Source organism: Pavona decussata, unplaced genomic scaffold, assembly GCF_977016875.1.
Source record: "Pavona decussata unplaced genomic scaffold, jaPavDecu1.1 SCAFFOLD_102, whole genome shotgun sequence".
Classification (NCBI taxonomy): Eukaryota; Metazoa; Cnidaria; class Anthozoa; order Scleractinia; family Agariciidae; genus Pavona; species Pavona decussata.
In genome coordinates, this window is record NW_028145517.1 from 7,467,712 (window position 1) to 7,589,607 (window position 121,896).

Below are 121,896 nucleotides of genomic sequence, written 5' to 3' on the forward strand. Positions count from 1 at the left end.
TTAGTGTCAACATTCGAAGAATTTGTATCAAAAGGTAAGCTGTGAAGCTTTTCTTTAGCTAATCTTTAGTAATCTAAAGCGTAATCTTAAAATTATCGCGGCGTAAAATTATCGGGAGCAAGCACACCACTAATGAAGCGTTCAGCGCAAAAAAGCGTTAGCCATGCACTGAGAGTCTACTCGAATCCTTCGAAACTATAAAATCGCTAGCACAAATACATAACGATTTTGGATGATGATGCATTGAAGCGTAATTTTTGTTCGGGCTTCGGTTTTAATCCTTGTGCCGTACTTTATGAGAATATTTCGTTAATAATTCTGTCGTCAATACCAGATATAATTATATAAAATTGCGGAAGTTATCAATCAGAAGTGCTACCTTTCTTATCAAACTAAATATTTGATGTGTACTATTTCTAAAAATTTCGTTGATTTTTATATAAATAGAGCTAGCGAATACAAAAAAAAAACCAACACGATGACTTTTCAGCCCCAACCAGTGGGGCATTTGACCTAGAAATCGGCCCATATAGCGGGGAATTTGATCAGGCATTTTTAAAAAAGTCAAATGCCCGGGGGTTTGCCCGGGGGGGGGGATGATCGCTTTTGGAATTGACCCTGACATAAACAATTCAACACCCAGTTTGGGACCAGTGTAAAAAGTTCCTCATGGATGAGATCATCGTCGTCTTCCCTGGATCCTGGAAATAAATTACTGATACAAATTCTTACATCCGGCCGAGATGAAACTGATCTCCGCAGCTCTCCTTTAAAACGGGCTCTTGAGCTCCAGAGCAAACATGAGCACAGAATCATAACGTGCAAATATTTCTTTTAGAACGAGGCACATCAATTTCTGAGTCTCGTGTCCTTAATTAAGACTATCAACAGTTCTGTGAATCGGGAGTGTAGTCGAAAAACGTGAGTGCGCATGACTTTTTCCGTCGGTGCCGCCAGAATCGACAGCGGCCGAGCAGCGGCCGGTTTCCGCGGAGGCAATTTCCGATACGGTACACCGGCTTCAACGCATTTCGATCTGACTCGGGTTGACGGACTGTCTTCACCTCCGGTGAGAAGACAAAGAGTCACAGAAAAGGAAATCACAGGAAGCCGTCCAATAACAGGAGCGAGCACACAGTACAGGACGCATGCGTAAAGCCACGTGTGGTTCAGTGCCTTTTTATGTTACCTTTCTCGCGTTCTCAGTACTAGCAATGCTCTCTTAGCCTGCGTACCTGGCGGTATTGTAGGCGCAAAATAAAGTTTTGGCGGCGAAGTTGCGAGAATATGTGTTTCAAAGTCCCCCACCCCATTCAGAATTACTGGAATGTGCCAGGAGCCCAATAGGATCTATACAGCTGTACTGACCCGATGTAAGAGTTGTCAATTTCTCCTCAAGGTCGTAAACTTCTCCTTCGTCACTGACGCCAATTAACGCCGGTTTCTTCTACTGTGACGAAGTTTTCGATTGTCGTCTGTTCAAAGGTCAAGGGAATTCTGAAGCTAAGATGTATCCAACAAGGTTCAGGCCCGTAGCAAGGCTAAAACAACTGAGGGGGCTCAGCAAAATGGTTAAACCAAACTACCCACCCCCCTGTCATCCCCCCCCCCCCCAAAAGAAAAAATAAATAAATAAATAAATAAACAGACTGATTAGGGAGTTTAAAATGCAACGAGAACATTAAAAAAAAAAAAAAGAAAACAGAAAAAAAAAGTAGATTTAGTAAGTAAAACAATAACTTTTCACCTGCTTCACACTTTTCGGTACATCTTTTTTGCCGTTTTTTTTTTTTACGTGGACTACCATGTGAAGTTTCCCAATTTCACGTTTGAAGGAGGACGTAAAGAGACGACGGCAAATGTTTCTTTCTCTTTTAAAATTTGGCTTTAACCGGGCAATAAGAATCCGACTGTGGAAGAATTTTTTTCCTGGCTCTTGAGAGGACATATTTGTGTGTCTTTCGACAACGCGCGAAAACTAAATTGTTATACACTAAGGAGGTCTAAGGACATTTGTATTGCTATAAATGAGCGGATGCCTTAGAAAACAAGTAGTTTATTTCAACAGCTCTTAGGGCAAGATTGGTTGATTTCGATCCATTTTGGTTCTTATTTCCGATTCACAAGGTAGGAGTACCTTTGTAGTTGTTGTTGTTGTTGTTGTATATAAAAACAAACTGTTAGCAAAGGAAACTGAAAGGTAGTAAACACATTTTTAAAGGGCTGTGAAAAGGCATTTGCAGCGTCAGAGTTTAAGACTGATTGCTGCACATTAATTTGGTTTAATTATTATTTTTTTTTTTTGGCAAACTGTTTTTTAACTTTCAAAAATTCTGGGGGGGCTCAAGCCCCCCTGCCCCTCCCCCTGCTACGGGCCTGAGGTTGAAGTGTTTTTGCATGCTATTGGAATATCAGTGCACACCACATCCATTCTAAAAACCCAAAGTGAAGTTAAGCGTCAATTGATTCCTCTTTGAAAAAATCAACACAGATTTCACTGAGATAGTTGGTAACAAGCTTGTCGTTCTGAAATTTTTTGTTGATTTTGTATTTGAAATTGTGCAATGTCCCAGAAACAGGGCAAATTGCAGGGGGGGGGGGGGGGTGCTTATAACCCGGAGTAATTTTTTGTTGATAGGTAGATGGACCTATAACCGGCGTGGGAGGAGAGGGTGTTTATAAGCGAGGATGGTGACCAATAAGCGGCAGGTTACGGTATTTCGAAACTACAATTACAAACGGTCACACAGTTTGTGTGGGCTTCCTGCGATCTGGCAATCTTCGCCACTGAAACCAAAGGTGCGTAAAACAGGCTGAACAATGTCAGCAAATGTATGAGATCCCTAAAGCATTGCACAACTCTGGCCAGTACAGAATGTAACTCCAGTAACAATTAAGTTCAGTTTAAATTTACTTTGGATGTTTGTTTTGGGCATAAAAATTCTCATTTCTTTTTTAATTGTTTACTTAGTCATAAATCTTTTTAATGTAAACCACAATCATTTTGCTAGTGGGCGTGACGAATAAATAACTCGTCAAGGATTTTTCCAACCTTAATTGTTCGATTGTTTGACTGACTCCACGGTGACACGGTGAATTTGTGAACAAGTTTTGATTTTAGGAACAAACGCTAATGCCAACAGAAGCATTACGTAAGATAAATACGTCATTGATATGAGGTGTAAAATTATTCGGTTGTTATTGCGTTCGACGTAGAAAAATACGCTCTCCTAATACGGATTGGAGTTGAGAATGTATGGGACAGCGTTGATTGCAGCGAATGAATGGATCTTGGGACGCGTATCTGGCATCCCCCACAGACAACTGACCTAGTTGTATAATACCGTTTTGTTATTCCTTTCCTTCCCACCCTATTTCATGTTTTCCTTGTCTTTTCTCCCGTGTTGCCTTTAAAGAAGCTCAAAAAAGTTCTTCATTATTTATTTATTTTATTCTTGTATCTTATTCTTGTATCTTTGATCTTATAGATCAGCCTGCCTTCATACTCAGCAGTTAAAGTCATTCTTTCTTTTTGTCACCCTGGCCCGCCTAGATTAGCTTTGCTACCTGCGGCACCAAGAAATTGTAAATGTAATAAAAAAAAAACGCTTAATAAAGTTGAATAAATAAAGTTGAATTTTGCAGGGCCGGATAACATTACCACTAACTTGGCAAAGGAGAGAGAGCCTGGAATCGAGATCATTGAACGCACTCCCTAATCTTTGATTACTGGTATTATTACCCTGATTGTTGTATCTGGTTTAACCTGCGTCGCAAGAGGTTCAATGTGGTTTTGTGCCTTTTCACTGTTTGAACGCGCGGGAAATTGTAGCCCTGTTTATCAAGCTGCACGTGTGCGATGCTCCTGAGAAGGCCCTGACAACCAGCCGTGCACGTGACCTCTATCCTCATACACAAACAATAATTGGAGTCTCGTGACCTGCTGTTGGTAGCTACCGTCTTGAACTTGGTAAAAACCCTGGGACGACACTACGAGCCTAAGTGGCCCACACGGCCGGAGCTTAGCCCGGTTTCTGTAGCATAACAATAAGATGAAGCAACTGGGAGTATTGCTACTCCCCCTGGATGTGATGCTAGTTCATCGTTGGGTTACCCAACGCAGTAAATCGCCAGTACCCATTTTTACACCTGGGTGAAGAGAAAGAAGGTCGAGTATAGTTTCTTGACTAAAGAAACAACACAAAGGCAGAGACCAACCCAGTCTCGAACCACCGACCCTCTGGTCTTCCGAGCAAAACGACGATTGAAAGTCCGAAGCGCTAAGACCCGCTAACCACTACACCTCCGCACCTCCGTTTTCTTTCTACATTGCATTATTTTAAAAGCAACATGCTCAAATAAGCGAAACAGATGCTCTAAATTTATTTTTTTTCTTTGCAAGAAATAACACTTCTGTGTGGGACTAAACATCTGATCAACTTTTTCCCAAAACGAAATCATTACAAATATGATCGGGTACCATCTCCTCCTCCAATTTTCTCTTTTTTTCTTGCACAAGGAGTTCTTTGATTCCTCGTGGACAACAAAGAAACGTACAATCCTGTCTGAAAGGAAAACTTGAAACCTAATGTTATGCCGCTGAATAACAAGTTTTTATTTGCTTTTTAATCTCAGTTTTTAACCAAAATATTACTTTAAAATATTGCCGACAATGAATAACTCTTTTAGTTATAACTCTTTTAGTTAATACTCATAAGTGGCAAGGTTGGAAGATAGAACACTTTCACGTTATACGGAACATCCTCTCTGAGTGCAAAGCGTTAGTTACGCATTATTCAACAAACTTTCCCCAACATCTACACCATTACAAATGCGATCAAAAACCACTTTTTTCTTCCTACTTTGCGCATGGAGTTTCTTCGACTCCTCGAACACAAAACGTAGCTTGAAACCTCATAATAAGTTGTTGGCTTTCAAGTTTTGCCTTGTAGTTGATTACGCGAAACCGGCAAGGGTACATTAAAGAGTAGACTGTGTTGGGTGTTCCAAACTGGACAGCAAAGAAGTGCATTAACAAAAACATTGTGCCAACTGAACGGAAGCAAAGGTTCTAACATCGCTTGCTCTCTTTCGCACTGATAGTAAGGATGGCTGAGCCAGTTTTGTTTGACAACTTTGCATTTGACAAGTTTTATATTCTAGCGTGAAAGTCAAAACTTTTCAAGTTCTTCCTTGACAAGTCGCTTTGAACAAAAACTGGAAAAAACAGAAGCTCGGAAAGGAAAATCTTGTCAACGACGATTGCTAGTCGTTTGTACGAGCGAATTTAACTTGTCAAGGATAACACATCGCAGAAATCTTGTTCACGTTTAAACACGAACATGTAAGATTTGTCAGAAAACTTGACAAGGAGAACTTGTTCGTGTACACTGCCTTGCGTTTACAGAGGAAACCTTCTCGAAGAAGCTTGTTGATCTTTTACAGAGGCAAGTACAAGTTGGCAAGAATAAACAGCCATAAATTATCACCACAACCTTTACACAAGAACAAGTAACACGAGTCAAAACACTTGTTCAGGAAAACTTGCTCGTGTGAAAATAGCCTAAACCTTTATCAATGATGACAAACAGTTTTCATAGCGGCGCCTGTGCTCTGCTCTCCACCATCTTTACACTAACACTGGCTGGCAAATGGCCTGATATGGTTTAATCCTGTCAGGTAAGGTTAAGTCAAGGAGAACGCATACATGGTTTACAGTAACCACGTCCATAACCATGCTGGTATCTCATCGCCGAAATAAATATCAAGCACGTATCGCAATGATTAGCTTAACTTTGTCCACTTTAAACTGACTTCCTCTCAGCGCTCAACATCAGCATACACGAATGACCCATTCTCTTCTTTCTGTTCTTTGGTGCCATGGAGGTCTACGTAGAGTTTCAAGAGCTCGTTCGTCAGGTTTGCCAAACGAATCTTGCTGTTGGTTTCTCTAATTTTTTGCTCAGTTTCAAGCTGTAAAAAAAGATAAAAAATATAAACGTGAGGGAAATACATGACAGCTTACACCGATGAACCAGAGGTCCTGTAACCGTAAACATTACACAAATATTTAACAAATCGACCGTAGTTTTCTATCATTTTCTATACTCTTACAGGCCATAAAATGACGTCATGGTTTCACTGCCAAGTTTTAAACATTTCAAGGCGTCATTTTATAGTCTGTAAGCCGAATTTTTGCATATGGGCTCATTTTTTCATGATACATCTTGATCCGGTTTTTTTACTTTGTAGCTGGAAGGCTTACACCTGTCATTTTTAATCCCCCTCTTAGTTATCAACTCTCATACCAACCTCTTTCATTAATTGCTGATCAAAGGCTGCTTCTAGTTTTTCTCGTTCATACAGAAGTTCTTGTTCAGCTTTTCTAAAATGTCAATGAAAGATGCAAATGCATAAGTGATACTGTGCTTTTAATTGGCGATCAATACTGAAGAAAAGTGATGTACTTCGTCCAACAGCACACCAACCTGTCTCCCTTCCCTCCGAAGGAAACTTGTCAAAACTACTGCCCTAAACCAGACTAAGCTTCACACGAATCACATGTACATTTCATCATCATCATCATCATCATCATCATCATCATCATCATCATCATCATCATCATCATCATCATCATCATCATCATCATCATCATCATCATCATCATCATCATCATTCCAGTAGCTCTTAGTTACATGTCACTATTAAAACTTCTATTAACAGACTCAAACATTACCATTACACAGACTTATTCAAAGTTTGACGCTGAGAACCTAAGAGGTAATAAGTACAGTAGAACAAAACTGATTTTTGTCAAACCTGGCCATGATCATCTCTTTCTCTTTCTGCAGCTGTACTTCTTTTAAGTGGATCTGGGCCTTCAAAGCTTCCCTAAAGAACATGATAAGGAAAAGTTAGAAAATAAACATACAGAGAATTAGAATTTCGTTTACGGTTAAAGGTTGAAATGACCACGTGATCATGTTTATCGTACATCTGCCGCTCGTTTTCAGTTTCTCTGTAAAGTTGAGTAGTTTTGCGTTAGCATCAAAGGTCAGAATTATTTGGCACTATTCTCATCTGTGTACTAATTTTTCAAGAAAACAAAACCGCGAATCTCACGTTTGCCGTTTGCCGTAAACGCAAGTCTAAACCTCTCTGTTGACAACAGTGAAATACAGTAGCTATTTTGGTAACAAAATAAACACATGTGAAATCTTTAGGTGAAAGGTTCAAAAATCAGATATTGTCACTGTGATCTGAGCAACTTCCTGAAGCAGTTACAAAGAAGAACTGAAAAACTTATATTCACGCGTGAATGAGATTTCAGCCCATCACTTTGGGGCACTGGTACCGGTGACAGATATTTCAACATCTCTCTGCATCCGCAAGAAAAATGGAATGACACTGAAGGAGCAACAATAGACTACGAGCAGTCCATCGCGCGCTACAGAACTTAGGAGAAGGAAGAGACTGCGCACAGTCTAAAGGAGCAAATACCTCGGAATGCAATAATTGACAAAAAGTTTACCAAGAAAAGTGTAGAAAAAAGGGGAGGTGTGCAGTAATACCTTTTGTCTTTGGATAAATCTCCATCGATTATTCCTCCTGATCTCTTCCAGTCTATGCATTGGCGCAGTCTGTCATTTTCACGTTGAATTCTTTTCAATTCTGCCTTCTCTGGACTTGGAGTTGCAGAAGGCTTTGTGCTGAGTTCCCTCAAGTTACTAGGTGAAACGCTTTGGACCCACAACGCTTCTGCGCTCACAGAGTCTTGAACAGGTTCCTCAGGTGCAGATGGCATCATCTTGTTGTTTTCTACACTTCCAGGAGAACAGCTTTTCACTGGTTCTGGTTCTCTGGTTGCTTTGGTTTCCATATCAGATTTAATTAGAACTAGGGAACGAACAAATTATAATTTAAGATCATCGTCACAGCTTCTATTACAACCTTATAATGCTACAAAAACAAAAACGACATCGGGAGACAAAGCATTTCAAGTTGCGTCTCTGGGACTGTGGAACGGTCTCCCAAATGACATTAGAAATGCTAAGACAATGGACGTTTTTAAGTCCTTAGTGAAAACTCATCTTTTTAGGAAAGCGTATGCTTGTTATTTTTGGAATTTTACAATTTTGACTCTGTGTAATTTTTAGCTTATATATTAGATATGGATTGGATAGTTTTTTTATATTAGTTTTATTATTTTATTATTATTTTAATGTAACTTGTAAGGCGCATTTGAATATATTCATATAGATATTTGCGCCGAATAAGTAATAAATTATTATTATAGTACTCTTAGATGCAGTTGTGGGTGGTTTTGCATTATTTTGCAGTGAACCATTGCCTGCATTTTGCTGCTCTTTATCACTCATCCCTAAACTGTCAGCAGACGACACCCGCGGGAACAAATGTTTTTGAATCACCTTCAGTTCTGATATTCTGAGATCCAAGGCCAGGAAATCTTGGTGCAAATGTCCGTCCCCTTCTAAAGGGTTCCTGAGCTCGTCCAAGTGGTACTCTACACCCTCGTCCTGGGTGTGGCACTGTACCCCTTGCTCCTAAGCCAATCCCAGACCACGGTTGATTTCCAGCTTGGAATGGAGGCCTAAATGGCGGTCTTGATGCTAGAAGCTGTTGTAGCAGTAAAGGATTTTGATTCCATCCTTGAAAAAAGGGGGTAAAGGGGGGAAAAATTGGCTGCCTCGGATAACCAGTTTGTTGCAAGCTTAAGGCCATCATGTTCGCAAGCATTGCCTGGGGATGTTGGGCATGTCCCAGGAAACTATGTGGGTCATTCATTAGGCCCTGTTGGGCAAAGGCTTGATTTGCTTGATTTGCGACACGATTGGTGCACTGAGTTGACTGGAATGGTTCCTTCAGATGAGGATTTTCTGATGGATGTTGTGTCTTTTTCTGCAAAGTAGTTTTCGTTTGGATTGGAGGATCATTTAATGGTCCCTGTTGGGCAGAGAATCTGTTTCCTTGATTTGAAGAATTCTGACTTGGCTGCAACTGGTCTTTTATCTGAGGATTTCCTAACGAATGCTGAATTTCATTCTGTACTTCCTTGGGTAAATCAGTGTTTTTATAGATAGCAGTACAATCCTGCTCACCAAAGGATCTGTTTCCTTGATTTATGGGGGCATACTTTGATTCCTGACTGTTGTACTGACTTGGCTGCGACTGGTCTGTCATCTGAGGATTTCGTAATGAATACTCACTTTCCTTCTGTACTTCCCTGGGTAAATCGGTGTGCTTGTGAGTATCACCCAACAGCCTTTGCTGACCAAAGGATCTGTTTCCTTGATCAGGAAAATACTTTGCTTCCTGACTATTGTACTGGCTTGGTGGTGAGTGCCCTATCGGCTGAGGACTTTCTGATGGGTGTTGTGTTTGGGTCTGTACTTCCTTGGGTAAATCAGTGTTATTATGTAAAGGAGGATGATTCAATAGCCCTTGCTGACCAAAGGATCTGTTTCCTTGATTAGAAAAATACTTTGGTTCCTGACTATTGTACTGCCTTGGTGGTGAGTGCCCAATCAGCTGAGGACTTTCTGATGGGTGTTGTGTTTGGGTCTGTACTTCCTTGGGTAAATCAGTGTTATTATATAAAAGAGGGTGACCCAATAGCCCTTGCTGACCAAAGGATCTGTTTCCTTGATCAGGGAAATACTTTGGTTCCTGGCTGTTATTCTGGGTTGGCTGCACCTGCTCCAACACCTGAGGATTAAGCGATGGACATTGTGTTTGCTTCTCTACTTCCTTGGGTGAACCAGCATTCTTATGGAAAGGACGATCACCTAATGGCCCCTGTTGGACAGAGTGTCTGTTTCCTTGATTAGAAATAAACTTGGGCTCCTGATTGTTGTACTGACTTGGTATGGGTTGCTGTTTCGGCTCAACAATTTCTGATGGATACTGGACGTGTTTTTGAACTTCCTTGGGTGAATCAGTGTTCTTACTATGAGATGGGGCACTCAATAATGCCTGTTGGGTGGAGGATCTATCATCTTGACTTGAGAAATACGTTGGATCTTGATTGTTGTATACTGATCTCAGCTGAGTATTTTCTGATGAATATGATGTTTTCTTCTGGCCTTCCTGGGAGAAATGAGTGTTCTTAGTACAAGATGAGTCATTCAACCCCTGCTGGGCAAAGGATCTGTTTTGACTAGCATCATGAGGCTGTTCTTGATAGATGTATTGGGTTGGCATTGATGATCGTTTTGCCTGAGGAAATTCTGGTGAATACTGTTCGCGGATCTGATCTTTTTTGAGTCCATCATTGTTCTTAGTAAAATAATCATCACCATTGCCAAAGGAACATAGACCCATATCGCTGAGATGTTGACGTTCCGACGGCAGTCCACTGCTTGCACCATCTCTATTCTTGACATTTTCAGCTTTGTGCCCATACTGACTACTTCCTTCGTCTGTTTCATCCAGTGTGTAGACATCAGTTTTCCCACCCTCCGTTTCTTTCCCTGTGTGGCAAAACATGCAAGGAGAAGGTGGTGAATGCTGTGAGTATAAGGAACCTGCGCCTTCTGACTGACTTGATTCTGATGCTTGTCCTCGTGTAGGGCTGCCCTCATGACAAAACTGACAATGTTGCTGGATCGGCCTTTCAGGGGAGAGTGAACCAAGGCTGAATGAGTCACTAGCTGTAGTTTCCAATTCACTTTGCGAGCTTTCCTCTCTTCCTGGAGATGACAGACCACCAGAAGAAAAGCTGGCCTCACATGGGCTGTGTTCAATCCTCTGGGCGCTAGGAGGTGAAGAAAATGTCACAACATTTGCTTTCGGGGTTTCTACCTGACCTTTTACTTGTACAAAATTTCTGTGATTTCTTGATAAAGCTAAAGCAGGTGAGTGATTTCCTGCAGATGGTTTTGCTGGCGTACCGTCCACTTGAACTGCACTGCTGATTGGTTTGTCTTTGTCTTCCACCTGACATTTGTCCAGACATTGTGCTGAGCTTGACTGCCTTAAATCTTCAGAAACATAATTCCTAGAAATTAAAGGTAAACAGAACAGAATCCTTGTAAATCTTGAGCTTCAAAGTCCCCCCTTTCATTCTGGAAGTAAGGCAATGTGATAGAGGATGTAAAACTCCAGTAGGTCTAATGGGGGTCTGATGAAACTGGAGAGCCAAAAACCTTTCCCTGAATTTATATTTTCCGTTCACGTACATGCATGGTTACAGAAACGTCAGCTCTTTATTTATTTATCTATATTATTTTCTCCGCCCACGTGATGTGGTCCACTTCATACCAGTTCTTGGTTCATCACTTAAACAGAGAAAATGGTAGCCCAAGTGAACAGACATTGTTTCAGGGGTTGCTTTCACAAGAGACCAGTGGTGGCACTACAAAATGCCATCTATTTATTTGGGCTAGAGAAAGGTCCTATAAAACTTGTAACGATCTATACTTGGTGGAAAACCTGGACCTTACTTCTGCTTGTGAGGTATTGCATTTTGGACTTGCTTTGAATTTTTATTACTTTAGTGTTTTGTTTCCCTTGGTTTATAGAATTTGTGTTCCGTTGCTCACAGAATAAACTGAAATCTTTATAAAATGGAACAGTAATATAAAACTTGTTACTCCAGTCTATCCATACATTGATATGTATAGCAACAATCAACTTCCATACCCATTTATCTCTTTGAGCATCCAAGATGAGCACGGAGAACCCTCTGATCCAGATGGGAAAGCAAACGTGTTAGCAGGAAGACTGGCTACTTTCTTGACTATTTCCTGAATCTTACTCATGAGCAATTCTTTGTTGCTTTCTAAAAAACAAACAACAATGCCTTAGAGAATGGACCTAGTTAAATAATGACCTTGATTGTCATGCCACAAGTCTCGAGTCTAAGCCCATCCAACCAAAACTAAATTTTGGTGGTTTTTCACTGGAGGACACATTATATGTCTGGATGAAGCTGGGCAAACATTTGTTGTTCGTCTGGTTGTGCGTCTAAAAAAAGGTAGACAAACTATCTTTCGTTGTTCATCTTGAACGACACACAATGGAAAACAGTTCATCCAGATGAATAATAGTCTTGTGCTGTCTTTACACTAGAGACACATAACCAGATGAACAACGTTTGCCCAAGTTCGTCTAGACAGATAATGCATCCTCTAGTGTAAAAACTGCCATTGCTGCACCAAAATAAGGCACAAATTTTCAACTATTAATTTCAAGGCTGACCTAGTTTCCAGTGCATTCTTTTTTAAAATGTCTACAATATGTCTCAAAAGTGCTCCTCGAGTTTTCATTTATATCATTTGTACGAGTACCTTGTCCACTTGCATCGCCATTTAATATTATTCCTCCAGGAGATGACATCTGTCTTGATGCAGAGCATCGAAGCTTCCACAGAATCATTCTCTCCTGGCTTTCTGCATCAGACATTTGGCGATGAGCCCGATCCACCTTCGGGTAGTCTCTTCGTAAGAGTCTGTCCTTCTCTGTAAAAGAAGTTACACATAACATTCAAATGTTTGATGGAACTTAAGGGGGCAATTCACCTAAACGCCATTTTTCTGCAACTTGACATAGCTTTAATGGCAATTTCTCGTTCACGTTTCAAGCAATCCAAAAACCCTATCATTATCCTGTGAATCTGTGTTGTGGGGTATTTTGTAAATTTTTGGGTGATTTTTGGATATATTTGGAAGGAGTAGTTTTTTTTAGAAGGATTTGTTAAATTAAGAGAAATAAGAAATATTGAAGATTTAGTGAAGTTTTAATATAAGAATTTGTATTTAATAATATTAATAGACGGATACCAAGTTAGTCCACTAACAACCTGGGGTGCTCTTGCGTGGGTATCAACTGTCTGTTGGTGTTCCAAAAATCATTTTCTTTCTTCTATCCCTTCTTAAAACCTCTTTAAATTTCATTCAAATTTAGGTAAATTGCCCCCTTAAGGTGGCTCACAATTAACAGTTTTCAGAGCTTTCTAGCACTTACATGTACTCTTTGACAGATCAATACTATCATTTTTTATCAGTTGATACTACAATAATGGTATCAAACAATGCCTTGTTGTTGGTGAGCAAGTCCTGGTCAATTTCTTGACATAACAGGTTACCAGAGCAAAAGTATAACCTCTTGAAGGCACCCCTTATTTTGGTTGTAATTTGTTATAACCCAAAAACACATTTGGTGACCTCCATTATTTAATTATGGAACTGTGATCAGCATGATAAGATACAAAGTTTTGCAAAGTTTGAAAAAAAATTGTTGGGAGTGGTTCAGAGCCAACTGAAAGCTCTTTGAGTTAAGACGCCACCTATACACCCTGCCATCAAACAAAAATCTGATTTTATTGTACTCAAATTTATTTTTTATAATTCATGCCAAAGCCTAAACCCAGGCACCAGCACTAGCCTCCACCCTCCACAAAAAAAAAGAAGCAAAAAGCCTGGTCTGATAGAATAAGCCTTGCAGTAGTGAACCATTCACAATCAGGCAATCATCAAATAGTGGATATTGTCTGATGTAACACCAAACTCTCAGACCTAAAAATAATAGATTCTTCTCCAAAATGGCGGCCGAAAATTCAAATAAGTTAAAATTAAAAACGTATACCAGCACTAGAAAGAGCACTTTTACTTTCGTAACCCTGCAAAGTTTCAGCATATCAGGTGTAATATCAGCTGAGAAAATGTTCGTTGAAAAATGAAAAATTTACAGACGTTTGTATGACTGGGGGTACGATGTACACCCCAAGTCATACAAACGTCTGTAAATTTGTCAAATTTCATCTTACATTTCCTACACTGATATAACACCTAATATGCTGAAAGTTTGCAAGGTTAATAAAGTAAAGGTGCTCTTTCCAGTGCTGGTATCAGTTTTTCATTCAGTTCAATTTTAACTCATTCAAATCTGTTACCGCCATTTCTGAGAAGGGTCTATTGGAATGCATGGCGGTCAGTAAGGAGAATTAACAATAAAAATCTTGGGAGTGAGAGGGTTAATCATGCTGGAAAATTTTCAGATAAATAAAGTCAAATATATTTGAAGCATCCTTTAGAAAACAAGTGTTTTTATAAATGTCAAGTACACTACTTACTGTCGAGAGGCAAATCACTTGGATCCTCCCCTTGTAATCTTTCTTTAGTCTCTGCTGCATATTCCACAGTAATTGTCCGATTACCTATCAAACGTCCATGCAGAATCGACACTGCGTCACGGCATTCGTTTAGGGTACAAAATCTTATGAACCTACAACAGCAACATTACATGTAAAATTACTAATAATATATGTAGCAGCACAACCAACAAAAGTTGACTTATTGATTGCCAGCGAGCCTCAGTAAGCCAGCACACTACAGTCAAACCTGTATTAAGCGGCACCCTCTCTTAAGCGGTCAGTTGTCAAAGTCCCGAAAATTGCTTCCCTTAATTACTGTAATCCTGGTCGTGGTCACCCTATACTAACTCCCAATGAGCTGTTTCTATTGTCTTGACCTGTTTTAAACGGTCACTTTGTAAAAGGGTACCACTTAAATATGGTTACAAATAGCGTGCCAGGCAATTGTATTTCTAATAAGCTGCACAATCGTGGCGTTAATGTTTTACTAGTCTGTTTCAATACCACGCTCTCATTTGTCATACCATTTTATTGCCAAACTTTCTTAACCAAGTAAGTGATGTATTCTGTGCAACCTGTATTAAGCGGTCAACCTGTATTAAGTGGTCACTTGGCCATTCCCGGAGAGTGAAAGCTTAATACAGGTTCGACTCTGGCTCGGGAGATTGTGCAAGCACTCCACCTGTTATTGATGTTAATTAAATTTCTTCACTTTACTTTACTGGGGGTATGTTTGTCTTACGTCAGATTGATTTGAAGGTTTGCATGGAAGATTAAGATTAGATTTTAAAGAGGTTATTTGATATGAGCCTTGTCCTTGTGCTGCTTTTCCAGCTTGGATCAGGCGCAAGTCCTGCCTGCAGTTGACAGCGTTGAAAGATTATATGCTGTATTTCTCTGCTTGGATCAGGAAGGAAACTGTAGTACTTATATAAATTTATCAAAACAGGACTGGATGACAGTAACGTCATGTTTATATCCGCGTGCAACTGTGTGAAGTCATGTTTATTCTGTTTACAATATGTAACATCACATGTATCTGCATTTCGAAAAAAGTCATGTCAGTTCAATGCTTCAATAGCATCTGTATATCCAGCTGAGGAAGGAGAGGATGGACGTGCACTGATGAGGTACAAGGATCTCAGGTTCTGTTTCCCAACAGGAACATTGATCGCAGGCTTAATTTCTTGTCATAAAAACTCAACTATAAACTACACGGACATATAAAATATGCAGATACAGCACGTGGGTTGTGTCAAGTCCACAATGGTTATGTGCTTTGTCACACTGTCATGCCATCTATAACGACCATTGGTAATGTCCCAGACAAACAGGACAAAAAAAAATTTATCTCAATGGACAAAGTACTGATTGATACTCCTGTAGTCAAACCAATTCTTTACAAGAGCATTGCAAACTTAAAAAAATATCATACAATGAGACTATCACTGTTGAAATTGTGAATTTCAGGTTGCCAAACAGTTCAGCCCATGCAAACATCCAAATATCAGAGTTTAAGGATTCAATAAGTAAACGGAAGCCTACTCAAAGCCAAGGGACAATTCTGATTGGTTATAAGCAATAGCCCTTTTCACGGTTAACTCTGCTCATTTGAATTACAATGAAATCTAGCATGTATGTTAGGCAATTTCGGGCTATTTTGTAGTTTTAGCCCGAAATTGCCTCGCATCCATGTTGGATAACATTGTAATGCAAATGAGAAAAATCAACCGTGAAAAGGGCTATTGCATACAAACGCATGTAAAAGCTGCTGAGCTCTCAAGCCTCACATATTCAATGTGAGACTTGTGTAATTTGGATGACACATCATGCTGTCATGTTGAAATGTGCAGTTCCAGAAAATATCCATACCCACCATATGGAAGGTCATTGCAAATTCCAAGGGGGAGGGGTGTCTTAAATGTCAACATTTTAGAAGCGAAGTATGAAGCTTAACTGGAATTTTCTGGGGGGAGGTGGGTGCAAAACAAAAAAAACCTTCCATGGGGGGGGGGGGGGATATGGATATTTTCTGGAACTACACATCAAGTCTGAGTTTCTCATGCATAGGCATTAATTTTTGTAATTCAAATGGTTTATTGGAAGAAATGTGATGGTATATTTTAAGCATGTTGAATAAATGAGAATGATGTATTATTTATATTAAATGAGTGACACAGGCATAGTCAGAATAAAGAAAGGAAATCTCAGTGCCTCTATCAGGAGTCGAACCCAAGACCTTCTGATTACTAGTTCGGATGCATGCTCAAGAGAAGAGCAACTACTTACTACATCCTCATCTGAAAGGAATTTTAAATGCTGTTTATAACTTACATCTTTTCTTTTTTTCCTGCAGTCTGAGTTTGGCTTAGAAAACGATGACAGTACCTTACACTTCTCATCCACAAACAACCCAACTATCATATTATGTGCAACTCAAAGTTTAATCAGTAAAAATAATTTCAGAAATTAAATTTTGTGGAAATTATATGACATTAGACTCATGAGAAAAAAGAGAAGCAAATTTTATGTTTGTGGAAATTTTCTGAATTTTTGTTCATCTTAGTTTCAATAAATTCTTATGGAAAGTGAAAGCTATCAAAAATGTTAAAATAATATATATATATTTTTTTGAATTTTTGTTCATCTTAGTTTCAATTCTTATGGAAAGTGAAAGCTATCAAAAATGTTAAAATAATATTTTTTTTTCACAAAGTCCAAAATTCTACTATTAATATATTTTAATAATCAACACCACCCCATTCTTTAAAAAAAAATTCATATTTTTGTGAGGCTGTTTCACGTGACAGCAGATTAGTTCCACCCTCGTTTGCGCGCGTACCACGTGAGACGCGCGGTACCTAAGCAGAGAGTCACGCGGGTTTACTCGCGATTCTCTTTCGTGGACGCCATTTTACTCGCGCTTCAGAGAAGGCAACAACTCCCAAATACTTTTAACTTGACACAAATATTACTTTTGAACTTTTCAACGGAAGGGAATAATTGAACGAGCAGCTTGAGAGGGCAACAGCGAAAAGAAACATGGCTATGGATCCCAATGACTCGATAAATCCGGATCGTTTTTCCGCCATCTTGGAAAACCAACGCGCCATCATGGTCAACCAAGCGACCATCCTTCACAATCAAAACAAGATCATGCGAGGCATGGAGCAGCTATTTTCCTTCTTCCCATCTCTGCAAGCTTCCCTCCCAGCCCAAAGCACCGCGGCTACACCTGTAAACGTCGCTCCAATTCCTGCCATTCTTGGTAGCAATGAAAACTCGCGAGTCGAGCAGCCACCCTCCGCCGCCGTACAACTTCCAGCTGATCAGGCATCTTCCGTCTCACCTTCCCCGCGCGTGGAAAACACAACACCCATCAACACCCCGACAAGGCCTCAAGCCCCGCTGAATACGAGCACGCCGCAGATGGTTTCGAACACAGCGAAAGCGGATTCTTCGCCAGGTTCTGACAACGAAACCGATGTTCCGCCGCCAGCGATCGGGCGAAAAGTACTTCCCGAGTACATATCTCAAGAGGAGCTTGCCCAGATCAAGTGCAAGAGCTGTTCGATTGGTAACTTCGCCGTGCAGTTGTTGAGGCATATTTTCGACCACACTGAATTGGAAAACAAGAATTGCACAGGGACGCGAGGGAAAGAACCTGTGGATCCCGACCGACTTCGCTTCGTGAAAGAGACGGTGTATGATGTGTACGCCATCACGTCCGATGACAAAATTAACACTTGGAAGCACTGTATCAGGGCAATCGATGAATATTTACGGCGACCGAAGCGAATGGCCAAGACAGGACTCAGCAAAACTGCGATGTTTTAGACTGAATGTTTTATATCTTCAGTAATTGTTAATTGTGGATTATATCCTTGAAAATATTTCATCTTGCCTTTCAATCATTTTGCAAATCCACAAGAAAGGGGAAGGGGGAAGGGGGGGGGGGGGGAGGGGGAAGTTTGTCATGTGCATTTTAAATTCATACGGTGCAACCCAGATGTAACGAAACCCTTTACAACGAAATTTGCAGTGTAGTATGTATGTGACGAACGATATTCTTCACCTGCTGTAACAAAATCCCATTTATTTCCAGCCGGCTAAATGTGATTTGTTCACTGTGTCTACCCACTTTTGTCTCATCCATTCTGCGAAGTTCTCAAAACTTCAAATTAATTACTAAACAAACCTTGACATAACAAAGACTTTGGTCATTTCCCCCACAAACTCGTTCTAACAGGTTTTTGTTCATACCAGATGCAATTACAATGTAAAGATTTATTTTTTCAGTCTGTCAGCACTTTGTTATATCAGGGTTGCACTTGTTTTGTAATCAGTTTTGTCTGGTCAGCTGCCTGGTTGTAAAAATTTGAAACCTAATGTAGTTTAGCCACAACAAACTTAAATCGCTGACACCAGAAATTCCTCAGTTCTCTAATATATTACTTCAGTGAGAAATATCCCAAGCTGAATGCTAATAAATTATCTTCGGGAAGATCTTAAATGAGAACGCCATTGTGCCAAGCTGTATTAAAAAATTAATGAATTGTTAATTTATTACCTGCAGAAACTGGATTAATTTGTCAAACTTTTTAGAAAATAATGAGCAGGGCTGGTTGTTTAATACAAAATAAAAAATATACTGAAGATTTTCATTCCATTTTACTGCTAAATGTCCCTAGCAGTCTATAGTAACAAAAGAATAGTATTTCCAGGCTTAAAACTGAAGTAGGAAGTCAAAGCAACTTCACTGAATTCTTCATTGAAAAGGTTTGATTCAAACTTTTAATCATGGCACTAATCTCATGTTAGCTAAATCTTCTTTGCAACTGTTATTTCCATCATCAAGCAAGAAATCAAACTAAAACAACTGGGCCCTGTTCAAAATCAATTTTTAAAACATTCAAAATAATATTCACAAAGTTATGCATTACAGTACATCCGGTATAGGAAATGATGGAGACGCTTGCCGTGGACATAGTTTTTGAAAACTACTGTATACCTTCTAACAAACAAAGGCTTTGACTAATTCTGAGGGAAATCATGCCTGTTACAGACCTTTGCCAGTCGATTGTCCTTCAGTGTGGGATTCACCTGGAATACACCCAGTTCTTGCTCATACAGAGAGAGATTTTATCAATAATATTGACTGACTCGTCAAAAAAGTGTAATTTTATAACCTTTTCTCTCCTAAATATTTTACACCATTTAGGGTGCCAGGAATATTTTGTAATTAATTTGATAATGATTTTTAGCTGATTAAATAAAACCAGAATGGAAAATGAAATTTGAATATTGACTTCACTGTGTTTTGATAATGATTAATCTGCTCTTTAAAAATAAATTACCTGTATTCAACATAAAACTTAGTCTGATAGCCCAGTTAATTGTCTTTTGATTGAAGGGCTTGGCAGCATAACCAACCAATGGTACATTTTAGATTACTTTTGACAAACAACTTTGCATCTTTTCCTATGACTCTTACTAGAAAAATTGGGTTAGTTTTTGGAATAAACCCTGTTATTCAATTTTGAATCTGGTGTCTTGTATTACTGGAGGATATGAGATTTTGGGGCAAATTTTTTCATTTGGCACGAGTCAACAGCATGCCACCACTCAATGGCGTCTAAATTTGCATATCACACTCTGGTGTGAAAGGAAGGACGGGCTTGCCCTTTTAGAGCAGAACTTCTTGTTTTCCATGTTTGAATAAATTCTTTCAACGAGTATCACGAGTATCACAAGTATCTGGACAGTGGTGAGGAGAATATACCAGGGTCATTAAGAGGCGGAGGCCGGGGATTTCCCCCAGTTACTAAGAACGTGGCCCCCGGCTATTTTCATAGGAAAATAGAAGAAAAATAGAACCAAAAGAAATTCCTAGCTGTTTGATTCCCCACCTACTTGTTGTATTTATCCAGCAACTTGAAATCTTAGTGACAGCCTGCATACAAGTTAATAATGAGGATTTGAGGGTAGCTGCAATTTGGAGAATAAGTACTTGAGTGAGTGGAATAAATGAAGAGTGCAGTATTATAAAAATTATTAATAGAACCCTTGGGGAGTTTTATGCTTTATCAATACCACTGCATTTTCCTACAAAGCAACTGTTAATTTTGTGATGTTCCTTCTATTCTTACTTAAAAATTATTTTCAAAAAAATAAAATGTTGCAGCTATGTGTATGTGTGAATTCCCAAAACATTTGGACGATTCAAGAATCTTGTTTTCTACAAACAATTTATTTACCATTTAACTTGCGATACACGACGTTGATTTTTCTTGTGCATAACGGTCTTCTTGTTCCTCTAGTTGAGTCTTCCTTTGTATACACTGTACTCACCTTGCACCAATGTGGCCCAGGTTCGATTCCCAGACTCGGAGTCACATACATGTATGTGGGTTCAGTTTGTTGTTGGTTCTTGTCCTTGCTACGAGAGGTTTTTCTCTGGGTACTCTGGTTTCCCCCTCTCCTTAAATACCAACATTTCCAAATTCCAATTCAATCTGGATTATTGTCAAGCACTTTATCATGAGCCTCTGGCTTGGGAGATTATGCACTCTCCTTGTTGTTGACATTAAATAAATTACTTAACTTTACTTTATTTAGGTTAAAAAAGTAAGATTTTACAAAAATAGAAATATGATACATGATTTTAAGTGAAGCCAATGAAACTCCTTAAGGATGACAGTAGTTTACTAGATTTGTTCCTACAATTGGTTCTGAGCTGCAGTGTTTTGAATTTGTTGTAGTTGTTCGCACATGATCTTTGGAAGGCCATATTGAAGGTTACACATTAGTCAAACTGTGACACAACTATTTTGAGATGGCTAGTATTTCAACCAACCCACTGCCCTTAACGCCACTTGAGATAGTCATTGTACAGTTGCTTGGGCACACAAGGTTACCACCATTTGCCTGGAGAAGAACTAATTAGTGATAATGTTTCAGGGACAGCTTTTGTTGATAACTGCTTGGGGGATAGCTATAGTGTAATGGACTGACACACAACATGTTCTAAAGCCATAGTGATAAAACTACATTTTACAATCAGTTACATATACTAGACCAACATACATTCTCAATCAACAGATTGCAAGAGATACACTTTAATAAAATTGTTGTTTGTTTGATTGTTCGATTGATCAAGATTTCAATTTTTGTTTTCTTCGGCATTGCTCTGATAATACCTTGAAGTTAGCTTTCTTAATGAAGCAGTGCAATCAGGCAGTCATCAAAAGATTGAAAGAACTTGTAACTGAGGGAAATTAATAATATTATTGATCACCAATACACAAACTAATACTAACCCATACGTATAACTGCCGTCTCTTTGTGGTTGTAAGTGAACATCTTGTACACTACCAACTTCACTGAATAAATGCACAAGCTCTTTCTAGGAAAAAAACCCACAAACCTCAAAAATGAGAATTTGACATACGTTAACAGAATTTTCATTCCACTTGATACCTAACTCCCAAGATAAAAAGCCACGAATATGAAAAGTTACAACAATATACTACAATGCTGGCTAGCAACAACATGTATCCGAGTAACATGCATTCAAGGCAACCAATGTTGACTTTTTGGCAGCTGTCAATCAAAAGGTAAAGCCACAACCATGACATGGGTGACCCACACAGCTGGATCTCCAGCACTAACTGTGTTTCCACAGCATGAAGCCACCGACAGTATGCCATTAGACTCCATTTGTGTGAAATATAAAACTACAGCTAGACGTCAGGCAATCCGGTGGACTGGAAGAATACACTGTATATGACTGGACTCTATTTGTGTGTATTGAACAACCCTCAAAGCAACTAGGAGAACTGCTACCCCTCCCAGTACAGCATGCTAGTCCATCAAAGGGCTCTTCCCAGGTTGATGATAGATAAATAATGTGGAGCAAAGTTTCTTTCCTAAAGAAACAGCACCACAGTAGAGGCCAGGGGCCTATTTCTTGAAAGTCCCGGTAACTTACCGGGACTGATAAGTATATTTTTAAATCTTTTTTCGCCGATTACACAATGATTACAGACATGGTACTCGCCCAATGTTTTCACAGAATTATAAGATTTTAAAATTTAGCATTCACAGCTAACAAAAATTGACCTCTGTCAAGAAACATTTATAAATCATCACAGACACTTACCGGGCCCAATAAGTTACCAGGACTTTCGAGAAGTGGGCCCCAGGCCTCAAACCACTGAACTTCACAAATGAATCTGATATCCAGCATACTAACTATGTGTACTACACCACAGCACCTCAACAATCAACCAACCAATCAAATAAGAGAGTAAAAGTTACCTTGGTGATGTCATTAGGTAAATGTCCAACATAAATGGAGAAAAGCTTTCGGCGCCACCTGCAAAGTTCCCGAGGTGACATGTTTCTTGTAGTAGAAGTCCATGCAGAGTCTATACCGTCATCTAGAAAATAAATTGATTTACGATTATTTAACAATTATCCTGCAAAATGGCGTAGAATATCACCCGATACATTGCCGACGAGACTGAGGCCAAGTTGGCTAAAATCAGGCAATATTCCGCGATATAAGCTTCAGAGAGTAATAATTGCTTTGTACTCCCTATTATATTTTTGCCTACCAGAGAGAGGAAATTTCTTGAGGCACTTTGCTAGCTCGGTTTTCTCAGGTAGTTTTCTCCATCTCTTCAAGACAAGTCGAGAACTCTGTTTGCGAGAACCAATTGAAGAAAATACTGTTTGTTCACCCCAGCAAAACAGACACACATGTCGCGCTAACTAAAGTCTGTCAATTGTTGCTGATAATTAAGGTTTTTTCTTGAAATCCCATCAGCACATCACAATTCTTGTTTTCACAAACACTCAACAAAAGAAAGCTGTGTGTGACTTGACACTTCAAATTTTCAAGTTTTGAGGATCAAGTGGCATTGATTGGGTTACAAGTGACTGCAGTCAACTTACATTTGACAACAGCACTGTAGTTTGGTAGTCTGAAACTCCTCTTCCTCTTATTTTACCTGATGTGGATGGACATAAGGCAATGTTTGCCCATCGCACATTTCCTAAAGTAATTTTCAACTATCAGCTGTATAAAACAAAAGAATTCTCACCGCTGTCTGATAACTGCCACTCGTAACTTTTCCTCTGCTTTTGATTCAGGCTGTTTTCAAGCTCAGGGTAGGATGCTGTTGGACTTTTTTTCCTATCATCTTCACTGCCACTTCTTGTTGGCTACAAAGAATATTATTCCGATGCAATGCATTGACTACACTGTAAATGCAAGCTGTTCAATTTTATAACACTGTTAAATAAGGTTAAAGCTGTAATAATTACACTATCAAACTTGAACATGTATTGACGTTTGTGTTGCTTAATTCAGCCACCACAATGATGGTTGATACTAAACACTGAACAGACAACAATCATGTGCTGTGTCCTAGGAGAAAATATTGAAGTTTGCTTTGATTACACTTTGTACATTTTAACTAAATATTGAAGTTTTCTGATTCCAAGAAAACTGATTCCATTCAGTACAAAACAACCCCATCTAGCAAAGTCAGCCTGAATGCACCTCCAGTATGACTGTAAAAGTCTGCATTTTTCAGGCCAGCAAGGGCAAGGGTGAGGAGAGTGCAGTGTGTGAGTCATGCCCCTCCCGTTGTGCATGACTCGCCTCACGCTTGCCCCCAGTCACCTGAAAAATGCAAAAGGCTAATGCCTCTTTTGCAGGCTACTCATACCGAATACCATAAACATTCCTAAAATAATTCTCCTGCTCATAGTTTTTGCAGTTGCACTGTAAATGTATTACCTGTACCTATGCAGTACCAAGAAAACATATTTGGTTGATTATGAATTTATTGAATGATCACATGTATTTCCTCTCCAACAATATAATCATGCACTTACAACTTCATTCCTGTTTGTAGCCTGTCTTGTTGCAACTGAATTCAAAATGTCAGGACTTCCTTTAAGCAGTTCTAGCAAGGCTTGTTGGAGCTCTTCCTTGCCTTTGCCTGATGACCCAGCAGTAACTAGGTCATCAAGGGTCGGCATTTTGGTCACAGTGCTTTGTTTGAACAGTAGATCATGATCACCTAAAATTTGGAATTAATCAACACAACTTGTCACTGACATTCACTACACAGCTTACGGAAGAGTATTTGGCATATTTACATGGAATGCCTGCAGGGCATGACGTGTCTAGGTTTCGCAGATTGATAAAACTACCCTTGCTTATTATAATGGAATAGTTTGGACAGATCGCGTTATGTTGTTTCCCTTGTGTTACGTTACTTATGGTTTTACCAGAAATTTCGGAAATTCCATTACAATAACGTAAGCGTATCAATGACCTCTTTTCGGTCTCACATCGTGGTTCTAAAACTGTCAAACAAAGAATGATTCAGGAACTCTCCAATTTCCACCATTTTAAATGTCGAGTGCCTCTTAGAAGTTATTCTTTCGATTTACTGCTTCAAAATGGTTAATTTTCCGTTTGAAAACGGCACACTTGAGTCCACAACATATTAACAATATGGCCGCCACAAATTTATCAGGACAATAGAATTTGATACATGTAAAAAGAGTTAATAATAATATTGAAGGTGCAGATTTCGGGCTACCAAGAAGAAAAAAAAATAGACAAATTCGGCTAATGCGTGGTAATTTGTCACGCGACCTGAATTGGGTATAACATGTAAACAACTTCCAAGTATTGATGAAGAAATTAATCGCCATGCCTTACTACTGTTGCGCTGGAGAGTGCTATAATAGTTCTGTTCGAAAGGATATTTCCTGGCATAATTTACCACTTGATTCACCAACCATGCTTTCTGTTTGGATTAAGAAAATGAGACATGATCCTCAATATTTCAAGGTGAATCGGCATGCTAAGATATGCGGTGAACACTTTGTGACTGAGGACTTCGTGAATCCATACCCTGTAAAAAAGCGACTTAAAGATGGTGTAGTACCTTCTATCTGTGCATGGAACAAAGATAACGTTGTTCAAAAACGTTGTTCTGTTACGGAAAAGCTGGAGGCAATCAGGGCCAAGGAAGAGGAAGAAACCGACACCGCATCCAAAGGAGAAGGAGACGTTGTCACTAACACAAACAGTGACATAACTTTAGTTTCCAGGAAAACACAGACGTTTGAGGATGACATGTGCACTACCTCTGATGACTATGAGCGAATCCCCTGCTCACATAAGTTTTCTGTAGCTCATTTGCTTTCAAAGTGCATCACACCTAAGATAGAGGAAAAATTGTTTACGCACTTTACTGGATTCAGTTCTCATGGTGAGTTTATGAACACGCTGCAGTTTGTACTACCGAACCTAGATAGAAAACTGTTAATCTACTGGGATAGTGAAGCTAGAAAAAACAGTGTCATTGATACAGAAAGATTGTTTGATGGTGATCTTGATGACCCAGATGATATTAACGATCAAGAAGAACAAAACGAGTCTACTTTCACACGTCCTACAGCACTTAAACTGGCAGTAGAGGATGAGTACCTTCTTGTTTTAATGAGACTTCGAATGGGTTTGACTATCATTGATCTAGGAAAAAGATTTGGTATCAGTGAAAGTATGGTTAATAATATATTCCTTACCTGGATTAACTACCTGTATGTGACACTTGGAAGCCTCAAAATATGGCCACACAGGGATAATATTTTGCAAAACGCACCTGTGGAATTCTTGGAAAAGTATCCGAATAACATTTGCATTATTGATGCAACTGAACTTAAGATCGAAGTTCCAAGTGCACTTAAGAAGCACAGTGAGAGTTACAGTACATACAAATCTCACACAACATTGAAATGCCTTCTTGGCGTTGATCCCAAAGGTAGAATCATGTTTGTATCTCAGCTTTATGAGGGATCCATCAGTGATAAACAAATAGTCGAGAGATCTGGTTTCTTAGATATTCTTCGTAAGAAACTAACAGTTAGTGAAATAAAGAAGGGGGATTCTTTAATGACTGACAAAGGTTTTGATATGGATCCAGGATGAATTAAAAAAGCTTGACTTACATTTGAACATTCCCCCCTTTTTAAAAGATAAAGTTGGATTTGAAGAAGATGATGTTGTCAAAACTCAAACAATAATTATTATTGCAAGGCATCGCATACATGTGGAGAGGGCAATCTGCAAGGTCTGTAGATTTCAAATATTTCACTCAGTCATTCCTGTATCTATGTTTGGATGCATTAACCAAATATGGACTGTGGCTTGCTTACTTTCAAATTTTCAGAACCCGGTTCTTGCTTGATAACACAACAATTGCAATTCAATTTTAAAACTTTTTTCTTAAGGTGCAGAAAATAAAGACAGCACTCCTTTTCTATGTAACACATTTTCACTAGTGTGTAATTGACTACCTTTTTTTAGACACTAGTCATTATTATTTTATGTAGAGGAGGGAGGGAAAAAAGACAAGTAGGCAAAAGTATTTTTAGAAGAATGGTTAGAGTAGGGACCCTATTATTCTAATAAAGAAATAGGGGTCATCTTTTTTTGGCTCTGCCACGGGACTTGGGCTTGCAGTTTTTTTATCTTCCAAAAAAGAGAACCTCCTTTCCCCTGTTCATAAGTAATGACCAGTTCCTTACCGACAGAGAAACAGTTCTTGTCATAATAATATTACTAGTTTTGTGAGTTATAACCACTTTCAGCAAATACTGTTACTATTTACTTCTTGCATTAATCAAAGTGTACTTAAGAATAAGAGTCAGGTGTGGTTAACTAAAAAAGTAATGGTAATCATCGTTTCGTGAACAGCTTTCAACTGTCTTTGCTTGCACAGCAATAAAAGGAAGGGCATAATTGAAAAAGAACTTCTTGAATTTAGGAAGAAGCTTGTTTTCCCAGTAGTCAGGATCAAAATGGATTCTGTCTACACACATTTCATTCGAGTCAGACAAGTAAACACAAAAGTCACACCATGGTAAACCAGTAAGGGCCAACTGTCCTTGTACTTGGGTAAAATAGGAGTGACTTTTCTTAAGGTAAAAATTAGCCCCACTTTTTTCAATATAAAAGGCTGGGTCTTCTGCTGCTTGATCAATAGTATCTCCTTGTTTGGAAAAAGGACACTTGACCTCCAGCAATCCGTATTTACTGCTTGATGATGGATCAAACACTTTCCCATCTGGGGTGGCACCAAGGAAAGGAAATTTTGGATGTTCAGAAATCCCAGCATCAAATACTGCAAAACCTGGCACTTTTTGTTTCATGTTTTTGGAATATATTGTTAGTGCAATCTTCTCCTTTCCCTTGCCATGTGTAACAGCCCTCACATTAATATTTTGACAAATCTTTCGCACAAAAAATACTTTTCAACATTGAATCTGAGGGCCTGTGGATTCTTGAATATACTTTCCCAAAATTGAATGCAGTGAGCCTGGTCTTATGCTGATTCAGCTATTCAGATGATTCTCCTTGTAGGACTGTTCCCCTCTCTAAGACATGAGATTCTCTTTCATTTATGATTAGATTGTCAACAAAAAAAGCAGACAGTTCAGCTTGATTCAGCACATCCAGGTCAGACAAATCAAACACAGTATTATCTGTGATACAATTTTCCCTTGTGTGGTTACAAGCAAAGGTTATGTTTGGTAGACCAAAGTCTTGTAATATTGGTATGTCAGGCAAGCACCAAGGGTAACATTGGACCAAATATTGTATTCATTAATAAACCTGATTCTTGATCGCTCAATAGATAAGAAAATGGAGGGGTGTTTCCTTTCCTTTTAAAAAGCTAACTTGGTCCATCAAATGGTGCATTAGAAGTCCTTTCCTTAGAGCAGGACCTCTTGCATCATCCTTTAACATCAATACTAAATAGTGCGGGTCTTCACTCTTTTGTAGCGATCGATAGCAGCGAGCTTTTACGTAAAAAACACCAGATCCCTCACACGTGTAGATATCATAGGCATATCCTTCACGAAAGAACTTGTAGCTTTTTTCTCCTGCATTTTTCTTTCCTCCCTGACCAAGCCAGTCAGAACAAGTCAAAAGACTAATTTTCGGGAAATTTGTCAAAGTTTTTGACCTATTTCTAGTCTCATAATACAAACACGAACAACACTGAACATGGCTGCGACAACAAATGCATGGGGCCGCCATCTTGATGTAAACACCCAATTCAAATCACGTGACTTTTTAGCTGAATGGGTCTATGACAAAGATGTTGAGCCCATTTGAAGACAGTACACCTGCTGCCCTCAGGGCATCACGCGTAACTAGTAGCGTATGACATTTGAGTCAATGGTTTGTAGAATGTCATGTCAAATTATAAGTACAGTATTGAGAAAACAAGAGAATTTATGGGATTTGAAAATCAAAAGCAACACAGTACAGCAACTAATCATCTCAACACCATCACTCTCTTGGGATGATGGAGACACTGTAGTGCACACGAAGAATTGGTTAACTGATAGACAATAGGCCTTATCACAGTTTTCGATGCCATTCTGACTAGTAAGCAAACAGGCTTGAAATAACAGTGTTTGTATGGAAATCCGATGTCAAATAACCTTCATAAAACATCGCTTCTGAAAAATTCATGAATTGGAAACTTTTGGCTCTTGGAAAAGGATTTTAAGAAAAAAAATTGGAGGCATGTAGCTGTGACAGAAAGCGTCCAGTCGTGTTTTGAACTTTCTATAAATTTCCCTGTATTTTTTCCTGTGAACTATTTTTAGTAGCAGTTCACAGCTGGTTCCCTATACGAAACGTAGTCTCTTTTTGTTAATTTTTATTTTAATTTGTTGCAAACTAATGTTGCCGACAAATCCGACTAAAGACACCCCCAATCTACCTAGCCGCGGAAATATACACTCAACATACTCAACGCACAAGTAAAACACGTTAATTTAAAACTTTCTGTTTAATTTTGTATTACTATTGTTATGGTCTTAATTATTTCTATTATTATTGTAATTTTTTAGCATTTATATTCCACTGTAATTTGTTATAAGTTCATTTCACACTGAAGATGGCAGAGGCAAAATGCATGGAAAGTTCAAAACACGGCTGGACGCTTTCTGTCATAGCTACATCCCTCCAATTTTGTTCTTAGAATCCTTTTCCTAGTGCCAAAAGTTTCCAATTCATGAATTTTTCAGAAGCTATGTTTTATGAAAATTATTTGACATAGGATTTCCATACAAACACTGTTATTTCAAGCCTGTTTGCCTACCCGTCAAAACGGCGTCGAAAACCGTGATAAGGCCTATTAACTGTCTGCCTTACAAGGTCATTTACAATGAACTGCGTCAAATATCTCGATTGGGTCCTCTGTACGCGCTAGACTATAAATAGCAAAACTGCTCCGCTTACAAGCTTGCTTTTGACACAAAATGTGTTTTTCTCTGGAAAGTAATCTTGTGCTGGAATTCAAGCTTATATGAAGCAAATACAGAATTCAGCACGATTCAGCACCCAAATGAAGCTCGCGCACATCCGCGCACATGGCAAAAAATACCGAGAACTGAGCTTACCGCACGCACCAAATTTGAGCATAGCCAGATAAACGATTTAAACATTTTTACAAAAAGATTCCGCTGCTTATTTAGTACTTTACCTACAAAGTAATTTACTAGTTATATTTACCGGGATATGGAAAGCTCTGTACAGCTCCGGAAAGGCCAAATTCAACGAGTCGAAACTGTCACGCTGTCAACCGAACTGAGCAAAGCAACCAAGCGTTTCACAGGAAGTGACGTAACGACTATGCGCTATGCTATCCCCAAAAAGCGCTGGACAAAGAGCGGGAAGGTACTCAATGGTTTCCATTGAAATGATCGACCTTTCAGGTAAGTTTTAAACGATATTTTGGCCGTCATGGCCTTTAGCGATAAAGCAACCCTTAAGTTTTGGCCTTTATAAATAATGAAGCAATGACTGTCCCCAAACTGAACGGGATCATGCTTAATATTGGCGGGCAAACTGTCATGTATGAGGCTGCCGTGAAATGCTATAAAGTCTATCGAATTCATTTTCAAGTTTTTGTTTAACACATTAATGTTAAATACTGGATGAAGTTCACTTTAGGCAGAAATGTGGTCGCAGAGGAAAAGCAACACTTGTGTCTTTGAAATGGCCAGGATCAGCCGATCAGGCGAAGTCAGCCTAATTTTTACAAGTGTTTATTTCGGTTGAAAAATTTACTTTTTCTCTGCTAGTCTTTCTGGAAATAAAACACCTAATTCAATTTTCTCCTAGATAAGGAAAGTTTTGTAATCTTCACCGTCTAGGATGGTCGAATCACGGGCAAACAAATATTTTGGCGTGACAGAATGCAGACAAACTGATTTTGGCGTGACAGAATGGCAGACAAATATTTTGGCGTGACAGAAATTTTAACGCACTGTACTTTCTCAACAACAACAACAACAACAACTTAATTGGGTTAAAACACAATTACTGGTAATTTGGTATATCCAGTATAGTTTACATTGCGGCCATTTTGAAGCTGACAGTCGATGAAATACATTTTGTACTTGATTGGGAAGTAGTAACCTGAGTAAAGACCAGTAAACAGACATTGTTTTATGGTGCCATCGCTGGATGTCTGTTTACTCAGGCCAGAACTTGGGTGCCTCGCTTGGAGTGTTGAGCTATCCAAATTTTGCCGTCTACAGATATTTGGATGAATGCGAAAAAAAAAATATAGACTGGATTTGATTGGTAAAAATTGGATTTGTAAAACATGGAGTGGATTTGAAAAACATGGATTTGTAAAATATGGATTTCTAAAACATAGCTGGTAAAATTTTATAAGTTAAGAACGGCTCACTTTTTTTATTTGATTTTTATTTTATAATTTTTTTATTTTATAATCATGCTAAACACATAGAGAAAACATTATGTAAGTACACCATAACTGCCCATGTGTAGTCTGTATCAAAACATTTTGTATGCCGGATTCAACACAGGTTTTATTGACAATGTAAAAACTGGTAAGAAATAAAATAATTTTTGTTACTAATGATGAAGGGAAAGCATCCTTGAGGAGTGCCTTCCTTCCAGATTTCATGATAAACATGGGACAAATAAAGAAATAATTTATTAATATGACTGTTTCTTACTTCAGTGGAACCTCTCCTTACGGACACCTCTTTAATACGGACACCTCTCTATTACGGACAGTTCACTTGGTCCCTGAGAGACCGAAATCCATATACTTAAAGCCTACTTCTCTAAAACGGACACCTTTATAATGCGGACACTTATCCCTGTCCCCGTGGTGTCCGTAATAAAGAGGTTCGACTGTATTTGTTTGTTTACGTACCAATTCATGTTTTAGAAATCCCTATTTTACAAATTCACTCCATGTTTTGCCAATCCACTCCTTGTTTTACAAATCCATCGTTTACAAATCCAATCCTTGTTGTACAAATCCGATCCAGTTCCTTTGTTTAGAATACGCCGAACACCTCTACTCCCCTAGTACCCTATCCGCTAAAAATTACGATCAGGTTATTTCATTAAACACAACGAAGGCAGTAAAACGGATGGAACGAGACTAGAGACGCTTCTTTGGTATGCAACCCAAGTGAAGATTAAGGTTATCTTCATGTCGAAAATGATTTCAGTTTTCTTTCATGAATGTGTGAAATAAAATAACTGTCAACAGCCGATGGCGCAAAGAAACAATAGCGACTTCGAATATCTTTCTTGCTGTTGTTGTTTTCAATGCTCGTATCGTGTCTCCAGGATTGTTGTTGTTTATTTTTTGTTTTCTTTTTTTTTTTTATTTTTAAATCTTCTAATTGCCTTTTTTTTAATATGAGGAATAGGGCAAATTGAGATTTTGAGCCGGTCATCATAAATCTAGCCTATAATTATTTTAAACCCAACGAAAAAAAAAACCTGAAAGTTTGTAAAAAAAAAAGTTCAAAAAAAGTTTTAAGCTGGGAAAAAATTCCTGAATTTGTGCCGGTCGGGAAACCAAGAATATTCGTGTGATTGTTTGGTTTTTAAGACCCCATCTGTAGAAAATTGGCAGATCTTTGTTTAAAACATCACTTTTTGAATAATTATCAGCGTCGTTATATTGTCTTGAACATGATGAACCCAGCGGCTTGTTTTGAAACCGCTGCAGGATTATTTTGCCAGTTAAAGCTCAAATGAAGTTATTTTTGAGGTTAAAATAATTGAGCTGTCTATAAACTGACCAATGACGGACCCGCATATTAGGCTTGAGAAATGTCGTGATCCGTATTCCGCTGTATTCACGCAGTTTTCAAAATGTTTTGTTGTTCAAAACGAGTTCTACTTCCTGCCAGACATTGTACAAAGACCAGCTTAAAAATTACTGTGATATATAAACAAATACAATACAAAATTATAATAACCATGTTAAGTGGCGAAAACCTACTACATGCATAGTTTAAAAAGTCTTTTTGTGTTCGTCTAAATGAAGCGGATACCTTTTAAAATAATCCATACTTCGCAAAAGAATCAGAAATCGTTTTTGCCTGACTTCGCCATTAACCTAACAAAAGCCAGCAAAATAGGCTTGTTTTGATTGAAGCCGAAAACAAAAATGTTCAATCTTGTTCGGTATTAGAATATGCAATGAATTGAACGCCATGGTCAATTGGTCGGTAAACAATGCAATTGTCCTTGGGCGATTTTTTTGACGAACAGGTGTCTCGGAAGTGTTCCTTGAATATTTTAAAAATATACAAGAAGGTTTGTCATTCCGCGTCGCTGAAGAAATCTCTTGGGTAATCCATTGACCTAAAAACCAACTTTCGCGAGTTTAGTGGTTATAGTAATTCTGCGCTGACAACAGCCTTCAGATTTTCAACTCAATCGGCGCATAGAACCAATAGGAGAAATCCCTGATTGTTACAAGAAGAAAAATACGGCCTATTTATCAGCTCGAACCGTATGTTTCGAGGAATTCTTGGAGTGATCTTAAACCTTCAAGCATTTCAAGCAAACTTCAAGAGTTTGGAGCCGTGAAAACATGGAGTTTTTGCAGAAGTTGAAGATTTCCGGTGGTGTAAATCTAAGCAACCTACGCCCTTCAAGTTCACGCGACAATGAACGAACAACAAGCACTGCTTCCCCAACGAGCTCGCGACCCGATTCAAAAGAGGATGTTAGTTTGCCTCCCAGAGGATCGCCTGCCGCCAAAAAGATGAAAATACTGTTAGTTATTGATTCACCTGATACAGATTGGTAAGCGAAACAAATATAAATTTTACCCGAGTATAAACTATAACATATAAAGGTTCCGTTGTTAGCATATATACTTTATCACCTTATTTTTCCTTGGTATAAATTAAAAAATAGCAGCATGATCGAATCAGTGGAAGATCAAAGATTGCAAAATCTTCCTGCACTATAATACCACCCGTTTGTCAATTAACAAGCTAAGCCTTCAAATCGAATGAAGGTTTGCCCGAAGAACTAAACTTTTGATCACTAGAATTCTCCTCGAGTTAATTTATGATTTCTACAATAGGAGATTTTCCCGCGCGCGAACGTTACAAGAAAGTCACAATTTTATTCAAACGGTTCTTGTCATAAACACGGTCTCAACAACAAAATAATTAATACACAATACGAGCAAGCTTATAAATCAAGCCACTCGTTTATCATGACCATTATTCGTGAAGAATTTCACAATTCTTTTTAACCGCGTTCATCGTCGCTAGCTCACCTTCGAAATTTACTGAGGTAGCTATTTAACTAATAGCTTCATTGTTTTCCAACAGGGCTAAGATTTTCAAGGGACGGAAACTTCATGGCGGTGTTTATGACATACGGGTAGAGCAGGTATTTTAGTCGCTTATTGTCACATTATTTTTGCTCTGAATGCCCAGTACCTTAATGCAGAAATCCATATCAAGATTACACGCAGAGAAATGAGTGTCCCCAGACAAAACCGTTTTGTTTATCTTTTATATTGAAATCTCGCCTTGAGAAAATTTGCATTTTATTTATGAATGAAGACAGGAAACATGGCATCCTCGGGTTCAACTGCGGAACGTTCAAACACAGGAAGGGTCGTTTCAAAGTGGCAATTCCCCACGTCGGTTTTACACCCATGATTTTCGCAGCCAGCGGTTTTCGCTCGTCCATTATGTGGTTGTGATGGTAAAGCAAATAGAAAATGCCCTCAAGAAATTATCGCAATATGGTTAGATCAGTATGCGAGTTTAATAAGTGTTTGCATCGACAAGCATCAAAAATTTGCATTTACAAAACGCCGCGTTAATTGCAATCCTTGCTAAAATGTTTAACATTTCAGCTCTTTTTTCGCCATCTCAGCGTAATGTGCTTGTTCAGAGGAAAATAATGTTATTGGAATTTAGATATTAAGTTTTTAATCGGTTTAAACGGCTAGAATTTGAGCTGAAGGAAAAAGTACATTTTTAGTCCCGTGAAAAATTTATTAGACGCAAAGCATTCGCGCGTATTTGCATGTTTTAAGGAACAACAGTGGAGAAATTACGAGAGCAAGATACGAGGACATACAACTATGGTTTTGAATTACTTTTGTGTTCATTACGCGAGGAAAAACAACAAAAAATGGTCCTTGCCGAGGTTTATCGTTTTGTCGACCTTTTTGATAGTATACGCCCTCGAACTTTTCGTCTTCTTGTGGTTTCGCCAAAATATTGAATTATTTTGAAGCTGTTTTTATGTCTGCTGGTCAATTTTCTGTGTATTTTAATTTTAATTTTAATTTATATTTAATTGCTCTACTCGTTTTCATCATTAATTTATTTCACGGTCGGATAAAACATTATCTTTGATCTTACGCATTAACAAAATATTTCTTGTATATCGTTTTGGAATTCGAAAATCAAAACTTCTGTTTTAATACTTTATAAGAGTAAACTTAAATTTATATAGTTTTGGCTTTGGCTATAAAATCCAACCAATTTGAGAAATAATGCTAATAAAGAGCGCTTTTATCAATTTTGTTGGGGTGTTCCTTCCAAACACATTCACTGGTTTTTACCAATTAGAGAAAGTCAGTTTTCAGTATGACGTTTTCCCGCCATAATGACCAGCCAGCCGTCACTTTTCCCGCCAAAATGTGCGGAGTCGTCAAAGATCCTACAGTGGAGCACAAAGGACCCTTGGCGAGATATTCTTGAATTTCGTCTCAAGTGCAGTTTAGTTTTAATAAAAACACAAGTAGCGATTTTCGCAAAGTAGTTACAAATCCCCTCGTGTAGGTTCTTGTTCGGCTTTATTTTATTATTTGAAAAAAAAAGAGATTCTAAGAAATCCGTTTTTAAATACACAGTAATCCATCTGCAGTTGCCTTCGTTCTCTATGTACTTGCCCTCATGTAAAGGCGTATGTTTCGAAAACCTACGCTTTCTGTCCGTTGTAATTGTCGACGTTTTTTTTTCTGTTTTTGCGTTTACAGTTGGAGACACTGTATAAAACATGCTCGTTTTGTCTTGTACACATAAGCTGTAATCTTCTGTTTCAAAAACATCGCTTTGTGGCGGCATCGTGCGTTTTCAATTTCTAGACTGAAGTCCAAACCGGTTTTGGTCGGGGGAACCGAAAATCCCGTTTTATTCGTGTATGTGTTGGTAATCCTCCGAAAATTTATTACTGTTATAACCGTGTGTATGACTTTCGTTTTCTTTGCGTACAGGCCGAGTTTGGAGACTTGAATCTCGCCTCGTATTCAGACAGTGGTACGATGGTTGACATTCAGGTCTATCGTGAGGGAACCGTCGTAGTCAGGTGAGACCCTCTTGAAATGCCCCAGCTCTCATGCATGTCACGAGCTTTACGATGTCAAAAAATAAAATAAAATAACGAAAGCGGTAGCTCGGTTGCTTTATTTATCAGAGACTATAGAGCCTTTGTAAAGGGCCGTTGGCATTTTCGCTGTGGTTAAAACAGAGTGCACTGAAAACTTCGAGAAAAGGAAGAAAACGTGAAGATTTTTCTGTTTCTCTCAGCTTCAGCTTCATTTTAAGTGGGGTGGAGTGGTGGTATTTGAGGGGGCGGGGAGTGCAGACTAAATTAGCGTACCTAAAAGATAAACGAGTTTGATGACTGACTTCCATGTCTTTTCAACAACAACAACAACAAAAATAATGCCAAAGAGAGGAGGGAGGAAGGCAAATAAAATAATTCTGGATGTTTGAAATTTCATTGGCTCCTCTCGCTCCAAAACTCCGTTCAATTAATTATTTAGCTACCGATTTCCGCATGTTTTGTCCCAGGTCATTTCGCCCGGACTTCGTCCTTATTCGGCAGAGTGTGCGGGGCATAGGGCCGAGAGAGGACTATCGCAACATACTGCTTGGTTTACAGTTTGGCAATGTACCCAGCATCAACTCGCTGACATCCATTTACAATTTCGCCGAGAAACCCTGGGTGGTAAGTTTCTTAATGATGAACGCTTCTGTAGTGCGCATGTCTCATCACTGAGTACCATGTCATTCTTGTCTCTGGAGCTCCGATCCTTTTGGCCAGCGCAGCGTCACCGACCACGGATAATGAGAATAATGTAGGATTTTCGAAAGTTTTTCGGTGTTTACGTAAACCATTTTTGTGAGCGCCTTTGGAGTTGAAACGTTTCTCCAAACCCAGAGCTAGAGAAACTACCATCAAATTGTCCATCGTAGCAATAAGAGTTGATTTAGAAGTTTATAATTTCTATAGTGGGGAATTGCGGAATTACCTCGCGAGGTGCGTATACCTAGGGATGCGTTGTTTTGGGAAAATTCAAAAACGGATTTGTGATCTCAGATCTTTCGGATCATGGTGCATCAAAGGAACCGACGAATCCACTCTGGATAAGGATTCGTCGGTTCCTTTGATGCACCAGGATCCGAATGATCTGAGATCACAAATCCGTTTTTGAATTTTCCCTAAAAAGCTCAGCCTAAGTTTCCGAAATTTTATTCCGGAAAATTTCTGTTTTTGGTCGATTAGGAAGCGCAAGTTACATAGCGTTTTACAGATGATCATGAGAACAAGGCCTGCCACGTGTGCGAAAAAGTCACGATCGTTCTCATCGGCCGCCAAAACTTGCACGACGCTAAGATGACTTCTTGGTTCATGTCTTATGATAGACTGAAGTTTTGAAGTTTAATATTGCTCTGGTTTTCATTCACAACAGTTCGCTCAACTGATCCAACTTCAGAAAAAACTGGGAAAGGAAATATTTCCATTGGTTGAACAAGCATATTATCCGAATTACAAGGAAATGGTAAGTGGTTAGAAAAAATATAGTCTAGAAATATTGTAAAAATTATGTGGATTGTGACGGTAGTTGTGAATTGGAGCATTTGTACATTCAATTGAAGTTTCGTTTCGATTGAGTGCACGCACTTTCTTTGGCGCAAATCCACTCAGCTTGTATTGTTACCCTTATTGCGCCAATTCGTAATTTGCTATTCTCGTATTTATGACTGGAAGTATGTTTCATCCATCGAACACGAGATTCTTTTTGTTTACGTCGAGTGATTAATTCGCTTTTACGGAATTTTTAACGAGCGAGGTGAAAACCTCTGTCAACTTTTAATCGGGATTAACGGCTTTCAAACAACTCGGGCCTTGGTGAAGAATAATTACTTTCTCTATTAAGACATCAACTCTTGCTCCCAATGGCGTCAACTATAGTTGACTATACAGCTTGTTTGGGAGGCGGGGGGGGGTATCATCCTCCCTTCTTTCTCCCCTTAGTGGAATAGGAGAGCCTGAGGATTCAAATTACTGACATACAAATAGAAATATAGTTGCCATAATTAAAAGCTCTTTATTTGATATAAAATTTACTGCGCAGTATCTCCATTTTTTATGGTCCGTTCCAAAAGCTTCAAGTCGCACATCAAGCAAAATCATTCAATCATTCAAGCCTTTTGCCTATTTGCCTGTTCCTGAAGATAGCATGAAACATCATGGACGTTTATCTCGCAGAACGTGCTTTAATTTTAATGCCATAATAAAAAGTATTTAAAGAATACACGCGTTTACTCGAGCGACAAAAGACAACAATTGTGGATGGCTTGTTTACAAGTTAAACGTTTTACTCCATTACCGACTCAGGGCATCTCGCGTAAAGCCTGCAAACTGATTTCGCGAGGGGCTCGCGCGAGGAGATAAGAAGCGCCTTTCCTTTCCCTCGCGTCGCGCACCTCCGATAGCGTCCTGTTATCTTCCACGCCGTCTTACAAGTGTGTGATCATTACACATGCACTGCTTTACCAAAGTATTACTGGAAGTCATTTACTTATAAAGTAAATCTATTATCTTGCCTCAGTTACTGTTAATAACTCGTTATATGTTCTCGTGACGGTTTTCCAATATTTCAGTTTCGTCGCATTTTGAAATAGGCGTTCTGACTGCTTGCAGTCACCATCGTCACACTCACTCAGTTTGAATTAGTTCCTGACAATCGTCTGTTGCAGTTCTACAGAATTCTACAAACACTATCGAGTTCCTTTTATCAAAAGTTGTTTCTGAGCTACTCAAATATGCTACTTAACGGTTGAATGATTGCGCAGCAAATCGTCAAAAGGAGTCTCTCTAATTAAGAAAGTTTGTTAAAACAACTAAAGTTCAGTTCTGCTTCTTCGCTGGTTTTTATCCGTGCATTTGTCTCAAGGCACTGCTTGGCTTGTGCAGCTCTTGTATTCGGTGGTTTCCCGCCAAGAGCATGTTTTTCCGTCAGTATTTTTAAGGCAATAGGAATGGTCCCATTCACAGTCGCCATGATGGATCCCGGACGGTCGGCCACACCCTTTCAACTTTTCACAGTGCTCCATGTAGCACGGTGAGATTTGGCAGTCGCAATTCTCACCATAGAAGCGTCTGATTCCCACGCGTTGCCGAGGGCTGATTTCAGACCATAGCTCGTTCCAACCGCACAGACTCAACTGGATTTTTCTTCTCCGAATCTGTCCAGAGAGCAGGTATACGTTGTCATTAGCGAGCGTCACACCACACACGGAATCGTAGGAAGCCGTGTACGCCCTAGCGAACAAGCTTCGTTGATTGGAGCCGTAAACGCGAATGCCTTCCGTTTGATTCAGTTGCACGCCTCCCTTGTAGATTTTTAGGATCCTAATATTGAAGACACGGGTGAAATTTTCTTGGATTAATTCTTGAGACAAGACTTTGGCGCGGATCGCTAGACATGGGAGGCAGAGAAAAGCAGGATTTTAGTGAACGAAACTAACAAGGAAATTGTAAAATCTGTACTTTTTATAATGAACTTTGGTCCACTAGGAGAGCTCATTACAAGAGATCCTAAAGAAACCTTCTGCACGTAAGAAGCAGACAAACGGGGCCAAGCATCATCGTTTCGATATATCCTGCCTGTGCCAGAATTTCTGCTAAGGGTTTTACTATCCCAGAAGTTGTCCTTTCTAGTACTTGGATTTATAAATGCGACCCTTTCAGTTCACAATCTATTTTTGCGAACCTTTAAATACTAATAGGTCAAATTTTGTTACCTAATCGCATACTTTGAACCGTTTAGCCACAAGCTACATGTAGTCCACTGTATATGGAGTAGCTCCTGGAGGTGGGGGGGGGGGGGGGGGGGTTAATGGAAAAATTGATCAACAATGAAAAATATTTCGAGACACAAAAGGTTTCTCAGAATGTTATTACTCGATAGTCGGCAGTTTTTATTTGAATGATACTACTTTGCGATTTCCTCCCAACAAAATCAAAAGTCGGCGAATTTACGTTTGCAACCTACCAATTTAATACAATGCAAAAGTTCATTTTCACTTTCCTTTACAGCTTATGGAAAATGGCTAACTCGCAGATTTCAGGAGAAAATCGCGCACATATGTCGGCAAAATGACCTGACAATAGAAGCTGTAATCACATTTACAAAAATAAGGTTTGACTTCGAGGTTAAAAGCCTCATTTCCGGGGCGTGAACGAGATACAGGAAAAAGTAAACAGTTTCCCCTTGCGGCAACTCGCCGTACGTGCTTCATAGTGATACAACTGATAACTAGACAGCATTTGTGAAGCGCGAGCGAGAAAAGTAAACAAATTGCAACTGTATCATTTTCCTTGCACGCGTGTGGTTTTCGGCGCATGCAAACAGCAAGAATTTGTCTTTCTTCACTGGTGGTCAGAATACGCCGTTCCTTTTTTGCAATTATCGCAATTATAGTGCGTAGATGACTCTACAGATGCGTACACTACTCGCATTTTCAGGCATTCCATCTGACATGAGCTATTTTCAGAGCATCTCATGATCCAGTCGTGACATCGATTAAGGATTTCACTTCTGTTTTAGCTAAGTGGGTAAAGATTAAGCGGATTTAGCTCGACCGCAATTTAACTTCTTACAGAAGTAGCAACCAGAGATGACATACGAAATATTCCCATTATACGTTGACAAATTGTTTGTTTTACCTTTAAGGAAATGAATTGATTGAAGGGCTAAAAGCAAAAAGAATAGGCAATAGAATATTTCGGGGGTAATTCATCGCCAAACCAACGTTCCGGTTTGACATTTCAAGCTTTGCACTAATTTTCAGTGTGTATTTGGCTAAAAATAGGTAAAATTCTAATAGTTGATGACACTTATTTCTGACAGCAATGGCATTTCAGCAAATGTTCTTTTTTTTTCTTTGCGCAAATGTGGGTTCAAACAAATTCTTGTAGAAAGTTGCAGTGGTTTTAGACCAAGAAAACCCCAATTCCTCTTTGTATTGACGCACATTTCAAATGTAAATCGAACAAGGCTCCACCCAACGTAATCCTCGCGAATCATGCCAGCGTCAAAAATGTACCTTTGTAGAAGAACAATATTATTGGAAGTTGTCCAAGGTCTACTCCATTAAACTCGAATTCCTGGAATTAGAAAATTCTAGACAATAAAACTAGACAATAATATTTAAAGTAACTTTTCATAACACTTGAATATAGAAAAGAACGAAATTCAAATTACAAAACTTGTTTCCGGGGCGTTCTCGCGATGTCAGGAAAACGAGATGCTTTTTTTTTTCAACGAAACGTCTTCCTTTTGCGGCAATATTCCCTACGTGTCCGGCAGTGATAATAGCTGATAAACTGAGTAAACAAACCATTTATTTCTGGAATATTTCGGTGACTACAGGTTTCAGCTTTGAAGTGTTGCCATCAAATTTAAACTTGACTTGTCATAAAGCAGAGGAATAAATATTTACAACCGCACGTCTGTTAGCAGAAAGCGAAAGCAAATGTGATACAACGAATCGAATGTTCTTTCGTTGACATATGGTTTGTTTAATATTATCTTTACCAAAGCACACACACGCATACCGGTAGTCATCGATTACTAAGACTGTAAGAGCATAAATTGAGACAAACTGTGGCTTTTCAACATCCTCTATAGGCCTACAAGAAAGTGTTAGTGTTTCTGTTTTCGCCGCTGAACATCTTCACTGTATCCGTGGACATGAATCGTATGGCGTCGTCATAAACTATTTTAGAAAGGTATTCTTTTCCAGCGAGATGCACGTGTTATGGAGAAAGCGGTACATGTATTACAAGAAATGATCCTTTGAACAGGGTGGGCTGCGTCATAGGTAAAAAGGTATCGGCACAGATGTAAATGATTTGTGAACTCCGGCTGTTTGCAGACACCTTTGCAGTATGAACTCGCTCGCACTGACAGGCTAGCCTCACGCAACTCAATATGAGCATAAAATTGCCCAATATATACGGCAACCAGATCTTCTGTAAAGTATTCATTTTTGGGGGAAAAATGGTTTACGATTTTTGGTTTCTTATTTGCTTATTTTCTTATTTATTTTCTTATTTGGCTTTTATTCAATAACACAGACTAGAGGCGGTTCGCGGTTAACTTTACAGCTTTGAAGTTACCTGCCTCAAGTAGGTATCAATGATCTTGAAAATTACGGAAACTGTTTGAAGCCAGAAGATTGAACCTTTAACTAGTTTAGATAGAACGCTTGATACACATATCACATACAGAACCAAGACTCTGTCCGCGAACTTCATTAGCCGGGAGAAACAGCACTGCAGATATCGATGTTGAGAGCAGGCAGATGCGCTTTCTTGCTGTGCGCTTTTCAACATGTATACATTATACACAAATACCGGTAGCTTTCAGCTTTAAAATGCAATAGCTTGTCAAGAGCTTGCTAAAAGACGAGAAGCACTTAAAGAGATGGCAGGTAAATAACTTACCAAAGTGCGCACGACAGTAGATTTCCTGCGGATGACTTTCCATACAAGAACAGGCCTGGCAAGTCACCAAAGCAGCCAACAGCAAAACTGTGCAAAGTAGAGGAGACATTCTTGTAGTTGCGCTGTCTGCAAACACAGATCGATGGCACTCTTGAGGCCGATAACTAAAGTGTGTTAGGGGAATATTCACTCACTGCCTTTATAAGCACCAGAAACGTGATATCCTGTATTGCTTAAAGCCCAATGGCGTCATGGGACTTCCGGGCTGGGATGAACACGAAATTGGAGTAACAAGCGCCGCTCTGAGCTCCAAGTGTCTCGCGCGCGATCGCGCAAAGTTTGCAAAGTTGTTTGATGTCAACGCGATTTCCACATTGCACTTGCGAGTTGCGCACTAAGAAGAAACAGGAATTCAATAGGGAAATTTTGTTTTGAATCAGGCGGAAATAACAAAAAATCAAGTACTGGCAGGAGAATTCTTCGTTGGTTCCTAGGGATATTCGCTCTGACGACGTGCCGACTTAAGACAGTCCCTCCCTGTCCAAATTTAGCAATGTGATAAAGCACGTCTATGCGTAAAGACTTAAAAAAAACATACATGGAGTGCAGTAAGAAGATTTTCCCGTTTTTTCCACCCTTAAAAGACTTAAAATACAAATTGTGAAAATTAAATTCCATCGTGAGCAGATTTTTCGTCCGGTGTGCACAGTTGGACAAAAAGTTTTCATTTTATTTTATCAGTCAACTATTTTAAAAAACAACATTACAGAGATAACTTCGAAAGTTTCGATGCCAAATTTTATTGTCGGCAAACTGGAGGGTCGAAAGAAGTCTGATAACATGGCGAGGCTTAGGATATTTGGAGAGATTTATATCAGGCTTTACGGTGTTGAAGCTTTTAACTAAATTTTTGTTATCTAATTATTAATGCATTTTTCGATTTTGTTTACGATAATAAAATGAACTCGGCAGAAAAAGCACCGCATGTTTTGAAACAGAAAGGTTACACGTTTTATCTGTTAAGCCCAAAGAGATAACTGTAGTTTAAAACAACATTACAAGCATATTAGAAGCTCCCGAAGGATCAGCGCTAAATTCCTTTGAGTTACAATATGCACGTTTAATTGTCAAAGCACTGTCAGAGGGAAGAGAAAGAAAATAAAAACATTTGGGTATCAGTGGAGACAACGAATTAAAAATTGAACGTCTGTTTCTCAAGGTCATAATCCTAGCATAATGCACGTACAAGCGAGCGTGTGCTGTCAGCACTTTTAACAATGTCTACGATAGAATCAGGCTTTTTGGGCGGGGATGGGGGAGGGGGAGGGGGAGGGGGAAGGAGAGAATAAGGGGAAAGGAAGAAAAGCCTTCTTTCCTCTTTTTCCTGTCCCCCCTTAGGAAGGTCTAATACTCAGATTAATTCGCCCCAGGAAGATCCATTGAAAGAGAGTTAACAAGGTAGATGCGTCAGCACAAAATTACTAAGTTGGGATCGCTTCATTCACATTTGCCAGAGAGTGTCAAAGATGTTGGCCATAGAAAAGACTATGATAGGGTAGGGGCTCTGATACACCCCCTCCCCCTCCCTCGGAACAATAACTGGTCTTGTGTAAACTAAAATTGCAACGTACACTGTACACTTCACATGCCTGGTATGCGCAAACAGCACACTTAAGGTCCGTTTAGTTCATCTCTTTTCCGGCGTATGCTCACAAGCTACATAAGTCTAGACTTTCTGTGGCGCGACTGTTACCGTCTGGTCTGTTAAAGGATTGGATGTTTAAGAATGTCAAATTTATGATTATTAAACATGCAGACTTGACTCACAGTGGGAACTGATTCCGTTAGAGTCCAATGTTTCGGATGCTTGTAAACATTTCTCATTCTGGCTTCAGTTGTTCAAAGAGCGGATAACTTTATCCAGCGGATAAGTCTCTATCCATTGGATAAAATGTATTGGGTGGAGTATATTTTATCCGCTGAATAGAGTTATCCGCTCTTTGAACAACTGGTTCCAGGAGAACTGCTGAGACCAAAAGGTTGGAAGTCCTTTGCCTCCCGTGAGTTGTGCGGCCGGCGCAGGGACATGTCTGCACTTCATGAAAACAACAAGCTTTCACATAATTTAAAAAAACTGTTGATTTTGGGGAAAGAAAATTCAACACGAGAAGATATCCTCCAGCCGAAGAGTTAAGCACCATTATTATTGGTCGGCTTCCCGGGCCGGGCGCGTACTCAACAAAGTTTTATACGGGGAAGCTTTGCCCCGAGGTCCAAAACCCTTACCCTTTTATATGCCATTTGACAGAAAAGGTAACCCTTTCATATACCTTCCATAAGTAATGGCACCTCTTTCACATACCTACAGTAAAAACACTGCATCTCTTTTCTTTTGGTCTGTTCGAGACATTTTGAAAGACCCTTTTAATACCTAAATGGCAGTTTTCCCTACCGTTATTCAGTTTTCGCATCATTGATGGTGCGCTTTGAAACTGGTGATAAGAATGTCGCAAAATTCCCCGCAGTGGCACAAACGTACGAGTATTTCTGCGGAGATCATTCAGTGCACAATTTAGTTCTAGCGGTATAAGTTCTTGAAAGAAAAAAGTGTTAATTAGAGCCAATAAAATTACAACACGGTGAGAAATTTCGAAGAGTTGTAGTGTTATTGGAATGGCGTGCCAATTGTGGCAAATTCAATCCTTTTCTACATTGCAATCTTACGTGATAAGCCTCTCAGCAAAAACACAGTTGGTTCTTATAATAATATTTATCCACTATATAAACTGTTTGTAGCATACAAGCTTTAAAGCAGAAATCCTCGTTTAAAGAGATTACCCTAATGCCTGGTAGGTCTGTTAAGTTACGTTCCGCCCGGTCTTTTTTTGCGCAAATCTCATTAAAAAGAGCACCATGCCGTGCCTCTTTAGACCGCGCTCAATAGAAAGATATGAAAATTGTTTTTAGTTAAAACTAAATTCTCTTCCTCCAAAATAATAAAAATTATCAGAGAATAAAACTCTGAAAGGCTTATGATGCCGTGCAGTTTAACTATGATGTTGAGTGAAACCTCAAAGAGATTAGAGTGGGAAAGCGATAAAATTAACGAAAAGCATATCGCATTCAAGTATAAGTCCCCTCTTAATGGCAATCCACAGTGATCATGACCGCTGTTGTATCAGCAAGTAACGTGAAGTATAAAGTAAGGAATCTGTCAGTCTCTTTGATGCGAAGGATGTATTGCAGGTTCCGCGCGCATAGAGACGAGAAGCGCCAATATTCCCGCGCGAGACGAGGACAAGAAAGTATTTTCAAACCTCCACTCGTAATTTCTCGCTCGTTCCAGTTCCTTTCAGCGGCAGGACCGCCGCGTTCTTCGAACTCCCAGTGCGAAAAAAGAAAAAAAAAGTAAAACGAAAAGAAGATAACGTTTATTAAAATCAGTGTCCTAATAAGAATTACTAATGATCATGTGAAAAGATCAATGGCATACGGACTGTTTATCGGGCTTTTGGTCAGGCATTAAAAATTCGGCGTCTAATTAAAAGGCGTTCATAAAATAAACTTTTTAAAAGATTAGTTTAATTTACAATGATTATAAAAAAAAGGTAGGCGTCGACAAGGCGCTAGGACGCCTTTCTGGCTGAAACTCTAATATGAAAGAGTCAGTAATCCAATTTCCCTTGAGTGGGCTACTTGAGCGGAGTACACGTTCACGCGTGTAAAACGCGATAAAAGAGCACTGCCCGTGGCAACATACGATGTAAATTCACTAGTCCACTCATCTGAGATCAAAAATCAAATCAAATATTATATTTTTATTTGTTGTTCGATTCACGCAAACAGTCCGCTATGGAATCTCGCTGGTGCAGGTGATGTATTCAGCGCCGGTTTCATCCCAGGAGCATGCGGATCCCGCTTCGTTTTCCACACAATAAGAATGGCGCCATTTGCAGCCTTGGTAAAATTCGCGTAGTTGTCGAGGAGGTACATCGCATCCCTTGAGAGGCTTGCAGGGTTTTCCAAAGCACGGTGTGATCTGACACTCGCAGTTTTGAGCATAAATCCCGCTGATTCCCGCGCGGTATGCGGGCGTGACTTGTGACCATTGCTCAAGCATGCTGCCTAAATTCAGGCGAATTTTCTCATCTTTGATTATTCCTATGAGAAGGTACTCAGTGTTGTGTTTTAGTTTCACGCCGCTAGCGTAAGCTCTCACCGGCAAACCGACTTCGTTGGAGCTATTGACTTGGACTCCGTTAACAGTAACGTTCGTCTGGTTTACTTTAAGAAAGTCGATTCCTTTGTAGATTTTTAGGATCTCTAAGTCGTACACGCGAATCTTGTGTTTTTCGCCTTCCTCTGTGTGGTTCTTAGGCAAAACCTTGGCGTAGACCGCTAAAGATAAGAAAAGAAAAAAGAATTAAAAATGTCAGCCAGAGTTGCTTTGCGAAGAAGGACGACACCGACATGCACATTATATGAAGTGTCTTTTGCTTTGAAAAAATCGTTCCCTTGAACTAAAGGGTTTTTCATTTTTCTTTCTTTCTCTCTTTCTTTTCTTTTTTAATTCCAGGGATAACATGAAGTGTTATTAAAGTTAAGGGTTAGGGTTAAACAGCGCATTTTTTTAAATTATTATTATTTTCTTTTTATCAGCTTTGATTGACGCTGTTAGTGTTCTCATTTTTCCCAACTGTAAATATAAGAAATGTGGTGAACGGGATAATTTTACAGCTGAGCAGAACTTTCTGTTATACGATCAGTGATGGTACATGTTTTTCTTCCGCTGGATATCCCCCGTAACAAATTCAGTGCAGTGCATGCTGTACAAAGAAACCAAAGTTCCGCCGGAACTCGTGGCAAATTCACTTTAACGAAATTGATCTCGATTTTCGCTAAAACGGAGGAACTTCAAAACAGAAGCAAAGAAAAATATAGCAATGATATTATCCCTGTATAATGTTAGACTCGAAGGTGTTTTAATTTTTAATCATTGTCATTCAGTTATAATTACGCCTTGTAATCGATTAGATTAGTTTCCACGGTTATATTTTATGTTAAAGCGGTGTAAGACAGAGGTAGTGCCTTTATTCAAAGATATCAAACAGTTCTCTCCCGGTGTAGGATTTAGGGTCTGCAGACTTGGGAAAGGGCAATCTGGACATTGCCCTTCATGCGTAGGCGTTTTGGCGACTGCTTGCGGCAGAAGTTCGAAACTCTAAACCTATCTTCGGCGTGGGGCATACACGGAATGCACCCTGAAGGCATCACGGATGGAAACATGAGTGCGCCAACACATGTTCTCGAAAAATTCACGCTTTTTAAGCGGCGGCTGATCATGAACTCTTTCGACAACAAGCACAGTGTCAAGTCTTATTATTTTACTGTGTAGTTTAACTATTTTAATCGTGAAATTTATCTCTTGGTTTGCGAAAAAAGTCAGATTTGTAACGATCTAGAAACTGCGCGTAAACAAAAATGGCGTAATTACATATTTTGGTCTGAAATAGAGTCATGGTTTTGAGAAGCGAGCCACACATGCACATCCCCACCAAAAATTCCGAAATGTATCCCCCACCGGGCTCCAAGGAAATATGTTTGTTCTTCATCGCAGGTAAATCGCAGGCGATGAAGCCCTGTGAACAAACTGAGAAATAGTCAAGAGTGGAAACTAAAAACTAAGCACCAAGCAAAAACAATTCAGTTTCTTATTTTTGTAGCTGACCCTAGTTCTTACGGCTCAATTGAGCCTTTTCAGAAGCAACATTACAACTTAGTTTAATAATGTTTTCCGATGAAGACTTAGCAACTGATATTAAATTTTAACGATCTCAACAGTAGCTGATGATGTTTGTTTGTTACAATAGTCGTTCATCACTTTTTAAACAAACTTTAAGTTTAGCAAGTAGTGTTGGAGATTCGTTGGTCCTCCGTGAAAGCAGATGTTCTCGTGATTTTCCTTTATATATTATGATTGATAATTCCCCAATTTATGCCGTGAAATGACCCCTTAACCTTTTCATTGAGTATCTGATAAAGAGAAAATAGCTCTCTTGGGCTATGGATATAACATGTGAGTAAACAATTGTGATCGAAATGTTAACAACACTTACCGAAATCTGCCGAGCAGAATTGTTCTTGTGGATGCCGTAAATAGAAAGCCAGTTGTTGACTTGTCCTTGCATGAAGCTTTCCTCCTACACTGAAAAGCAATAAAACAGGGAGGAAAATCCAAAACATTCTTGTTTCGCTGCCAATAACGTGAAATGGTCTCGATGTTGAGAAAATACGATGAATTGCGGAAGACTGTAGCAGAAGATGTAAAAGTCGAAGGCAGTTTGTTGATTTGCGTATTTCCCGTCACGTGTACGACTTGTCAAAACCGTTTACGCAACCGTTTACCTCGTTCACACGCATAGATTGTTGTCATCGAAGAAATCGCCCAGTAAGCATTACGTCATAAGTATTGCGTTACCAGCACACCCCCACTTCCTGTCTTTAGTGTCAGCTGCGGGGGAACTTTTCGCGCGCGCCGTGACAAGAGTTTGGCGGTGGAACCGTGTCCGCGTAAGACGGAGCGGAGAAGAGAATAGGTAGAGTCTCGTGGCTTTGCTGCCAGGCTGCTTACCGTTCGCGCAAACAATAGCGGCAGCCGCGTGACTTTCTGTTTGCAATGACTTAGATTTATTAGACACCTTGAACAGTTACGACAGGGACGGCACAGAGAACGGCACAAAACAGTATGAGTAGCATCAAGTTCAAGGAAAACAAAGTGCAAACTCGTAGCTAGCATGCAGCTGGTGAGGCACGCCGGTAACGAAAGTTTGCGGCGGAACACATCTCAGTTTGGAGATCCGATTATCATCATGGGGGAGGGGACAGTGATTAGTGGTTTGGTACCGGAATTGAACGCTGCGGGTCGGGAAGAAGGACTGAGGGATATGGGCACCGGGAAGACGCGGGAAAAGGAAATACAGGATACGAGGTTCGGGAATGAATTGAAGGATGCAGGAACTGGGATTTAACGACACGGGTTTAAGGACACCGGAAGAGGGACTTAAGGATACGGGAAACCAGAATTGAAGGATATGGGAAACGGGGCTTAAGGATATAGGAAGTGTGATTGAAGGATTTGAAAACGGGAAGTTCATAGCCTCCCTCCCCCCTCCCTTATCAGTCCGACAGTAGACAAGCATAGAGTTTGGATAGAGTTTGGTTTTAAAATGTTGTGAGAAGTGCAGTGACAAAGCGAAATCTGCGAGAACTGTGTATGCGTCACCAACTGTCCCCCTATTCCTCCGTATGACTGTTGTCCATTAGTTTAGTGTTGATAGTCGAGGCGAATGTCCCCGGTCCTTTTTGTGTGGTAAATCCGTGAAATCTGGAGCTGGTTGAAAATCGATTGTCGTTGTAAATTTATTGATTGATATTATAAATTCTGTCATTTTTAACTTGATCATTGTTGCTCGGTTTTTATCAATAAAATAACTTTTACCAATTGATATCGATTAATCTATTGATTTGCAATGTTTGTCTATTCCAAACATTACCGTTTAACAGCAAGCGAGAACGGGTCAAATCATAAATCACTCAGCAGTAAACACAACATGTAAAGCATCGAATTTATCTTTATTAGATGTGAGCTCACCTAGGACACCTCAGCATAAAAAAACTAAAGATGGTACACTCGGTTTTTGGTGGGCATTCTCCTTGAACTTAGCGTAGTTTCTTAAATCTTTGATGTCTTTCGTTTTAAAACTGATAAAGAACGTGCACAAAGAAACAACATTCTTATACATGTATATCAGTTCGAGTTAGAGAACACGCATATACTCAAAACTGAGGGTGCTGAAAACGCAATTAGCCAGAACAGAAACAAGTTTTTGCGGCCGGGTATATTTTTCGCCATCATTTTGCCAACATGTTTTAACTGTTGTTGCGACATACACATTAGGAAGTTTCAGATCAGAGTACGAGTACGACTGTCATATTCCAAATCAGTCACATCCCCAAAACTCTCGCTCCTTCACGTTGTTTACCAGCAGATAAAGAGACCCTAGAAACAAGATTGGTGTGACAAACGGTTGTTTAAACCACGCAAACTAAATGTGAAAAGTCTTACCCGTACTCAATCTCGTACTCGTAATCAAATCTAAAGGCCCTCATCATTCGCTTGTGTATGCCAGCCGAGTTCAGTTGCAAACCGTATTTACGGAAGGGCGAGGGTAGAGAAACCATGGAAAACATACTGTTGAAGAAAGCCGGACTGCCGGATCTCGCCGACTTTGATGTGGAAAATTTTCTGGCCTATGCTCAAAATAGATCCCGATTTGTGATTGGTTCTCCAGCCTTACTGATGAATTTGAAGAGAATAAACAACTTGATCAAGTTACAAAATAAAAAGCGCCGATTTCTAAGTGTTTTTGTCTAAGTAGTTATTTCATAAAAGCAATAGACCGCACTTTCCAGAAGTTTTTTTTTTTTTTTTTTTTTTTTTTTTTTTTTAATTTGCAAAACACAAAAACTGCTTACATTACTTACAATACAGATCTCTTACACCACTAACATTACAATAACTCTACTTTCAAGATACAACTTACATTACTTACATTACAATACTTACTCAACTTAAAATACGGTACAATGCTTATTCTACTTACATTACAGCACATTACATCATTTATTGACAAAATAATTTTTTCATCGGTTTCCACTTACTTAAAATTTTATCGTGATGAGAAAAGTCACGTGCAAATTTTTCAATATTGTAATGAAACTTAACGTAGCTCTGTACGCCAGCGAAATCGGGTTCACGTCCCTCCATTTTGCATTTGTATATGAAAAACTTGACTACTAAAATAATACAGTTAATCGCATTCTTATAAGGCATACAGTTTGTATAGCCCAAGAGAACAGATTCAAGAGAAAATTCTATTTCAATGTCTGTTACCGACCAGATCCAATTTGCGAGGGCGATCCAGAGGTGGGATATCCGATCACAGTACCAAAAAAGGTGCTCTATGGTTTCAGGTTTACTGTCACAAAAAAAGCAATTATCGTGATCCTTAATACCCATTTTCATTAACAATACATTTGTGGCAATAATTCTATGGAATATCCTATATTGAAAGCTTCTCAGCTTACTAGCACTCGTGCATAAGAAAGGGATACTGTAATAGGTAGACCAATCCTCGACAGGAGATGGTAGATATTTATTCCATTTACGCTGCACCTTAGTTGGCTGTATGGCAACCGATTTTCGCAAAGCGTCATAAGTAAAGCTGGTCACCTTTTTTGTCTTAAATAACCTATCTATATTTTGGGATTTGACCACAGGTAACCGTTTACCAAACTCTCTAATCTTTGACTTCCATGAACTTGGAATTGCGCACATAATACCATAAGCTTGTAAAAAGGTACAAGTTAGGCTAAACTTATTAATCAATTTGGTTGGTGACATAAAAATGCCGGATTCGTCTACAAGATCATTGACGTAACGTAAATCTTTTTTGTACCACGACTTATAAAACACAGGTTTATTTTCTATCTTAATAAAGACATTATTCCATAGTGGCTGTGACAGAAGGTCACCGGCTTCTACAGTTTCCTGAACATAATCTGCCCATGATTCAACTACATTCCTCCAGAAAGTATTTGTCCCAAAAGAGCAAGCCAGGCGTGATAATGATCTTTTGTTTAGTAACCAGACATCATTCCAGTAAAGGTGATCGGAAAGCAGGAGCCTTTTCCAGTCTGCCTGATAATTTACGTCCCACACTTTCTTAACCCAGGAGATCTTCAGAGCCTTGGCAAATGATCGAATATCGGTCATCTTCAATCCCCCATCATCTACATCATTAATGATTGTTTTCCTTGCTATTTTATCACTCTTTCCATCCCAGATAAAGGAGAAGAAGAGTGTTTCTAATTCTTTAAGAAAAAAGGCATTTGGAGTAGGAAGTGTTGTTAAGAGATGAACAAATTTAGATACTGCGAGAGACTTAATTACCTGTATTTTGCCTATGATACTCAAAAGTCTCCAGGACCACGAGTCTAAAAGTTTTCTGACCTCCTGTAGCTTTATTTTGTAATTGTACTCCACTATTTGCTGGGTTTCAACAAAAAACGTTATCCCTAGGATGTCAAAAGGTTCATTAAATACCCATGCTAAATTTTTCTCCGGAAGTAATATGACCTTCGAGAATCTCTTACTACCCAGCCATACCGCCTTAGTTTTTTCTACATTCACCTTCAGACCTGAGCACTCTCCAAAGAGCTCCAAGGTGTCTAGGCATTGGGAGAGTGAAGTTTCAGTTCCATCTAAAAGGAAAAAAGTGTCATCCGCATACTGTCCAAGTAAAAATTCTTCATTATTAACAGTGATGCCCTTAATTTGACCGTTTTGTTTTATTGCATCTGCGAGAAGTTCAGCACAAATAATAAAAAGGTATGGTGACAGGGGGTCTCCCTGTCTAACACCTCTTGAGACCGAAAAAGAATTGGAGCAATGACCATTGTATAAAATGGAGCTATTAATATTTTTGTAAAAGGTTTTAACCCACCGCCTTATAGACTCTCCGAAATTAAAAAACTTTAAGGCTCCGTCAAGAAAGTTCCATTCTACCGAATCGAATGCTTTTTCAAAATCAATTAATAACAGTAAGCCCTCTTCGTTGTTAGAATTTAGTTTATCTATAATATCATAAATTAGCCTTGTGTTTTCGGCCATAGACCTGTTTTTTAAAAAGCCTTTTTGGGTGTGTGAAATGATGGATGGGAGAACCTTCTTAATACGATTTGCGACAACAGCTGAAGCTATTTTATAATCAACTCCAAGTAAAGATATCGGCCTCCAATTTTTCAGATAGAACTTTGTCTTATTTGGTTTAGGTAAGGTAGTTATAAGCGCGCTTCTCTGAGTGACCGACATTTCGCCAATGCTATATGAGAAATTAATTGAACGCACTAAATAATGGCTGAGGTCATTCCAAAAAAATTTATAAAATTCCACGGTAAAACCGTCCATCCCAGGACTTTTTCCATCACCCATAGCTTTTAGGGCATCTAAACATTCTTTAGCAGAAATGTTACCCTCACAAGAGTCCTTTTCTTCAGGAGTCAACTTCACCCTTATATTATCTTGATTGAAAAAAGTGGCAGAATGATCAGCCCTGAATTCAGTTTTCCTGGAGGTATAAAGCTTTTCATAAAAACGCTCCTGCTCCCTAATTATATCTTTTTGGTCTGTGATTTCGGTAGCATCCTCTAAAACTAGCTTAGGAATTAATTTGTTTGTGTAATGTCTTTTCTCCAGATTCAAGAAGTATTTAGTGCTTTTTTCACCCCTAGTTATCCAATTAGCTTTTGACCTTATAACTATACCACGCATTTTATGCTCTCTCAGTTCTTGTAACTCATTCTGTTTTTGGGCGAGTTTCCTTTTGGTTGTTTCACAGGGAGATTCATTTAAACTCTGCTGAAGAAAATTTATTTCCTTTTCTAGAAAATTTTCAGTCTTATTTTGCTCTTTTTTCTTCCATGCTGCATAGGAAATAGTTTTACCCCGAATTTGAAGCTTAAGTGTTTCAAACAAAAGTTGGTCATTAATGGAAAAAGTATGGGGCTGTGAATTTTCTATGTCACCATTAATTTTGTATTCATCCACAGTCTCATTTATACAATCCTTGACAAGTTTCACATATGCCGGATCTGACAGTAGAGAATTATTGAATTTCCAGAACCCTCTGCCCCTTTCCTGATGTGTAAAAATCATATTCATAACTACTAACGAGTGATCCGTGCGATAGCCAGCATTGGTTTGAATTGACTCCACTAGACCGGTTAAATCAGTAGACAAAAGAAAATAATCGAGTCTTGCTTGTTTTAAATTACTGTACGCACTCCAAGTATAACTACGTCCAGTTGGTTCCTGGTCTCTATAGACATCGCCCAACTCGAAAGTATCGATTAAATCCAGCACAGATTTTTGAGCCTTCGGATTGTTTTCCTTTGAGTAATTTATCGTGTCATTATGGTAATTTAGCACCACGTTCCAGTCCCCGCATAATATAATAGGTTGATTTGACAGTTCCCAATTGATCAGATTTTCTTTCAGGTTTGTAAAAAATTCGGGCGAGTCAGTGTTTGGACCATACAGAGTAACCAAAGTGCAACGTTGCTGAAAAATGGAAATATCTAATACGATATATCTGCCTTGTTGATCGCTAATTACATTGTGCAGCACATATTCAAATGTATTGTTAAATAGAATAACAACTCCGCAACTTTTGCTATCTAAACTGCTAAAAAACGCCTCATAGCCCCATTGGGATTTCCACCTTGCTTGTTCTCTTTTGCTATTTTGGATATGCGCTTCCTGTAGACAATATATGTCAAGTTTCTTTTGCCGAAGCCAATTAAAGACGTCTTTTCTTTTTCTTTCATCTGCTAAACCTTTACAATTCAATGTCCCGATCTTCAATCTGTTAATTTTATCCTCACTGAATTTAAATGTTATGATCTGTTAATCTTGCATACTTATTACAACGCAAAAGGGTAGAATTGATTTGCTGGCACAGAGCAAACGCTACAATAAATATATATATTTGCATATGTAAGACGAAAACAGATTGAGACTTATCAATCCAGAACAAGAACAAACAGACACTAAACAAACACAACAAGTAGCGTCCTGTTAGCGATTGCAGCTTCTGGCTTATAGTAATGATGTCCTGTGCTGCGACTCGCGCGTACTAGAAGTACTTAAACAAAAAGTTAATAGCGACATAATTATTAGATATGCTATTCTTGAAATTAGCTTTTACTCAGTAAGACAGGCAATAACTTAGCTTTTTCCATAGTTCAACCCGATTCTTGAACCTGACCAGCCACGACTAGTTGAATGAATGGGGCCTTCTGTAGATACTTTAATTTCGCCTCCTTTTGTTGCTGAAAGGGAAGCTCCCATTTCTTCTTGAGAAGTCGGCCTCTAAGCTTCGAGAGCTCTGGTGGTAGATCGACCATCACTCCATAACCTGATCCTTTTGGGAGCTTCTTGGCTAGATTAAGAATGTAATCCCGCTGTTGCAGGTCGACAAACCTGACGATAATCGACTCTTTAGTTGCGTCTCGGCTTCCTCTAATTCTATGGCACGCAGCGAAATTAATATTTTTCACTTCACCTGGATCCATCTTGAGTGTAGTATTGAAGAATTCTTGAATTTTGTGTCTTGTAGCTTCAGAAGTTTCTTTTAACTCCCCGGTTATACCGTGAAAAATGAGATTCCATTTCCTGCCCCAAAGATTCAGGGCAAGAAGTTCGTCGCGTATGGACTTGTCGCGCTTTTCAGCCTCTTTTATTATCCCGGGTATCGTACTTTCCTTCATCTCCAACTGCTCATTTTCGAAGTGTGACATCGCCTTCTCCAATTCCACGACTCGGTCGGTTGTTTCCTTGAGTTTCTCACGAACCAGGCGGAATTCTGCTCCTATATTTGTGTGAAGTTTCGCGAAGCATTTCGAGATGTCCTTTAAGTCTTCGACCCTATAAAGTTCTTCGAATGAACACGTGTCAGATGGAGTTTCCGACATTTTCGCTTGAATAGCTACCAATTTGCTTCTTTCGGTCTCTCTAACCGACCCAAAGTGCTATTACAATGTTTTTGCGCTATTTATGTGGTGGAATACGCGCGGTCTAGCCAGAACTAAGCGGAGCTCTAAAATCCACGTCTATCCGCCATCGCTGACCGCTGACCTCCACTTTCCAGAAGTTTACCAGCGTAATCAAACCACTTGGGATGTTGGGAGTACACTCGAAAAGCTTGTAAATCACTCGCCTGCGGCTCGTGATTTACAAGCTTTCTCGTGTTCTCCCAACATCCCGCGTGGTTTTATTACGCTGGTAAACTTCTGGAAAGTGCGGTCTATTGCTTAAATAAAATATTCAACTTGGAATTCCTAAGGCGCGGGTAGTTAAGCAGGGGCGTTGGCGTAATGACATTAACCCTTTTTCCAATTAGCGTGGCATGGCATAAGACAATTCATGACATGCTACTGATAAAATTCCAGAGGTGAAAAATTAGTTAACGAGCAACAACACCAAGCGCTGGTCAGTAGCTCAATCCGTTCAGCCTTTTTGACACTTTCGTACACAAAGGTACAACCAAATGATGAGATAAACTGGTCCACATTCCTAGAGTTGTATGTTATTACAATCAAGGCTCAAAATAATGCGGGGAGTTTTTTCATTTCTTGATTACTAGTTAAGCAGAATGCGTCCTGTAAGGATGTCGATTTGCCTCGAAGACGACGGGTAAAATCTTTCTTTTACACTGTTGTATCCAATTAGGAAGTAAGGTAAGTTAAGAATGGCTTACGTCTGGAGCACTTGCTTGCTTTCGTTCTTGCCTGGAAAACATTGAGTTATAGCTTCGACAAGAAGGCATCGCTCATTATTTTTCATGAGTGATCACTATTTAGGATTTCATTCACAAACGTAAAAGTTAAAACCACTTGTACAGTACAATCAACAGCACCACAAGAAGGTACTGCTTAGTAGCTTGCATTTGAATGGTCACACTTTAGGATTTAATCCAGATACTCACAAAAGTTAGAATTACATTGTACAGCATAATAAAGGGCACCACAAGACAGCACTGCTCAGTAGCTTTCATTAATTTAAATGGTCACTCTCTAGAGTTTCATCCACAGACTCAAAAGTTAGAATCATATTGTACAGAACAATAAACAGCACCACAGGAAAGTACTGCTCGGTAGCTTTCATTTGAATGGTCACACTTTAGGATTTCACCCACAGACTCAAAAGGTAAAACCATGCACCTTGCACAGCATAATAACCAACACCACAACAAAAAGTTGTTCAATAGCTTTCATTTGGCAGCTGATTTGAGTCACAGAATTAAAAATTTAAAGCCCCAACACACGACTCAAGGTTTAGCTGTAAAAGAGAGGAGCGGGAGCGGTATTGCGTCTTTATGGCAAATCTGAGGCACACAAACCCTGCAAACGGTTCGACTTGATGGAATATCTTTTCGGAAAGCATTTACCGCCTCAAAAATTCAAACAAAGACAGACAATGGAATTGTCTGTGGAAAAATGTTACCTCAAACTTCCGTAGAACTGTAATAAAGATTCCTTTGGTTTTCTGATGGACCAAATGGCGTTTAAAGTGCAAACATATGGTAAATTCAGGGAATAAGACTCTGTTCTCTAGAACTTTCTGCGACTAAAAATTTCAGCTAAAGAATCCGAACACGTCATATGCTACTTTGCCTTTAAAAGGCCACAAAACGATCTCGGAGCACAGGAAAACAACATTTTAAGTGTTTTCCGTTTATGGTCTCGTTGGATGCCCCTATTTAATATTTCAAGGATACTTTACATCCTGTTTTAAAAGGATTGCTTACTACAAAAGCCGTTTTTATAATCAACTCAATCTGCTCGTCATTTTACTCACCAGAATTCCACAGACCTACTGTCAGCCTGAACTTGCTTAGTCGTTCTTTTCTTTGCTCCTTTCACCCAGGTTAATGAAGGGTACCGGCGCGACATACTGCTGGGAGTAATCCTACGATGGACTAGCATTCCATCCAGTGGGAGTAGTAATTTCCTAGTGGCCGGGTTAGAAATCGGGTTAAGCTACGGCAGTTGGTGCCACATAATGGCTGGAGTGAGGCAGTTTACCTTTTTACACTCTTTTCGCGACAGTGCTCAAACTGCGTTCGAAACTGAGGTAGTCTTCCATGAATTTAATTCAAGATTATCTTTCTATAACACAAGAGCCGGAATAAAGTAAACTATCAAAACTGAACTGTACTCGCAAAGCAACTTTAAGTAAGACAGGTTGAGTTTGAAGGTGGGATGACAACACATACGATCATATCGGATCAGCTATATTAACTGTTGTAAGAATTATTTCCGAGTGATAGCTTCCAGACAGTCTTGGATTATAACTGATCTCTTTTGTCTAAACCTTTTAGGCCGGATTTATTCCGTTATCGACTTCCCAAGAATTATCAATTTTATTTGACCTGGCAGGTCTGGTATTTTACCATCCAATCGGTTTTTAAGGCTATCCACATAACTTGAAATGTATTGTTTCCCATTAATCTCACCCTTATGGGTTGATTAGCTAAACATCAACCAGCAGCAGTAGAATCTTGCTTCACCTATCCACTTTGAGTAATCAAATTTGTGACCTTTTTCCCATTCTTTCAACGTAAGATGTGCACCCAAAAAGTAGTCTTCATTCAGAGGTTTTCATTTGAATGTTTACACTTTAGGATTTCATCAATATACCCCAAAAACAAGGGCATTGAAGAATATAACAGAAGAAAAGAACGAAGAAGGGAGAGAAGAAGCAGAAAATAGTTTTTCAAAATAGACCCTGTTTTAATGGACTTTGTTTTGCCCGTTTCGAGACTAGGCTATATACTCCAAAGTGAGAAAACCCTCTTTGACTGCGTTATAAACAGTCTTGTAATGCTTTATATTGTAGCCGGTATCAGAGAAAAGTATTTCTGTTCAATAGCTTTCCTTTGAAAGGTCACAGTTTATCATTTCACAATCATCCGCAGTCTGGAACGAGAAAACGATCGTAGCTTGTATAATTAAGTTAGAAGAACATAATTCAAGGACTGAATTTTTAAGAGGGCTATTTCTAATGGCCTTAAAACATTGTTGTCTTATGACTTAATGAAGGGGGTGTTGCCTTGATAGCTATATAATGCTTAACATTCTTGGAAGAGAAATAATATCGTATCTTTTACGTCAAGGAAGTTGGTACTTAGACCAAAGAGCTATAATTGTCTTGAAAGTTTCCACCTAGAAAAACGAGAAGCAGAATGAATACCAGAAATCGGGACAGAGCAGCAGGAGACCAGTTTTGAGATGAAATCACTGATTAAGCATAAGATTAATCGGATCGTCGATATCACTGTCTCGAGCAGCATAAGCTAGCAAGGTGGGACGAAATTCCAAGTCTAATTATTTTCTGGGTGTAATTTTCCTGAGTTTTCCTCTGAGACCTCAGGCATTTTCTCATATTTGTGAAGAAAATTCTCCAACAAAAATGGTATCATAGTTTTTGGTGATTATCGTATTTTTTTTTTTTGTAATACTCCATTGACTTGCTGTATCGTCATTATGTTCTACCGAGTTGTGAGATAATTTTGATGTTAGTATTGTAGCCTGTTTTCTAGCCGTTCCATTGTGATTGACAGTATTTGTGTGGGAGTATGTAGCTGTTCCTCAAAAGCTTATAAGCCTGTGTGTCCTCTACCGCGGTTCACGCTCAGATATCCTACAGATCCGCACTCGCTCCCTGCCTCTTTTACTTACGTATTCGAAATGATTTACACTTCTTTCACCACTTGTATCTTAGTTCATCTCGTCTCCGTTCTCTCGCATATATCTTTTATTTAAACTACACACAATTAGTAAAACTACAGTACCGAAAACATAAAACATGATTCAATTCAAAACTAGTTACAAGTCTGCAAGCTAATTCGTCTTTACGACGTACGTTGGATGTTCGTAAATGAACACATAACTGTAATAAAACACGCACTGTCAAGAGTTCAGTCAAACTGCGCTCTGTAAGTGCATTGCGCATGAACAGTAGGCCATTAACCTCGTTTTGAAAGCGAGGCTTCGTCCACAGTTGTTGTTATGAAAAATAAGTTTTCATTCTCGTAGAGCCAGCAGGCGTGAGATAATATTTTTTGAACGTTACGACATTTTTTTACTGTACTGAAGATGGATGAAGTTTCATCCGAAACATGAATACTATAAAAAATGTCTTAACGTTTATTAAAAAAAAAAGTTTTCATTCATATGCAAACAAACTGATTTTCATATGAAAAGCTTTCCACGAAGCCTCGCGTTCATAATGAGGTTCAAAGCAACTCGGAAATGCTCTCTTTCTTGTTCGAATAACATAAGCAAGAATGAAAAATCTTCGTCCACTGCGTGCACGATTACTGCCTTAATAGCTTCACGGTTTTTGACAGCCAAGTATAATCTTGTTAGAGTTACTTAAATTCCACTCTACATTTTAAAAATTCGAATATAACGAAACGATAATAGCTTTAATTTAGTTATTTTGAAGAAGGCACATCGTTATGGGCAAGCCGTGTGCAAAGGCCCTATAATCCTTTTAATGTCGTGCTCAAACTTAAGTTTCCCCATTTTTAGCTCTTCAAACTGCTGTTTAACGATGTTTCCATTTCCCGATAATACGTACGTTGCTGCGCTCGATAGAACAATTGCCGGGAAATATTCCGGATTCATTGCAATTGAGCGTGAAAACATTTTACAACAAATGTCATGTTACAAGTAGTCTCTCTACCAGACTACTCACTCTAGCAGCCTAAGCAAAATGTCGCCACACAGTGGAACCTCGACTTAACGAAGTGCCAGGAGACTAGGGAAATTGGTTCGTTATATCGGGGTGCTGTTCCATACAAGGACGGGATGGAGAATATCGTTCGTTATACCGGAGTCTTCGCTATATAGAGCTTCGTTAAATCGAGGTTCCACAATATTAAAGACGAATTCCTGTAGTTTGCTCCATAATTACAAAGCCTTACGGCATTCTCTTGAGACACTTTTTATAGGCAGTGGTTATCCGCCATGCGCACTTGCTTCCTTGCCAGTCTCTCATGCAATACGAGAACTTGCTCTTGCAAGTTTCCTTCATGGGCGCTCGCCACTCGACTTTGTCACATCCTTTTAGCATTCTCTTACAGTTACTGCCAAAACACATGCCGACCTGACACATGCAGTTCTCGCCGTAAAACCGCCTGATTCCCGCGCGCTGTTTGCGTGTGATTTGAGACCACTCCGTTCTCCACTTGCATCCGCCCGTCCGAAGCCTACGGTTTAGAATCTGCCCCGTCAAAAGATACACGGTTCCGTTACGGAGCGGCACGTTGCAGGAGGAAGCTCTAGCCGGCGTGTACAGCTTAGCACGCAGGGTCCGTTTTCGTGAGCCGAATACCTGTATCCCTTCGGTGCTGTTAATTTCCAAGGCTCCTTTGTAGATCTTGAGTATTCTCAGTGAGTACACTTGTTCCTGGATGAATTCTGCGGGGATGTTTTCTAAGAGAGTTGTATCTGGTGCCTCTGTCTGGTGGGGTGCCTCCGTCGACTCAGAAAGAACTTTGGCTCTTATTACTGTTGAATTAATGAAACAATTTAATGGTAAAAAATTATTCCCCTAAAGGTGGTGTTACACGGCATGCAGCAATATACTTGATATATAAGGCAGCTTTTTGTTGCGGCAAACTGAGACAAGGTTGATAATACAGGGCTGAGTTGCTCGAAGCATGATTAGCGCTAACCATAGGTTAAGAGGTATTAAAACCTATAGGTTGTCATGGCATTTAACCCGGATTAGCGCTAACCATGCTTCGAGCAACTGGGCCAAGTCTTATGGGCATTAGATGGCAAACAAAAAAGTTCCCGTCTAGAATCGAACTCATTAGCCTTTCGCACATGTTGCAATTAAACTTTCTTCAAATACTTGCTGAATTGTATTAAAAGTCGTTTTAGTGTTTGAAAAAAATTCTTTTAAAACGTAGTTTGATCCACTCGGATTCTTTAGCTGAATTTTGTTTCACTCAAAAATAAAGGGACCATTAAAAAACGTTTAAGAAAAGAATTCTAACTCCCGATTTCACATTTCGTGAGCTGGGGGTTTATTGTCAAACGGAACCAGTTTAAAGCTATCGGCTTTCCCCAAAAGAGGCTAAAAGAGATTCTTCAGCAACGGCTAAGGCCTTGTTAACCAATATTGTTAGAAACAATGCCGATTCATTGAAGACTTTTGAAGATTTCAACGAATTGCAGGAACAATAAGGCGATTTCTGTTAAGCCGATGGATAGTTTTCCAGAAATCCCTTTGTTATTTATAGGTGTACGTTTTCAGTGAGAATTTTATCAGTTTCCTCTAATTCCATGGAGTTTTGTAGTTTTTATTCTTAAGACAATTTTCAAGCAAGAAGATAACGAGAAAGCAATTATAATATGACCATTTTTGGGCATCGAGGCAGATCTTATCAGAAAAATTTATAATGCTTTCAATGGCTCCGAATGTGGTAAAAACTGAATCCAATAACTTGCTTTACTGAACTTTTTTACAAAGGAGAAGAAGGCCCAACGTACACTCCCTCGCAATCCTTGCGAGTTAAACAATTTGTTTTTATCACAAATTATGAGATTACAACCACAAACACATACACTGCTTGAGAAAATGACATAATTGCGGAGGTTTATCTGCCAGCAAACACCGATCAGGCCAACTTAAATTAACTCCGAAAGATTTTGCCATCCTTGCAAACCTTTAAGAGAATTAATTAATTAAATCATTGTAAACTGGACTGGTTTATTTCTTCTGCTTTCTGTTAGAGATCACTACCCGCATGATAATTCTCCTTGGAATTAATTCGTTATGGGAGTTCGTTCATAACACGATAAGCCGCTTCACGAATAATTCACCCCACGAGGATTAAATCTTATCGGAACCGAATTCTCTCAAATTGAGACATTTGCGTTGTCGAAAGCGTCATGTCTGGGAAAATATGACATATTACGATGGTGAATATTTTTTTAAAGGTCAAAGCCTTTTAGACATCTGTACGACGAGCCTAATGCGATTCCTGTTTTCATCAATTCATAATCTGCTATTTAGTGGGCCATGTATAATTGATATCGTTTGCAAAGAAAAAAAATCACAGAATTAAAAAAAGTTTAAGAAGGAATTCTTGTCGAAGCTAAACTAACTGAGAGTGCCCTGTGTCGTTGCCTGATGGATAGGGATCCTGTGCAGCGTTCTTCGACAGCCTGTTATTTTGATTCGGTGCGTTAATGAAAAACAAAACAAATTTAACATGATGATACCAGACGATATATATACTGTATATATATTATCATTACCCATTCTTTGAAAACGTCGAGTAACGCCCCTGTCTCGAATATTTTCTTTAAATAGTGCCGACAGCAACGACGCGACGTGCCGCGAAATGCGACAATATGGTATGAACCTAAACTTGTAAAAGAGTCTATTGACGTCCAACAATGCCTTCTTTAGTTGTCCTGTCCGAATTTTTTTCCCGTGAATGTTCCAACTTGGCCGCGTGCACAGTCGAAAAAAATTCATTTAGGGATGAATTGCACCACAGGAAAGCCATGCTCCGTAGCTTTCATTTGAATGGGGTCACCACACTTGAAAATTAGAATACAGTGTTCTTTTACAGCCCTCGCCGGCCCGGATTCCTTTTGCCTCTCCCCCGGTTACACTACCACAGAAAATTAAGGTTTCATTTAATTTTTTTTTTTTGACAAACTAAAAAGTTAGAGCCGGTCGTGGTAGGATTTCATCCACGGACTCGAAAGTTAGAATCACCTTGTCCAGCGTAATAAGCAGAACCACGGGAAAGTACTGCTCAGTAGCTTACATTTGAATGGTCACACTTTAGGATTTCATCCACAGACTCGAAAGTTAGAATTACCTTGAACAGCATAATAAACAGCACCACAGGAAAGTACTGCTCAGTAGCTTACATTTGAATGGTCACACTTAAGGATTTCATCCACAGACTCGAAAGTTAGAATCACCTTGTTCAGCGTTTAAAAAAGCACCACAGGAAAGTACTGCTCTGTAGCTTTCATTTGAATGGTCACACTTCAGGATTCTATACACAGACTCAAAACTTAGAACCACATTGTACAGCACGAAAGTATTGCTCAGTTCGAGTCGAATTAGAGATTTCATCAACAGACGTTAATAACTGTAAACAGTATCACAGAAAAGTACTCTGTACCAATTAGGTTTCATTTCATTTGAGTTACTAAGGTATGCGTGACCTGCTAACATCGCGTGACCGTAGAAATATTGATACTGAGAAACACGAAGGGAAAATTTTCTGTTCCAATTCTCCCATTTTGCATTGTTTTCTCCTGGTCTGCCTCGCGTATATAACAGAATTGCGTTTGTTTTGCTTTTGTCTTATCCACTATCTGAACAAGACGCCTTTGAAGATAAAACCTTTCTAAACGATTTCAAAACATTTCAATGATTCGAAGTGTTACGGTTTTTCAGCATCCCACCAGCGGGGAATTTCCGGTAGCTCTCTAAGTGGCTCTTATTGCATCGAGGGTAAAAGGTCTAGCTTTCAAGATATATTTATCTTCACAATAAACCAGGCTATATTAAAGAGCTGCTGTTTGTTATGTCTACCGCATGGATTATATTCAAGGGAACCATTTTTGGTTTCGATCTACGTTTCTGTTGTAAAAGACATTTGCAGTGAATTCCGCCCTAGAAAAATTCCATAGGATTACCTTGCCCCAACGAACTATTTTGGCTTTTGCATATGTTAATCGGCTAGAGATTTATTTCGACCTTGTCATGCACTCAGCTTCAAGTCATTTGAAAATTGCAGTTATCTCTGTCGTTTAAATGTTTTAATTTGATTGAACTTTTCCGATGATCAACAAACCCAACTGTGAAAACATTGCAAGTTGTTATGAAACGCACAGTCGTGGTTAGATTCAAAGGACTTTAATCAAAAGGAAATTCTCGCTTGTAAATTCTTCATTTTCCTCGTGAAATCGTATTAGGAACAAGACAGCCATTAATTCTACCGATAAAAAGATCAAGCCTTGTCTCTTAACCTGATTGCTGTACCAATGCTTCTTTGGAAAGTAATGCGCAGAAAAAGCGACAGCTAAAATGCGTTTAGAATAATTCTCACGCAATCAAGTGGCTTGCGAACGATGAAGGTAATGAACACCTTGACATAATTTTTGACACGTTTCCACCTTTATACGTTTCAACAGAAATGTTCCTGCAATTTTTCCAGCCTCTCGGGTTTCATCCAGTGGTGAAATGTAGTTAGCTGTTACTTCAGACGATAAATTCTTGCTGATCTGTAAGATGTGTGGGGCAAATGCTTTACAACATATGAACGCGGCGTGTTGCAGTGAAAATTTGTTGGTATTTCAAAGAGCTTTTCAAGCACGCAGCTAAATATTGCAAGATATTTTAGCTCAGTATAGGGGCAATAAATAACGAAAAAAAAAAACAACAACTTACCAAACGCAGAATTGCAGTATTCATTTTGTGGATGACTCGGCAGACACGAGCAAGCATGGCAAACTGCGATCAGGAAATTGCAAAGAAGAAACGCGAGGTGAAAGTGAGCCATTGTAACTCTCTCAAAAATCACGCGTTTTAAAACAGGACGGAACGTTCCAACTGCAACGTCTTCTTGTTCGCCTCTTAACAGTGTCGAAGTCAAATTTTACACTCTGCTCTGCAAACGTTGTTTTCTGTCTTCCCGTTCGAAAGCAGCGTCTGAAAGCGAGTTTCGTTTTAACGAGCTTTCACGATGTAACCGGATATAGAAGTGTTTTATACAAAAATGCGGCCCTTTTCGAGGACCGGTGATGTCACCAAGTATTAAAAATAAATGTTCAGTGTATGTCCAGGGGCTAGTCACGGTTCGAAGGCCACACGGGGCCCTGTCATATTGAGTTGACAACTTTAAAATGTTCCTTTTCCGGTAAAAGGCATTTTCCAGAATGAAGCAATGCCGAAAAAATCGTCAAAAATGTGCAATATAAGAGCGGCTATTTTTAACAACGTTGTAAATGTTCCATTTTCAAACGTGTTTATTTTTGTTTGAAAAAGTTGGAAAAATCGTTTTCAAGCTTTCTACCTTGCGTGTTTCGTTGTGAGAAAAAATAAACTTATGCCTGTCAGCTAATGCGGTAGACTTTGTTTTTTTCGTCGTGCAATTTTAAGGAAGTTGTTATTGATCTTCATCTTCATGATAAAGGATGTGTTTGACGTAATCTTCACGAAGAATTAAAAATATTTGTTCTTTGATCGGCACATAACAAAATTTTTGACATTTCTATAGTTTTTCGAAGTGGATTTATAGCAAATGCTGCCTGCACGTTTTCAGAGCCCATGGACCAATACAATAGCTTCACTAGTGTGCTGGACTGCTTTCTTTCCCTCAATTGCCCCGATTTAACTTAAAGGAAGTTATGAAATTTAGTTTATGAAAATTTACCGCCGATGAAGTTATAACTTCGAAAACGCGTGAATAGCTTATTCACCGAAGAATTCGTCTTTTATGTTCATATACAATCGAAATATACGCCTTTCTTGGCATTAGAAAGGTAAATAACTTCATGATTGCGAAATATGTTTTTGTAAGTTGAATATGTGGATTTAGCTCTAATAAAAAAAAACAAAATCCGAAGTTGGAGGAAAAATCCAATCATCGCGTGTGGGGGATTATTTCCGTAGAAAAGGAGGTGGATAAGTACTTTTTCGTGGTTGTGGTCTCTAAAGTGATTCCTTGGAATGTTTTTGGTTGTGTATTGTGTTAGTTTAGTGCTAACCGAGATATCAACGGAAATTGAAAGGTAAAAGAAATTGGAGGCGGAAAATGCATTAAATAACGCTCCTTTTGAAGCTTAAGTGTCGTTTATGCTGGTTGTAAGAAAGATGCTTCTTGTCTGCTAGTTAATCGCCAGTTAAATAAGAACTATTAGGTTAAAACTACACGAGACATCAAATCATGCTAATTCTACTTCTCACGGCAAAAGTCCTGTGTTTTGTCAAGCTGCTGGAACTGAAAAAAGCTGGAAATATGCAAAATTGAAACACTCTGAACTGTGCGTTTTCTCTCACTGTAAAAATTATTTTCCCCTCATTTCATATTTGTGGTCAAAAAGTGTTTCCGTGCGCCAGTATTGACAAGACGGCGGTTCGGCTCTCTGCCAAACTTCTAGATCTCTGTGTTAGCCTGTTAAACGCGCTCTGAGAGAGCTAATTAAGGATATGAGAGGTGAACTGATTAAGCCTACGCGTGGTCAAAATCTCGCAAGCGAATAGGAGGTCAAGATCAGCGTACATTTTTGATATTGTAGCATTTCTCACGACCGCCTGAAATTCACATATAGACACACCATTTCCTCATTCATTTTCGGTGCCTGGTTTGAAACTAGTTATAGGGGATGTTCATTATTTATCTAGTGAGGGGTGATGGAGATTTGACGTTTCGAAAGAGTATTTTTCTCCCCCTTCCCCTCCCCGCACCCAAACTTAACTCGTTTTTCAGTTACCTCCCCCCCCCCATCCTCACACCAAGCCTTTTGGAAGATAAGCCACCCCCAAAACTATTCACTGAATATGATTGCCTGCATGAACTTGATTCGTGGCCGGCAGTACTGGAAGCAACCGGCTCACACATTCAGTCCTTGAAACGGAATTGACGATCAATCTTACTCAGTGTTCAGTCTGCGGTTAGCAGCGCACAGGGACCGTTCAATAAAAGCTACTGAGCAGTTCTTCCTTCTTATGGCCCTTTTTGTTATGCTGCACAACTCCACAATGTGGTTCTGTTGGATGCAATTTTTGTCAGCAGTAGTTTTGAGAGTGTTGTAGTTTGTATGACAGTATTCTAAACACGAAATTTAGGAACTAGTATCTAGTTTGGCTCGGCCTTCGTCCGCAATTTTCGATCATCCATTCACCTCCTCTGTGTTTTTTTTTAGTATTTCTTCTGTCTTTCCGTCAATTTGAAATTTCCCCTATTTTCAATAAAACCACAGTTTGTACGTGACTCAAATGCCTTAAATAGCATTTAAATACAGCATGGGCTCCTGAGTGCTAAATTAAATCGCCACACCCTTCACTGTTTGGTACCGGCGATAACCAACCTTTAGTCGCTGCTATCTTATCCGGTCTTGGATGCAATTTGTTTGCGGTAAACCATTCACGTGCCATATATTAGGGTCACCCATCAATTTTTTTTCGGTGGATATCAGTTCGAAAGGCCCTAATCGCCTCAGAAATTCGGATTTAATTGTAAAGAAAATCTACAGTTTTCTTCGGCAAAATGTCAGCTCTAATTTCATAACACTGGAAAACTACATCCTTTCGTCTTTGGCGGAGGAAATGTGTCGGTAAAAATGCGACAGCTAGCGACAGCGACAGCTACTACGTGGTAAATTCGGGGAATAAAATTCAGTTTCGTAAAACCTTCTGCAACGTAAATTTGGCATCTGAACAATCAAACTGTATTAGCTTAGTACACAAATACGTCTTTAAAAGGGCGCAACAGATCTTGCAGAAGAAAATATTTCAAGTCTTTAGCTCAGTAAATGCTGTCGTTGGGTTCTCCGGTATTTTATTTGTTATTATCGGCTCTTTAGATGTTATTTGCAATGTATCTGTATTGTCCGTACCGGCAAAGCTCAATCGATGTCTGTCATTCCGATAGATTACCAGTTATATTTTCTTAACATCTTTAAATTGCTAAAAACCTTTTGCTCAGTGACATTAACCGTATACCGTGTAATGCCTCTACTTGCATTAAACAACTATCTTGTACTTCATATCGCTTGAGGTTTCAGTGAGGTTTCCGCAATGTTGGCTTCGAATCAGGGTAAAAACCGCGTAGATAACATTTCTGTTGTTTTAACGAAAAGCCTCTTCTCTTGAAATAGCCTTATAGAATCTTAGACGCTAATGGACTATATAATGTTCATATTGTGTAACATTTTGCTTGGGCTTAATGCTTTGAATTTTGGCATTGACCGCCATTTTGGAGTTTTTAAGAGTGATATTTGTCATGCGAGATTTACGACCAATATCGCTTAATTTTCGGTTTGTAATTCCGTCGTTGAAATAAACAAAAATGTCCTCAATAAATGGTTTCCCAAAATAATCAGAGGCTTTTAAACCTGATTACTCAGCGATATCGTTGTGGAAATATATATTCGGCAAAATATGTGCCGAGTAGCGACGCACGCAACTCGCGTTCACTTTACGCCTTCTTGGCACTGAATACGTTTTTTGACTGACAGAGAAACTTCAACCAATCATGTAATAAAATGAATGTTGAAGAAAATAAACAAAGCATGCAGATATAAAGTGCAAGCAGATTACACTGTATAACCCTCTTTTGGTTCGGAAAGGTTGACAACGTTCTATTTAAAGAAATGATAATAGGATTTTATTTTCTTACACAATGTATAGTTGTCTATTTAGCTATTCGTAGAACGAGATTCTATCCTCCTTTTTCCAATTCGTGAATTTTACAAAACATTTTTTTTTTCTACAAAAAACGTTTGACTTTTGCGTAAAAGCTTATGTCGCTTTAGATTGCAGTTAAGCTAATAGGTAAATTTTTGTGCAATATTTTCTGATTTTGTGGAAAGCATATTTTGGGGTACTTTATTGGCGGACAGTAAACATTAAACTCCGCTAAACTCCCATGCACACGGCATGTGATTGACAGCTTTGTTGTCACGTTTTTCCCAGCAAAGTCAACCAATGATTTCTTGATACAAAACTGATCTTAACAATTACGAAGGAAATTCAGGAATATTCATCATAAACCCATGTTATTCCTTTCTTCCGTGCCACGGTTGACCAAACGTTTCCAGTTTTAATATCAAGGAAAGTCTTATCATAAAGGACATTCGTTAGAGCAATGCGTGCATGAGATTTGTTCATTGTAAGGTTGAACGAGAGCAGTAAAAATCTTATTATCGCGTTCTCGGTTTTCCTAATCCCCAAACAATTGAGTCCGCGGCGGAGGTAATATTGATAACCAAACTTTTCGTTTATCTCCTTATTACCTTCTTAATTCATCTTGGCACAAATGTTTCAGAGAAATTTTTCACGTCTGCTGCAACATCCCGAAATTTAGCGAATATATTAATGTGGTCACGTAAAGTTGCTATACGCTAATGTTTGAAATATGCTGAGTGCTAGTTGTGTCCCATTTTCAAGTTTCCTCTGAATTGAGAGTGAATGTTTGAAATTTCACATATTTGGGCTGCAGACTAAGCAGTTGCGAAAAGAGAGCCTGAAATAATTCAGGCTTGGATGGGGTTTGAAGCCATGACCTCTGTGATAACGATGCAGTGCTCTACCATCTACAATCTTGGACAGATCAAATGAAAAATTAAGACCACCCCTCCCCCCCCCCACCCCATTTCAATGATGGAAAAATGGCGCGTTTTGCTTTGCGCGCGAATTCATCATTGAATTTGGGGGGAGGGGGGGTTTAATTTTTCATTTTAATCTGTCCAAGATTGTAGGCTATCAAGCCATGTAGGAGCGGGTTATTTTGTGCCAAACAAAATGGCCAGTTCCCAGTTGGCTTGATAGTTCTTCCGATTGGAACAGCACGGCATCAGTATCGCGGAGGTCATGGACTATGGCGAATGTTGGTCAGTCCAGTTTCCTACTTTCGCAGCCTTTTCTCATAGACACAATTCGGATAAAAGAAGTTCGCTTGTGATCTTTCCGCCTGGTCGTTATTTTATTTGTAGTTACCGAGACAATCCACAGAGTTAAATGTAATAATAATAATAATAAAGTTCTAGAGTACCTTAGCCAACTGGTTGTTGCTTAGCACCCTGGTAAACGCTAGCTTTAAGACCTGTTGCTGTGAAGAATAATAATTATAATCTTTTCGGAAGAGGTTCCAATTGAAATTAAAATGTTAAAAAGTACATCTGTTACTATTACGAACTAAACATTATCACTTAGAATTCAATAAAAACATCCGTAGTCTACTTCCTAAATTTTTTCCACTATTGGTATTTCGCCAATACTTTTTAATTCTTCTCTATAACCGTGATAGATATATTTCTATGTAAGCTGGTTGGTAGAAGACAAAAGCGAGTTTATCAATCGTTCGATAAAAGTGCTTGCATGCACCAAGCCTCGTTTTGAAAATGAGGCTTAGCCATCTCGGAAATGACCTAATCCAGCTTGATTCACACGCTAACAAGACACTTGAAATGCAAATGATAAGTTAATCTTTGTTTTACAACTGAATTTCCTGATTTTGTCTTGTAGTTAATTACCCCGAAGTTTCCAGTTGTTGTCAAAGTCGGCCATGCCAATGGCGGATATGGAAAGGTAGGAAAATGGTGTTAATTCTCTTAACACCAAAGTAGCTGTTATAAAATTATCCTTAATCTTGTACTTTGCGCCATGGCTACAATTTAACAAATCTAAAAAAAAAATTGTTGCATACCACGCAAACTATATTTTAACCTTTCTCCCTCTCGATTGTAAAGTGTGTCTAACATTAAATTAATAAAAAACACAAATTTCGTTTGCACGATGTTGTAAAGCAAACCGTAAAGCAGGAACGACGAATGTACAGCTCAAGAGCTTTGGTTTGTGATTAAATGGATACACTTCTAACAGCACTACAGCAAAGTACATTGTACTGCTTAAAAGAAGACCACAGCTATAGATTTTATCCACAGACTCAAATATCAAACTACTTTTTTACAGCATCATGACACAGTGTCCACAGTGGCTGATCTGTAGTGGGGAATTGTCCCCAGAAAATGACAACCAGAGGGTGTTGGCCCTGGCCCAGCCTTGGATTCGCCACTGACCATAAACAACGCCACACAAAAAGTATTTTTGAAATTGGAATGCAAACTTCAGTTACAGAATTACAAGTTTGACTGCCTTGCGAAAGAAGCTAAATCCTGTACGAAAGACTGCGTTGCAATTTATGTCGAGAAATAGGCAAAACGCAGAGTTTAGTCAAACCAGAAAGCTTACAGTTCGGTGTGAAGGGGCAAACATTTAATTATACTCTCATAATTCTTATCGCCAAATCAGTCTGTGCGCGAAATTCGTCCTAAATTTGCCGTGAAATTATATCGGCCGGGGGCGATAGTATGCGTAACGTTTAGGGCGTTGATAATTGAAAGAAAAGGAACCTTTTTATTTTACGTTGTTCTATTTTCAATCCAAACAGTACTTATTTATTTCTGCGCCAGACATGTCTTAATCTTCTTTTTCCGTTGTTAATTATTCCACAACCGGAAAGATCCCCAGCGTAGTTTTCCGTTCCCAAAAAAAGTATTTGGCAATTTATATGTTGAATCCGGTGCGATCAGACAGATTTTTCACTTGCAAAATCTTGCAAATTTGTTTTTTGAAACAATACTGAACGTATTTCACGTTCCTTTCTCTTCAATATCACGTTCAGTTCCAAACTACGGAAATGAACTGTTTTAAGTTCAAAGCATATTTCGTCTTTATTGTGAACAAAGATGACAAAAATTTATGCCGAATTTGGCCGGTACAAGAATTATTTTAATAACTTAATTGATTTTATTTTTACGGATGCAGATTGATACATCAGTTGAAGACGTCGCACATTAAAATTAGCTAGCAAATAAAAACCAGACGGTTTTAATTACAAAAGGAAATATCATTATTTGAAAGAAAAATCACGCTTTCATATGTTTATCTGTCCTCGCTCAATATTTTACCGGATAGGTGTCTATTTATTTGTTGTTTAACTTGTTTTTGTCTGGTCAACCATATTAAACATGATGCGAAAATATTTTTGCCTCGCGTTGTTGTTCAGAGGAAACGTCCTGGCCTCTAAAAATGCCCCCTTGTGTCTGTAACATGGTTCTTTGAGTTCAACTTTATCGAAAGCTATTTAGTTTTTGCGAACCAAAAACCCGAACATGAAAAAAATAATAAATAAAGAAGGGTCAAACAATTCGAAAATACCTAATTCCGATGCTGCCACTACGGCAAAGGGGTAATTTTAACGGCAAATATTTCAATTATTACAATTTAATAGATTCAAAACGAGCACCACTCTTTAACTCCCAGTCACATAGTGACCAACATCAAGATTCTCACAGTACATGTATTACAACTTTTTCAGTCATACCGGTCACGTGAAAGAAAGAAATGATCACCAAAGATAAAATGTCTTGATGTGTAAAGAAATTCTCCCAACTAGTACAATAAGAAATAAACAGAAAAAGTAAAGAGAATATATATGTTAATATCGGATCTTAAAGCATTAGAGATCTTTAGATTCTATTACGAGTACAACTACAAGTTTTTCCCGCCAATAGACAGAGAGCGTGCGCGAGTGAACCAGTGTCATTTTGGCGGGAAAACGAGATGGCTGTCGTCATTTTTCTACGAGTTTTTGTGAGAACGGACTAGTAGCTAAACGTAGGCTTAGCTATCATCGTTCAAAACAACTGCGTTGAGTTCGTCGCTGACCGGCAAAAAGCTTGGACTATATCTCTTCGGCTCAGTCGAACTCGTACATCGGCCTCAGTAGAGGCTTAAAGTCTCTAATAAAGAGGTTACCGCCATTTTGACCGGCCCCGTGCAGAATTTCACCTTTTTTTTTTCTCTGCAAGGCAACTAAAGTTAACCTTTATTATTTTGTTTACCTTTGTCATTTTTGTTTACCTTTTATATTCTTTAATTTTGCCAGGTTTGTGTGCACAACCACCGAAGTTTTCAAGATATCGCGAGTATTGTGGCTCTCTCCGATACTTACGCTACAACTGAGCCATTCATTCCTGGCAAATGTGATGTTAGGATTCAGAAAATAGGCACCCACTATCGAGCCTTCAAGTGAGTTCTTGTCAATAATTTTGAACATAATCTATCTTGACTCCTCTAGTATTCTCTCAAACTTGATGATTATTGAGTTAGTAAATGAGTCGCGTTGGTATAGTTTATGACTCCGGCCTGGTTTTTCCAAAGCCGATTAACCATAATCCCCCATTAACGATAACCGAGGTTTTCGTTTCGCTCGTTAAAAATGTTATGAAAAGCTGATTTTAAGCTAATTGTAAAGAAAAATCTTAAGTTAAAACTAAGGGACAAAATCTTTTCAGAAGAATCTTTGTTGATTAGTAATTGACCTTGAATCAAGCTTCACGTTAACTCAGAATTAGCTTCATCGGGCCATGAATAACTGGGCCCGGATGTTTAAGACCCGGATGTTTCATCTCGGCATGCAGTTTTTTTTCCTCACGCAATCTTCATTGTCTCTCTCCATCCGATGTTTAAATGGCAACCGATGAATCTTTGCAACTATGACGCAAGCGTTAGGATAAGGGCAAAACTGGCGCAATGCAAGCGCATAAGGAAATGTTTCTCTTAGTTCTCTTGTGAGTGTGCTTACACTTGCGTCTTTACGATAGAGTTAGTATCAATGCACACAAAAGGCGTCACTGTTTTTGCGTCAGTGCTGAGCTCGCACACATATTTTCCTTTCTATGTACAGGCGGACGTCGATTTCCGATAACTGGAAAACGAATACCGGGTCGGCGGTTCTAGAGGAAATACCGATCACCGACAGGTAATGTACTTTCGTTTATCATAGCCTGGAGGCGATTAAACAGAAATCAACTCTGGCTTTTGCTGCTTTCAAATGTTATGTTTTGTGAAAAACTTATCCTTAAATCCTTAACGTCGTTTATAAGTTGGGTCAATGAAATGAAGTATCAAAGTATCACAAATCGCGATTATGCCTACTTCGCCACGACTCAGCACCGGTTACTCCCCGGGGGTGATACGCTATATAAGCTTTTTAGGCGTATGTGGCCCCAAAGGGTATGGTTTTTCAGTGGTTTTGGTCTGAAAACGGGTGTAGATTTTATAAGCCGTTTTGGTCTGAGAGTCTTAAAACGGGTATGGATTCTAGAAACCATGTCTGAAAACAGGAATGAGTCTTAGAAGCCAGATGTGAAAAAGGTACCGAAAAATTACATATTTTGGTCTGAAATAGGGTCAGGGTTTAGGGAACCGAGCCGCATACCCCCCCCCCCCCCCGCCAAAAAAATTCCGAGGAGTTCTCCCGGGGGATCACACCCCCTCTACCCCGTTTTCGCGCGCTTGGCACAGCTTATGTTTTCCCGCACTTGGCACAGGTCATGTTTTCCCGCCCTTAGTACAGGTCATGTTTTCCTGCACTTGGCACAGGTCATGTTTTCCCGCGCTTGGCACAGGTCATGTTTTCCCGCGCTTGGCACAGGTTATGTTTTCCCGCGCTTGGCACAGGTCATGTTTTCCCGCGTTTGGCACAGGTCATGTTTTCCCGCGTTTGGTACAGGTCATGTTTTCCCGCGCTTGACACAGGTCATGTTTTCCCGCGTTTGGTACAGGTCATGTTTTCCCGCGCTTGGCAGCTGTTATAGTTTTCCGGCGCTTAATACCCGTTGCAAGTGCGCTTCACATGTTCCATTTTTTATCTCAATGTAACCTCAGAACATTCCTCTCCAGATATAAGATGTGGGTCGATGAATGCAGCCAGTTGTTTGGAGGTGGCCTTGATATCATGTGCGTGGAGGCGATCGTAGGGAAAGACAACAAAGAGTATATCATCGAGGTAACATAAACGTCAGCAATTTTGCAGTAATGCACTTTGTTGTATTTTTGCTGTAGATGCTACGGTTCTTGCAACCTCATTCCCAGGGGTGGGAAGATGCAAGACCCTGGGAACGAGGTTGCAGTTCTTGTAATGAATTACTTTCCATTGTTCTTTGTTGTCCCATTAAAGACTTGGTTACTTTGGCAAATGAAACAATCAAAATAGTCACGTGGCGATAAAATTCGCTTGTGATTGTTGTCTTTTTGATTGGTTAAGAAAGTTGAAAAAAAAAAAGTCGATCGATTAAAAAGTTAATTACTTTGGCTTGTTACGTAATCAAAATAGTCATGTATTGGTCAATGGCACGCTGTTCTGTGACAACTTAAACATTTCATTAGTTTGGTAGGTTTTAACAGTCAAAATATTCCAGTGGTCAGTGGTAAATTGCAAGTGCGCTTGTTGGCTTTGAAGAGACAGTACTTTGAAAATCAAAAACAAAGCTTTCAATTTCTGCGCTCTCTTACAACTGCAAAGATTTTTTTTCATTAACTCTTAGGTGAACGACACGGCCATGCGACTCTTCAGTGACACACAAGATGAAGACCAGGGGAGGATCGCTGACCTGGTGGTCGAGAGAATGGAGAAAGAATACCCGCCAAAACTCCAACCCAGTACCGCTACGGGCGCGGCCCTCACAGGTAGGAAACTTTGTACTTACTTATCCCTAAATCCTCTCGACCCACGCCGAATTTTGAACTTTCCTCCAGCTTAAGCAAGGAAAAGTTACTTTTGCTTCACTCTTTTACTGAATTTAACCCAGAATAATTTGAACATTTCTTTAATTTTGAGCGATTGTGTTTCCTCTGGTTGTTCGAGGTAATTTTTTATGTGGCTTGGTGTCAGCTTAGCTCGGTAGCTCGGTGAATCATAATAGACGTGACTTTGAAATACCTTTGTTCGTGTTTCCCTTAATGAGGAAACAAACGAAATTAAGTTTGTAAAAGAAATCAATCTGACTTTTTCATGAGCTCTTAATTTTAAAATCGTGAAGCTGAACTTAAAAATTATATTCGTTAACTCGTATTAATCTTTCCTTCTTTTTCTTAATGTAATTGTTAAGTGTATGTAATCCATAGTTACAGTTCTTTCCATAAATAAAAGCTATATATTAATCTTTCTCTTTCTTCCCTTTGTTTTCTTTCTTCCTCTTTTCTTTTCCTTTCTTTTCTTTTCTGTCTGTCAGCTGATCAGTCCAGTGGTGGTAGTGGTGAGTACTTCAATGATCTTTTCTCGCATCACCGTCACCGACTCACTTTGTTTCAGCTTGCACGAAGGAATCAGATTACCTGAAACAATAAGCGTTTCTAAAACTTCAACTTTGCCTTGAAGCTCTCTCTGTTACAGGCAAAGGCACTTGCAATTGCTTACACATCTTGAAATAGCTAAGCACTGAAAATAGATATACTTCCTTCTAAATACATTGTCACTTGTCTCCGTTGTTTGCTTCGTTTTAATTTCTAACTTTATCTATACAAACAGCAGAATTTCGTTTCGTCGCATCTTACCTGTCTGTGTTTCTTGCTTCCTATCGTGTTTATCCCTTATAATTTTAACAGAACGTTTTGGTCTCCTCATAGTGGTATTCTATTTAACGTTTTCTCAACGAAAACGGAAAAGAGTACACACATCTGGCCAATTACAGCAAGTTTAAATAATGCATTGAACCAATCAGAACTCGAACCCGAAAGAATGCAAGCGGTTCCCAGCGCAGAAAACGGGTAACCGGTGCCAAGCGCGGGAAACACACAACCGAGGAATATAACTGAAGTCAAACATGGAAAAGCGTGCAGCCGGTACAGCACTTTGCCTCAGTTGCCTCAGCAAGTTGTTTGTTCTAATCTCCTGGATCGATTAATACACGTTGAGCCAGTCTTTGTAGAAGTGAACAATTTTAGAGGTCAGCAAATTACATACAGTTGTTTCTTTGAATAAAAAACCACCTTCTTATTAAAATTTGTGTATCTGCAGGTGCTTTCAAAGTTATCGGGGGGCCCGGCGCACCAACGGCTTCGGAAGGGGCAACGAAGACGGAGAAGAAGAAAAATGGAATGTTCAGCGGGTTTATTGATTAGTCTGCAGTCTATCCACTGCGTCAGCGGTGTGTGCCAAGAGTGGAATATTGTTCATGTTGCTTATCTTAACTATATATCATAATCCCGTTCATTAGGTCTTTTTTGAAATAAAAATTATCAGCACTGACTATAATGACGTCAGTGGAAATAGTGTATGTAAAATTTCAATATTTATTTATTGACGCTGGACGTTTCAGTTAATTTCTTGATTATATACGCCTCTTCGAACCTGAGTTATTTATTGGAATATATACAAAGGCGGAGTTACTGTCTGTTTTGTGGCAATGAGGCTTCACTGAACAAAGAATGAAAGTTAGCTTCAAGTTCTGTACTGTGTACTGTAATGTTGTACAAATGATTAAATTAGAGCCAACCTGTTCCGTGCCAAACGCAGGAGCCAAGTGCTAAGCGCGGGAAAAGATGCAACTGGTGCCAAGCGCGGGAAAATATGTAACTGGATCCAAGCGCGGGAAAGCAGTTAACCAATGATAAGCAAGGAAAACCTGCAACCGGTGCCAAGCACGGAAAATCGTGTTATCGGTGCAGAGGGCGGGAAAACGTGTAGCTAGTTCCAAGCGCGGGAAAATTGTAGCCGGCGTTACGGTGTCAAATGTATCGGTATATGTAGATTGATTTTAGCTTCGTACCTCAACGGCTAAAAGGTAACACTTTTACGCGAGTTTATGATAAAGTTACAGTCTTACAGAATCTAGGAAAGACTGAACAAAAGCAACATGTATAAATGACTTTTCAATAGCATAGGTTGACTAGTCTGAGACGTTTTAAATTTATTTAATTATCTTTATAGTTATTTTTTAATCCATTTCCTTTGATTGTTTTTATACTTCAAATTTTGTTAGAATTCATTCACAAAATTGACTAGGTTTATTTATTAATTATTTAGTCAGTATATATATATTTACTTATCTTTAGCTTGGTTTTGCTGATTTAAATGATGGGCAGGAATGTAACTAATAGCCATCCCTTTTTTGAGAAGTTCTCTTAATGAAGGTTTATGCGATCCAGTTTACCGGAAAACGATAGCGACTTGTTTGTTTAACCGTAATTTTAAGAGTACGAAAACTCGAAAAAAGGCGCTTAAAAAACGTACATGAAAGTTATAAAACTTCAAACCTAGCATACACAATGTTGTTATTACAAGGACGAATTTCGCCAAAAACATTGCTGTTGGCTGTATTAATTTCGCAAGGTATGGTGGTAAAATGTCCAGCCGTCATCTTTTTCCGTACAGTGGATTGAAATAACAGTGTGGGTATGTGGCCCAGTTTTGATAGAAGCTATGTTCAATTTAAGCATTGGCTAACAGATTCAATACTCGTATATAGGTTTGAAGTTAATATGAAATTGCTGTAGTCTATATATATCAGTCTTTTTAGACGTTCAATAAATGTTATTCCAATGCCATCAAAGATGCTTTTGTTGCATGTTGCTGTTTTCTTTTCCCGTTGATTTGTGGTTGGTCGGGTTAAAAGACACTTCCAAGGCCGAAGAGAAAAAAGAGACCTATAGACAAACCACAGGTGAATGTCAGGCCTCCGTACATCTTCCCCAGTGAGATTTTACAACGAAAAGGGTGACAAGCAGATAAAACAGGAGTAGTTGATGGGGCCGCTCGACTAAAAACCCGCTCTGCAGGCTGGAAGAGAGCTGGCTGGGAACTGAAAACTGGCTGGAACGTTTCTAAACACTGGTTCTAGCTGGGTAAAAAATATGTCGTTTGTTTTTTTCTGCCTGTTGGCAACCCTGTCAGGCTCGTAAAAAATTCGTATTTGACTTTACGCTCTAACACTGTCTTTACCAATGAAATTTGAAGGCAAGTAGCGCGCCAGGAAATGTTATATTTTCAAGGGAACATGTTTAATGCGCAGAATTGGCTTAAAGGTTATGGCGGAATAGTACACAATACCCGTCGACAATTTGACAAAGGGCATGAACGAAACGCTTCTTTCCCTACGATGTCCTCGAGCGAATTACCAGCCTTTTAAAATATCAAAATGGCTGAAAAAGAGAGAAAAATACAGCCGACAGCGGTACCTCTGGACACTTTGCCGGAGCGTTGTACCATGACGATTCACCGCGAGATTTCGGCCCGCGGTTTGCTTATGACAGCTGGAGATGGTTCCGCGATGCTTTCCGATACCTTGTCCCCGACAAGACAGTGAGGGAGAGAAAAGTCAGCCCCTAGACCATATGAGACAGATCCCTTTCGTTGGCACCTCAGTTCCACCTTACTGACTTAATGAGATTCAGCCATGTGTATAATTATATGACCTGTTGTGAAGGTGCTGCTCCCCACCTTACACGTTGCGAGGAAAAATATGCAAATTGCGTTTTGCCGAAAGAACGCATGCGCTGGAGTTAATGTTTGTTTTTATCTTTTAAGTTAAAAATTGCAATGTGTTGCTTCCTGGGAAAAACTATGGCAAGGTAGTCTGAAATATCAGCCGTCTCCTCCCCCTAACCCACAGGGGCCTGCGGGTTAGGGGGAGGAGGCGGCTGACATTTCAGACTAATGGCAAGGCAGATTATGTTATTTCAACACAGAGCTCCCCAAACAATTAACCACTGTATCAGCTTCACAAACAACTCGGCAAGAAGCCTTCGAAATTATGGACTGTTGATCGAATGGACAATTAATTATTTAGAAAGTAAAATTGGGTCTTAGGCACGCAAGGCCACATTGCTCATAATTATCAGTATTTCTGCCATTTCAAGGTCAACCAAAGAGAATATTTAAGCAAAACACTTATATGTCCTCTGTGTTGCCAGATTGTTCGGTGATGCAGTACTGTTCTGTTAATTCGGATGCTTTAGCTGACGGAATCTTATTTCCCGGCGAATCAACGCCCGAGCTCTTCCTGGCTTTACAAAATGCTCGCTGACCTTATTTCGCATTTTTAACAAGATATTTGCACCTCCGCAACGAAAGAGATTAGCTTTCCAGTGTTGGGAAATTCAGTTTGAGCTGACATTTTGCGGAAGAAACATTTCAATTTCCTTGAAACTTAATCCGAATTTCTGAGGTAATTAAGGCCTTTCGAACAGATATCCACTGAACTGAACCGTTGGGTGGCCCTTGATTTGACGGCTGTGAGAAAAAGAAATTCTCTATAAGTCCGGCATTGAGACAAGTATCACAAAGTCTAGTATTGAAAAATGCGATGTAGGGACAGGTGAAACTTTACGCTCCTTAAGCGATGAAATAAATTAACGGCCACTGTCACAAAAAAGGAGAGCACATCGATTATCTCAGGTCATTAATTTTTAATCAGTGAGTACACAAGCCACATGGGTTAAAACACGGAAATTTGCACATTTGCGGCTTTGTCGGTGCGTGGGAGCAACCTTCTTCCTTGACGACAAATTTCTAATTGTCTTTATCTCAAAAAAGGTAAAACGTAACGATTTTTTTGTTTGTCGGGGTTTTTTTTCTGTTTCCCATGATTAAGAACTAGAGGGCTTTGGCCTCAAAAATTGTTTGATGGAGGAAACTGAGAAGATGTTACAGTCGGACCTCTATTAAGCGGCCACCCTGGGGACTTTGAAAACTGGCCGCTTAATAGAGGGTGGCCGTTTAATAGAGGTACAATATAAATTGGGTAGAAATGGCAGTCAACGTAATGTTATTGCCTCTATATAGCAAAACGCTTGTTGAAAAACGAACATATATGAAAACCATTGAAATAGAATATTAAGTGTCCTGTATTTGCGCATTTTAAGTCCGTGCAAAGCTCTAGCTCCAACACAGAGAGCATGTAGTATGTGCAGAAAAATATGCAAATCTATGTAACAAAACATCAATTTTTTTAGGCCTCTTTTGCAACAGTCTGTAAAAATTTTAGCTCAAAATATTTCACAGACGACAATCCGTCACTGCTGTTTACCGTTGTGGAGCTCGGAGCTGTAACAAGGAGACCAAGTCATTTGCCTTGCCGATAGATACGGCAAGGTCCTGGTAACCGTGAAACTGGGCAAAGTGTTGGAGTTGATCGGTGTCATTATAGTGGAGATTATATTGCAGTTCTTGTTGTTATCAGTTTTGATCACCTTCATATATTATCTCTCACCATTTCGGTTGAAAAGATCATTTGCTGGCCGCTTAGTAGAGGTGGCCATTGAAGAGGTATCGGATACAGCAATTTACTGACAAATAATTCGGGACTTTGGAAAGTGGCCGCTTAATAGAGGCCCGACTGCCTCTGCAACAGGGCCATTAACTCATTGTGACAATAATGTAAACAAGAAATTTTAGCTGAAAAAAATGTTTTACTAGTATCACGTTGGAGAGAGTACAAAACCAAGTTAATTGGTGTTGCAATCAAAATGGAATCCAAAGGTTTTAAATTTTTTAGAACTGAATGTGTCACAAATGTTTGTTCTTAATACATGCCAATATATTAAGGGATGAGTTTGAATGATACACCGTTCACAACTGAATGAAAGGCAACATATCATTTTTTGCTTGTAATCGTGCCTAAACCGAAGTTTGTTTATCTGAATAAGCAGGGACGCCCAACCGGATTAAAGCAAAACTCGTATATTATTGTCTTCTGTGCCTGTTCCAGATCGTTTGATGACATTTTAGAGCCGGCAAATTTCCGAAGCTACTATTGTATGATATGCTTTAACTAAAAATTTAAGTAGCAGAAAGTTTTAGGAAATGGAATCTTATTTTCCCGAACTACGGCCGGTTGTTGACTTAAATCTGAATTTCTGAAACGATTAAAGCCTTCGGGCTACCCCTGAAAAAGTTGACATGGGACAAGCAAACGAAAGCAAAGTGGAGAAATATCTGCATTTAAAGTGGCCCATCTAAATTAACCGCGAACAACTCTGACGCGGTTAATTCATGGAACCATGCAGGGCATAACGTGATATTCGCTACTTTAGCCGGCCAGGTGTTAATTTGAATGATATCGCGGTCTGACTTCCGAGGCACTCAGCAGTTTATTTGGATACATATCAGTACGGAAGGCCTGAATCATCTCGTCAATTCGCAAATGAATTGTGAAGAAAAACTGGCGTTTCCTAATTAAGTAACATGGAAAAATTAATGCCTTTTGATTTCGAAGGGACGAAAAATGTCGTCGAGAGAGCGAAATAAGGTCAGCTAAGATTTTCGGAAATCCAAGAGCAACTCGTAAAAAGGATGGAAAGAGAACTGCTCTCTAAAATTCAGCTAAAGAATAAAAACATGCAGATAAAATGTGTAAGCATTGAGAAATATCACTTTAAAAGGCCCCAGAATGATCTTGAAAAACAGAAAACAACATTTGAAGTATTTCCCTCAACTGTGTGCTTCCGTGACTTTCATACTGGTACGAGCTAGTTCATGATGACAGTTCGGCCCACTGGCTTCGATTCAGCGTGGCTCTGTATTCGTTGTAATACATGATACCAGACTAAATTCTCATTTTAATGGTTATCCGGTTTAACGGATAAAGAATCTAATTTCGATACGAAAATTTGCACCAGTAATTTCGTTTAATAATCTCATCCATTTTGTTCCAGTATGGAACTCAAACCGGGCAATTAAAAACGGAAACCTTGGAAACGTAAACAGTTATGTAAACGCAGTATAAAATTTCCTTCGAATATGCTAGGGTGAAGCTTCCATGCAAATATTACATCTAGGTAAAGCACTATTAAAGTGACCTTGTAGAATGAATGAATCTCAAGTATTTTTTATTTTCGCAACAGAAATCTGACTTCCATCATGGCCGAAGTTTGTTGCTTTTTAGTCTTTCGTGGTAATTCTAGCGCTGAAATTTTGAGCAAAAACTCCGAGAACAATGATTTGGTGGCACCAAAACCCTCATGTCGTGGATTCAATCCTGAGACTTTTATGATAATTCGGTCTAGGTGAAGGAAATTTGAAGACGAAGCAGGACAAAAACTTCTTCGTTGTAAAGTCGCGAAAAGTTGGAATATCAAAAATTTAAAGTTTTATTTAACCCTAGTAAATAAGTTTTTTTCTCGTGTCAGTGAACGTTCTCAATCTTCTGGGTTGAGGACCGATGAAAATTAGATTAAATAGCTCATTGACTACACTCACCACATTCGAAGTTTTAAATTAACAAACTTCAGAATCAACTTAAGTAGAAAACAAAAGCTTTCTTACAACCGAAAAACATAGCAATAACGTTCAAAGAGGTTTCTTCCGTAAACAACATTTCAATTAAATTTTGGTCTTATTTTGCATAAGCGTAAGCATAACAACGGGCACGTCTGCAACCATTTTCTCTTTCATTTTTTTCTGTTGTATTAAATATAAAGTTTTATAAACAACGCTCTTTACTGGCTCAAACAGGCCTATTTAGAACTGAGCAGTACTGAAGCCGAACTTAAAGAAAAAATACACAAGGCTCAAATTTAGTAAGAAGCCAACTTCATTAAGAAAGTTGCTTTGAAGACTAAAACAAAAACAATCGACCAAATGAGTTCGTCTTTGATCTTAATAAACGATTGCTTAAATGTATATGCTTAGTCCCGACACCATCATAGTCAGTAGTTTTGCAATGGCGTGTGTTTAACGTATATCGGGTAACATATTTTGCTTCAGTTTTTCAAACTGATTGTTAAAATGGTTTAAGACTGCTTTGCGACTAAGATTGTCAAGAGCAGTAATGCTCAGCTGCAGCCCCCAAAATAGTCAAAATTGGCGTAACTACACCAAATAAAAAAGGGTGTAAGCTAATTATTGTATATGGTATTTAAGTTTTGATTTATAGTTTTAAGGCAACAACTAATATACTAAGTATATTCCTTTTCATTTGCTAGATGTGCGATAACTTCCCTGCCATTTCGGAGGTATATTTTGATTAAAGCCAGGTTACAAATAACAAAACTATGCGGCCTGTGACAAATGCAATAAATTATGGACACATGCTATCTTACTGGAGGCAAACCAATTCCGACTACGCATGCTTGTGTAAATATGGGTTATCATAAAAGACCGCGCGTGGATAATAAAGATTTACTTTGTATGTAGGTGATTTGTCTAAAATCTGAAAATGCAGATGAAAATCACTGTTTATTTTGTTGGAAACAAAGTGTAATAACTCGATTTTAAATTTAATTTAAAAAAATTGTTCTGGAATTGAATGCATACGATCTGCTCCCACCAGGCTTTGCACGATCTGTTTTTGCAGTAAAATATAAACAATAATAAGCACAATAATTCTCATTAATAAGCTTGAAATTATTTACTGATTCACAATTTGAGGCTTAAAACCGTCATTAAACATGGCTCGCAGCAAATTTGCAGTTTGTATGTCCCGCACAAACTATGCTATCCCTTAAGCGCTTTGGAAATGTTGCACGTGATGTAGCAACATAAGTCCTGGGGTGAGCTTTACGAAACCTTCCTACTAGTTTACATGTATCTCAAGTATTGTTAGTAAACAAAGGTCTATTGTTAGAAATACAATTGTCTATTGCTATGAAACAATAGTTAGGATCATAGTTAATAAAATATGCAATGGTTATGAACCCTGACAAATTTCTTTGTTATATATATGTTTCTGTTAACATTTTAGGCTTTGACAGTGCACAGACAGGTGAAATGTATTGAAGCAACTGACCAGTAGAAACGTTCGTGTTAAGATATTCAACTGAAGTTTGAACATTCAAACAAAGGATTACGCACTGTCGTGGCCCTTCCAACATAAATTGCAGCACCATTGTTTTCATGGCAAAGTTTTAACTTTTTATGGCTTGGTGAATCTGGCCCTACGCGTTCATTTTTGATTTTCATATCATTTCACAGGCTCTGACAACAGGATGGAATGCGATACTGTAGCACCACCAACTCATCTGTCCTACATCTCCATGTTTGTATCTCTCTTACTCTCTATTGTCACCATACCAGGGAATGCCCTCGTGCTGTTTGCAGTGTATAAAGATCCTTACAGAGAGCTTCGAAAACCCTTCACTGTTATGATAGCCAGCTTGGCCCTGGCAGATTTGACCGCAGGCGCTATAACCGATCCAATGGCTGCTTACTTCATGGTTAAGGAAATTCGTGGTGGTTACGTGCAGGGTTTTACCGTCTACCTTACTCATCTGAGCTACTTTATTTCATGTACCACTTCCGTGTTAACTCTCGGTTTACTCTCGCTGGATAGATATTTGGCCATATCACACGCGCTGTGGTATAAGGCCCATTTTACCCTGGCATTAACCATAAAAATATGTATCTTTGTGTGGCTAATATCCGTAGCTCTTTCGCTGGCGTACATAAAAACTGGCTTCATCCATTTCGCGTTCGTTTTTGCCAATACTGCCGTGCTGTCTACAGCTTGCGTCCTGGCATTCTCATATTCTAGGATCTTTAAATCTCTGCGAAACAGAACGAGGCAAATCGGTGCCATGCACGAAGGGTCGAACCAAAATTCTGAAAGACAAAAATCAGTCGTTTTGGAAAATAAACTAACGAAGCTGTATCTACTGATGTTAGGAGTATTCTTGCTTTGTTTCGTCCCTTCGTGTTCTCTCATTTACGTCATGTACTTCTGTTCAGCGTGTGATTGCGTTACAATTCACTGGCTTCGAGACATGAGTTTCCTGTTGGTGTTGACCAACAGCTCACTAAATCCAGTGCTGTACAGTTTAAAAATGAAGAGGTTCAGGAAGGCATTCGTGAGTATCAAAAATTGTTCAAAGGAGCCTCAGAGAGGAGAAAACCTGACAGGAGAACACACGCCCGGACAATCAACAGAGAACCCGATGGGAAATCCCGCAAGAAAATCTGTTGTTACGCAAGAGACTGTCGTGGGCAGATTGCCGGGAGTTGAGAGCACTTAGCGGGGAACTTTCGCTAGTAACCGCGCATGATATTAAAAGCGAAAATGTAGCATAATATTACTCCTTTCGCTCCTTAGAGAGTCGGGTTCTTAGCTCTATCAATATGTTATTTCAAACTGAGAATTCAAAGGAAAACGACTCACACCAGAAGTTCTTTTGTTTAGAATAACTGACATCATGACATTATGACATCATGGAATCCAAAATGGCGGCAGGCAGAAAATTTAAAAGCGAAAGTAGGAGATAATAAAGTCCAAATTTCAAGAACGCTTTTTAAAGTAAGCTTTGAAATTAAGACACTTTTTCTAACATTTAAACGTCAATTTGTTGCAAGAGTGTCGTTTCCCTTTAATGGTTGCACTTTAAAACAGTACGCTTTAGTACACTTTAGCATTCAAAAACAAATAACGCCTTTCAATTTGCCAGCGGATGAGGCAATTTTTTGTTGGAGATCTCAATGTCCCTACTGTCAAGGAATCCGCTTTTTTGAGAAAATGAAAACCAGATATTAATTCAATTGCTTAGTCAAGAAATTATATCTTTGTGCTGTCATGATCAAGATTCATAAATAGGAATTTAGACTTATAAATCGTTCTGGGCATCAGAGAGCAAGTCAGTCATTTGAGTACAGCTCGACGTTAAAAGTAGGTCCCGTCTCACAACACTTGTTCCTTATAACCTATGGGACGTTAAAGAGCCAACACACTGTTCGAAAAAAGTAGGGGGCGTAGTCCCCGGTGTGTTGGTCTATCGCTATCTCTGATTTCATCTGTATCAGTCACATTCATGCCTGAGTTGGGTGGGTAGGTGGGATCAAAATATGGACTGATAGCGGCTGCTAGTGGCGCCTTTGCATGCTGGCGTCCTATCTCACCCCACAGAAGAATTGTAAACCGCCATCAGACTATGTGATGTGTGCAGTATATATATATATATATATTAGTTTCATATATTTGTGTGGGAGCTACTCCGCCTAACAAATTTGTGATCTTTACTTTTTTCTAATGCTTTACTAATAACACTATTGAAAAAATACTAAATTCTCCCATTTCTAGCGAGGCACTTATACTTGGCCGCTAGAGTCACTGAACATAATGTATTCAATGAATTAATATAATATTATGCAGCATTAATATTAATATTAATAGTATGTAATAAATTATGTATATATACTTAATAGTATAAATTAGGTCGTCCTATAAATAACACGAGGAAACAAATCGCGATTAATTGTAATTTTAGTTGGACAATCTGATTCATTGTTGTACAGTGGCCTGTATACTTAATCTCCATTTTGGCTTTAGCAGTTAGCTTAGCTTTTATTAATGATGTTAAAGGAGCAAGGCTCCCTATCTTTTAGCATTTACTTGCATGGGAAGCCAAAAAACTATATCTGTGTCAATAAAACATAAATGCTCAAGTTTTGTTGATAATTATTACTATACTGGTGCAGTAAAAGTATAAATTAATACCTTTACTCTCGCAGGATTTGTCAGAATGAAAATGGATGGCAAACTTGAAATTACTGGCCAATTTTTTTCGAGGAGTTTATTTCAGGTTGTGAATTATTCTCCAGGCTTAAAATATTCCATCACATTTATTCCATTGTTTTATGTTTTGTTTTCTGTTCGACAGGAATCATTTCATATTTTTCTCATCGGTGCTCGAGGCTCTATGATCACTTTGAACATGGTCACACACACTCAGCCAATCAGTGCCCAGTATTTGTGTGCTCTATATCCCATAAACTGTCTTAAATTATGTAAAGAGGCGGGGGCTTTGAAGCACAGGGAAATTGTGGGGTAAATAGTATGCTCTGAGTATGCTCTATATAGAACATACTAATGATTTCTTCTTTTGTTTTCCTTTGCCTAAATCTTAATTGCCCCCGCAGGGTTTTGGCCCAGAGCCCAAAACCCGAGGAGGCACCCTAGGATTCCCCGCGTGTATACATATAAGGAATTTCAAAATGTAAGAAAGTAAGTACTGTAAGTAAATTTGTTAGTATGCGAAAAAAATCTCGATTTGATCAAACTAAGCGCGCACGGTCGTCTCGGGTAATATTTCAGCAAGCGCGCAAGGTGCTGTCGGGTAGCTGTCATTCTGCTACAACGAGGTCTTCGAGCAGCGTTTGACGGCGTTGCGAGCAAGAGTTTTCGTTTTGTCGTCCTCTAGTAGCATTTCGAGTTCTTTCTAGCAATGTTTCAAGGTCTTGCTACCACGAGTTCGCATTTTGCCATCATTTAGCAGCATTTCAACCACGAGTTCGCATTTTGCCATCTTCTAGCAGCGTGTCAAGGTCGTGCAACCACGAAGTCACGTTTCGCCATCTTCTGCATCTTTAGCAGCCTTTCAAACCATGAGTTCAAATCTTCGAGCAGCGTTTCAGGTTGAGTATTTTGCAGTTCAGTGATTTATTTGAATTCAAAAGCATTCAACAGCAATTAATAGAATCGCATTTCAACTATCGCGTTTTGCCATCTTCTTGTAGTGTGTCAAGCTCTTGCAACCACGACTTCACACCTTTCGCCATCTTTAGCAGCCTTTCAAATCACGAGTTCACATCTTCGAGCAGCAATTTAAATAGATTTATATTGCCTGATTTATACATAAATATACTGCAGGTGATTATATTTTGATAGATTTATACATTGTTGCAAGTTTAGTCATTGTTGTTGTTATGGTTATTATAGTGATTTTTCCCAACAATTAATCAAATTTTTAACGTACAATATATTCCTGTTACACAGAATATTAACTTACACTTGAAATACATTTATATCAACTGATTTATGTGTTTGCAATGTCAAATTTACAGATAAATATGCTAACCAGTTACATGGATGTTAACTTCAATAAATATTCAAACGTTTCTTTTTTAAAATTCGTATGCCCAGTATTTATATCCAGTAAAAACCATATACAGGTGTTAAACATATCTTCAAAAGCGGGGGCAGCTCTAGTGAAAACTATTACTAGTTAGTATTCTCTATATAGAGCATATCAATGAGTATATAGAGCACGGGTACGGGTACGGCTTGCCACCACCTCTCATGACTTCCAATATGAATCTTGTAAGCCAGTAATTTACCTCTTCCACGGGGGTGGTGCCCAAATCAACTGGAACGGACCTATACTCATCTCCAAGGGTTTCAATTAATTTGTGTATTTCGGTGTTCATCCCAGGCTCAGTAGACGATTACCGACCACGCGGTACTTTGTTGAGTTTTTTTTTTTTTTTTTTTTTTTTTTTGGAGTTCTGCTTAATTCTTTCTCTTCGCTTAATTTCGTTCACTGTGGTAGGCTTTTGGAAACGTGCTCTTTTATCGAATTCCTCCCTCAAGTGCTCGGATATGTCTATGCCCTCAAAAGCAAGTAACTCTTGACTGGCAAGGACGGCCTCAAGTTCCTCGAGCTCTCTATACTGGCCAGGATACTGATACTGGCTCATAGCCGGAGCAAATGAGCCATCAAAACAGCAGAGAATATACAAAGCCCCAAAGAAAGGAAAACATTGTTATTTTTCTCTTTTTTTGACGAATTCTTTTAATGGAGGTGATAATCCTCTGTACCGAAAAACGATAGCGACCTGTTCGTTTAACTATAACTTGTAGCGTACAAAAACTCGAAAAAAACGCTCATATAACGTACATAAAAGTTATAAAACTTCAAACCTACCATACACAATGTTGTTATTACAAGGACGAATTTCGCCAAAAACATGGCTGTTGACTGTATTAAAATTTCGCAAGGTTTGGTGGTAAAATGTCCGGCCGTCATCTTTTTCCCGGTACAGTGGGTGGAAATAACAGTGCTGGTATGTGGCCCGGTTTCAACAGAAGCTATGTTCAATTTAAGCATTGGCTAACAGATTCAATACTCGTATATAGGTTTGAAGTTAATATGAAATTGCTGTAGTCTATATATATCAAGCCCCATTCTCACCGACAAAACATGTTTAATTAAACCAGATTAACAAAATGAAAATTGGTAACAGAAAGCTGAACCATTGGCTTTGACATAGGATTCAAGTAAACTTTAACTTATGCTTTCATTTGTGCTAAATCTGTAGTCGACAAAAATCCGAAAGCAGCTTTTATGAAGGAAGCAATTTTAAACTGTGTTTAGCTAAACAGCTTTTAAACGTGCTTAAGCCTTGGTTTGAATGGGGCATCAGTCTTTTTAGACGTTCAATAAATTTTATTCCAATGCCATCAAAGATGCTTTTGTTGCATGTTGCTCTTTTCTTTTCCCATTGATTTGTGGTTGGCCACTACCAAGGAAGAAAAAGAGACCTATAGACAAACCACAGGTGAATGCCTGCCCTTTTCCATCTTCCCCAGTGGGATTTTTCAACGAAAACGGTGATAAGCAGATAAAATAGCTAAAAGCGCGAACGAAGCGGTGAGGCAAGCTGGTGTTTCCAGCAGTTACGCTGACGTGGAAGCTAAAAGCTCAATAACACTTTCGCTGAATAATTTAGAAAATCAGCATATCGAGGGTATTTTGCCCATTCCGTTCTCTTTTAAAAATATATATTCCGTTAATATCGTTTACGTGTTTTCAAAATTTTCAACGAGTGAAAGAGCCCGGAGGTTCCTGTTGTCAAGGTGTCGCTCCCTACCTTGCACGTTGCGAGGGAAAATATGCAAATTACGTCTTATCGATTGAACGTATGCGCTGGAGTCAATGTTTGTTTTTATCCTTTAAGTTAAAAAAATTTCAATGTGTTGCTCCCTGCGAAAAACTATCTGAACTCTGGCAAGGCAGATTATGTATTGAAGGACGCGATATCGATTTTCTATTTCAACACAGAGCTCCCCAAACAATTAACTTTTATCCTTGTATAGTATCAGCTTCACAAACAACTCGGCAAGGAGCTTTCCAAATTATGGACTGTTGATCGAGAAAGTAAAATTAGGTCTTAGGCACGAAAAGCCACATTGCTCATAATCATCAGCATTTCTGCCATTTCAAAGTCAACCAAAGAGAATATTTAAGCAAAACACTTATATGTCCTCTGTGTTGCCAGATTGTTTGGTGATGCAGTACTATTCTGTTCGAATGATTTAGCTGAAAATTTAAGTCGCGGAACGTTCTAGGAGATGGAATCTTATTTCCTGGGGAGTCAACGAGCTCTAGTTGGCTTTACAAAAAATTCTTCCTGACCTTATTTCGCATTTTTAACAAGATATTTGCTTCTCCGCAACAAAAGGGATTAGTTTTCCAGTGTTAGGAAATTAAGTTTGAGCTGACATTTTGCTGAAGAAAACAGTTCAATTTTCCTTGAAACTAAATTTGAATTTCTGAGGCAATTAAGGCCTTCCGAACGAATTGAACCGTTGGGTGGCCCTAGATTTGACGGGTGTGAGAAAAATAATTTTTTATCAGTTCGGCATTGAGACAAGTACCACAAAGTGTAGTATTGAAAAAGGCGATTAAGTAGGGACAGGTGAAAGTTTACATGCGATGAGGCGATGAAATAAATTAACGGCCACTGTCACAAAAAAGGAGAGCACAACGATTATCCCAGGTTATTAACTTTTAATCAGTGAATACACAAGCCCCCGTGTGATGAAACACTGAAATTTGCACATCTGCACTGAGCTTTGTCGGTGCATGGTAGCCAACCTTCTTCCTTGACGACCATTTCTAATTGTGTTTCTCTCTAAAAAGGTAACCACTTCTTTTGTTTTTGTTTTCCTTTTCTGTTTGCCATGATTAACAACTAGAATTTACCCATGATGAAGGTTTGGGCCTCAAAAAGTTTTTTGACGGAGGAAACTGAAAAGATGTTATTTGCAACAGAGCCATTAACTCATAAGCAAGGACTTTTAGCTGAAAAAAATTGTTTTACTAGTATCACGTTGGAGAGAGTACCGTGAACCAAGTTTATTGGTGTTGCAATCGAAATTGAATGCAAAGGTTTTAAAATTTTTAGAACTGAATGTGTCACAAATGTTTGTTGTTAATACATGCCAATATATTGAGGGATGAGTTTGAATGTTAATACAACATATCATTTATCGTTTCATGCCTAAGCAAGTTTGTTCAACTGAATAAGCACGGACGCCCAACCGGATTTAATATATAACTCGTATATTATTGTCTCTTGTGCCAGTTCCAGATCTTTTAATGGCATTTTAAAGCCGGAAATTTACCGAAGCTAATACTGTATGATCTGGTTTAGCTAAAAATTTAAGTAGCAGAAAGTTTTAGGAAATGGATTCTTAGTTTCACAAACTACGGGCTGTTGTTGGCTTAAACTCCACAAGCATGATATGATTCAGTGTTACTGGCGATTTCAATGCCCCGAATATCTCATGGGATAATCTGGAGGCTTAAGCAAACCTTTCCTCTTCTACTTCAAAGAAATTGATTGAGCTGACTAAGGAATATAATTTAGTGCAGTTCATAAAGGAACCGACCAGGCGACAGGGCAACTTAAGTAACACCTTGGATCTTGTCTTATCAAACCGCCCGGCATTATTTGCAACGTCAGTGTAGAACTAGGAATTAGCGATCATGACATAGTGTTGTTTACACTAAAGTCATCCTGCCACAAAAAAACGGCATGCAGAGCGCAAAGTTTACATCAGAAAGCGATCTGACGATGAGCCTATTAAATTGGAATTAAAAACACTTGCTGCAAAACTCAGCACTCAGTACGATAAAAACTCGGTGGAAGCGAAATGGAACGATTTTGAAAACAGTGTTCACAACATAATGGACTCTTGCATCCCACATAAAGATGACAAGTTCGAGATGCAACTTACCTTGTTTCAATCGCTCACTTCGACGACAATCCAGGGCGAAACAATTATTTATTTATTTATTTATTTATTTATTTATTTATTTATTCACCACGAAAATACAACAAGGCAAAGAAAACAGGATCTGTACACCACTGGCACAAGTTTTTTGCCGCCAGGAAACGTATGCACAAGAATCTAAGTCTGCGAGGGAGGAGTATATCAGTGACCACCTTAGTGAGGCAATAAAAAACAACCCGAAACGTTTTTGGTCCTAAGAAGTGTATTAATGAGAGTTCTGGCTCATTTTCATCTACCAAGGTCATCAAAAACAAGTCCAAAAAATTATCCCTCAAATCCGCATAAAAAACCACCAATTCATAAAAATTTCAAAGAAGTCAAAATAAATTAAAAAATCCTCAAGGTCATTAAAAAAGAAACAATATCTACTAATTAAAATGCGCCAAGAAATTTTTTTATTTTCCAGTCTCTTTCAAGAAATTTTGTCAATCTAATTCAAAAAACTTTTTTTTATCCAATATAGAATCTTCAAAATGCTCTGAAAATTAAAGCTGAAGCTAAACGACTTTTTATGAATAAATTAAGCGAATTGAAAAGAGCTGAATTGTTTCCCAAATATGAGACAATTGATTACTCAAAATTACCACACATAGAATTAAAACAAATTTGTAAAGAACAAAAAATTCAATATGCACCAAAGATGAAAAAACATGAGATGGTATTAATCCTCTCTCAGAACGATCAAGACCCTTCAAAATTAGTTCGTCCTGAAGTTTACAATCGCATGGCCATCTATCGAGACAACCCAGAACGCCGTCAAATAGCGAGAGAATGCTCCGCTCGCTGGAGACAAAATAATCGCGAGAAAGCTCTTCAAAATTGGAAAAAATTCAATGAAGACTATGCGAGAAAAACTAGTCGAGAATTTAATGCTGGTTAATATAGGATTGTCACACGAGTCAAAACAAACATTCGTCAACCGTGAATAATTATTAATCAGACGTGTGTGTCTGATAATGTGAATAATTATTAATCAGACGCGTGTGTCAAACATTTTCAGAGGGCTTCCCTATGAAAATGACCAAAAAAGTATTTTCTTTCAAATTTGTATTCAACATCCTCAATCGCAATTTTTCCATTTTCATCGCGTTTGCTATTGCCACCGCGCTCAGATTCATTTCATCCATCGCCTGCTTTCTTGTGGCGAATTCAACTCGCCTTTCAGCACAGGTTCAATCTCGTACCCAGAGTCCTCAGGCTTTTTGGTCAGCGGGGCAACGCCGGGAAGACTCTGGGGACATCGAAAAAATTCAATTTTTTTGATTGGCTGTTTCGAAACGGTTTCCATTGTTTTACCGCAGAAATCCTGCGGTAATAAAATTCGATGTCCCCAGAGTCTTCCCGGCGTTGCCCCGCTGACCAAAAAGCCTGAAGACTCTGGGTACGAGATTGGCACAGGTTCTCAAAGCGTATGTGACACAGGTTACCCATGCAAGTGTGATTTAAGAGTTTGTATGGCGTTAAAATTAAATCGAAATTTAAACAACAATATTCCCTCAAAACCCACAAAAAATATAACAAAGTCTGAAAAAGCTTACCCGGCGTGTTTTGCTGTGTCTTCAATGCTTCTCAGTGCTTCCAAACGCTGTTTTGAGCGGTTTAGTTGGGAGATGGTGTGTGTGGTTTGTTGCGTGCCAAAGGCTTCCCGTGGACTTCCCCTGCTGGGCACATTTTAGTACTCGTGCCTAGGTTTGACCGTGAGTTTGAAACAACCGTTCCAGGGACACGGCTCGGTCGGCGGCAAAAATGGCACCCGGTTTGTTTTCAACGAGGGCCTGTGTTTCAATAAATGAACTTCTCCAAAAATGAGCTGCCCAGGAAGGACCGCACATCATCTTTCTTGACATATGGTGAGGCAGGTAAGCGAGTCCTTAAGTTTCAAGCAAACTTTAGCGAACTTTTTGAAGTGTTCTCCTCAAATGACGGGCCAAATTTCATTGAAATTCGACTTTTAGTTTCCTACCTTCCATTAACATAATAAAGTGATGCACGTGGACCAGCTGCTGAGAGATAAACCGCTCAAAACATCGTTTAGAAGCACTGAGAAGCATTGAAAACACAGCTAAACACACCGGGTAAGCTTTTTCAGACTTTATTATATTTTTTGTGGGTTTTGTGGTAATATTGTTGTCTACATTTCGATCTAATTTTAACGCCATGTGATACAAACTCTTAATGATATCATGATAATATAATACCCTTTCATAATATCTTAAATCATGCTTGCATGGGTAACCTGTGTCACATACGCTTTGATGACCTGCGCTTTCAGCGTTTGAGAACACGTAAGGCTTTGTCGTTGTTTTGTCTTACATTTCAGTGAAAATATCGAATAAACCATGTCCTCTCAATTTCAGTTTTAAATCAAGAAATTCGTTTTCCATTTTACAAAATGAAAAAAAAATTCAGAGAGGAAAAGTGTCGAGGAATATTTCAAAAGATATTTTCCGGTCAGATGTTTCCTTGCGTCAGGCCCAACTGGCTCAGGAATCATCGAACCGGCAGAAACCTTGAATTGGATGGCTTCTGTGAAAACCTTAATTTAGCTTTTGAATTTGATGGAATTCAGCATTTTAAATTCCCGAACCGTTTCCACAAAGACCTGAGTGATTTTCATCGTTAGAGAAAGCGAGACAGGATGAAAAATATAATATGTAAATCTCAAAATATCATTCTGATAAGAATAAGATATGATGTAATAAATCTTGAATTATTTATTAGGAGTGAGTTAAATAAGAACGGACTTGTTATTTGACGGCGGCATTACCAGAAATTTTACCACAAATGTTCTTTTTACCAGAAAAATTACCATTTGGTAAATTTATGGGTAAAAGTCTGATTGGTTAAAAAAAAAATCACATGACTTGATTGCGTCAAAATCAACTTTCTCGCTGTCTATTCGCTTCGCTTCCCTTAGCTTCGCGCGCTCACAAAGGTCTGTTCTTAGGAGCACAATGGTCTATTGTGACAAAAAAAAACAATAGTTAGGATGTAAATCTGGTCCTAGGCGTTTATTTTGATTTTCATATCATTCACAGGCTCTGAAAACAGGATGGAATGCGATACTGTAGCACCACCAACTCATCTGTCCTACATCTCCATGTTTGTATCTCTCTTACTCTCTATTGTCACCATACCAGGGAATGCCCTCGTGCTGTTTGCAGTGTATAAAGATCCTTACAGAGAGCTTCGAAAACCCTTCACTGTTATGATAGCCAGCTTGGCCCTGGCAGATTTGACCGCAGGCGCTATAACCGATCCAATGGCTGCTTATTTTATGGTTAAGGAAATTCGAGGTGGTTACGTGCAGGGTTTTACTGTCTACCTTACTCATCTGAGCTACTTTATTTCATGTACCACTTCCGTGTTAACTCTCGGTTTACTCTCGCTGGATAGATATTTGGCCATATCACACGCGCTGTGGTATAAGGCCCATTTTACCCTGGCATTAACCATAAAAATATGTATCTTTGTGTGGCTAATATCCGTAGCTCTTTCGCTGGCGTACATAAAAACTGGCTTCATCCATTTCGCGTTCGTTTTTGCCAATACTGCCGTGCTGTCTACAGCTTGCGTCCTGGCATTCTCATATTCTAGGATCTTTAAATCTCTGCGAAACAGAACGAGGCAAATCGGTGTCATGCACGAAGGGTCGAACCAACATTCTGAAAGACAAAAATCAGTCATTTTGGAAAATAAACTGACGAAGCTGTATCTACTGATGTTGGGAGTATTCTTGCTTTGTTTCGTCCCCTCATGCTCATTCATTTACGTCATGTACTTCTGTTCAGCGTGTGATTGCGTTACAATTCACTGGCTTCGAGACATGAGTTTCCTGTTGGTGTTGACCAACAGCTCACTAAATCCAGTGCTGTACAGTTTAAAAATGAAGAACTTTAGGAAGGCATTCGTGAGTATCATAAATTGTTCAAAGGAGCCTCAGAGAGGAGAAAACCTGACAGGAGAACACACGCCCGGACAATCAACAGAAAACCCGATGGGAAATCCCGCAAGAGAATCTGTCGTTACGCAAGAGACTGTCGTGGGCAGATTGCGGGGAGTTGAGAGCACTTAGCGGGGAACTTTCGCTAGTAACCGCGCATGATATTAAAAGCGAAAATGTAGCATAAAATTACTCCTTTCGCTCCTTAGAGAGTCGGGTTCTTAACTCTATCAATATGTTATTTCAAACTGAGAATTCAAAGGAAAACGACTCACACCAGAAGTTCTTTTGTGTAGAATAACTGACATCATGACATTATGACATCATGGAATCCAAAATGGCGGCAGGCAGAAAATTTAAAAGCGAAAATAGGTGATAATAAAGTCCGCCAAATTTCAAGAACGCTTTTTAAAGTAAGCTTTGAATTTAAGATACTTTTTCAAACATTTAAACGTCAATTTGTTGCAAGAGTGGCGTTTCCCTTTAATGGTTGCACTTTAAAACAGTACGCTTTAGTACACTTTAGCATTAAAAAACAAATAACGCCTTTCAATTTGCCAACGGATGAGGCAATTTTTTGTTGGAGATCTCAATGTCCCTACTGTCAAGGAATCCGCTGTTTTGAGAAAATGAAAAACAGATATTGATTCAATTGATTAGTCAAGAAATTATATCTTTGTGCTATCATGATCAAGAACATGATAGTTTCTGTTTTAAAATGATTTTAGATTCATAAATAGGAATTTAGACTTATAAATCGTTCTAGACGTCAGAGAGCAAGTCAGTCATTTGAGTACAGCTTGACATTAAAAGTAGGTCTTCTTTCACAACACTTGTTCCTAATAATCTGTTGGACGTTACGGAACCAACACGCTGTTCGAAAAGAGTAGGGGGTGTAGTCCCCGGTGTGGTGGTCTATCCCTATCTCTGATTTTATCTGTATTTCACATTGATGCGTGAGTTGGGTGGGTTGGTGGGTGGGTGAGTGGGTGGGTGAGATCAAAATTGAATATGGACTGATAGCGGCTGCCAGTGGCGCCTTTACATACTGACATCTGATCCCACCCCACAGGAGACTTGTAAACCGCCATGAACTGCTATGTGATGTGTGCAGTATATAAATATATTAGTTTCACATATTTGTGTGGGAGCTACTCCGCTTAACAAATTTGTGATCTTTACTTTTTTCTAATGTTATACTAATAACACTATTGATAAAATACTAAATTCTCCCATTTCTAGCGAGGCACTTATACTTGGCCGCTAGTGTCACTGAACATAATGTATTCAATGAATTAATATGATATTAATAGTATGTAATAAATTATGTATATATACTTAATAGTATAAATTAGGTCATCCTATAAATAACGCGAGGAAACAAGTCGAAATTAATTGTAATTTTAGTTGGACACTACGATTTATTGTTGTACAGTGGCCTGTATACTTAATCTCCATTTTGGCTTTAGCAGTTAGCTTAGCTTTTATTATTGATGTTAAAGGAGCAATGTTCCCTATTTTGTAGTATTAGCTTGCATGGGAAGCCAAAAAACGATATCTGTATCAATAAAACATAAATGCTCCAGTTTTGTTGATAATTATTACTATACTAGTGCAGTGAAAGTATAAATTAATACCTTTACTCTCGCGGGATTTTTCAGAATGAAAATGGATGGCAAACTTGAAATAACTGGCCAATTTTTTTTTCCAGAAGTTTCTTTCAAGTAGTGAATAATTCTCCAGGCTTAAAATATTCCATCACATTTATTCCATTGTTTTATGTTTTGTTTTCTGTTCGACAGGAATCATTTCATATTTTTCTCATCGGTGCTCGAAGCTCTATGACCACTTTGAAAATGGTCACATCCACTCAGCCAATCAGTGCCCAGTATTTGTGTGCTCTATATCCCATAAACTGTCTTAAATTATGTAAAGAGGCGGGGGCTTTGAAGCACTGGGAAATTGTGGGGTAAATAGTATGCTCTATATAGAGCATACAATGATTTCTTTTGTTTTCCTTTGTCTAAAAGCCTAATTAGTATGCTCTATATAGAGCATAGTAATGAGTATATAGAGCACGGGTAAGGGTACGGCCTGCCATCAACTCTCATGACTTCCAATATGAATCTTGTAAGTCAGTATTTTACCTCTTCCACGAGGGTGGTACCCAAATCAACTGGAACAGACCTATACTCATCTCCAAGGGTTTCAATTAATTTGTGTATTTCGGTATTCGGCCCAGGCTCAGTAGACGATTACCGACCACGCGGTACTTTGTCGAGTTTTTTTTTTTTTTGTTTTTTTTTTTGTTTGGAGTTCTGCTTCTTTCTCTTTGCTCAATTTCGTTCACTGTGGTAGGCTTTTGGAAACGTGCACTTTTATCGCCCTCAAGCGCTCGGATATGTCTACGCCATCAAAAGCAAGTAACTCTTGACTGGCAAGGACGGCCTCAAGTTCCTCGAGCTCTGTGTACTGGCCAGGATACTGATACTGGCTCATAGCCGGAGCAAATGAGCCATCAAAACAACAGAGAATATACAAAGCCCCAAAGAAAGAAAAGCATTGTTATTTTTCTCTTTTTTTGGGGAATTCTTTTAATGGAGGTTATAATCCACTGTACCGAAAAACGATAGCGACCTGTTCGTTTAACCATAACTTTTAGCGTACAAAAACTCGAAAAAAACGCTCATATAACGTACATAAAAGTTATAAAACTTCAAACCTAGCATACACAATGTTGTTATTACAAGGATGAATTTCGCCAAAAACATGGCTGTTGACTGTATTAATTTCGCAAGGTTTGGTGGTAAAATGTCCAGCCGTCATCTTTTTCCCGGTACAGTGGATGGAAATAACAGTGTTGGTATGTGGCCCTGTTTCGACAGAAGCTATGTTCAATTTAAGCATTGGCTAACAGATTCATTACTCGTATATAGGTTTCAACACAGAGCTCCCCAAACAATTAACTTTTATCCTTGTATGGTATCAGCTTCACAAACAACTCGGCAAGGAGCTTTCGAAATTATGGACTGTTGATCAAGAAAGTAAAATTAGGTCTTAGGCGCGAAAGGCCACATTGCTCATAATTATCAGCATTTCTGCCATTTCAAAGTCAACCAAAGAGAATATTTAAGCAAAACACTTATATGTCCTCTGTGTTGCCAGATTGTTTGGTGATGCAGTACTATTCTGTTCGAATGATTTAGCTGAAAATTTAAGTCGCGGAACGTTCTAGGAGATGGAATCTTATTTCCTGGGGAGTCAACGAGCTCTAGTTGGCTTTACAAAAAATGCTCGCTGACCTTTTTTCGCATTTTTAACAAGATATTTGCACCTCCGCAACGAAAGGGATTAGTTTTCCAGTGTTAGGAAATTCAGTTTGAGCTGACATTTTGCTGAAGAAAACAGTTCAATTTTCCTTGAAACTAAATTTGAATTTCTGAGGCAATTAAGGCCTTACGAACGAATTGAACCGTTGGGTGGCCCTAGATTTGACGGCTGTGAGAAAAATAATTTTCTATCAGTTCGGCATTGAGACAAGTACCACAAAGTCTAGTATTGGAAAAGGCGATTAAGTAGGGACAGGTGAAAGTTAACATGCGATGAAGCGATGAAATAAATTAACGGCCACTGTCACAAGAAAGGAGAACAAATCGATTATCTCAGGTTATTAACTTTTAATCAGTGAATACACAAGCCCCCGTGTGATGAAACACTGAAATTTGCACATCTGCACTGAGCTTTGTCGGTGCATGGTAGCCAACCTTCTTCCTTGACGACCATTTCTAGTTGTGTTTCTCTCTAAAAAGGTAACGACTTCTTTTGTTTTTGTTTTCCTTTTCTGTTTGCCATGATTAACAACTAGAATTTACCCATGATGAAGGTTTGGGCCTCAAAAATTGTTTTGACGGAGGAAACTGAAAAGATGTTATTTGCAACAGAGCCAATAACTCATAAGCAACGACTTCTAGCTGAAAAAAATTGTTTTACTAGTATCACGTTGGAGAGAGTACCGTGAACCAAGTTTATTGGTGTTGCAATCGAAATTGAATGCAAAGGTTTTAAAATTTTTAGAACTGAATGTGTCACAAATGTTTGTTGTTAATACATGCCAAGATATTGAGGGATGAGTTTGAATGTTAATACAACATATCATTTGTCGTTTCATGCCTAAGCAAGTTTGTTCAACTGAATAAGCACGGACGCCCAACCGGATTAAATATATAACTCGTATATTATTGTCTCTTGTGCCAGTTCCAGATCTTTTGATGGCATTTTAAAGCCGGAAATTTTCCGAAGCTAATACTGTATGATCTGGTTTAGCTAAAAATTTAAGTAGCAGAAAGTTTTAGGAAATGGAATCCTATTTTCAAAAACTACGGGCTGTTGTTGGCTTCACAAGCATGACTCCACAAGCATGATGTGATTGTTGCTGGCGATTTCAATGCCCCGAATATCTCATGGGATAATCTGGAGGCTTAAGCAAACCTTTCCTCTTCTCCTTCAAAGAAATTGATTGAGCTGACTCAAGAATATAATTTAGTGCAGTTCATAAAGGAACCGACCAGGTGACAGGGCAACTCAAGTAACACCTTGGATGATGTCCTATCAAACCGCCCGACATTATTTGCAACGTCAGTGTAGAACCAGGAATTAGCGATCATGATATAGTGTTGTTTACACTAAAGTCATCCTGCCACAAAAAACGGCATGTCAAGCGCAAAGTTTACATCAGAAAGCCATCTGACGATGAGCCGATTAAATTGGAATTAAAAACACTTGCTGCAAAACTCAGCACTCAGTACGATAAAAACTCGGTGGAAGCGAAATGGAACGATTTTGAAAACAGTGTTCACAACATTGTGGACTCTTGCATCCCACATAAAGATGACAAGTTCGAGATGCAACTTACCTTGGTTCAATCGCTCACTTCGACGACAATCCAGGGCGAAACAATTATTTATTTATTATTTATTTATTCACCACGACAATACAACAAGGCAAAGAAAACAGGATCTGTACACCACTGGCACAAAGTTTTTTGCCGCCAGGAAACGTATGCACTAGAATCTTAAGTCTGCGAGGGAGGAGTATATCAGTGACCACCTTAGTGAGGCAATAAAAAACAACCCGAAACGTTTTTGGTCCTTAGAAGTGTATTAATGAGAGTTCTGGCTCATTTTCATCTACCAAGGTCATAAAAAACAAGTCCAAAAAAATATCCCTCAAATCCGCATAAAAAACCACCAATTCATAAAAATTTCAAAGAAGTCAAAATAAATTAAAAAATCTTCAAGGTCATTAAAAAAGAAACAATATCTACTAATTAAAATGCGCCAAGAAAATTTTTTATTTTCCAGTCTCTTTCAAGAAATTTTCTCAATCTAATTCAAAAAAAATTTTTTATCCAATATATAAAATGAATCTTCAAAATGCTCTCAAAATAAAAGCTGAAGCTAAACGACTTTTTATGAATAAATTAAGCGAATTGAAAAGAGCTGAATTGTCTCCCAAATATGAGACAATTGATTACTCAAAATTACCACACAAGGAATTAAAACAAATTTGTAAAGAACAAAAACTTCAATATGCACCAAAGATGAAAAAACTTGAGGTGGTATCAATCCTCTCTCAGAACGATCCTGAGACCCTTCAAAATTAGTTCGTCCTGAAGTTTACAATCGCATGGCCATCTATCGAGACAACCCAGAATGCCGTCAAATAGCGAGAGAATGCTCCGCTCGCTGGAGACAAAATAATCCCGAGAAAACTCTTCAAAATTGGAAAAAATTCAATGAAGACTATGCGAGAAAAACTAGAGAGAATTTAATGCTGGTTAATATAGGATTGTCACACGAGTCAAAACAAACATTAGTCAACCGTGAATAATTATTAATCAGACGTGTGTGTCTGATAATGTGAATAATTATTAATCAGACGCGTGTATCAAACATTTTCAGAGGGCTTCCCTATGAAAATGACCAAAAAAGTATTTTCTTTCAAATTTGTATTCAACATCCTCAATCGCAATTTTTCCATTTTTATCGCGTTTGCTATTGCCATCGCGCTCAGATTCATTTCATCCATCGCCTGCTTTCTTGTGGCGAATTTCAGCACAGGTTCTCAAAACGTATGTGACACAGGTTACCCATGCAAGCGTGATTTAAGAGTTTGTATGGCGTTAAAATTAAATCGAAATTTAGACAACAATATTCCCACAAAACCCACAAAAAATATAATAAAGTCTGAGAAAGCTTACCCGGTGTGTTTTGCTGTGTTTTCAATGCTTCTCAGTGCTTGGTAAATTTATGGGTAAAATTCTGATTGGTTAAAAAAATCACATGACTTTTATTGCGTCAAAATCAACTTTCTCGCTGTCGATTCGCTTCGCTTCGCGCACTCACAAAGGTCTGTTCTTAGGAGCACAATGGTCTATTAAGACAAAAAAAAAAAAACAATAGTTACGATGTAAATCTGGTCCTAGGCGTTTATTTTGATTTTCATATCATTTCACAGGCTCTGACAACAGGATGGAATGCGATACTGTAGCACCACCAACTCATCTGTCCTACATCTCCATGTTTGTATCTCTCTTACTCTCTATTGTCACTATACCAGGGAATGCCCTCGTGTTGTTTGCAGTGTATAAAGATCCTTACAGAGAGCTTCGAAAACCCTTCACTGTTATGATAGCCAGCTTGGCACTGGCAGATTTGACCGCAGGCGCTATAACCGATCCAATGGCTGCTTATTTTATGGTTAAGGAAATTCGTGGTGGTTACGTGCAGGGTTTTACCGTTTACCTTACTCATCTGAGCTACTTTATTTCATGTACCACTTCCGTGTTAACTCTCGGTTTACTCTCGCTGGATAGATATTTGGCCATATCACGCGCGCTGTGGTATAAGGCCCATTTTACCCTGGCATTAACCGTAAAAATATGTATCTTTGTGTGGCTAATATCCGTAGCTCTTTCGCTTGCGTATATAAAAACTGGCTTCATCCATTTCGCGTTCGTTTTTGCCAATACTGCCGTGCTGTCTACAGCTTGCGTCCTGGCATTCTCATATTCTAGGATCTTTAAATCTCTGCGAAACAGAACGAGGCAAATGGGTGTCATGCACGAAGGGTCGAACCAACATTCCGAAAGACAAAAATCAGTCGTTTTGGAAAATAAACTGACGAAGCTGTATCTACTGATGTTGGGAGTATTCTTGCTTTGTTTCGTCCCCTCGTGTTCTTTCATTTACGTCATGTACTTCTGTTCAGCGTGTGATTGCGTTACAATTCACTGGCTTCGAGACATGAGTTTCCTGTTGGTGTTGACCAACAGCTCACTAAATCCAGTGCTGTACAGTTTAAAAATGAAGAGGTTCAGGAAGGCATTCGTGAGTATCATAAAGTGTTCAAAGGAGCCACAGAGAGGAGAAAACCTGACAGGAGAACACACGCCCGGGCAATCAACAGAAAACCCGATGGGAAATCCCGCAAGAAAATCTGTTGTTACGGAAGAAACTGTCATGAGCGCGTTGCCGAGATTTGAGAGCACGCTAGTCAGCCGGGCATGATATTAAAAGCGGAAATGTAGCATAAAATTACTCCTTTCGCTACTTAGAGAGTCGGGTTCTTAGCTCTATCAATATGTTGTTTCAAACTGAGAATTTAAAGGAAAACGACTCACACCAGAAGTTCTTTTGTGTGGAATAACTGGACAACCTTATGACATCATGGAATCCAAAATGGCGGCAGGCAGAAAATTTAAAAGCGAAAATAGGTGATAATAAAGTCCAAATTTCAAGAACGCTTTTTAAAGTAAGCTATGAAATTAAGATACTTTTCTAACATTTAAACGTCAATTCGTTGCAAGAGTGGCGTTTCACTTTAATGTTTGCACTTTAAAACAATACGCTTTAGTACACTTTAGCATTCAAAAACAAATTAACGCCTTTCAATTTGCCAACGGATGAGGCAATTTTTTGTTGGAGATCTCAATGTCCCTACTGTCAAGGAATCCGCTATTTTGAGAAAATGAAAACCAGATATTAATTCAATTGCTTAGTCAAGAAATTATATCTTTGTGCTGTCATGATCAAGAACATGATAGTTTGTTTTAAAATCATTTTAGATTCATAAATAGGAATTTAGACTTATAAATCGTTCTAGACGTCAGAGAGCAAGTCAGTCATTTAAGGAAAGCTTGACATTAAAAGTAGGTCCCGTCTCACAACACTTGTTCCTGATAACCTATGGGACATTAAAGAACCAACACGCTGTCCGAAAAGAGTAGGGGGCGTAGTCCCCGGTGTGTTGGTCTATCCCTATCTCTGATTTCATCTGTATTTCACATTGATGCGTGAGTTGGGTGGGTGGGTGGGTGGGTGGGTAAGTGGGTGGGTGAGACCAAAATTGAATATGGACTGATAGCGGCTGCCAGTGGCGCCTTTACATGCTGGCATCCGACCTCATCCAACAGAGCAATAGGCCTTATCACGGTTTTCGACGCCAATTTGACGGGTAGGCAAACAGGCTTGAAATAACAGTGTTTGTATGGAAATCCGATGTCAAATAATTTTCATAAAACCTCGCTTCTTAAAAATTCATGAATTGGAAACTTTTGGCACTAGAAAAAGGATTTTAAGAACGAAATTGGAGGGATGTAGCTGTGACAGAAAGCGTCCAGTCGTGTTTTGAATTTTCCATACATTTCCCTGTATTTTTTCCCGCGAACTATTTTTAGTAGCAGCTCACGGCTCGTTCGCTATACTGACAAATGTATGGAAAGTTCAAAACACGACTGGACGCTTTCTGTCACAGCTACATCCCTTCAATTTTGTTCTTAAAATCCTTTTCCTAATGCCAAAAGTTTCCAATTCATGAATTTTTCAGAAGCGATGTTTTATGAAAATTATTTGACATCGGATTTCCATACAAACACTGTTATTTCAAGCCTGTTTGCCTACCCGTCAAAATGGCGTCGAAAACCGTGATAAGGCCTATTGTAAACCGCCATGAGTCTATGTGATGTGTGCAGTATATAAATATATTAGTTTCACATATTTGTGTGGGAGCTACTCCGCTTAACAAATTTGTGATCTTTACTTTTTTCTAATGTTATACTAATAACACTATTGATAAAATACTAAATTCTCCCATTTCTAGCGAGGCACTTATACTTGGCCGCTAGTGTCACTGAACATAATGTATTCAATGAATTAATATGATATTAATAGTATGTAATAAATTATGTATATATACTTAATAGTATAAATTAGGTCGTACCATAAATAACACGAGGAAACAAGTCGAAATTAATTGTAATTTTAGTTGGACACTCCGATTTATTGTTGTACAGTGGCCTGTATACTTAATCTCCATTTTGGCTTTAGCAGTTAGCTTAGCTTTTATTATTGATGTTAAAGGAGCAATGTTCCCTATTTTGTAGTATTAGCTTGCATGGAAAGCCAAAAAACTATATCTGTATCAATAAAACATATATGCTCCAGTTTTGTTGATAATTATTACTATACTAGTGCAGTGAAAGTATAAATTAATACCTTTACTCTCGCGGAATTGGTCAGAATGAAAATGGATGGCAAACTTGAAATAACTGGCCAATTTTTTTCGAGGAGTTTATTTCAGGTTGTAAATAATTCCCCAGGCTTAAAATATTCCATCACATTTATTCCACTGTTTTATGTTTTGTTTTCTGTCGGACAGGAATCGCCTCTTATTTTTGTCATCGGTGCTCGAAGCTCTATGATCACTTTGAACATGGTCACACCCACTCAGCCAATCAGTGCCCAGTATTTGTGTGCTCTATGTCCGATAAACTGTCTTAAATTATGTAAAGAGGCGGGGACTTTGAAGCACAGGGAAATTGTGGGGTAAATAGTATGCTCTATATAGAGCATACTAATGATTTCTTTTGTTTTCCTTTGTCTAAAAACCTAATTAGTATGCTCTCTATAGAGCATATTAATGAGTATATAGAGCACGGGTACGGGTACGGCCTGCCATCACCTCTCATGACTTCCAATATGAAACTTGTCAGCCAGAAATTTACCTCTTTCACGGGGGTGGTGCCCAAATCAACTGGAACGGACCTATACTCATCTCCAAGGGTTTTCATTAATTTAAATTGTGTATTTCGGTATTCAGCCCAGGCTCAGTAGACGATTACCGACCACGCGGTACTTTGTCGAGTTTTCTTTGGAATTCCGCTGCTTCTTTCTCTTTGCTGTACTTATAAAGGAAACAATTTTAAACTGTTTTTAACTAAACAGCTTTTAAACGTGTTTAAGCCTTGGTGTGAATGGGGCATCAGTCTTTTAGACGTTCAATAAATGTTATTTCCATGCCATCAAAGATGCTTTTGTTGCATGTTGCTGTTTTCTTTTCCCATTGATTTGTGGTTGGCCGGGTTATAAGACACCACCAAGGAAGAGAAAAAGGGACCTATAGACAAACCACAGGTGAATGCCTACCCTTTTCCATCTTCCCCAGTGGGATTTTACAACGAAAAGGGTGATAAGCAGATAAAGCAGCTAAAAGCGCGAACGAAGCGGTAAGGCAAGCTGGTGTTTCCAGCAGTTATGCTGAGGTGGAAGCTAAAAGCTCAATTTTCACTTTCGCTGAATAATTTAGAAAATCTGCATATCGAGGGTATTTTGCCCATTCCGTTCACTTTTAAAAATATATATTCCGTTAATTTCGTTTACGTGTTTTCAAAATTTTCAATGAGTGAAAGAGCCCTGAGGTTCCTGTTGTGAAGATGTCGCTCTCTTCCTTGCACGTTGCGAGGGAAAATATGCAAATTACGTCTTATCGATTGAACGTATGCGCTGGAGTCAATGTTTGTTTTTATCTTTTAAGTTAAAAACATTTCAATGTGTTGCTTCCTGAGAAAAACTATCTGAACTCTGGCAAGGCAGATTATGTATTGAAGGGCGCGATATCGATTTTCTATTTCAACACAGAGCTCCCTGACAAATAACTTTTATCCTTGTATAGTATCAGCTTCACAAACAACTCGGCAAGGAGCTTTCCAAATTATGGACTGTTGATCGAGAGAGTAAAATTAGGTCTTAGGCACGCAAGGCCACATTGCTCATAATTATCAGCATTTCTGCCATTTCAAAGTCAACCAAAGAGAATATTTAAGCAAAACACTTATATGTCCTCTGTGTTGCCAGATTGTTTGGTGATGCAGTACTATTCTGTTCGAATGATTTAGCTGAACATTTAAGTGGCGGAACGTTCTAGGAGATGGAATCTTATTTCCTGGGGAGTCAACGAGCTCTAGTTGGCTTTACAAAAAATGCTTCTTGACCTTATTTCGCATTTTTAACAAGATATTTGCTTCTCCGCAACGAAAGGGATTAGTTTTCCAGTGTTAGGAAATTCAGTTTGAGCTGACATTTTGCTGAAGAAAACAGTTCAATTTTCCTTGAAACAAAATTTGAATTTCTGAGGCAATTAAGGCCTTCCGAACGAATTGAACCGTTGGGTGGCCCTAGATTTGACGGCTGTGAGAAAAATAATTTTCTATCAGTCCGGCATTGAGACAAGTACCACAAAGTGTAGTATTGAAAAAGGCGATTAAGTAGGGACAGGTGAAAGTTTACATGCGATAAAGCAATGAAATAAATTAACGGCCACTGTCACAAAAAAGGAGAGCAAATCGATTATCCCAGGTTATTAACTTTTAATCAGTGAATACACAAGCCCCCGTGTGATGAAACACTGAAATTTGCACATTTGTCGGTGCATGGTAGCCAACCTTCTTCCTTGACGACCATTTCTAATTGTGTTTCTCTCTAAAAAGGTAACGACTTCTGTTGTTTTTGTTTTCCTTTTCTGTTTGCCATAATTAACAACTAGAATTTACCCATGATGAAGCTTTGGGCCTCAAAATTTTTTTTGACGGAGGAAAGTGAAAAGATGTTATTTGCAACAGAGCCATTAACTCATAAGCAAGGACTTTTAGCTGAAAAAAATTGTTTTATTAGTATCACGTTGGAGAGAGTACCGTGAACCAAGTTTATTGGTGTTGCAATCGAAATTGAATGCAAAGGTTTTAAAATTTTTAAAACTGAATGTGTCACAAATGTTGGTTGTTAATACATGCCAATATATTGAGGGATGAGTTTGAGTGTTAATACAACATATCATTTGTCGTTTCATGCCTAAGCAAGTTTGTTCAACTGAATAAGCACGGACGCCCAACCGGATTAAATATATAACTCGTATATTATTGTCTCTTGTGCCAGTTCCAGATCTTTTAATGGCATTTTAAAGCCGGAAATTTACCGAAGCTAATACTGTATGATCTGGTTTAGCTAAAAATTTAAGTAGCAGAAAGTTTTAGGAAATGGAATCTTATTTTCACAAACTACGGGCTGTTGTTGGCTTAAACTCCACAAGCATGATGTGATTCAGTGTTACTGGCGATTTCAATGCCCCGAATATCTCATGGGATAATCTGGAGGCTTAAGCAAACCTTTCCTCTTCTCCTTCAAAGAAATTGATTGAGCTGACTCAAGAATATAATTTAGTGCAGTTCATAAAGGAACCGACCAGGCGACAGGGCAACTTAAGTAACACCTTGGATCTTATAATAATATAATACCCTTTCATAATATCTTAAATCATGCTTGCATGGGTAACCTGTGTCACATACGCTTTGATGACCTGCGCTTTCAGTGTTTGAGAACACGTAAGGCTTTGTCGTTGTTTTGTCTTGCATTTCAGTGAAAATATCCAATAAACCATGTCCTCTCAATTTCAGTTTTAAATCAAGAAATTCGTTTTCCATTTTACAAAATGAAACAAAAATTCAGAGAGGAAAAGTGTCGAAGAATATTTCAAAAGATATTTTCCGGTCAGATGTTTCCTTGCGTCAGGCCCAACTGGCTCAGGAATCATCGAACCGGCAGAAACCTTGAATTGGATGGCTTCTGTGAAAACCTTAATTTAGCTTTTGAATTTGATGGAATTCAGCATTTTAAATTCCCGAACCGTTTCCACAAAGACCTGAGTGATTTTCATCGTCAGAGAAAGCGAGACAGGATGAAAAATATAATATGTAAATCTCAAAATATCATTCTGATAAGAATAAGATATGATGTAATAAATCTTGAATTATTTATTAGGAGTGAGTTAAAAAAGAACGGATTTGTTATTTGACGGCGGCATTACCAGAAATTTTACCACAAATGTTCTTTTTACCAGAAAAATTACCATTTGGTAAATTTATGGGTAAAAGTCTGATTGGTTGAAAAAATCACATGACTTGATTGCGTCAAAATCAACTTTCTCGCTGTCTATTCGCTTCGCTTCCCTTAGCTTCGCGCGCTTACAAAGGTCTGTTCTTAGGAGCAAATGGGCTATTGTGACAAAAAAGAAACAATAGTTAGGATGTAAATCTCGTCCTAGGCGTTTATTTTGATTTTCATATCATTCACAGGCTCTGACAACAGAATGGAATGCGATACTGTAGCACCACCAACTCATCTGTCCTACATTTCCATGTTTGTATCTCTGTTACTCTCTATTGTCACCATACCAGGGAATGCCCTCGTGCTGTTTGCAGTGTATAAAGATCCTTACAGAGAGCTTCGAAAACCCTTCACTGTTATGATAGCCAGCTTGGCGCTGGCAGATTTGACCGCAGGCGCTATAACCGATCCAATGGCTGCTTACTTTATGGTTAAGGAAATTCGTGGTGGTTACGTGCAGGGTTTTACCGTCTACCTTACTCATCTGAGCTACGTTATTTCATGTACCACTTCCGTGTTAACTCTCGGTTTACTCTCGCTGGATAGATATTTGGCGATATCACACGCGCTGTGGTATAAGGCCCATTTTACCCTGGCATCAACCATAAAAATATGTATCTTTGTGTGGCTAATATCCGTAGCTCTTTCGCTGGCGTATATAAAAACTGGCTTCATCCATTTCGCGTTCGTTTTTGCCAATACTGCCGTGCTGTCTACAGCTTGCGTCCTGGCATTCTCATATTCTAGGATCTTTAAATCTCTGCGAAACAGAACGAGGCAAATCGGTGTCATGCACGAAGGGTCGAACCAACATTCTGAAAGACAAAAATCAGTCATTTTGGAAAATAAACTGACGAAGCTGTATCTACTGATGTTGGGAGTATTCTTGCTTTGTTTCGTCCCCTCGTGTTCTTTCATTTACGTCATGTACTTCTGTTCAGCGTGTGATTGCGTTACAATTCACTGGCTTCGAGACATGAGTTTCCTGTTGGTGTTGACCAACAGCTCACTAAATCCAGTGCTGTACAGTTTAAAAATGAAGAGGTTCAGGAAGGCATTCGTGAGTATCATAAATTGTTCAAAGGAGCCTCAGAGAGGAGAAAACCTGACAGGAGAACACACGCCCGGACAATCAACAGAAAACCCGATGGGAAATCCCGCAAGAGAATCTGTTGTTACGCAAGAGACTGTCGTGGGCAGATTGCCGGGAGTTGAGAGCACTTAGCGGGGAACTTTCGCTAGTAACCGAGCATGATATTAAAAGCGAAAATGTAGCATAAAATTACTCCTTTCGCTCCTTAGAGAGTCGGGTTCTTAGCTCTATCAACATGTTGTTTCAAACTGAGAATTCAAAGGAAAACGACTCACACCAAAAGTTCTTTTGTGAAGAATAACTGACATCATGACATTATGACATCATGGAATCCAAAATGGCGGCAGGCAGAAAATTTAAAAGCGAAAATAGGTGATAATAAAGTCCAAATTTCAAGAACGCTTTTTAAAGTAAGCTTTGAAATTAAGATACTTTTTCAAACATTTAAACGTCAATTTGTTGCAAGAGTGGCGTTTCCCTTTAATGGTTGCACTTTAAAAAAATACGCTTTAGTACACTTTAGCATTCAAAAACAAATTAACGCCTTTCAATTTGCCAACGGATGAGGCAATTTTTTGTTGGATATCTCGGTGTCCCTACTGTCAAGGAATCCGCTATTTTTAGAAAATGAAAACCAGATATTAATTCAATTGCTTAGTCAAGAAATTATATCTTTGTGCTGTCATGATCAAGAACATGATAGTTTCTGTTTTAAAATCATTTTAGATTTTTATAAATAGGAATTTAGACTTATAAATCGTTCTGGGCATCAGAGAGCGAGTCAGTCATTTGCGTACAGCTTGACATTAAAAGTACGTCCCCTTTCACAACACTTGCTCTTTATAATCTATGGGACGTTAAAGAGCCAACACACTGTTCGAAAAAAGTAGGGGGCGTAGTCCCCGGTGTGGTGGTCTATCTCTATCTCTGATTTCATCTGTATTTCACATTGATGCGTGAGTTGGGTGGGTGGGTGGGCGAGATCAAAATATGGACTGATAGCAGCTGCCAGTGGCGCCTTTACATGCTGGCATCCGATCTCACCCCACAGAAGACTTGAAAACCGCCATGAGACTATGTGATGTGTGCAGTATATAAATATATTAGTTTCACATATTTGTGTGGGAGCTACTCCGCTTAACAAATTTGTGATCTTTACTTTTTTCTAATGTTATACTAATAACACTATTGATAAAATACTAAATTCTCCCATTTCTAGCGAGGCACTTATACTTGGCCGCTAGAGTCACTGAACATAATGTATCAATGAATTAATATAATATTATGCAACATTAATATTAATATTAATAGTATGTAATAAATTATGTATATATACTTAATAGTATAAATAAGGTCGTCCTATAAATAACACGAGGAAACAAATCGCGATTAATTGTAATTTTAGTTGGACAATCTGATTCATTGTTGTACAGTGGCCTGTATACTTAATCTCCATTTTGGCTTTAGCAGTTAGCTTCGCTTTTATTAATGATGTTAAAGGAGCAATGTTCCCTATTTTGTAGTATTAGCTTGCATGGAAAGCCAAAAAACTATTTCTGTATCAATAAAACATAAATGCTCTAGTTTTGTTGATAATTATTACTATACTAGTGCAGTAAAAGTATAAATTAATACCTTTACTCTCGCAGGATTTGTCAGAATGAAAATGGATGGCAAACTTGAAATAACTGAAAAAAAATTTTTTTTCCAGAAGTTTCTTTCAGGTTGTGAATTATTCTCCAGGCTTAAATTATTCCATCACATTTATTCCGTTGTTTTATGTTTTGTTTTCTGTTCGACAGGAATCACTTGATATTTTTCTCATCGGTGCTCGAAGCTCTATGACCACTTTGAACATGGTCACACCCACTCAGCCAATCAGTGCCAAGTATTTGTGTGCTCTATATCCCATAAACTGTCTTAAATTATGTAAAGAGGCGGGGGCTTTGAAGCACAGGGAAATTGTGGGGTAAGTAGTATGCTCTATATAGAGCATACAATGATTTCTTTTGTTTTCCTTTGTCTAAAAGCCTAATTAGTATATGCTCTATATAGAGCCTACTAATGAGTATATAGAGCGCGGGTACGGGTACGGCTTGCCATCACCTCTCATGACTTCCAATATGAATCTTGTAATCTCTTCCACGGGGGTGGTGCCCAAATCAACTGGAACGGACCTATACTCATCTCCAAGGGTTTTAATTAATTTAAATTGTGTATTTCGGTATTCAGCCCAGGCTCAGTAGACGATTACCGACCACGCGGTACTTATTCGAGTTTTCTTTGGAATTCTGCTTCTTTCTCTTTGCTCAATTTCGTTCACTGTGGTAGGCTTTTGGAAACGTGTTCTTTTATCGAATTCCTCCCCCAAGTACTTGGATATGTCTACGCTCTCAAACGGCAAGTAACTCTTGATTGGCAAGTTCCTCGAGCTCTGTATACTGGCCAGGATACTGATAGTGGCTCATAGCCGGAACAAATGAGCCATCAAAACAACAGAGAATATACAAAGCTCCAAAGAAAGAAAAGAATTATTATTTATCCCTTTTTTTGAGGAATTCTCTTAATGGAGGTTATAATCCACTGTACCGAAAATCGATAGCGACTTGTTTGTTTAACCATAACTTTTAGCGTACAAAAACTCGAAAAAAAACGCTCATTAAACGTACATAAAAATTATACAACTTCAAACCTAGCATACACAATGTTGTTATTACAAGGACGAATTTCGCCAAAAACATGGCTGTTGGCTGTATTACAAAACATGTTTAATTAAACTAGATTTTAACAAAATGAAAATTCAGTGGTAACAGAAAGCTAACCATTGGCTTTGACATAGGATTCAAGTAAACTTTAACTTATGCTTTCATTTGCAAAACACTTATATGTCCTCTGTGTTGCCAGATTGTTTGGTGATGCAGTACTATTCTGTTGGAATGATTTAGCTGAAAATTTAAGTCGCGGAACGTTCTAGGAGATGGAATCTTATTTCCTGGGGAGTCAACGAGCTCTAGTTGGCTTTACAAAAAATGCTCGCTGACCTTATTTCTCATTTTTATTTTTCGCATATTTACTTCTCCACAACGAAAGGGATTAGTTTTCCAGTGTTAGGAAATTCAGTTTGAACTGACATTTTGCTGAAGAAAACAGTTCAATTTTCCTTGAAACTAAATTTGAATTTCTGAGGCCATTAAAAGCTTCCGAACGAATTGAACCGTTTGGTGGCCCTAGATTTGACGGCTGTGAGAAAAATAATTTTCTATCAGTCCGGCATTGAGACAAGTACCACAAAGACTAGTATTGAAAAAGGTGATTAAGTAGGGACAGGTGAAAGTTTACATGCGATGAAGCGATGAAATAAATTAACGGCCACTGTGACCGAAAAAAGGAGAGCAAATCGATTATCCCAGGTTATTAACTTTTAATCAGTGAGTATACAAGCCCCAGTGTGATGAAACATTGAAATGTGCACATTTGCAGCTGTGTCGGTGCATGGTAGCCAACCTTCTTCCTTGACGACCATTTCTAATTGTGTTTCTCTCTAAAAAGGTAATGACTTCTTTTGTTTTTGTTTTCCTTTTCTGTTTGCCATGATTAAGAACTAGAATTTACCCATGATGAAGGTTTGGGCCTCAAAAATTGTTTTGACGGAGGAAACTGAAAAGATGTTATTTGCAGCAGAGCCATTAACTCATAAGCAAGGACTTTTAGCTGAAAAAATTTGTTTTACTAGTATCACGTTGGAGAGAGTACCGTGAACCAAGTTTATTGGTGTTGCAATCGAAATTGAATGCAAAGGTTTTAAAATTTTTAAAACTGAATGTGTCACAAATGTTTGTTGTTAATACATGCCAATATATTGAGAGATGAGTTTGAATGTTAAGACAACATATCATTTGTCGTTTTATGCCTAAGCAAGTTTGTTCAACTGAATAAGCACGGACGCCCAACCGGATTAAACATAAAACTCGTATATTATTGTCTCCTGTGCCAGTTCCAGATCTTTTGATGGCATTTTAAAGCCGGAAATTTTCCGAAGCTAATACTGTATGATCTGGTTTAGCAAAAAATTTAAGTAGCAAAAAGTTTTAGGAAATGGAATCTTATTTTCACAAACTACGGGCTGTTGTTGGCTTAAACTCCACAAGTATGATGTGATTGTTGCTGGCGATTTCAATGCTCCGAATATCTCATGGGATAATTTAAGCAAACCTTTCCTCTTCTCCTTCAAAGAAATTGATTGAGCTGACTCAAGAATATAATTTAGTGCAGTTCATAAAGGAACCGACCAGGCGACAGGGCAACTTAAGTAACACCTTGGATCTTGTCTTATCAAACCGCCCGGCATTATTTGCAACATCAGTGTAGAACTAGGAATTAGCGATCATGACATAGTGTTGTTTACACTAAAGTCATCCTGCCACAAAAAACGGCATGTCAAGCGCAAAGTTTACATCAGAAAGCGATCTGACGATGAGCCTATTAAATTGGAATTAAAAACACTTGCTGCAAAACTCAGCACTCAGTACGATAAAAACTCGGTGGAAGCGAAATGGAACGATTTTGAAAACAGTGTTCACAACATAATGGACTCTTGCATCCCACATAAAGATGACAAGTTCGAGATGCAACTTACCTTGGTTCAATCGCTCACTTCGACGACAATCCAGGGCGAAACAAAGACTATTTATTATTTATTTATTTATTTATTTATTTATTTATTTATTTATTCACCACGACAATACAACAAGGCAAAGAAAACAGGATCTGTACACCACTGGCACAAGTTTTTTGCCGCCAGGAAACGTATGCACGAGAATCTTAAGTCTGCGAGGGAGGAGTATATCAGTGACCACCTTAGTGAGGCAATAAAAAACAACCCGAAACGTTTTTGGTCCTAAGAAGTGTATTAATGAGAGTTCTGCCTCATTTTCATCTACCAAGGTCATCAAAAACAAGTCCAAAAAAATATCCCTCAAATCCGCATAAAAAAACCACCAATTCATAAAAATTTCAAAGAAGTCAAAATAAATTAAAAAATCCTCAAGGTCATTAAAAAAGAAACAATATCTACTAATTAAAATGCGCCAAGAAAACTTTTTATTTTCCAGTCTCTTTCAAAAAATTTTCTCAATCTAATTCAAAAAAATTTTTGTTATCCAATATATAAAATGAATCTTCAAAATGCTCTCAAAATAAAAGCTGAAGCTAAAAGACTTTTTATGAATAAATTAAGCGAATTGAAAAGAGCTGAATTGTCTCCCAAATATGAGACAATTGATTACTCAAAATTACCACACAAAGAATAAAAACAAATTTGTAAAGAACAAAAAATTCAATATGCACCAAAGATGAAAAAACTTGAGATGGTATCAATCCTCTCTCAGAACGATCAAGACCCTTCAAAATTAGTTCGTCCTGAAGTTTACAATCGCATGGCCATCTATCGAGACAACCCAGAACGCCGTAAAAAAGCGAGAGAATGCTCCGCTCGCTGGAGGCAAAATAATCCCGAGAAAACTCTTCAAAATTGGAAACAATTCAATGAAGACTATGCGAGAAAAACTAGAGAGAATTTAATGCTGGTTAATATAGGATTGTCACACGAGTCAAAACAAACATTAGTCAACCGTGAATAATTATTAATCAGACGTGTGTGTCAAACATTTTCAGAGGGCTTCCCTATGAAAATGACCAAAAAAGTATTTTCTTTCAAATTTGTATTCAACATCCTCAATCGCAATTTTTCCATTTTTATCGCGTTTGCTATTGCCACCGCGCTCAGATTCATTTCATCCATCGCCTGCTTTCTTGTGGCGAATTCAACTCGCCCGTTCAGCACAGGTCATCAAAGCGTATGTGACACAGGTTACCCATGCAAGCGTGATTTAAGAGTTTGTATGGCGTTAAAATTAAATCGAAATTTAGACAACAATATTCCCACAAAACCCACAAAAAATTTACTTAAGTCTGAAAAAGCTTACCTGGCGTGTTTTGCTGTGTTTTCAATGCTTCTCAGTGCTTCCAAACGCTGTTTTGAGCGGTTTAGCCGGGAGGTGGTGTGTGTGGTTTGTTGCGTGCCAAAGGCTTCCCGTGGACTTCCCCTGTTGGGCACATTTTAGTACTCGTGCCTAGGTTTGACCGTGAGTTTGCAACAACCGTTCCAGGGACACGGCTCGGTCGGCGGCAAAAATGGCACCCGGTTTGAAATGAACTTTGTTTTCAACGAAGGCCTGTGTCTCAATAAATGAACTTCTCCAAAAATGAGCTGCCCAGGAAGGACCGCACATCATCTTTCTTGACATATGGTGAGGCAGGTAAGCGAGTGCTTAAGTCTCAAGCAAACTTTAGCGAAGTTTTTGAAGTGCTCCCTTCAAATGACGGGCCAAATTTCATTGAAGTTTCCTACCTTTCCATTAACATAATACAGTGCTGCACGTGGACCAGCTGCAGTAGATGTAAAGAGAGAGAACTGGCTCATTTTTCAAAAACTCGTGTCATTTTAAAAAAATGTCCCAATTATCCTAGCGAAATTACCCTAAAAAATTAAAAATCCCAAGGTCACGAAAAAAAAAATAAAAATCCCAAGGTCATGAAAAAAATTCCAAAAAAATTCAAAGGGACTTTTCATCTGCTTACGCGGAGGCCGGTTAATGAGAAAAAATCAAAGGGACTTTCCCTCGGCAAGCCGAAATATTTTTACAGAAATTCTGTAAAAATCATTCATTCTCTTTTGAAATCATACTTAACTCCCTCTATAACTATTCCCCCATTTTTAATAGCATCAGCAACTCTATTAGCCGATATTTTCAGTTTCTCCAAGGCTTCCTTTCTTGTGTTGAACTCAAGCCTTTCATTTGAAGATTCAAAAACAAACTTTCTCAATTTTTTACCTTTGGAAGGAAATCCAAAAGCTTTTTTAAGCTCCTCATTAGTGTAGGCCATTTTGTTATGAATTCTTTTTTTCTTTGCCATTTTCAAAAGACTCGCATGAATTGGATAAACTGTGATTTCATCACTTTTTGAAATAATTTGGTTTAAATAATCAAGTGATGAACCATTGAAAGAAATTTGAAACATATCTTTTCCACTCACTAAAATTTTTAATTCAATTTGTTCTTTTTCCATTTTATATATTTTTTTAAAAAATTTATTTTTTCAAATATAAAATGGACAAACTGAAAGTTCCAGAATTGAAAGCTGAAGCAAAAAGGCTTGGACTGAGAAGATTCAGTCGCCTGAGAAAAGCAGAATTAATTGATGTTATCAATCAAGGTCATGAAAGAGAACGAGAAAGATCTCGAAACCTCACACCCATTTTCGATGAACCAGTTCCAGAAATAAATTCACAAATTCTCCAACCAACAAGAGCAGTGAAAAAAAAATCAAGAACAAAGTCAAAGAAGAAAAGTTGAAAAAGAAAAAAATCGCCAAGAAATCAGAGAACTCGAGGAAATGCTTGGATTGAGAAGGTCAACGAGAAGTCATCCTCCAAAAATCAAAATATCAACACCAGAAGAAATCGAAAAAGATGAAAAAATCACAAAATTGAAAGAAATCAATAGAATAAGAGCAAAAATGACAGAAACAGGTTCAGCATTGAGTGGTTTTGCAAGGCAATTTCGAATTAAAACAGAAGGTAATTATGACGAAAGTGAATTTTTGCAATTTGTCAAACCAGATGTTTTGCGATTGATGAGAGAAAATCGACAAACAAGGGTGAGACTCATTCTCAATTGCGAGATGACAAGAATTGATTTGACCAACGGAAATGTTTTAACTGCGTATCCATATTTTCATTCCCAAACAATTGGAAATCTTGAAGGGACGAATGAATCAGAAATCTTTGACTCCATGATTGAAACAATGGAAGAAAGATTTCAAAATTTCACTAATCAAGGCTCAAACTAGGTTCTTGAAAGAGTTATTTCACTTGACGTTCAAATTACACAATTCATTCCCCTCAGAGGGAGATCATATATCCCATTGCCAAAAGTTCTCGCAAACAAAAAAGCAATTATCAACATGAAAAATGATGATAATGAATGTTTTAAATGGTGTGTAACAAGAGCTCTTTTTCCTGTCAATAAAAATCCTGAAAGAATTGACAAAAATCTCAGAGAAAATTCAAAAAGAATCAATTGGAATGGTCTCAAATTTCCAATTGATTTGAAACAAATATCACATTTTGAAAATTTGAATCAAAACATTTCAATCAATGTTTTTGGTTATGAAAAAAAGCTGTTTATACTCTCAGGCTTTTCAAAGGTGAAGAATACTCCCCAAGGGGGAGTAGGAGCGAAGCTCCAGAAAGGCAACACCAAATCAATCTTCTTTTGATTGCTGATGATGTAAAAAAGCATTATTGTCTCATCAAAGACATGAGCCGTCTTTTGTCAAAACAACTCACAAAACACCATGGATCAGTTCACATTTGTTTCAGATGCTTGAACGCTTTTCAAACAAGAGAAAAACTCGAAATTCACTAAGAAATTTGCAAAAGCAATGAATACATCGAAATGCCAGAAGAGGGAACTTTTGTCGAATTCGAGAATCACATTCGCTCACAAAAAATGCCATTTGTCATCTTCGCTGATTTTGAGTCTCTTGTTGAACCAATCAGCGGATGTCAACCAAATCCAAAAAACTGTTTCACAAACCAGTTCCAAAAACACAAACCTTGTGGGTTTTGTTATCACATCAAATGCTCTTTTGATGAAAAGCTTTCAAAAACAGTAACTTATCGAATTAAAAAAAATGAGGAAGAGGATATTTCTCAAATCTTTGTTGAAATGATTGAAGATGATATCACAAGGATTCAAAATATTCCACCAAAACCCTTGATTATGTCACAAAATGATTGGAAAGATTTTAACGAATCAACAAAATGTTGGATCTGCCAAGAAGAATTCAAAGAAGATGACAAAAAAGTCAGAGATCACTGTCATTTCACTGGTAAATTCCGTGGAGCAGCTCACAACTCATGCAATCTCAGATACAGAAAGTCATGGTTCACTCCAGTGATTTTTCACAATCTTCAAAACTATGATGCTCATCTTTTCATCAAAAATCTTGGAAAAACTGAAGGAGACATCAGATGCATTCCAAACAACGAAGAAAAATACATTTCATTCACAAAAAAGATAGTTGTTGGAAGCTGGATTGACAAAGACGGAAAAGAACATTTGATCCGACACGACATCAGATTCGTTGACAGTTTCAAATTCATGGCATCTTCTCTTGATGCATTGGTCAAGAATCTGGAAAGAGACAGAAAGATTGAAACAAAAAAAAGTCTTCTGAAAGAAAAAATCAAGGAAAGACAAAAAACCCTGAAAGAAAAAAAACTGACTCCAGAAGATGATTCCCGAAGGGAATCCGACGCTTCGCGTCGAAAAAAAGAACTGGGAGAAAAACTTGCTCTTCTTTCAAAAAAGGGAGTTTATCCTTATGACTTCATGGACAACTTCAACAAATTTCAAGAAACAAATCTTCCCCCAAAAGAAAAATTTTATTCAAAACTCAACGATGAACACATCACACAACAAGACTTTGAGCATGCGCAAAAAGTTTGGAAAACTTTCAACTGCAAAAACATGGGAGATTATCACGATCTCTATCTCAAAACAGATGTTCTTCTTCTTGCTGATGTTTTCGAGGAATTCAGGAATGTTTGCCTTGAAAACTATGAACTCGATCCAGCATGGTATTTCACATCCCCTGGCCTTGCATGGGATGCAGCTTTGAAAAAAACCAAGTCAAACTCGAACTTCTCACAGACATTGACATGCTTCAAATGATTGAAAAAGGCACCAGAGGCGGCGTTTCAGTGATTTCAAACAGACTTGGAAAAGCAAACAACAAATACATGGGAAAAGATTTCAACCCAGAAAAACCTTCAACATTTATCCCTTATCTTGACGCAAACAACCTTTTTGGCTGGGCAATGTGTGAGCCTTTGCCTGTTGGAGGATTTGAATGGGTTGATGAAAAAGAATTTGAAAATTGGCAAAATTTCCCCTGCATTCTTGAAGTTGACTTAGATTACCCAAAAGAACTTCATGACCTCCACAATGATCTTCCACTTGCTCCTGAGAGAATAATTGTTAATGGAGTTGAAAAACTAATTCCAACTCTAAACAACAAAGAAAAGTATGTGATTCATCACAGAAATCTCAGACAATATCTCAAAATGGGACTCAAACTCAAAAAGATTCACAGAATCATCAAATTCAAAGAAGAACCTTCGTTGAAATCTTATATTGAACTCAA

General features: G+C 38.6%; 11 protein-coding genes and 1 pseudogene across 14 annotated transcripts; 7 read left to right on the top strand and 5 right to left on the bottom strand.

The window, feature by feature from the left end:
* Positions 1-4,312: 4,312 nt before the first annotated feature.
* On the bottom strand, positions 4,313-29,853 carry LOC146472024 (uncharacterized). Of its 3 annotated transcripts, none has more exons than XM_085120579.1 (13): positions 29,736-29,853; positions 24,023-24,207; positions 23,221-23,341; positions 22,433-22,554; positions 21,433-21,518; positions 14,093-14,244; positions 12,309-12,479; positions 11,662-11,800; positions 8,430-11,017; positions 7,572-7,896; positions 6,820-6,891; positions 6,313-6,385; positions 4,313-5,973 (listed from the first exon to the last, which is right to left on the bottom strand). In XM_085120579.1, the coding sequence occupies exons 2-13, from the start codon at positions 24,164-24,166 to the stop codon at positions 5,821-5,823; spliced, it is 4,146 nt and encodes a 1,381-aa protein (XP_084976705.1). In that variant the 5' UTR covers positions 24,167-24,207; positions 29,736-29,853; the 3' UTR covers positions 4,313-5,820. The 3 variants fall into 3 exon arrangements, with proteins under 3 accessions (XP_084976705.1, XP_084976703.1, XP_084976704.1); XM_085120577.1 differs by having other exon boundaries at positions 24,020-24,207; XM_085120578.1 differs by lacking the exon at positions 29,736-29,853 and adding an exon at positions 25,087-25,225 and having other exon boundaries at positions 24,020-24,207.
* Positions 16,810-19,409, top strand: LOC146472025 (uncharacterized). Its single transcript, XM_085120582.1, has one exon. It carries the CDS (start codon positions 17,156-17,158, stop codon positions 17,948-17,950), a length of 795 nt encoding a protein of 264 aa, XP_084976708.1. The 5' UTR covers positions 16,810-17,155; the 3' UTR covers positions 17,951-19,409.
* Positions 24,849-26,136, top strand: LOC146472026 (uncharacterized). Its single transcript, XM_085120751.1, has one exon. It carries the CDS (start codon positions 24,849-24,851, stop codon positions 26,130-26,132), a length of 1,284 nt encoding a protein of 427 aa, XP_084976877.1. The 3' UTR covers positions 26,133-26,136.
* LOC146472027 (uncharacterized) lies at positions 26,408-28,845 on the bottom strand (annotated as a pseudogene).
* Positions 29,854-32,709: 2,856 nt separating the features above from the next.
* Positions 32,710-79,082, top strand: LOC146472028 (synapsin-2-like). Of its 2 annotated transcripts, XM_085120580.1 has the most exons (12): positions 32,711-33,317; positions 33,857-33,917; positions 35,764-35,855; positions 36,344-36,500; positions 37,246-37,335; positions 71,209-71,271; positions 73,634-73,776; positions 74,435-74,509; positions 75,433-75,538; positions 76,077-76,218; positions 76,764-76,787; positions 77,549-79,082. In XM_085120580.1, the coding sequence occupies exons 1-12, from the start codon at positions 33,103-33,105 to the stop codon at positions 77,650-77,652; spliced, it is 1,272 nt and encodes a 423-aa protein (XP_084976706.1). In that variant the 5' UTR covers positions 32,711-33,102; the 3' UTR covers positions 77,653-79,082. The 2 variants fall into 2 exon arrangements, with proteins under 2 accessions (XP_084976707.1, XP_084976706.1); XM_085120581.1 differs by lacking the exon at positions 76,764-76,787 and having other exon boundaries at positions 32,710-33,317.
* On the bottom strand, positions 37,865-42,549 carry LOC146472029 (metalloproteinase inhibitor 3-like). Its single transcript, XM_085120574.1, has 2 exons — positions 42,291-42,549; positions 37,865-39,258 (listed from the first exon to the last, which is right to left on the bottom strand). Exons 1-2 carry the CDS (start codon positions 42,397-42,399, stop codon positions 38,729-38,731), a joined length of 639 nt encoding a protein of 212 aa, XP_084976700.1. The 5' UTR covers positions 42,400-42,549; the 3' UTR covers positions 37,865-38,728.
* LOC146472030 (metalloproteinase inhibitor 3-like) lies at positions 45,702-48,721 on the bottom strand. The gene is made up of 2 exons (XM_085120575.1): positions 48,407-48,721; positions 45,702-46,688 (listed from the first exon to the last, which is right to left on the bottom strand). The coding sequence occupies exons 1-2, from the start codon at positions 48,531-48,533 to the stop codon at positions 46,141-46,143; spliced, it is 675 nt and encodes a 224-aa protein (XP_084976701.1). The 5' UTR covers positions 48,534-48,721; the 3' UTR covers positions 45,702-46,140.
* Positions 59,706-65,745, bottom strand: LOC146472031 (tissue inhibitor of metalloproteinase-like). Its single transcript, XM_085120576.1, has 2 exons — positions 65,410-65,745; positions 59,706-61,487 (listed from the first exon to the last, which is right to left on the bottom strand). Exons 1-2 carry the CDS (start codon positions 65,519-65,521, stop codon positions 60,898-60,900), a joined length of 702 nt encoding a protein of 233 aa, XP_084976702.1. The 5' UTR covers positions 65,522-65,745; the 3' UTR covers positions 59,706-60,897.
* Positions 79,083-85,422: 6,340 nt separating the features above from the next.
* LOC146472032 (histamine H2 receptor-like) lies at positions 85,423-86,954 on the top strand. Its single transcript, XM_085120881.1, has one exon. The coding sequence runs from the start codon at positions 85,456-85,458 to the stop codon at positions 86,476-86,478; it is 1,023 nt and encodes a 340-aa protein (XP_084977007.1). The 5' UTR covers positions 85,423-85,455; the 3' UTR covers positions 86,479-86,954.
* A 9,409-nt stretch (positions 86,955-96,363) lies between these two features.
* On the top strand, positions 96,364-97,530 carry LOC146472033 (histamine H2 receptor-like). Its single transcript, XM_085120896.1, has one exon. The coding sequence runs from the start codon at positions 96,364-96,366 to the stop codon at positions 97,384-97,386; it is 1,023 nt and encodes a 340-aa protein (XP_084977022.1). The 3' UTR covers positions 97,387-97,530.
* Positions 97,531-103,784: 6,254 nt separating this feature from the next.
* LOC146472034 (histamine H2 receptor-like) lies at positions 103,785-105,013 on the top strand. Its single transcript, XM_085120898.1, has one exon. It carries the CDS (start codon positions 103,785-103,787, stop codon positions 104,820-104,822), a length of 1,038 nt encoding a protein of 345 aa, XP_084977024.1. The 3' UTR covers positions 104,823-105,013.
* Positions 105,014-110,725: 5,712 nt separating this feature from the next.
* On the top strand, positions 110,726-113,185 carry LOC146472035 (histamine H2 receptor-like). Its single transcript, XM_085120882.1, has one exon. It carries the CDS (start codon positions 110,734-110,736, stop codon positions 111,754-111,756), a length of 1,023 nt encoding a protein of 340 aa, XP_084977008.1. The 5' UTR covers positions 110,726-110,733; the 3' UTR covers positions 111,757-113,185.
* Positions 113,186-121,896: the final 8,711 nt, after the last annotated feature.

Bases quoted from the DNA above. Each gene is read 5' to 3' on its own strand.
- LOC146472025 (XM_085120582.1), top strand. From the start codon at position 17,156: ATGGCTATGGATCCCAATGACTCGATAAATCCGGATCGTTTTTCCGCC.
- LOC146472024 (XM_085120577.1), bottom strand. From the start codon at position 24,166: ATGCCGACCCTTGATGACCTAGTTACTGCTGGGTCATCAGGCAAAGGC. The intron at 14,245-21,432 runs GTTAGTATTAGT...TTGCTGTTGTAG, and splicing joins GACGGCAGTTATACGTATGG to GTTCATAAGATTTTGTACCC. The intron at 11,801-12,308 runs GTACTCGTACAA...TTTGTTTTTTAG, and splicing joins TGGCGATGCAAGTGGACAAG to AAAGCAACAAAGAATTGCTC.
- LOC146472026 (XM_085120751.1), top strand. From the start codon at position 24,849: ATGCCTTACTACTGTTGCGCTGGAGAGTGCTATAATAGTTCTGTTCGA.
- LOC146472028 (XM_085120580.1), top strand. From the start codon at position 33,103: ATGGAGTTTTTGCAGAAGTTGAAGATTTCCGGTGGTGTAAATCTAAGC. The intron at 71,272-73,633 runs GTAGGAAAATGG...TAATTTTGCCAG, and splicing joins CCAATGGCGGATATGGAAAG to GTTTGTGTGCACAACCACCG. The intron at 74,510-75,432 runs GTAATGTACTTT...ATTCCTCTCCAG, and splicing joins GAAATACCGATCACCGACAG to ATATAAGATGTGGGTCGATG.
- LOC146472029 (XM_085120574.1), bottom strand. From the start codon at position 42,399: ATGTCTCCTCTACTTTGCACAGTTTTGCTGTTGGCTGCTTTGGTGACT. The intron at 39,259-42,290 runs GTAAGTTATTTA...TCCCATGTCTAG, and splicing joins CTACTGTCGTGCGCACTTTG to CGATCCGCGCCAAAGTCTTG.
- LOC146472030 (XM_085120575.1), bottom strand. From the start codon at position 48,533: ATGTTTTGGATTTTCCTCCCTGTTTTATTGCTTTTCAGTGTAGGAGGA. The intron at 46,689-48,406 runs GTAAGTGTTGTT...TCTTATCTTTAG, and splicing joins ATTCTGCTCGGCAGATTTCG to CGGTCTACGCCAAGGTTTTG.
- LOC146472031 (XM_085120576.1), bottom strand. From the start codon at position 65,521: ATGGCTCACTTTCACCTCGCGTTTCTTCTTTGCAATTTCCTGATCGCA. The intron at 61,488-65,409 runs GTAAGTTGTTGT...TTAATTCAACAG, and splicing joins ATACTGCAATTCTGCGTTTG to TAATAAGAGCCAAAGTTCTT.
- LOC146472032 (XM_085120881.1), top strand. From the start codon at position 85,456: ATGGAATGCGATACTGTAGCACCACCAACTCATCTGTCCTACATCTCC.
- LOC146472033 (XM_085120896.1), top strand. From the start codon at position 96,364: ATGGAATGCGATACTGTAGCACCACCAACTCATCTGTCCTACATCTCC.
- LOC146472034 (XM_085120898.1), top strand. From the start codon at position 103,785: ATGGAATGCGATACTGTAGCACCACCAACTCATCTGTCCTACATCTCC.
- LOC146472035 (XM_085120882.1), top strand. From the start codon at position 110,734: ATGGAATGCGATACTGTAGCACCACCAACTCATCTGTCCTACATTTCC.